The sequence below is a fragment of the Phoxinus phoxinus genome (genome assembly GCF_949152265.1).
Source record: "Phoxinus phoxinus genome assembly, chromosome: 14".
NCBI classification, from domain to species: Eukaryota; Metazoa; Chordata; class Actinopteri; order Cypriniformes; family Leuciscidae; genus Phoxinus; species Phoxinus phoxinus.
Genome location: NC_136889.1, coordinates 28,141,767 through 28,269,602, shown reverse-complemented (window position 1 = coordinate 28,269,602; position 127,836 = coordinate 28,141,767). Strand labels below are relative to the sequence as shown.

At 37.8% G+C, this 127,836-nt stretch overlaps 4 protein-coding genes across 5 annotated transcripts; all 4 read right to left on the bottom strand.

The window, feature by feature from the left end:
* Positions 1-5,461: 5,461 nt before the first annotated feature.
* On the bottom strand, positions 5,462-7,607 carry LOC307010366 (uncharacterized protein). The gene is made up of 2 exons (XM_079634984.1): positions 6,030-7,607; positions 5,462-5,612 (listed from the first exon to the last, which is right to left on the bottom strand). The coding sequence occupies exon 1, from the start codon at positions 7,522-7,524 to the stop codon at positions 6,442-6,444; it is 1,083 nt and encodes a 360-aa protein (XP_079491110.1). The 5' UTR covers positions 7,525-7,607; the 3' UTR covers positions 5,462-5,612; positions 6,030-6,441.
* A 10,837-nt stretch (positions 7,608-18,444) lies between these two features.
* prr18 (proline rich 18) lies at positions 18,445-20,471 on the bottom strand. The gene has a single exon (XM_079635764.1). The coding sequence runs from the start codon at positions 20,313-20,315 to the stop codon at positions 19,551-19,553; it is 765 nt and encodes a 254-aa protein (XP_079491890.1). The 5' UTR covers positions 20,316-20,471; the 3' UTR covers positions 18,445-19,550.
* Positions 20,472-22,914: 2,443 nt separating this feature from the next.
* On the bottom strand, positions 22,915-52,456 carry sft2d1 (SFT2 domain containing 1). 2 transcript variants are annotated; one of them, XM_079634855.1, is made up of 8 exons: positions 52,327-52,456; positions 46,836-46,922; positions 44,822-44,907; positions 36,500-36,581; positions 33,920-33,955; positions 33,769-33,827; positions 29,907-29,936; positions 22,915-23,388 (listed from the first exon to the last, which is right to left on the bottom strand). In XM_079634855.1, the coding sequence occupies exons 1-8, from the start codon at positions 52,399-52,401 to the stop codon at positions 23,349-23,351; spliced, it is 495 nt and encodes a 164-aa protein (XP_079490981.1). In that variant the 5' UTR covers positions 52,402-52,456; the 3' UTR covers positions 22,915-23,348. The 2 variants fall into 2 exon arrangements, with proteins under 2 accessions (XP_079490981.1, XP_079490982.1); XM_079634856.1 differs by lacking the exon at positions 52,327-52,456 and adding an exon at positions 47,881-48,090.
* Positions 52,457-57,281: 4,825 nt separating this feature from the next.
* rps6ka2 (ribosomal protein S6 kinase, polypeptide 2) lies at positions 57,282-127,265 on the bottom strand. Its single transcript, XM_079635931.1, has 21 exons — positions 126,950-127,265; positions 108,505-108,621; positions 105,840-105,921; positions 100,108-100,188; positions 99,614-99,693; positions 91,432-91,538; positions 88,559-88,596; positions 88,313-88,455; positions 83,959-84,029; positions 83,683-83,771; positions 82,166-82,230; positions 81,971-82,073; positions 81,466-81,596; positions 72,782-72,907; positions 72,491-72,580; positions 69,695-69,853; positions 68,587-68,748; positions 67,686-67,762; positions 65,908-66,025; positions 63,326-63,463; positions 57,282-58,988 (listed from the first exon to the last, which is right to left on the bottom strand). Exons 1-21 carry the CDS (start codon positions 127,046-127,048, stop codon positions 58,863-58,865), a joined length of 2,202 nt encoding a protein of 733 aa, XP_079492057.1. The 5' UTR covers positions 127,049-127,265; the 3' UTR covers positions 57,282-58,862.
* Positions 127,266-127,836: the final 571 nt, after the last annotated feature.

Here is a 127,836-nt window from a genome sequence, read left to right as displayed (position 1 = left end):
AATACAGGGAGTTACAATAGTCAATTCTAGAAGAAGTAAAATCATGGATCGCGGTTTCAAAGTGCTTAAAAGAAAGAAAACTTTTCACTTTAGCCAGCACTCTTAGTTGGTAAAAAAAATTATTTGACCACTAAATTTATTTGCTTATCAAAATTAAGTGCACTATGAAATAAGATACCCAAGTTTTTTTTACACACGATTAAGAGGCCCTTAATGGTCTAGGTCCGATCTTCTATCGCCCTACAATCCATCACACTCTTTAAGGTCACAAAGCACAACTACAACTTCTGGTTTTACCCGAATCATTTTCACATTTGGCCCCTAAACTCTGATATTGTTCAGGGCTCAGACTCAATATCCCAGTTTAAATTTAGATTAAAGACACATCTCTTTAGCCAAGCATTCACATAATGTATCTCATAACCGCGTACTCCAGTTATATCAGATCAAATGCACATGACACTTTGCTTAATGTTATGAACCGCAGCTACTCTAGTTATTTTCTATTTGCTTTTCTGTTTTATCTCGGGATGCCCATTCTGAGGTAACTAGACAGTACGTCAGCTCCAGTTTGGATCCAGCCTCTTACGAAGACTTCAGATGCCCAACACCTGTGAAAAGACTCCAACAACTCCTGCGAAGACTTCAGATAACACAAACTCTGAATCAACTTGCACCAATGCTAACATTTCTATATAATTTTCTAATCATTGTACACTACTTGTATTCATTACTTCAATGAGCTCATTGTTTCTGCGTGCCTTAAATGAATACATTTGTTAGCTAATAACTGCGTAATTTGTATATGTACATTTCTGAAATGCATTATTTGGACAAATTCAAATTAGAATTGAATTGAAATCACACAAACATCAATTTTTAGTTTAAGTTTTTGCTGGAGAAAAGAAAAAAACTGGGTTTTCTTAACCTAAAACACCTTAAAAATGTCACCTTAAAAAATACTTTTTTCCATAAGTAATATATGCATCTTTATGTTTTAATATAGAATCATCATTCATGGGTGTGTCCTTTTACTTCATGTGTGGTTCATACAATCAAAATTTTGGTAATGGATGTGACAATGTTGATATGTTTGGTCTGAATAGATCTGCTACGCTGCTGCTGTTATTGCTGCTGCTGCAGATCGAGTACGGGACTTGCTACTGCCAACACAACACGCTGCTGCTATACAAGAAGGCATCAATGAATTACCCATAGCAGATCTATACAGGTGGAGCTGGGGAAGGTGGAGAGTTTCTGAAAGCATGCTGCACTGTTAAAGCAAATGCTGACCAAGTATTTGAAGGTTGAGCACGCGAGATCATTGGCTACTGATACAGCAGGAACCAATCAGCTCTGCCCTATAGAGAATGATGTGATTGCAAGCAGACTGAGATAAGGACCTATCAGCCTGTGCCATCTAGAGTTTAACGAGTTCACACTTATAATTAGATAGAGTAAAGGATATGCGTATTTGGCGTGCTGTCCGAGGGCAGGGCTCCGAGCTCAGAATTTGGCCCGAACCCTGAGTACTCCCTCATCCCAGGTTTGGGATAGGACTAGTTAGTGAAGAGATGGTGTGGTGGGGGGATGCTGGAAAACTAGAAGAGTGGACTGGGGCCAAGTCCACACTAATTATCAAACTAAAATATAGCATTAATTTTCATTGACAAAAAATTTCATTTCATTGACAAAAAAAACAAAAACCTGTTATTTTTGAGCGACACACGAAGAGCACCGAGGGTTAAAGCAGCAGCTTTACCGTATAGACCCTTTTACAGCCCACGTGATCAAATAGTTGATCATTGATCGTTGATCATGAGGCATTTTGGCAATGGAAGTGGTGTTGTTCCCCACTGGCTCTAACGTGTTAGTAACTCCGAAAGTTTATCAAAATGGTTTCCCAGCATCAAAATGTCTGGTTGTTGCATTTACGGTTGCACTAATCGATATTCCACCAAGGGCCTTAAGTTTAATAAGATTCCGACAGGATCACGGCCGTTTCAGAAGAACCGGTGGCGCCTGTGGCTGCAGGCGATTAAACGTGTTGATTGGAGCGCGGACATAATAAAAAATGCTCGCGTCTGCAGCGCCCACTTGACACGCTGCTGATTCTCGCCATATTTCCGTTGCCTATATGCGCGCGGATACGTTGCTACGTCATCATTGTGTACAAACAGTAAAAGGGTCTATTAAACACGAAAAACTGTGTCAGCGTCTCTTTCACTTTCAGTGTTTCACATCGCCACCTGGAGTGCACACTACATCGAATTTTACACACTTTTGCGTCACCATATGCACGCAGATCCCCCTCCCCCCATCATAAAAAGTGATAATGTAACGCCACTTTTGCGTTTTCTCTTCAGATCGTTTCCGTGTAAACATAGCCTTATACAATCTAATACACAGAGAGCCAGTAAACTTTTTGTGAGTCTCTAGCTTCCCAGAAACCCGTTTTATAAGGCTGTTATATGCCATCAGCTCAATATGCGACTGTCCAGGACAGATTATTCCCTGCTGCTGGCGCTCACTTCTTATGTAATACTGGCCTCTTGTGATGCTGGGCACTTATTGTTGCACAACTCTTCCTGTGCATCACTGACTAAGGAATGTTCTGGAAATATTGGCTGGTACAACACTGGTAAAGGTTTGACATGTACTACATAGTTTGAATTGTTTCAAAGGTTTCTGAGAATATGCAACTGGTGTCCTGTGGATTTCAGAAACAGGTGGGGGTGGAGTTTCAACATAATTTTTACAATAATTAAAAACATTTCCCAGCATTTCTTATAAAAGTATACTGTATGAGAAACATATGCTAATGAAAATATCTCCCCAGCCATATATATTTAATGTAAGAGCAGCATCAAATATCTACACCCATCAAGGAAACTAGGCAATAAGAATGACATTATGAAACAAATACCTCTTTTAAGGAAGCAAAAAAAACACAAATGGAAGAGCAGACTGTCCTTTTTCTTGTCCAGGCAGTTAATGGTATGTCGATCTCTGGAAAAGGCCAGGCGGGGTGGGAAACATTCCTTCATTTTACAGGCTTTACCCGTTTAGGAAGTGGGTGCTTTGAACAGTAGTTGTTCACAAAGAACATTAAAGGAAGGCGTTATTAATCAGTTTGTTGCCACAGCAATAAGAGGAGGGTGAAGGGGCACATAGTTATCTTGTCTGTTCAATAAGGACGATGTCATTGAAGGATAGCTGGAAGTGGGGTTTTTAGTATCATCTGTGTCAGCAATCATGAATCAAAGCTAGACAGTTTTACATTACAGCTGGCCAATATGAAGCACATACTGTCATGCATGAACAACTGTCACACTGATTCTCACAAGCCTTTAGTCCAGCATACAGTCTAGGATATGATGAAAGTAATAACTTGCGGTTCGATAAATGAGTCGGGATAAGTTGATTCAGTAAAGGGCCGATTAGAAGCAGGGGAGTTCTGTTGAACTCAACAGCCAATCAGTCGCTGCGCTGAAGATGTTTAGCGCTCAATGCATTCTACACATTCGAGATCATTGGTCTGTCATTAGTCAATAGGTGCAAATAATTCTAAATTCTATGTATATGATATGTTTAATGCTGCTCTGTTTGATGTTTCGATGACTAAAAGGTCAATGTCAAAATGACATTTTTTAGGCTTACCCAGAATATGCATGTGAATTTCAACACAATGCTTTTAACCAACAGTGAAAGAGTGCGAGGTACAATATAAGTAGCTAAACATTTAAAGGCAAAGTAGGCAATTGTCGAAGAGACTAGCAATAGCGAGAAGTGCTAAAACCACCCCTGATTATGAGAGCCATTCATTCTGGAATCGGACTAGCCTATAGCATAGTCGGTGCGCTATAAACATGTACATGTTTTGGTGAATGTCTACAAGGTGTGTGTAGGAGCCATACATTGGGTTTGATTAGTCTTTTGTGATATTTCTTCTTTCCTTCTATACTGTTGTGTATGTGCACGTGCGGTGTGACGTCATTGGTAACTATGGCACCGTGATGGGGTGTGGTGAGTATATATTAGCGTGTATGTTCACCTGTGTGACATGGCGGGTTGTATGGATTATGGCTGCAGGGTGAGCATGGGGAGAAACTTTCTGTTGACCGTCACCAACGTCACCAACGTGACAGAAAGTTTCTGTTTCATCACCAACGTTAATTAACGCACTGTCTGAGGTATCTTTGCACGGTTTATGAAGTACATCAATCAATGTAAGTGTTTATGTTTTCTAAGCTTGTGAAAGAGAGCAATAAAGACATTCCATCATGTGCAATGATTTAGCGTGACGCGTCTTCAGTGTAAACCCTCATGTCTCAGCCTGCTGCGGCGTTTGTTTGGACTTTGAGATATTATACGCCGCAATAGTGTGGTAACATTAGTCCATTGGTCCATTGTCAACAGAGTAGAGATGTAAGTAGACCTCACACAGAATTCACTTTCAGACCAAGCAGCTTTCAGTTGACCTGTGAATTTGCATGACCAATTTGAACATGAGCGAAATTTGCATGAAGACCTTTTCTGCTTAAATCGCCACCTCGTAAAATATTTGGGCTATATTTTTTCTGTGAGGTCGGTTTGGTTTTACGGTGCACTTGTATTGCGGTGTCAGTCGTACAGCAAACACTATCAGAAGAATATTTGAAGTCAGTGTTATCGGCATCATGGAAGCTTGCTTCCGCCGTGAAATGAAACTTTAAAAGGTAATTGCGACTCTCTCACTGTCACAGTTGTGTTTCTGTTTGAAGGCTTGTTCGACTTGAACCGGCGCTGCACAGACCGATCGTGAATGACATCAAAGTACCGCAAGAGGCGAATAGAAAGTATACAGCTCCTTATGCTTTTGAAGTGCTCTCGCGGTACTTTGTTCAAGTCGAACAAGCCTTGAGTCTTGTTGTCACTAGTCACATGTCTTCCTTTGTTCTGTTTTCCCGCCACTCATCTGTTTCCATGGTTACTATCATTTAGTTCATCTGCCTGTGTTTAATTAATCATCATCATCATCATCATCATCATCATCATCATCATCAGTTTTACCTGTGTTCTGTAGTTCAGTCAGTCTTGATCCGTTCTATGTTGTATTTGGTGTGTGTGAGCCTTCTACCCGTTCTGCCAGTTCATGGTTCAAAAGTTTGTATTGGAACTTTACTTCTTCTTCTGCCTGCACCACACCGTGACAAATGGATGACAGGGCTATAATTGTCGCCATAGATTTCTTCACCTTCGTGGTGAACTTTGTTCGTTGAGCTGTCACCAGCCCCCTCGACGATGAAACCCTGAAGCTGCTTTTCTGGATCAGGGCCAATTTCCACTAGACCATCGACCTCCCAAACATGATGGGCTAAGCAGGAGGGAAGCCATCGCCAGGTGTTTGGTGAGCATCGCGCTCTCAGCCGGACCCAGGGAATCCTCACTGTCGAGTTATCTGGGAATTTTGTGCATCAGTATCTGCTTCTAACTCGAAAAGAGCATCAGCCAACCACAGAGGACACAGGAAACAACTCCAAATCACATTTCAGCTCTTGTATTTGTAAATTCTGGCAGGTTAGACAGTAATTGAACAGTTTGCCTCAAATGGATTCATTAAGGTTGATAACCTTAAAGAGAAAAGAAACAAAGAAAACAAAGAAAAGAAAAGAATACATCATTACTTCTGATTACATTCTCAAATGTGAACAAATACAATGTAAATAAAGATTTTACCACATACAACAGTCCCAATATTTGTTCATTTACAGATTTAAGCTTTCTTTCTTCCCTTATTCAATATATAATATTATAATTTTACACAAACTGGTTACATAAACGTGGTATTTGTCACTGTTGTATTTCTTCTGAACACAGAAAGTTGCATCTATTTATGAACACACAAGAACTGTGCACCATACACTTAAATAACAATCACAGCATGACATAACTCACTGTTCTCCTCTATATTGTACATTATAATAGCCAAATAACAGATTTAAGTGACAATCAATCCTTCACGCAACAAAAGAGAGATGTTGTCATACCATCAGTGTCCCTGAGGTGACCGATTGCTGATGCGTTTCCCGTCTTGTGCGTTGCTCTCTGCAGCCTTTTAACTTTTATACATACGTCATCTTCATGCAGAAATTACTTGTGCATTCAATCCGCGTCGTTAACTCACTGAAACAATCGCGCTTTTCACTTTATCTGCACTCTAGTTCTGCGTGCATGCATCTGCATTTGAGTTTCGCTTTCTTCTGCGTTCATTCGGGATTCTCCGCCGCTCTTCCGTATTCACTCGGCATTCTCCGCCGCTCTTCGTCACTCAATTTGAATTCGGCTTCTCAGATTCGCTGATTTTATTTTAACAGTGCAGCAATCTCAGACACAAACCAGCATTTTAGCCTCACACCTCCCACTTGAACTACTGGTTCTTGAACCCAAGTAGGTCACACTTTAACTCTCCTCTGCTTGTTTGCCTAGCTGTTCTTCTGCAGGAATCAAGAGGACTAACCGTCTAACATCTCTATGGAGGATGGTTGCAGGAATTTTGTTAGTCAACCTTTTGGTGACTCTTTTTCCTTTGTCTGTGACTTCCGCTTTGTTGGGTTTGATACTTGAGACTGGGTAGTTTGTAAAAACTCTAACATCCACGTCTCTGACAACACCTTTGTGATCAAGATTGACTTTGACTACTCTGGCCAACTTGTACTGACTTCGTAATGCATTTTGGTCAGCCAACCAGACCACGTCTCCTACAGCAACATTCCGTTCCTTCGTGTGCCACTTGCTTCTCACGAACAAATTTGGGCCTGCTAACTGACTCCATTTCTTCCAGAATTTGTTAACTTCTCCCTGAATGATCTGTAGTCTTTTGTATGGATACCCTACGAAATCAAAGTCACCTGGGTCTCCCTTTGGTCCTGACCTTCCTAACAAGAGAGAGTTGGGAGTAACGTACTCTATGCAATCCTCTCTGCTCTGGGTTCTCGCATCTATAGGTCTCTCATTCGCCAGATTGGCTGCCATGTAGAGGAAGGTTTGGAACTCACCCCATGTGAAGATACCATTGCCTCCCAAGTTATGAAGGGCTCGTTTTACTACACGAACAGCAGCTTCTGCCGCCCCGTTCCTATGAGGAGAGCTTGCAGGATGGATTTTCCAGGACCATTCCGTACCATGCTTGGCAGCCTCTCCCACCAGCTCGGATTTCTGCAACTTATCCAAGAACTTGTAGAGTTCTGTGAGAGCAGGTTTAGCCCCAATGAAATTTGAGCCTGGATCAGACCACAATCTTCTCGGATGACCCTTCAGGGCTGTGAACCTCTGGTAGGACAGTAGAAAGCCTTCAGCAGACTGATCACTTACAACGTCAGTGTGCATAGCCCTGGACGCCATGCAGCAGAAAACAATTCCCCAGACTTTGAGTCGTACTCTTTTTCTCACTTCATCCCTTACTTCATAAGGGCCAAACAAGTCTAAAGTTGTGAATTCGAAGGGTGCAGCTGGCTCTGCCCTTTCAGGAGGAAGGTCGCCCATGATTTGCTGACATCTTTTTGCCCTTGCTTTTCTACAGACCACACAGCTGTCTACTACCTTCTTGGCTAGCCTCCGACCTTTAATCACCCATGCTCTCTTTCTCATTCTGAGAAGCGTTCCTGCTACTGCTTCATGATTTGCATCGTGAGCTTCTTGGGCCAATAATGTGGACATCCACGCACTGTCAGTTAAAATTGGAACAGCAACCTTTTCCTCATTAAAGATTTGGATTCTGCCACCACAGACTAAAAGTCCTGAGTCTTCTCTGTATACAGCCAGTCTATTAAGTGTAGTGTCAGGAAAAGTCACACCCTCCTGGGCTGCCAGAAAGAGTCCTCTTAGTGCATCCTCTTGTTCTTTTACCGTAAGCACAGCCTTTCTGGTTTCATTTTTCGTTGATGCTTCCCGTTTTCCGTCCTTTGGGTTCTGACTTCGAATTCCTAACCATTTCCTTATGCCACGCCATACCCAGCAGATGACTCTGACCAGTTTGGTTAAGTTACTAAACTTTTCCACATCCACTAGTTTTTTGACAACTAAGTCACCTGGTGTTCTTCTAGGTACACTTTCCGCAAATTTTGATCCTCCCGCCTTCTTGTGGGAACTTGGGTCAGAAGTGATGTTGGTTAAATCGCTCCTTTCAAGGTTTGGCACATTGAAACTCCCTTTTTCTGTTTCTCTTAGATCCTTCTTTGTTTGAGCTCTTGTCAGAACTGCTGAAAATGTCTTCCTTTGAAGTTTATTGACTTTGTCCCTGGCATCAGCAGCAATCTCGGGAGCAGATTTACTTGGCCACTGTTCTACAGGACGCCTAAGGAATTGTGGTCCCTTCTGCCATACAGAATCGTCATCAAGGTTCTCAGGAGTGCCACCCCTTGTGATGATATCTGCAATATTGAAGTCGCCCGGAATCCACCACCAATCACTGACTGGCCCAGCCCTTTGGATTTCTCCAATTCTATCTGCGAAGAACGTCTGGTACCCGTAACTATCACGTTGAATGGCCCCCAGCACGGTTTGACTGTCTACTAGGTGGAACCAACGCTCAACTTCCATCCGTCCATGCTTCTCAAAGTACTTCCTGAGACGTACAGCGAAAACTGCACCACACATCTCGGCCTTTACAGCATCTCCCTTCTGGTCCAACGGTGCTAACTTGGCCTTGGATTCAACCAATCTGACATCTATCCCTTGGTTCGTGTCCCATCTCAGGTACAACACAGCTCCATAGGTTTTGTCACTACCGTCTGAGAATGTGATCCCCCATGGTTTTCCTTTCCAACCAACTGGTGTGAGACTTCTGTGAAACTTAACTTGACCAAGCTGCACATATTCCTCAAAAAGTTTAATGGCTTCATTCCTGAGATTTTCAGAAAGTGGTTGGTCCCATGTTTGCCGGGTTAAGCTCCCTTTTCCTGCCTCTTGGAACGCCTTCCTGACAAGAATTGCACCCTTTTGCTTGGCAGGTGTGACAAGACCAATTGGGTCATAGAGCCCAGCAACTTGGCTTAGCAGATGTCTCCTGGTCAAAGGGTTAGGTGTCTTCACTTTCACTTCTTCCTTAAGGAGGTTCTGGCCTATTCTCATCTTCTGCTTCCTCTTTGAGAAATTAATGGAAGTCATTATGTAGAGTTTGTCCTCCTCTACCAAGTACCCTGTGCCTAATGCCTTGCTGTCTTCCTCCTTCATCTGGTTCGGGAGTATGATTACTTGACCTTGAGTTTGCGCACCAGTCACTTGCCTCCCACTTTGACCTGACAGAACCCATGGCTTGAGTGCAAATCCGCCAGCTGTCAGAATCTCTTCAAGTCCATTTATTATCTCGTTCAGTCTCTCCTGATCATTATGGGATGTAAGGATATCATCCACATAACTGTCCTCCTCAAGGACTCTGCGCTCCTCTCTTAAATGAGCAAACTTTGCTAGTCTTGCCGTCTCACGCATAGCTAACTGTGCAATGCATCCAGCAGGGCGATCTCCGATGTTAACTCTCGTGATAGCGTACTCGCCTATTTCTTCTTCTTGAGTATCTCTCCAAAGGAACCTGTGAAGGTGAACTTCACGCTCCTCCAGCCACACGGAGTTATACATTTTCTTAATGTCCCCCAGAACAGCAAAAACTCCCTTCCTGAATCTAAGCAAGACAGCTCTGATAGGGTTGAGTACATCTGGTCCCTTTAACAGAAGATCATTCATACTCAGTCCCTTGAATTTTTGGCTACTATTCCAGACCAGCCGCACCGGAGTAGTAGTTGAGTGGGGATTTGGCGCCACCAAGTGACTTACATACCAAATTGGACCATTCCAACTATCAATCTCTTCCTTGGTGAGTTTTGTTGCCGCCCTTCTTTCCACCATGTCATGGACCTGAGCTGCATAAATGCTCTGCCACTCTGGCACCCTCTTGAGTTGTTTTTCAGTTCTTAGGAAAACACTTTCCACTCCACTTCTGTTGTATGGAAGGATGGCTGGGTCCTGCATCCATGGATACTTTGTATCCCAGTGTGGGGACTTACTGTGGGAATCCTCTTCAACATAGGTGAGACCCTCTCTTATGATCTCAAGTTCTTTTTCTTCCACCAGGGTCATTTCCTTCCCTCCAGGTTGACATTTGCCACAGCGACAACCTCCACACTTTGGCTCGCAGGCTGCACCAATGCTTTCCCATCTCCACCACTCAATAAACTCCTGATTGCTTGCCAGCGAGCTTTTTGTCTCAGCGACGTGACTTTTCCCGTTTTGGATCATCTTGGAAATACTAGGAGCTTCAGTCTTCTCAAAGATTTCCTCATACTTAACTGCAGCTGTCCTCATGGATCGAGCAAAATGCGTCTTAGACTCATACGCTGCCATATCCACCATCTCCAACAGCTCTGGGTGTGCTCCAGCCACCGTTTTTCCCAACGGGCTGTCCCACAGGACGAGATCTCCCACGATTTTCAATCTTTGTGGTGCGAGTCTCCCCTCTCGATGGCTGATAATGAGTTCAATTTTCTCTGGTCTCTTCAATTCTTCAGAATCCACCTCTGGAAAGAATTTCCTAAGTTGCTCAGGAGTTACACTTCCGTGGACTTTGGCAATTTCCTCCAATCCATAGCAGATTAACTGGTGAGCCTTCTCCGTCCCCCTGGAAGTTTTAACTCTAATCCTGAGGAGGTATCTTTTTGTGCTCACTCTAATGGCCATCTTGCCAACTCCATGAACTACCAGGGTAATTTTCTCACCTCTCAGATTGAGTCTGTCAGCTGCTTCATGGGTAATGTAATTAGTATCTGAGGCCAGGTCAATTAAAGTGCCAATTTTCTGTCCAGCATTTGTTATAACCTCCATCAGCATCATGATAACAGGAAGCTCTGTCAGCCCGCCCTCATCCAACAATCCCATCTGGTCTGTCCCAGAGCAATTTACCATTTTAACTTTGTTGGTGAATGCCCTTTTGCACCTTTCCGCTAGTTCTGGAGAGAGCTCAGCCAATAGTTCCTCCTGCTCATCTGTCAGTCTGCTTCCTTTCCTACTTTCTTTGAAGACAGGCTTTCCTTCACTCACGTTCTTGAGTTCTTTTGGACAAAGGAAGTAATGGTGATCTGACAAGGCTCCTCTTTTACAATCTTTGTTCCTGCAAAGGTAGTTATCGCTGCACCTGTCATTTTCCTCATGACATCCCAAGCACTTTTTACATGCTCCCAGCTTTTTTATGATAGACCTCTTCTCTGCTAGTTTTAGTTCCTTGAACTTTCTGCAGAAGAAAATCTTGTCTCTATGTTTTTCCATTCCACACACGATGCATCCGCTTTCTGTAGAAACTTTCTTTGTCGTTCTGGTAAAAGCGTAGTTCCTCTCAGGTTTCCTTTCTGGTCTTTCTGCTCTCTCTGAAATCTTGAGCTGCTCAAGTCTTTCAAGAATTTCTTCCTCTTTCTTTAGGAACTTTAACAGTGCATCGAAATGATTTTCTGGGGTGATGCCATTTGCAGGATCTGTCATGTAGACCAGCCAGTCTCTTTTCACAAACTCCGGCAACTTACTCTCAATGGACTTTATTACCAGTGGGTTCTTCATTGCACCAATATTTCCGAGATCTGTTAGATCCGCCAGAGCTTTTTCCACCGTTTGGATTAATTCTATAACCCTTCTTGGTTGATTTCCTCTCACAGCAGGGATCCTCTCTAACTCCTCAACAATTTCCATGGCAATTGTGATTTTATTTCCATAACGGTTTTCTAACACCCTGAATATGTCAACAGCAGTGTTATAAGACGATAATCTGAGCTCTTTGGCAATCTTCTCATCAATGCTGTCCACGAGCTGGATCTTTTTAACCTCAGCTGACCCGGTGGGCTCACCTTGCCTCTGGAGATTTTCCCAGTCCCTTTTCCAGCGGTAGAAATCCCTCTTATTACCACTAAACTTGGGTAAGCTTGTAGGTTTGAGTCTTACTACTGGCATGCCATGTGCTGCAGATGCCGTCACATCCAGGTTCTCCCTCATATTGGTTTCTAAATCTCGTGCATCCTCAGCAGCCCTTCGAGCCCATGCAAATTCAACCTTTCTTGCTTCAAGTTCATTGCTAACCTCTTTCAGCTTCCGTGCACGACTTCCTAAATCCCCTCTCTCAGACGTTGGAGTCCATCTTTCCCAACTTAACAAAGCTTCAGTTGCCTCTTTCACCAGTCTCATCAAGAGCTCCAGTTGCACTATATAACTTTCGTAGGCGGCGCTGTCGACAGGTATGGTGACTGTGCGTTCACAGGCTTTCTCTGCTGCGGAGACAGCGGCTAACACTTCGTTCTGTCCGTATCTTTTCCAGAGACCATCTTGCACTAACTGATTAACTTCTTCAAACCTTGTGTCACAGTCTTCCAGAGTTTTCCTAAAGTCAGCTTCCTGCTGTGCTGAAAGTAATACCTCTGCACCATCTTCTTGATTAGCTTCAATCTCTGCCAGCAATCCAGCTCTGTAATCATCGTTTGTTTCAAAGACTTTCCTTGCTTCAGAAGAGAACTTTTTGAATTCCTCTTTGAGCTCGGATTCCAACAGTCTACGTACTTCTCTGCAGATGAAGTTAGCTTGCCTGGTGAAGCTGCCTTTTGCAGAGGTTCTCTCCTTTTTCAGCTGATCGACTGTTTTTCCTAAAGCTTCCTCAGCCATGTTTGTCTGGATGTTAATAACTTAACTCCTTTGCGTCAGCAGCACTTAGTCTGGACTTTTCTGAGCCGTTGATCTCTTTGTCCACGCTGCTACACTTTGGTTATCAACTGTCGAGTTATCTGGGAATTTTGTGCATCAGTATCTGCTTCTAACTCGAAAAGAGCATCAGCCAACCACAGAGGACACAGGAAACAACTCCAAATCACATTTCAGCTCTTGTATTTGTAAATTCTGGCAGGTTAGACAGTAATTGAACAGTTTGCCTCAAATGGATTCATTAAGGTTTATAACCTTAAAGAGAAAAGAAACAAAGAAAACAAAGAAAAGAAAAGAATACATCATTACTTCTGATTACATTCTCAAATGTGAACAAATACAATGTAAATAAAGATTTTACCACATACAACAGTCCCAATATTTGTTCATTTACAGATTTAAGCTTTCTTTCTTCCCTTATTCAATATATAATATTATAATTTTACACAAACTGGTTACACAAACGTGGTATTTGTCACTGTTGTATTTCTTCTGAACACAGAAAGTTGCATCTATTTATGAACACACAAGAACTGTGCACCATACACTTAAATAACAATCACAGCATGACATAACTCACTGTTCTCCTCTATATTGTACATTATAATAGCCAAATAACAGATTTAAGTGACAATCAGTCCTTCACGCAACAAAAGAGAGATGTTGTCATACCATCAGTGTCCCTGAGGTGACCGATTGCTGATGCGTTTCCCGTCTTGTGCGTTGCTCTCTGCAGCCTTTTAACTTTTATACATACGTCATCTTCATGCAGAAATTACTTGTGCATTCAATCCGCGTCGTTAACTCACTGAAACAATCGCGCTTTTCACTTTATCTGCACTCTAGTTCTGCGTGCATGCATCTGCATTTGAGTTTCGCTTTCTTCTGCGTTCATTCGGGATTCTCCGCCGCTCTTCCGTATTCACTCGGCATTCTCCGCCGCTCTTCGTCACTCAATTTGAATTCGGCTTCTCAGATTCGCTGATTTTATTTTAACAGTGCAGCAATCTCAGACACAAACCAGCATTTTAGCCTCACACTCACGTCATGCCTAACCAGCCTGATCTTCACGTCATGCCTGACCAGCCTGATCTTCAGTCATGCCTGAGCTTCTTCATGTATTGCCCTCGTCCTCAGCCATGATGGCCGCCGCCTCACCTCCTGAGCCCTCAGCCAGGATGGCCGCCGCCACGCCGATTCCTGTCCCTGTTCCAGAGTCTCATCTCGCCGAGCCAGAGACTGTTCACGTCAGTCCCGCCGAGCCAGAGACTGTTCACGTCAGTCCCGCCGAGCCTGAGCTTCACGTCAGTCCTGCCGAGCCTGAGAAATGTCACAGTTGTGTTTGAGTCTTGTTGTCACTAGTCACATGTCTTCCTTTGTTCTGTTTTCCCGCCACTCATCTTTTTCCATGGTTACTGTCATTTAGTTCATCTGCCTGTGTTTAGTTAATTATCATCATCATCTGTTTTATCTGTGTCCTGTTAATCAATTTTCATCTGTGTTGGTATTTAAGTTCCTTAGTTCAGTCAGTCTTGGTCCGTTCTACGTTGTATTTGGTGTGTGTGAGCCTTCTACCGATTCTGTACCAGTTCATGTTATATTGTTGTGAGTAAAAGTTTGTATTGGAACTTTACTTCTCCTTCGTCTTCTTCTGCCTGCACCGTTACACTCACAACTGTGTTGTCAGTGTAACACAGGTTAAATAAATGTAATTATTTAATTTATACACCATTTAGTGATAAGATGTCCCCTTAATAAAAGTCGATAAGAGATATACAAATTAAGAATATTAAGAAAAATATGCGAATTCATTCTATAATAAAAGCTCAGTGATCAACCAATGAGAGCTCTTTGTCATTCACGCCATGGGTGTTGACGAGCATGCGCGATGACAGAAGAGACAAGCTTGATAAATCTTAGATTGAAAATCTTTGATAAAGTATTAAAGTTTGAGATTCAAATAATCTGATGCATTCTGAATAAGAAGCCGACTGAATAGAGGAATACATTCTACTTGTTCACCGACACCATTTTATGATCACGCACGTCTGTAGTTGAGCTGCGCCTGTATGAGAGCAAAAGAACAATCGATCACATAGAGTTCACCGTCGCCATTGTTGGCCACGTGTCTGTATACGAAAGAAAGCTATTGATTCAGAGACTCCGTGTTTGATGGCGAGCCAACCAAGTTTGTTGAAAGAGAGAAGACATCACGTCGTGGAGAGGAGGCCGATATCCTTTCCTTGAGTTTCCAGTGTAACTCATTGGAACACGACAAATTTGATTTAAAGAACTTTTTTTTTTCTTTTTTCTTTTTTTTTTGAGGGTGTATTATCAACCACAATACAGATTTGAGAGACATTTAACCTTTTTTTTACGAGAGATACTTGAAGTTCTGTCTTTTGTTATATATTATTTGTTTTTTCTTTCTGAGTGTTGAACTGACTATGTGGGTATATATTTGAAAACACCGACAAGAGTGCACTCGTGGTGGACATTTTCATAGTCAGTTTTGTTGTCTATTGTATGTGATCTTGTCATTTTACTTTCTTTTATCTTCTTGACTTTTTATTATTTTTCTTCCATGTGAAAACAATTATATTTCTATATCTAATTTAGTCTTGTGTCTGTCTGTTACTTCATGATAACCCGCCGTCTCCTTAGCGATCCCTATTTCTTCTGACGAAATTCAAATCTATCATAATAATAAAATAAAAAGCTACTCAATTATTGCTGATAATCCAGACCAGTGCTACATCTGCATTTTTTTCTGCCAGTTGCTAGTTTAGATATCTCGCACTTCGGACTGGCTAATAACTTCAAGACTAATAACTTCAAGAAATAAATTTTAGAATTGTGATTTATTAGCCTACAGTAAACGTGCAATTAATAAAGGTATTGCGAGTTCTCACAATTGCCGGTTTATAACTCTTTTCCACTTCAGAATTGTGATATAAACTTGCAACTGAGTTATAAAGTCTGAATTGTGAAATATAAACTCACAATTTTTTATAAAGTTCGAATTGTGAGATTTAAACTCGAAATTCTGAGAAAAAAGTCAGTATTCTGAGATAAAAAGTTGCAAAAACAAACATCCAGAGCATCATCATGAAAAATGCACGCTGGAAAATCTGTAGGCCTAATGGAAGTGGACTTAGTCCAGTATTTTGGTGAGAAGAATTAAGTAATTGCTCCAACAGATTCATAATTATTTTTGATTCACTAAGGTTCATAAGATTCACTCGTTCCAGAAACAGACTAGGCTACACCACACGCTGGATGTTCTTGATTCACTACAAACCAGCTCATATTAGTTGCTCGGGAATCAGATTACACTTGCTGGAATGTTTTAGCTGTATATTCAGAATATTTTAGTTTGACGATCCATGCACATTCAAACTGGTAATAGAACCAAACCTCATGCAAATAATTTATTTCTGTTGTTTAAAATGTACCTCTGTTCTCATCCCTAGATAGGGCTATAAAAGAACCCTGACGCATGGTACAAAGAATCTAACAGAATGGGGGAATGAATGTGCAAAGGTTCGTGGAAAGAATAAGGGCTTTTGACTATTTAAAAGGACTCGTGAAGTTGACCTGGGGACTGTGTTGGTAGTTGTAACCAGGGTGACCAATACAGCAGTTGTTCATTTGTACTTTCCCTGCTCTACTATTTTCCATGGATGGGGATGAAGGCACAAAGGAATGGGATTGTTGATGCTGATTGTCCCTTTGGACTCAGTCAACACCCCATGGAGTGACTGAAATGCAGAAATGTGTGGCTTGATTGTGTCTAAGAAACAATACTTGTTCTTAAGAAACCAAAATTATACTATAATTATACTATAATTATATAATATACTATAATTATGACTATAAAATAACTGCATTTGGATCCAACTATTCCTTTTTTTTATTATTTATTCACCAATCATTAAATGCCAGCATGCTCAGGTTGTTTTCTGAATCAATAGCATCTTAATGGATTTTAATAATTAATTTACCCATTTAAGTTCATTCTTCTTCAACGTATCTTCTGTTCTGTAAGTGTCACAGACACATAGTGTCCATAGAAGTCTGAACACCATATTCCACAACGTTTTGATACAAGACTTTGGTAACACTTTAGTTTGGGGACCAATTCTCACTTCTTGCACATTAGCATATTGGCTGTTCATTATTACTTATAAAGCACATATTAATGCCTTATTCTGTACGACCATATTCTACATCCCTTATTCCTACCCCATATATAAACTTAACCACTACAACAATACCTTGCTACTTATTAATAAGCAGTAAAGGAGTTTATTGAGGCAGAAGTCATAGTTAATAGTGAATATGTGTTCCCCAAACTAAAGTGTGACCAAGAGTTTTTGTTTTGGACATTGTTAGCATTCCAAGTACCCAACATAGATATTTTAAAAAGTGTGTATATCATAAACTGGGCTATGAATGCCAAAGAAAATACGCTATTTAGTATTTCCAACTGTTGGTCTCTAAAATAGGGCTATAATAAATATGGTTAAATATTTTATTCATTTTCTGTCCACTCATAACAAATGAGTAGTATATGTAAAATGAGGGAACTTTTCCTTTGTCTGGTTCATTTGTGCTTTGATGCATGCTATATTGGGTATTGTTTAACACATACCTTTTCTGAATACCGTGCTGACTGGTAAGAGTCCAGGATAGGGGGAAGAGAGCTGACATGATGATTTTCTTCAGTTTTCATGGTCTTAATCAGACCAGTGAGCTATTAAGATGTAAATAGGCCTATGTAGTTAACACACAACACAAAATACTTAAGTATCAGAGAAATTAAATATTTGAGGTACTGTAAGTTTTCTGTAAAAAGATGACTCAATTAAATGAGTAGAAATGAGTTTATAAAAATACAAATATTCAAATTTGGCTCTCAGTTGAAAACGGTCAACATGTATATATATATTATAATTATAAAATGAACATTATAATAATTTTGCATGGTCAACTAAATTGATTATTTTGATGCCAACAAGGAATCACTTGCATTTCTGAATTGCAGCAGCAGTGGGATTCCCATAATTTAGTTACTATCACATAGAAAACATTAACTTTAAATCTAGAAATAAATAATAAAAACACTTACCAGTTTAGCAATAAAAATCTGCTCTCTGAAGCCTTTGATTTTAGGCCTAACAATCAACTAGTAGTTTTCTAAACGACTTAAATACAGTTTGAAGAATCACCCCACAAACAGGCTAAACAGCTTTTCTAACAACCTAACAAGTCTGTTACTGCAATGGTTATTTATTTGATATAACCTAGGCAATTTTCTGAATGACTAAGTATTTTTATCTGCAGCATCAAACTCGTCTCGACAGAAAGAGCTCAAGGCGAAGTGTGGAGAGTTTCAGGTCTGATCTGTGTTTAAGGGGTCGTTGCCATAGTGCAAGCTTACACAACCTCAGTCCTATTGATATAGCCCATTCATTTCACTTTGTTCATTGTAGCCCTGTTGTGCTCAAGTTTTACCCAATTATTAAAGTAATATTTGTAAGAAAAGACTACCTTTCACGCTAACAAAATGTGTGCTAGCTATGATACAAATATAACTAATAATTTATATATATATATATATATATATATATATATATATATATATATATATATATATATATATATATATATATATATATATATCACACACACACACACACAGTTCACATTTGATCATTCAAATAGGCTAATGAGGAGAAAAACATGTCTTTTTGATTTTATTATCAGAACCCTTAAAAATGACTTGGAACAACACAGCATATAAACACCACATTGCAAAATAAATACTGTACACGGCTGGTTCGTCGATCAAACAGTCCTTCAGTTCATATTACACACATACTTTCAGATATTAAGTGTCTATTCTAAGTCTCTCAGACAGTGTCGTCTTCGACAGCTATTGTTTTCTGGCACAAAGGAAGGACCGTGGCCTCTGGATGCATTTCACGGCTCGTCATTCGCTTCATTACTTCCACAGTTTGAAACAAACATCTGTCGTTCAGCCCATCAAAGTGAAAACAATAGCAATGTGCAAAAACACTACTGTTTTCCAGTCATTGTGTAAAGGTAACCTGCAAAAAAATTCTCTGAGTGATCAGCAATAGCCTACATCTCAATGCAGAAAACATTCAGACATTCCCGTCAGTCCATTAAGAAAGCTGAGTTTGTGAACGCATATAGGACGCGTTCTTGCGTTCATACTGCGCTGTACATTGTTGCGTTATGTGCACTGTGTCATATGGACGTTTTTGCGCAAGCACGTTTAAATGGTGTGTCAAGTTGAAAAAATGCAACTTTATGAAGGCCTATGCATTTTTTCCATTCCAATAAACACTACGTGTCCCACTCCTGCGTGAATGGTAGCGTTCACACATCATGACGCCTTCTTACATTAGGCTACATCTTCTCTATTTTAATTTTGGTCTATGTAAACAATGTGACGCATTAGATTTTTTTTTTTTTCGTGCCAAGTTTTAAGACGCCCAGGCCCTGTCACGTTAAAAAATATTCCATTGTTGCGCGCCTTCCTTCGTTCCGTGTGTGTTGTTTTACACGTCAAACGGTCACGAGACTTGGGTTTTAAGACGCCGTGTCCAATTAATAATAGTTCAACTTCTACAAACGCGTATCTTCAATAGCCTACCATCGCGCTCTGTCCCGCTGTTTTTCAACGCAAGAGCGCGTCCTGTGTGAATGACCCTCAGACAACATTTCTAAAAGCAAATTAGGTGACTTTTGAGTTTGACACATAACTCATGGACTGAAGTCTTCACAGTGGACATTTCTTTCGTGGAGTTTTGAGGTCAACTTTTAAGATGAGGCAAAGATGACAGTTTATCAACTTTCCCAAAAGCAGCAGCGCTTTCCACACCTTTGAGCCACTCTTTACATTTCCTCATGACAGTCTCGTCCACGTCTCCATCCTCCTCCTCATACTCAACATCATCATATTTGTACTGATCATTGAGGAGAGAGATCTTCACGATGGTGCTTATGTCATTGGAAGCGTCCAGTTTGGCAACAGGTCCGGAGCTCTTGTTATTAGAGCTGCCCTGCGCTCTCTTGGATGGGAACACGCGCCGGTGTCTCAAGTCCGCGGAAGCGCAGCACTTCTGTTGCTTGGCCATCATTTGCTTTTCCAGATTGCGCTTTTGGATGACCAGGATGGCTTCAGGTGTCAGGCTGAGGGAGAAGTGGATCTCTTGCTCACCGCCTTCTTTTGCTATAGAGGTCCTGGAGGCGTATTTATGGCTGGACTCTCCAGAGCTGGACCGTGGGACGCTTTCGCATGAGGTAGCCAAGGGTTTGGGGACGCTCAACCATGAATGTTTGCTGGCCGTCTCGGGGTCTGGAGGGACTCTGCTCGGTTTACTTCGTCCAAGCTGCTTTAAATTGGCCGACGGCCACGACGTGGATATTTTCTCTTTCTCCGATTCCTTGTCGTCTCCTGTCCTTTGACTGTACGTGGGTTGAGGAGGTGCGACATTGTCCCTGCTCTTCTTTCTCCTGAACAGCTCCTTTCTTGGCGATGATATCCGTGAGTGCAGGTTTATCGGCGGAAAAGGCATTTTGAATGCTATCGATGCGCAAAATAATGAAGAAATCTGTGCGTAAATGATGGGAGAAACGCGTCCATTCGCCTCGGTCCACCGGATCTTTGGATATTAGACGCAGTAGTCCATTACTCTCCACATCTCACTTCTAGACTGACAAGGGGCGGGGCATGCGCGGGATTTATAATGAGTCAGGCGGAAGGGGCGTGGTCACAACAAAAAGGTTAAAACAACAAAGCCATGCGTATGCAAGTGCCTGTATGAATGTATCTTATAAGAAGGTTTATTCAATTATACAGCCACTTTCACACAAGTGTCCTAGCTTTGTAAACACTTGTGTAGTTCATTCTTCACATTAATAATGATCATGTCAGCTTATAGGGATAGTTCACCCAACTTTTTTTTTTAAATATAATTTACTCACCCTCAAGTTGTTCCATATCTGTTTTCTTTCTTCTGTTGAACACAAAATAAGATATATAGAATAATGCTGGCAACCAAACAGTTGACAGTAGCCTTTGACTTCCATAGGGGGGAAAATACTATGGAAGTCAATGGCTATATGGTCAACTGTTTGTCATTTTTGGGTGAACTATCCCTTTAAGGCCCACTTTGGCTTATTTTTTAACAGTATTAATATTGTTTTTTTTAAACCTAACAAACTTCTTTTTAACATGATTTTAGTGTAAAAACACTCACTAACCAATTTTACAACTTTGATGCAATGACAACATAATGTAACAACTTATAAAATAATCAATGTAATCTTGATTGTTGCTTCTTTTTTAAAAAGAAAATTATCACACAAAGAAATTTTTTTTGGGTAGTCAGCAAAAAATGCTGCCGATTGAATTGAATCTTGAATTGTCTTTTTTTTTTTTTATAGAACAACAGATTTGAAACAGTAATGTATTGGAATGTAGCTAGCAGAGCTTCACAACACAGATCCAGCCAACGGTACTTTTTTTTTACTGATTGTCAATATTTTCTCCTTGGTGACCTTGCCGTAGCAGAGGAGGTTAAAGACAAGCAGCCTCCATCGGTATTGATCCGTCGCCCTCCTTTCCAGCAATTGGTAATTTCACAGTGACATCTGTTCTGTCACCCAGCCACTGCCAAGTGTTTCAGACACAGTGAAATGAGGAACAAAATCAATAGGCTTATACTTACTGTTAAGAAGCACAAAGACAGATGTTTATTTTCACAAACAACGTCCATAGATTGCTGACAGAATTAAATCATAGAGATTACAGTGAAGAAGAAAAAAAATTATGCTAATGATAACTTTAAAATGACCTAAAGCGAAAACCGAGGGAAGATTCTATGCCTGTAATTAAACACCGTTAGTTATGCGACTGATGCTTATAGCTTCAAAGTATATAGTCAAACCAAAAATGATTCAGACACCAGATATAATTTTTGCTATTTTTTACTAGTAGGTGGAGGACACTATCGTTCATTTATGTAAGTGAGGATAGCAAAATAAAGTAAACTGTGACATATTATACCCAACAAATCTTCATACAGTGGACAACCAGTAAAATGTATAAAAATTTGGGACCAAAAATTATCCAGACACTTTGACCTGACCATGTTTTGAGTGTTTTTTTTTTTCTTTAATTGCGAATGCCACCTTTTTACACCAGACTGAACAAAATTCAGCATTGCTTGGTAATTGGTATTATCTAATTGTGTAGTTAAATTTAACAACTGACAGCTATTCAACATAATTCATTTGTGAGACAGTCTAACAGAAGGATGGCCAAAACAGTGAAATATCAACTGATTACCATTTTCTAAACTATAGCGAATAAACTGTGACAATGTGAGAAATATTCAAGGCGTCTGAATAAATTTTGCTTTGACTGTAGCTTTGTTTAAAGAGCATCTGTGATATAGAACGAAAAACGATTAACAAAAACGATAAACTTAATTTATTCCATTTTATGCTTAATGGGATCAGTTGAGTCTACAACCTGATGTGCTGAATGCACTGGGAAAGATTTACATCAGACATCGGCACACTATCAGACGAACAGCCGACACATTCTCACCGAATATGAAAGTGTTCTGACTGAATGTGTTTGGGAGTGTAAAGCATCTTCTCAGCCATACGCTGGAGGATCCACCAACAGCTGTACCCAGCATCTCACCACAGTAATGAACCGGTCAGCACGTGATCCGATAGAAGAGTGCTGTGGAGGAGGGAAGCTCAAGAAAACAGCGCTCGCAGTTGTCATGGAAACCGCATCCGTCTCCTTGCTTGTGCCGTCTAAAAACAGACCAGCCACTCTAGGTTATTAGGTCATGTTTAAGAACATGTGACGCCTGGAGGTAAGGAACAAACCTGTATCTGAGCATGCAAGAGACAATCATAAGGGCTTATTGAACAAAAAGCTCTTGTTTTGTAGATTAACCACACTAAAAGAAAGCGAGGTATCTCCTGGAATCCCATCAGCTGATCTCCCGAGATCTCGGTGTGGGGAGACAGCTGTCTCTGTTGCCCTGGGCTCAGACAACCATCATTATTCTGAACACATCAGTCAGGAGATTATAACACATGACACATTAACTCCCTGGCAAATCAATTCCAAAACATCCACCGAACAAAGCATGAGTATTGTATTTATTTATTTGGTGTGCATGTGGCATTATATGAATGGGGTTTTTCTCTTGCTTTTTTTGTTTTTTTTGTTAATATATTTGGTAGAAAGGTATTTTTCTGTACAAAAGTGAGCAGTAGTTGATTTCATTCATAAACATCACACGTTATAAAGCACTTCACTCTGTTTTAACTGGCAGTATATCATGTAGTTACCCGCCGCACAAAATAAAAATAACAAAAGCTTTAGAAAATAAAGTAAGGCTTGTAATAAATGCAAATATTACATATTCACTCTTAATATTACACAATATTTAAAAAAAATTATTAAGACAATACAACATCTTTAAGGTCTTGGAGAATAATGTGGCAGGTTCTGAAATGGAAGAGAAAAAACAATCCTTTTTCCACCTTCACTCGTGTAATGCAGGACCCGTCGTCGGACTTCAGCTCAAACAGGAGGTGAAACACTTCATAACAGCGTCCCTGTGATAATGAAAAGACATTTGTTTATGGCTGACGGCTCAGTAGAGTATTATATCTGAGTGGGGGCTCACAGCAAAATCCACAGAAACAGATGGATAATGAAAATACTATGATGAAAATCATACTTAATCCGAAATAAACCGATAGCTTGCTGTTAATGTGGTTTATTACCTCAACATTCAATTTAATTCTTTGTTCTAAAAAAGGCTTGTTTTTTTCCCTTTGTTGTGACTGGGTGGAGCTCTTGCATATTTTATTATGTTTTGGTGGGAATACATTGCATGAAACGAAGCAGATCAATCTCATTTTCCAGGTATGGAGTACGGTTTATAAACGATTGTAATGCACTTTTCAGGGTATTCATTTTCCTAAAGATCATTTTATTAGACTAGTTTTGTCTAGCAACTAAAAAAAAAAAAGCTTAAATGTTTAATTCCGAGTATGATTCTCTGATATTTTTATGTCTCAGATTTTAAACTTCTGTTACAAGAAGTTGGTAAATTCAATTAAATTTCAAACCTCATAAAGGCTGGCCCACACTAAAAGATTTTAAGGGCCAGATTTACTAAACAGGGCAAATTATTGTGAGCGCTGCAGTTCCAGAAAAAGCGCAGATGGGAGTGGAAAGTTCTGTGCGTGATCTACTGACGTGCGCTAGTCAATTTACTAGGATTTGCGCCATTATTTAACTGAGAAAAAAGCAGCATGTTTTAAACCAGACGCTAATTTTCCGCTGCTCCTGGTAGATTGCGTTGGGCATTATTGGAAATGAAACGTCAGTGTTCTTTAATTTAAGTTTCATTTCCAATAATGCCCAACGCAATCTACCAGGAGCAGCGGAAAATTAGCGTGTGGTTTAAAACATGCTTTTTTCTCAGTTAAATAATGGCGCAAATCCTAGTAAATTGACTAGCGCAAACCTTAGTAAATCACCTTGCATGATTCATTTAAATACTTTCCCATAAATGTTACTCTGAAAGGGAAAGTCCTACAAATGCCTATGCAATAACATCCGCCGAAAAAATAACCCTTCCACGGCATTTTAGTGAAAAATTTTCCAATGCGTGTCTTTGTAAAAACTACTGTCCGGTTTTACTAACGCCAGAAGAGGGTTTGTGCTGGCGTAAGCTGTTAGTAAATCTGGCCCTTACAATCTTTTCAGATTTTCAAAACGTAAGAGACTACAAACATGATGATAAAAAAAACATAGATTTAAGAGTTTTGTTCTTAACTCTTCCGGGTCGCCGATCACGCCGGCGTGATCAAGTCACATGACCAGTTTAAGACGTCGAAGTTCTGGCTTGAAACTCTATTCTACTTTTTGATCATTGATCATTTAAACTTTGTGTGAATCTGCTGACTCTGCTCTTCAGGCTGCATATTTTAGGGAGTGGAGGAGGAGCCAAGTGAGCAATTGAAATTGAAAGGCGGGAGATTGATGGAGTAGACAAAGAGACACACACACATAATTTTACCTTTTGTATGGTATATTTGCACTATTTAGGAAACCCTCTTACTCAATGAATGAAAGCCCTGTAATGTAGCTGTCTGTGTAATTGTACATGAAGTTTTTTGTATAGTTTCTAAGCAAAAAAGAAAAGAAAAAACGCCTATTGCCACACCTGCTTTTTGCTATATATAGTTTGATTTGATCTCAATTTTACCTTTTTTATGTTGTATTTGCACTATTTGGGAACCCTCATACTCTGGGAATGACAAGGCCTTAAATATAGCTCTCTGTATAATTGTGTGCATAAACTGTTTTAAAAAAGTGGCAAAGCTAAAAAGAAAAAGAAAAGCCTATGTCTACACCCTTTTCTTTTGTAAATATATATTTTTTGTATATAGCTTGATTATATATAGCTGAATTATAGTACCTGTATATGTTGACATTTTACAACTTGTGTTTACATTTTAAACCTTTTAAATTGACTGAAAAACCTGATTATTTAAAAAAAATAAAAATCATGATTTGACCATTTTTCATTTTTGCTGTATTTTATTTTTTAGAGTAATTACAATACTGGCTGTTTGTTTGAAAATGCTGTTACTCCCAGACTAGGAAAAAAAAAACAATTAAATAATAAATATTGAGATACTAAAAAAATGAGGACGAACAATATTTGTATGTATATCGCCCAGCCCTGATATGGAGCTAAAAGATGAGGTAACCATCACCACGGTCTCCAAGGCAACAGCAGAACAAGGTCACGGTGCCTTCCTTGCCTCAGCCTCCACCCTTTTCCCGCTCTCCTCCGCCTCTGCCTCTGTCACCCTCTCCAAATGTGTTGCTATGCAGACTTTGTCATGCTCAAAATTCACAGGAAGTGGAGGAGGTGTGAAAGCAGTCAAGGTTAAAAGGAAGAGTATAGAATCAGAGAGAGACTGAAATAAGGACAGAAAAAGAAGGGAGACTGAGGAACGTTGGCATTACACGCACCCACGCGGCGATCAGGAGAGCGTTTGGTGTTTAGCCTTAAAAGCACATAAATAAATGATGATTAACTCCCCCTGCTTTCTGATGAAATATCGGCGCAACGGATGCCCCGGCTTTCCAGAACAGCAGGTGGATTTCCGTCAAAAAAAAGAAAAGCTGAATAAGCCATAAGTTACGGGGGTTAAACATTATGGGCTAAAACAAAAACAGACATTAAGGGATTATTATTAGCATATTATTTCCAAAAATACAAACGTGTTGTGTTTTTACTTGACACATAAGGAGATAACAGAGGAGGAGGGGTAGATATTAGGGCTGGATCTCGTTATTTGTCAGGTTTTTTTAATAATATTTGATAAATATATTTTGTTTTTAAATCGGGGGAAACATCATTTCAAGAGGCATCTATCTGCCAAGATTCTTTATAAGGCTCTTATGTATAAAGAATTATAGAGGTATTTATCATAATACATTACCGGTATATATTTTCTCATAAATAATTGTACCCAAAGTTAAAATGCATTATAATAATTGCAGATTCTGAAATTGGTTGTTTGTCATGCGTTTAAATGCATTATACTTTCTAAAGGTGTTCAATGAATAGATAAGTATTATAATGTATTATAACTGTGGTTACAATTATTCATGAGACCATACAAAGCATTATAAGGTGCATTACAAGGCATAATTACTGCATTAAAAATACTTTTATAAAGCATTATTATACATAAGGGCTTTAAGTAAAGCCTAATGTTTTCAATATCACAATATTTATGAAACTGCTCTGAAAAAGAGTTGTTTTTCCCAGTCAGAGGGACCATCATTTAACCCAAAACAGGGTTATTATCGTTAAACTTAAACCATAAAGCATTTTTCTTACTTGATAAAATAAACATTAACTAAAATTAAATAAAAACAACATAGTTGTTTTATTTCAGATATTACTAAAGCAACATTTATCATTTTCAGTTTAAAGTTAACTAACTAAAATAACTTAAATTAAACTAAAAATCTAAATCAAATTCTGAATATTAACAACTATTATTGTATCCTAAATATATATATATATATATATATATATATATATATATATATATATATAACAACCAAATTTATCTCAACAACAACATTTTTTACTAAAACATTAAATATATAACAAATTGCCCCGCAGAGCATTTTTGAGGGATGTAATGTAAATCATATAATTATAGTTTTGAATTGATTGAAATGGACAGTCTGATTCAAGGAAATTAATCAAACCTACATAATTTGTCCTGTATATATATATTTTTTGAAGAATGTTGGGATCCAAACATTTACTTTCATTGTATGGAAAAAAGCCAAAAGAAAGTCATACATGTTTGAAACAACATGAGGGAAAACTAAGTTTAAATCACTAATAAACCATCTTAAAGCTGCAGTCCGTCGTTTTTCCTCTTTGTCGCCATCTCTGTTAGAAATCTGCAATTGCAGTTATTCGCGGAATTATTAACTGTGCGTGGGTAGTAAATCGGCATGAAACAGCGCGGATGAACACAATGTATTGAGGAGAACCTGTCGCGTCGCTGTGGATACTGTACTGTCATCAGCAATGTTAGAGTATGCCTTTTGAAAGTGTCAACATTAGAATTTTCATCGGTAAATGTCATCTGAACAAGTAAGTAACATTCACTTTTGTTCTGACCAAATTCGGGGGGTGGGGGGAAGCATTGCAGTAGGCTAACGTTATATCATGCTGATTAAATCTAACGATTGCTTATATCACGTCAAAACGTGAAAAATATATTTTTTCTGTAGCCACTCTGAAGTCCGAAGTCTTTGGGTTTTACAACTGGTGAATCTCCAGTTGTCACTGGTGATTGTCGCTTTAAACTTTCGGGATCCGCCATACCAAGTGGATAAATCTCCTCCATCATCCACACACGCTAGCCGGGGACTCCTTCTCTATGTGTACAGAAGTGACGTAATGACGCAAAGACATGCTCGAAATTCCCGCGGAAATCCACCAGTACCACTGGAATTAAAATCATTATTACAAGATTACCGTTTTGAATCGAGGTAAGGCAAGCAGATCGTTTTGAACACTGGCTGGTTACGTTTTTTTTCAAAAATGTCTTTTTTTATATTTTTAAACCCAAAAAAGTGCCGGACTGCAGCTTTAACACTCGTATTCGAGAGACGAAAAATCAAACAAACAATTAATCTAACCTAATGACATGGTCTCTAGGAATCTTAATGGCTCAAAAAGTGCATTAAAATATTAGATTGTGGATATGCATCATGCTCATGAAAAAACATGTGCACAGCCCAATGTTCAAAACAGAGATCAGTGGGATAAACAGCTCATGACGTGGAGCCCGCTCATGCTAATCCAGTAAAAACAATGAAAAGAGCCCTAACCCACAGGTTTAAGCCACTCAAAAACAGCATTACTGAGCTTGTTGAAGGGTGCGGCTGTTTCTAGGAAAACAATCAACAATGAAACAATGGAGAGAGGGACTTCTAAAGATGAACCAGCTACTGATAAATGGAAAGATGAGTCAAGGGTTTGGTCTGAAAATGAAACGAAAGCAGCAGCAGGTGGAATACAGAGGAATTGTTTTCCTCTTTCAAGAGGTTCTTGAAGCAGGGAGGGTGTCTGGTTGTGTGTTTGTGTGTGTGTGTGTGTGTGTGTGTGTGTGTGTGTGTGTGTGTGTGTGTGGGGGGGGGGGGGGGGGTGAACCCCGCTGTCAGAATCCATCAGAAACATGCACGAGCACCTCTGGCTGGTGAGAAGGGGGGTTGCCGGGTTCAGCAAGGGATGCAAAATGTTTTAACGATTCTTTTGTATTTGGAGATCCAATAATGCTCAAGATTCCAGCGAATGAGGCGACCGCCCGCCCTAGAATGTATTGTGTGTGTCGTAAGTTGTTTACGTTGCCTTCTTGTTTGTGATAGTTAGTTTAGAGTGTTATCATAAGCTAGATTGCATTTTGTTATGTTCATTTCTTTTGCACCTCCCCCTTTTTTAGGATTTTCACTTAAATCTTCTGGATGCCTTTTGTTTGTCATCCAGCACCTAAAATGATTATCTGTAAACAGGGTTTGATTCCAAAATAAAGATTCTGTTGTAATGTACACACTCTCGTGTCATTCAGTGTAACACACAAAGAGAAATGTTGTAGAATGTTCATGCTGCTCTTTTCCATTGAACAAAAGCCTGAATTTCAAGCCTTTGAAAAACAATACGCTTTTTGACGAACAGACCAAAATTCATTATGCACCGATACATTTCCTCTCCACTGAAGTTGGACTATTTTAACGGTCCATTTATGTTGCTTTTTTTCTGTCTTTTTTTGAAGTTTGAAACCCTATTTGCTTCAATGTATGGAAAAGAGCAGCTCAAACATGCTTCCAAGATATAGCACACTTTCACAAGGTGAGAGCCTGTACATTCTTTAATCAGTCTCAGTAAGTTGCCACAAAAAAAGCCTCAAACAAAGAAACAGAAGCAAAATGACTTGAAGGTCTTTGTCAGGCTCAAGATGAAAAACAAGCAGCCGTTTGCATGGCACTGGGAGAGCGATGCGCTCCAGTCGGGGATTAGAGCCATATGGTGACGGAGGGCCATGAGTGAATAACAACATGTTTTCATTCAGGGAATTCAGCTTCCCGTGTGTACACAACCCAATCCCACCCAACAAACATGAACTGAGAGAGAGAGAGGGTGTCACAGTCTGACATGCTGCCATTTGAAGACAAACTTCTGACAAACACTGAAGTTAACAGGGATTTAAACCGGCATTTGAGCTAATCTAGTTTAGCTGACTAAAACGGTTAACTTCAGTATTGCACGGCAGTAAAGCCTAGGCTACATCAGGTTTAACTCAGCGCTCCTGTGCAACTTTTTTACCAGAGTAGACTGTAGCACACTTTGCAAACATAGCTCATCCTATCAGATTTCAGTGTTGGACATATCTTTTCTATAGAATAATAAAACAATCAGTCAAATTTATTACAGATTTTAGATCAAATGTAGGCAAAATTACATAAAATTGGAAGTAAATATGAAACATTAAGAGGTGATGAGGTGTTTACTTACCGTGCAAATGGAATGTAGGAGATGCTGTACCTAAAACAAAACACACAAAATTGCAGTGTTAATACCTAATGTCCCATTAAATGCTTAGAATAGATTCATAAACAAAATGATCTGAAGATAAGAGTAAATCCCTAAGTACGTCAGTTACAGCTTGCTTTTAAAGTAATGAAATGATGTAACAGTAGATGAACTTACATTGAGCTCATTACAGTGTTTTTGAAAGAAGACACTTATGCTCATAAATACTATATTTATTTGACCAAAAATACAGTAATAACATTATTATTGTGAAATATATTTACAATTAAAAATACATGATGCTTTCTATTTGATTTAACAGCTGGACCAATCAGACACACAATTCATTCTTGATATTAATAAATAATCCAACAGACCAATAACCCAATAACACAACTAAGTGCCAAGATCCTCCTGAACAGTAAATGTTTCTCTTATTTTTTATCTCCCCCGTTCATTTTTAATGGATGGTCATTTTTTACCAATATAAGCTCAGCCTCAGATCAACGAGGTCCACAATCAGTCAGTTGAAATACAAAACCTGTCTCAATTGAAAGAAAAAAAAGTAGACAAAAAGGCTGAATGCAATAATTGGGGATAAAATAGCATAATGAGAGATTTATAAGCAATTTTTTGTAGGCTAGTCATTCTTGACCGATAACACAACAAGTGTGACTTTGTGCCATTTTGATCAAAAAGCATTTCAAAACAAACTTCCTGGTTAAACATTAAAGCACTAGTGTGATAAATTGTACAGAATATTTTAAAATTTGATACAAAATTGCCCAAACTACCCACAAATAATTTACCAAATTAAAAAAAAAATTAAACAAATTCTCAAAATAAATTGGTTAGGTTTCTGTACCTGGGTGAGTAAAGTCAGTACGTTTTAATATAATAACGTTAACTAGCATTTTCGGGAAAAAGGAAATCCTCTCCAGGTCAAAATAACCCAAACACAACATAAGGGTTAAATCAACTTTTTTATTAAATAGTATTTATATTAAATAAGCTAGTTTAATGAGTATTGATTCTGCGGTCACTACTTGTAAAACAAAGTCCCTTGAATGATCAGCTACATTCTGATCACACTGTTGTACTGTACCTAATGAACAGGTTAATTGATTGAATATTAATTCTGATACATCACGTTCATTTTACTAACTGATCCAAATATTTATAATGAATTATAACGAGTTATAATTAATTATAAATATTTGTATTATTTATATACGGAAAATTATAAACTATATTAATTAAAAAATATATTATACATGGAAAATTATAACGAGTTATAATTAATTATTCACATTTCATTGAGCTAATTTGCTACATTGAATACATTTTGAAATGTCATTTATTCTTGTTAAGAACATTTGTGCTGCTTATTTAAAAGTTTAAATGAAAATGTGATACATTTTTCAGGGTTCTTTGATGAAGAGAGTTTAATAGGATTTATTATTCATTTCTTTAAAAAACACGCACACAAGTGAATGCATTTTAGACTTTATAATATTAAAATACAAAGGACAACGTATACAATCTGTTGTATGCTTAGCCTGTTTCAACCGATTATTAAAAAAAATATTAGTTACATATAACTGACTTGAAATCTGCTAATGTGCTGACCGCTTCTCAGACATGTCTAACATGAAGGAATCTTTCTTTCCTATTTCTCAGTATCCTCTGTCCTCATACATGCGGTTCAAGAGGTTGCCAGAGGAAGGCTGTGTCACAGTGTGAAAGAAGAGAATGTCCTGACAGTGAAACTGACGGAAATTACACGGCTAATAAAACCTGGCCTATTGACGCATGCAAAACTGGACACACACACACACACACAACATTCTTCTTGTCTTGTGGAGTTTGTAGCAGAGTCGTGAAGCATTGAGCCCCATCCACCTGCTTCTGCACCTGTGCACCGCTCGAGGTCACGACACGCTTAGAGGATCAGATTATTTCTGCTTCCCAGTTCCACTTAGCTGCTTTAGTGGCATGGGAATACTGCCCATCTCTGCCTTATATTCTGGCCAGCGAATAGCCTTTAAGAGGTCTTCAAGTGTGAACAAACTTAAACGTGTCAAAGGTGAGTGGGTTGTGATGTCACTACATTGACATGGCTCATGAATATTAATTAGCGTGTGCTGCACGCAATCAGGAATTTCACGTATGAGGGTGAAAGATTCACACACGAAGATTTCACAACAGGTTCAATTTGGTCACACGTATATGTCGCGTTGCCCAACAGAAAACTGCTTGGTTTGAAAGTAACTTGTGTGCGAATTGTGCTTCACACATCACTACACTATTGACAACAGACTTTTTTGTCATTGAAATGTAAGTACTGTTGGCTTAGGATACAAATATTTCTAAAATGCTTGCATTCTTTAGTTTGTTTCTTGGAAAATGGTGTGCATAAAGACTAAAGTAAACACTTTTTGTCATCGCACCAACAATCTGCCTATATAATCACTCGTCTCATTTGTCACATCACTCACCCTGATCATGGGTCTATTTTTGGCCCGTTTTCTCACCTTGCCAAGTACTCAACCCCCTGCCTCTAAATCTGCTGCCAGACATCGGTGACAAACGGCACACATGGTTTAATGAACAGGTAATCAGCCTACACTAGTTGAGATGCCCAGGCAGAAAGGTTTCAGAGAAGAGCTGAACAAGCTGCCAATTTGTTTGAGGAGCCCAGGGCACAGCACTGCCAAAAGTGCTCCGGTCGGGTCTTTAGCTAGAGCGATTTAGCATTTTTGCAGAGTAGTTTTCCAGATTCCAGGCACATTCATGACAGACATGTACATGTAACAACCATACAGACACAGATATCATGAGACTGAAATATTTTTTTTCTCCTATACCTTTAATGTGCAGAATCAATTATAATCAAAACTATTATATTAAAATGTATTATTTCATAGTCTTGCTTCTGAAAGAGTGTAAATACTTAAAAAAATGGTTTTCTGTTTGTACGATGTCTTCAACAAAGTGTTTTGGGGTGGGATCTCTAATTATTGAGGAAATTACTAATTTTAACAATGAAAATCCATCCATCCATTCATTCATATATAAAAGCACAGTTCACCCAACAATGGCAATTCTGTCATCATTTACTCACCCTCTTGTTGTTCCAAACCTGTATGAGTTTCTTTCTTCTTTTGAACACAAAAGAAGAGATTTTGAAGAATGTTGGTAATCAAACAGTTGATGGTAGCCATTGACCGTCAACTGTCTGGTAATTAACATTTTTCAAAATATCTTCTTTTTAGTTCAAAAAAGAAATAAACTCATACATGCAGGTTTGGAAAAGGGAGTGTAAATGATGAAAAAAATTAAATTGTTGGGTGAACTAACTCCTTTAATTCTATATCACGTTAAAAACTCAATGTTTATTTTATTTTGTTACTTTTAAATGCCAATTCACACTGCACTGACGCAGACCACAGACTTTGTCAAGTTTTGTTGGATCAGTGTTGTCCCTGTTGGCATCGGTCGCCGCTTGTTTTTGCCGATTTAACATGTTGAGTCATGGAATATTTGAGAAGTGATGTACTGAATGTAATCTGACGATTGTCCAGATTGGTGCAGTGTGAATTGGACTTTGAGGTTTTATCAAGACAACATTCCAAGTTTGTCTCGAAAAACGTTCTGTTCCACTGATAGCACACAACAATAACAAAAAAAAAAAAAGTGAAGACAAAACTAATCTGAAGTCTCAAATAAATAAAAAAAGAGAGAGAAATAAAATAATTTATGATATTTGTTTCAAACAATAATCATTTTATCATTTGAAACAAACGTTTTTTTAAAGGATGGTTGACAGATGTCTATCACCTACCATGTCATGGCCAAGAATTGCAAAACGCAGAAAATGATCGCCAGACCCTTTTTGTTCCACTGCAGGGAGAAAAAATATATGATAATGTACATTTTCTCAAGTGAATAGTACACTAATTATCAGCAATAAACCTCTTTTGTATGAAGCTTACCCAAAACACTGCGCATAATGTCAACACAAGGAATAGCTGGGGGAAGAGCAAACACAAGGTAAGAGACTGTGATCAAATACCCATGAGGCATAGCAAAAATTATTTTAATATATATATATATATATATATATACACACAACATATGACCTATTAAAGGGCACCTATTATGCAAAATTCCCTTTTACATGGCGTTTGAACATAAATGTGTGTGTGTGTGTACACAACAACCCTATACTGATAAAAATCCACCCAGTGCTTTTTTTAAAGTCTCAGAACAAGCCATTCTCAGATTCGGGGCAGTGTGACGTACTTGTGCACAAGCCATGCCCACGACTATTGATGAACACTGCAGTTTGAGCATAGACCCGTCCTAAGTGAGCTGTACCAAAGTCCTTTTAGGCAAGTCGTGCCACTCGGCCGCCATCTTGGCAACGCCTCCGGTCAGCTATTTCGGACTAACAACACCAGGCTCCTATCTAAATGAATGGGCAGAGAGTCAGAACTGCACTTTCACTGGTCACCGGGGCATAAAAACTGCATGTATAGAAAAAGCAGTAAAATATGATAAAAATCACTGAAAAAGTTTGACGACTTTGCCCCAAAATAAGGTTTAAAACGCCTTTTTCCCCACAGGTTATACTTTTACTACGCATGCGCAAGGGTTCACGACACCAACAGGCAAAACCTCAACTGTGCGCATGCGTCAGTGGAACCAGACGATAGGCTTAAATGTTTCCCGGCTTGACTGTTAAAAGCAGATGATTGGCTTTCCAGCGGGAGGGGCGGGACATGTACATACAACCGCCATCTTTGCCGTTACGGTTTTTCCTTATATAGTTGTATTGAGGATTGAGGAAGTGGCATGTCTCTTATATAAATTGTCTCTGGCTGTGCCGGAGCAGCTGTAGACGAGAATATCTTCTAAAGCGATTGAGGTGTTTTGTTGTTGATGTAAGAATGAACATAGCAATTGTCATTTACTCCCGTTGTTACTCGAGGATGGATCTGTACCAACAGTCCGTGACCCAGCTTACAGTCTCCGGTGCGATAGGCCTAACGTTACGGACCAGTGATCATCACGGCAGAAATGAAAGTGAGAGTGCACACTTTATGACAGCTCATCGAATCGTTTTACAGATATAAAGTTTACCAGTTTATTAACCACCCACTGAAAAGGTGTGTATATTTGTTTACAGTTAGTTGTAACGAGTGTTTTGTGTAATTTGCTGTGTATGTTAATGATAATGAAAGGGAGAGAGAGAGTTTATGGATAAGACTTTAATGCGCACTTCTTATACTGTGTTTATTCTTACAGTGATTCTCTGGAGTAAAACTGACACTTCATCTTTTGTGTCTTGTACAATAAACTTCATTAAACTCATCAGTATATTTTTGGCCATCATTCGGACGCGGTCCGCTACAACAGGCTTGTACTAATAGTGGATAAAAGCAAGATGAAAAATAAGTTATAACCGTAATTAAACTAGACTCTACCTGTTCTATCTCCATACAGCATACCTGGTATATTCTCTGGCTCTGTGGGCATTATTGTTGTTTTGATATTATCATTCTGCCACTGAGCAAGAGCTCATGAGGCTCCGCCCTCTGGGCCGGCAGCAGCAGCTCATTTGCATTTAAAGGGATACACATTAAAATGGTGCATTTTCTGAGCCCCAAAAAGAGACAATTTAAACATGCTGTAAAAAATTATCTGTTGGGTATTTTGAGCTAAACCGTCACATACACACTCTGGGGACATCAGAGACTTATTTTACATCTTGTGAAAAGGGGCATAATAGGTGCTCTTTAATAGCTGATACAATAGGAATAACCCAGATAATATTATATTTGTGAAATGAGTCAAATATCCATTATTCTCTTCATAGTTGGCAGTAATTCAGAGTAATTAAATAGCTAGTGAAGCACTTCATATTTTAAATCTAAAATATGAATTACAATATAATAATAAAAAAAACATTTTAAGAAGGTCTAAGACTCCACACAGTGCCCATCATACTTCAGCACAGAAATATGTAACTATCATTTGATAGTCTGGTTACAACAGCTTAATATCATGCTGTGCTTGAGTGAGTGACTGAGTGTGAACAGATTCAGACCAAATCAGATTATAACGGAAAGTGATTTTCTGCAGCAGTCCTTTGAATCTCTTAATGCCTCTAGTCCCCTTAAGACCATCCAGATTTGTGACTGTAAAAGGCTGAAGCATTCCTTTAGCACTGCTAACCTGCATGTGCATATCTGTAATGTCCCAAGCAAGCCGTTTCCTATGTGTATATGCTAGTTTCATATCTCTCGTCTCATATTTATATGCCAGACACAATCAATTATACAGTTTAACACTCATTATATACAAATATTTAATCACCCTTATTAAAAAATTTTTTTTCTTAAACCCATTTCACTTGCTGTGACAGTTTGTTATCTAATACAATGACAAGGTGAAAAGAACATAAGGAGAATATCTAATAAGGATGAGTCAACTGTTCAGCTAAATGTGTTTTCTCATGATATCTCCAGTGCTGACGCAGTGTGGTGTGTGCCAGAGGCTCTTTCTCTTACCAGCATCATAATGGTGGCTATAAGCCTGGTGGGCTCAAACATACGCTTCAGCTGTTTAAATGGACCCATCAGAAAACAGGTGCTGTGGAAAAACAGTGACACAGAATGAGTTCAAACACATGTATCCATCACTCACAGGAACACTAAAAGTGCAGTACACTAAAACACTATAAGTGCAAAAACACAGTAGCTTACAAAAGCAAAATAATTCGTTGACTTTCTTGATATTTATGACATTTATCCAAAATTACTTAAATGTGTCATTTTAACATCACTTTGACCAAACAATTTCTATAGCCAACCAGACTGACAATGTTTAATTTCATTTTTGTTCTACTTTTCTAGATACCGACTGCTTGCTACACAATAATGACTGTTCTGTCTGTGTAAGCTATTGTGTATCACACTGAGCTTTTTAGATACAGATTTCAACAGTAGTAACGTTTACTGGGAAAAGTCCAACTCAGGCTCACTGTGGCGGCATTTCTGCAAAATGAGAATACGTCGCGTCCTGCACGTTTCGCGTGCAATACCTTCAAAGTTAACTTTTAACTGCGCTAAAAGCATGTTCAGTTTTATCCGAAACTGATGAACATGAATCCGATACAATCTTTTAATACGTTGGTTGTTGTACGTATAACGTCAGTTCTGAAGTGAAATGTCCGGTGAGTGGCGCTAAAAGGTTAATGCTCTATCACGTTTGAAAATAAAATCCCACCTACACATACCCAATAGTGTTAATACAAGCAAATGTAGCATCAAAACACAGACAGAAATACAACTTTACCATTTTAGACGCTATTAAAACATGTCAAGGATGCATCATCTAATGTCTAGAATGTGTCACTTAAATTTAAGACACATTATAATCATTGTGATATTCATGTTGCTTAATTTTATACCACAAGCAGAATCAACACAAATATATTACCCAGCCCTTGGTTTTTAGCCATTACAAATATTTAATCTCCTGAGTGACCTTAGAAAAGCAAAATCTTATTGATATATTCATTTGAGTGACAGGAAGACACCAACTGCACAAATTAGCATAATTCCTAAATCCATACAGCCCTTTTATTAATTTATGGTGCGAGACATCAGCAAAATCCGTTAGCATTGCAGTGACGCAGAAGGGGGTGCAGACTCACTGAGAGTAGATGGACTGTGCTCAGGTCTCAGGGGGCTTAACCCATCTACCCTGCATTACTCAAGCAACCTTAACCAGGACACTCATTAGATCACAGAAACACTAATGCATGAGCCCGCCATGATGTCATCCTCTCTCCTATGAGAACAGGCATCTAGGGCAGCCATAATCGGACATTTTCATACATTAGAAAGAAAGAAACAGGGCTAGCTCACTTGCTTCTCCTTTAAATCTACAGTATGAGTTACTTCAAGCTAAAAGCAAACGATGAAAAGACTCAAATGATAAGATTCAAATGATCTAAACTTGTCAAAACATGCCCAGGTAATATTTCAAAAGTAAGTAATAAACTTCAGTTCAGATCAACAGGTCTTTTCGATGTAAATGCAGAGCTGTAAATAAATATAATGATCTGAATCATCTTTCCAGTCTGGGTCACAGCCTTTAAATGAAGTTTCCAGATGCTACCGGCTAATGTCATAGGTTTCCAAACCGCTACCATGAACAGAACCAATGTTGTGTGTATTTAAAGCAGGTAACCAAGACAGCATGACCTGTCACAATAAAGACTTAACCTCTGTCGCTCTGCCAGGACAAATCTCGGAATAAAGACAGAGTCTGGTTACTTATCAAACTGGACTGGATTTTTCCTTAAGTGGCCGAATGGCTCAGTTTAATGATTTCTTACAGAGTTAAGACCTTCAAAGTAAAAAGCAATCTTCGGATATGCAGAGGTGCGGTATGGGAGAATGCCAGGGGAATTCTTCTGGGTCATTTTTACATCTCACTGCCCTGGTTTACTAACTGGGTCTCTTCCTTCTTCCTACATCATGATTGGAAATAGCTGACCGCAAGAGTTCAGTGATACACCAATGCCATGCTTTTCTGGAATTGTAGCTACATTATACACATTTTACACCCAGAACATTCAGTATTTCACCCTAAACTCAAAAGCAAAAAAAAAAAAAAAAAGAGAGAGGGAAAAAAAGAAGAAATTAAATGTACACAGAAACTTTTTTTTTCTTCAAAATTAACAATTTAAATAATGAGTCAATACATCAATCCTTCTTCCAACACGCGTTTCTGCTTTACTCTGATACACTATGGTAAGCCTAATATAAGCACTATTTTAGACCGTGCGGGATGGTTTTCATGGGAAATTGTGTACTTGTCACTCGCCAGTGTGTGACTTATCATATATGTAAATAGAGAAAAGTTGCTCCGGCTACTTAGACACATGTATGGTGTGGGAGTGGGTATAAAAAAAACCAAACCGTTAACTGGTCCCATTGACTTCCATAGTAGGAAAAAAAAAAATACTATAGAAGTCAATGGGTCCAGTTAACTGTTTGGTTACTGACATTCTTCAAAATATATTCCTTTGTGTTCAACAGAAGAAAGAAATTCATACAGGATTGAAACAACTTGAGGGTGAGTATGATGACAGAATTTTCATTTTAAAGTGAACTATCCCTTTAACACTTTTCACACATTCTCATGCCACACATCCATTTTCTCACACAGAGAAAAATCGCGAAGCAAAGAGGACACTGACACCGACAGACTAGACAGAGCAGGTTACTCTCTTGATATGAAACAATTTATCAGCTCTCAGATTCTGTCAATTCTGTTATGAAATTCAAACAATAAATACAGTTTTGACGCTTTTAAATGTGACGTGACAGATCGCTGTAGCACCTGGCGGCACGTGAACCGATCTCTCTTTATTACTAGTAGTAAACAAACACAAATTAACAATAATAGGTAGCCTATGTTGAAAGATACAGTACAACTTACCAAAATGTATATGCCTCATATATCGTAAAATCAGTGTTTTTCAACAGCGGAAAGAGGTCAATAAAACAGCTGGTCACATAACGTTACATTTACTTCAAAAAAAAAAAAAAAAAATGAATGACCATAGCACGATAGTTGGTTATACAAATTAGTATTTTATAATACATTTAGTATTAGTATAAATGAGTATTTTGCTAAATATGTGCACTATTACATATTAGCCTATAGTATATTATAATTTGAGTTGTTATTTTTAACGTTTAATTATACCAGCTGACAGGGCTCTCAGTAGCCTATGTTTACAGCATTAGGTGAGATTTTCTTGGAGAAAAATTAACATGTATCTACTGTACCTAATATCAAAATTAATCGATATTGAATCAAGATCAGAATCAAACCACAATAATTTAATTGAAATTGTAAAATTTGTATCAAAGAAATAATAAAAGCAATAGCCTACCAGTCATTGCACCATGTAAACATAGAAACATGCTGTCACTAAAGGCATAGGAGAGGCATAGGTTAGTCGTCACAACAAGTAGGGTTGGGCATCGAGAACCGGTTCCAACTTGGAACCGTTTAAAAAATAACGATGCCATTGGAATTGTTTTGAAAATTTGTTTTCGATTCCGATCATCGGTTCTGCGCAAGTTTTGGTTTCCATAGTGGCCACCGGATTTCCGTAAGTGCTTGCCGTGCCCATTTGTTCTGTTGGAGCCATGGAGCACGGTAAGCGGCGCTCAAAAGTGTGGCTTTATTTCACCTTAAAAAAGCCTGGGTCGGGACAGTGCAACACATGTGACAAACTTATTTCTTGCACGGGAGGATGCACAACAAATATGACTAAACACCTACGCCTGCGTGGTGTACAAATTAACAAGGAGTGTCCAGTGGCGTAACTTTGTTTTAAAAAGTGGGTGGGACAGGTGGGGGTTGGTAATACAATGCTAAATCACATATGTACTACAATAACATTATGTCCAACAATCGATTTAAATAGTAGGCTACATGGGGTTTAATTTGTCGTTTTAATGAGATGTAATACATGTTGTCAGTGGCGAGAATTATCGAATTATCGACAGAGCTCGTAATAAAACAAGAATAAACAGTGGCTTGGCTTTCAGAGATGGCAAGAACTGAGTGATTTGAAAAAGCGACGCGGAGATGGCGTTTATTACTCAACAGGCGAGTAAGATATTTTATTGATCAGATAAATTGGCATATGTATCTCTCTAACAGAGTTGATTGTAAAGCATTATCTATTGCAAAGTGTTGGTTGTTGTAGAGCGGTGTTGGAATTTGTTTTCAAGGAAGTACCGTGTCTAAAGCTACAGTAATACTGCTAAATGGGTAAAGCTACAGTAACGTCTATAGCTAGTCAGCTTGAGATCCTTTCCTTCTAAACTGGTTATATCTCTTAAGCCTAGTAATGAATGTTTTATGAGCTCTCTCTTTTTTTATGAGAAAGAGCCATATTCATCCGCAGTCAAGCAGAGCTGAAGCATAACCTAAACAATATTCTTCTGCAAAATGCATGCAGTTGTTTTTTTAACCGCTAGAGGGCCAAACGTTACATAGTGTACCTTCAATTATCTTATTAGATAATCGATTTTTTTATTCATGATGGCCATGGTATGGACTATCATGAGCAGCAGGATACATCTGGCCTTGATGTCTTCATGCAAGAAGACCTGGTTTCTTTCTCAATGCGTTATATCTTTCCTGTAAGTAATAAAAGTTGGTGGCACCTGTACTAAACAATGAAAAATTAAACATCAGCTGATAAAAAAAAAAAAAGACCATGCGGAGAAAATTCAACCTTTCCACTTAAAATGTTGCGCTAATTCCAGACAGTGTTCAGCCTGCTGGTGATTTCAGAGAACCCGACAGACCTGTTTCAGTCTTTGGGAATAGAACATCTTCCCACATGGCAACTTAACATTCACAACATTGTAAGAGGAGGAGAACAAACTTCTAAGCCCTACGGAAAAGACAATGCACGTCAATGGAAGCCAAAGCACATTTTTGAAGGGCACTTAATTTCTTTACAAGTGTTGAACTTGAAAAGAAAAGTGTTATATTGTCATCTTTTGAGCCGATTCATCGACAAAGCAAAGTTATGAAACCATACTAAATGCACTCTTTTACAGGACTAATCCTCTCAGCCTCTTTATGAAATCATGCCTCCAACTGATATATAACAGAGACATGAACAGATTCCTGAAGTCCAGGTTCATTTTAGGACAACTGTGGCTACTTTGGGTCAGTGGCAGTTGATGATTTGGTCTTCTGCTAACAGAATATGAAAAAAACAAAAACAGGGCAGCTTCTATAGCTGATCTAAGCAACGCAAGCAATCACTAACAGATCATGCATAATTCACTTTTCACAAACAGGATAGAACATAGAGCCTAAAAAGGTTGTTGCACCAAATGGTCTGTGAAAGAAGGTGCTGAAACTTCAGGAAATAACAAATGAGCTGTTACTTTCAAAATCATTTTGCTAACACTTTACAAAAATGTTCCATTAGTTAATGCATTGAGTATGAAATCAACTGTGCATAGTATTGTAAAGTATTACCATCATTTTATGAGGTTTGCCTTTTTTTTTTTTTTTTTTTTACTAAAATTGGGACCCGTCTAAACACAGGAGGATTAGAGAATCTCACTAGTAACAGCAAGGTCATGGGTTTGATTATGAATTGGTAAAAATGTATAATTTGAATGCAGTCTAAGTCCCTTTGGATAAAAGTATCTGCTAAATGCATAAATGCCCAAAAGTCAAGTCTAATTTATTTATATAGCACTTTTCACAATACACACTGTTTCAACTCAGCTTTACAGAAGATCATGATGTTAATGTTTATAATATCTTAAAGTCACCATGAAATTAAAATGGACAATTCCTATTTTTAATGGAATATTGCAGTATGTATTATAAATAAATGATTTATCCAAGCACATCATTATTCTTTTTTAAATCATGTGTTCTTGTAATTGTCTGATGACAATGTTTACAGTCGCGAGTGCGGGACAACCTGTCACTCACATGAGAGAGGACAAAATGAAAAAAAATTTTCCCAATAGACAAAAGTCCCACCATTAATGTTTTTCTTTTTTAAAACGCTGTTTCACTCAGATATATATATTAGGGCTGTCCCCGAATAGTCGAAGATTCGATGCATCGATATGCGGAGCCTGATTCGACCACCGATCTCACAGTCGAATCTTCGCGGGTGAAACGAGCATCATACCATTTTGGCAATATGGGGGTGCTCAATGTCTAATTGCACACAGAACTACTGGTTTTGTACGGTTATATTAAGTTATATACAGCCTTTGATTATGATAATGCGGTAAAAACAAAAGTGAAAAGAAAGAAGCGTTCAATAAATATTTTTAACGTGTTTGTGAATAAATCCAACCACCCCTGTGACAGATTTAAGTTTCACTTTCCCTGATCCATGACGAGACGAGGACCATCTTGACGGCAGGGATTAGGCTATTTAACAATGTCTGGATTAAGAAAATCTAAAGTGTGGATGCACTTTGAAATGGTAAAAAATGATCCAAAAAAAGTCAAATGCAAGTTGTGCCAACAGCTCATGTCGTACCACTCATCAACAACAAACATGGCTTTCCACTTAAAACAGGTAAGTTTCTTACTGATAAAGACGGTTCACTCTTTCATATATAATGGCGCTTTTAATTTACGAATAGTAATATCATACATTGGGACGCACACAAGCAGAATGAAAGACTGGATTTTTTTCGATCGGGTAGGGTACAATTGTTTTCAAACATTTCAGCCGTTTTCTAATTTAATTGGCTGTGAACATGTTTAGCTAAAAAACTGCCAGTTTGCGTTTATTGTTGTTTCGGCAGTTACAAAGAGAGCGTTCACAATTCTGGCTCAACTTTCGTTGTTCTAATAATTTATTTCGTTTTATTTTATTTATTGATCACTCAGGGTTACCTAATTTAACTGTGTTTTTTATTTTATTTTTTATATATTTTCCCCTGCACTTTGGCATTTTGCACACATTTGTTATGCTCCCTGTGACTTGATTCTGACTTTATTTTGTTTTTTTAATTTATTTTTTATTATTAGAAATGTATAATCTGTTCTAATTTAATTCTTTAAATGAATGCTTTTTTTGTGTGTCGATGTTGCGCTGCACTGAAAGCATGCTGGCACAGGCAATTTTGCCGATTTAATTTCATTTCGCAAAATGTGAAATGCAAATCCTAGAGAGGTTTTTTTTTAGGTTTATTTATCAAAATGTTCTTTTATTATTTGTCTGATGTTCTGTATTTCGATCGCGGCTTTAGAATATTAAAACTTTTACAAATGTTTATCCACCACATTACCCTTTTTATTTAAACCTAAATAAGTTTGTCTGTCAGTTTTGGTCGCTTTATTAAAAGTTGTTGCTGTGTGCAGTGTGTAAAATAAAATAAAAATAGTTTTACCCTCCTGCTGACTATAGTGTCGTGCCCCTCCCAACCCATTCACACACACATAGATGATTCGACTATCGGTCGACTATAGAAAGATTAGAAAATTCTGATTCGACTATGAAAATTCATGGTCGGGGACAGCCTTAATATATATATTGTATATGCGTCACAAAAGGGGGTGGGGGAGACTATTGCAACTTCTGTTTCATGCAGACTTTAATTTCTTCATGCCTTCATCACATTCAGATTAGAGCTGGGCAATTATCCGTTTAGATTATGCAACAATAAAGCAATCAAGCATTTTATAGATGTGCTATATAGTCTGTATTGCCCAACAAAAGTATACTGCATGTATGCAATACTATCCAATTTTATATAAAGAGCTGTGCGCTAAGTGACAGTTACATTTTGCAGTAAAATAAAAAAAAAATCAGGCTGTTAAGACTTGCTATACGGTAGATATCGCTTTACATGAGTTGAGTATACTTTATGCATGTGGAAAAAAAGGTAACAGGACTGAAGATTTAACCCAAATTTAGCTGTCACTCAATAGCGGCTGAACAGTTTGGGACCAAATGTTGTGGTTATTGATAAACATTCCCAATTAAAGATGTGATTGCTACGATAATCTTGGATAGTTTAAATGGTTGAGCCTGCTTGCAAAGACTAAAATGAAATGTCTGCAAAACTGTTACTATTTATTTATTATTAAAGTGTCACTATTTGTTCATTTTATGTTAGATAACAGTTTATGTAAAATACCTAATAACTTTCCCAAAGAAATGTGGGATTTATGTATATTACCTGCTCCATATGTAGTACTTTATAAATCACACCCACAAAATAAGACACTGAATCAACATCTAAGTAACGGTGTCATCGTATGCATGTCCAATACGCAGCCATAATTACACTTACCTTGAAATTGCTGCAACGTTTCCCAGGGTGTAGAATACAGCAAACAGGTTAAAACCAGCTTTAGGCACGAAAAGGAGTGCAGTTCCCTGTTTCAGAAGATGTAATGTGGCTTGTCAGTCCATTTCCAAACATTTCAATCAAAAAAAATGTCTTGTCTGTTATGAAATAAAATCATTCTGATGTACAAACTCTCAAATTCAGAGTTTGTATATGAACACATTAAACAGTTGTGCCACCTAGTGGTGTTAAAATGCTTTGGCTTAGAGCACTAAATACAAATACAGAGTGGGCCCAAAAAGTGTTAGGACTCTTAATTACACTTAAAACTGTATGTTGTTGCATCGGATAACAAAATATCACACAAAGTGGCTTGCTAAATTATTCTTGAGCTTTTATTAGAAGTAACGTGATGTGCATGTTTGCAATGACTTGTCTAGAAACAGGTGTCAAGGATTTTTAGTGGATTCATGATTCATACAGCTTGGTATATTGTAGTCTACTTGTAGTTTATGGTCGTTGCTGTAAGTGTTATCAGTAAAAGTGTTATCACTCTACTGTGGCCAGGCCACATACAAACTGAAAGTAGGAACAGGGTGGCGTCATTAGGGGGCCCAGTTCACCCATTTGTGATCATGGTTTGACATGTGTTGCATGAAATGCAAGAACCAATGGTGTTTTGCTGTCAATTACCTTCTCAAATTACATCTCTCTGTGTGTGTGTGTGTGTGTGTGTGTGTGTGTGTGTGTGTGTGTGTTATTCAAACTTCTAAAATACTATTTATGGTCAGGTATTTACAAACTTGCCTCAACTTGAATTAAACTCAAGTGTGAATGAGATTTGTTGTGAAGATTAGCGTTTAGTCAAACAAAAATAGTGTATGGCTTCAGGAAAGCAAATAAAAGAAATATAGTGGACATGTCTTTATATACTACTTTAATGGTGTGTTTATTTTGTGTTCTTTTTGGAGCTTGACAGTACAAAAAATAACCATCCAATTTTGTTGTTTGAAAAAGAAGAAAATAAATTGGGGAAGCTTTGAAACACCACGAGCGTGAGAAAATGAACTTCATTAGGGTGAACTATTCATGAAAATCGGACTTTCCATGTTTAAGTGCTATAATAGGGTCCCCTGTGACTCTACCAACCCAGAAAACGTGAAAAGTGACAACCATGTAACATTGTTTTAGTCAGCCTTTCTCTGCAAGCATGTCAAGAAATAAGCCGATCTGATTTCGCTCCACTTCTGACGTATGAAGAGGATCTTATTATAATATTACCGCCCCTTAATGTCCACGTTTCCACCCACGGCACCACCAGTTCTAACGCAATGGCAAAAGTTCGAGCAAAGCATGTAAACTGTTCTGTCGTTGCCGCACAGACGAGCACTGAACACTATTTGGCCAACAAATGTCACAGCTGTGGTCAAAGACCTCAGGGAACTGTGTCAACTTGTGTAAAACTTAAAAATGACGGTACATGCAAGTCGATGAGATGAATCAATGTAACTCCTCAACAACTACATAAATGTATCTACGAACCATTCAGAAATGTCCAGGAGCGTCTAAAAGTTGCAACCTCTTCCTGAGTCTCTGTGTAAGGCTGCACTCCGCTATGGATTCTTTCTGAGATTTTGGATGAGTGAGATTATTTGCGTGTTTTGTTATTATTTCCGAAGCTAGTGTAAAGTATTGTCCCACTTCTGAACGGGGGCAGGGAGCAGCAGCTCATTTGCATTTAAAGGGACACACCCAAAAACGGCGTTTTTGTTTTACACCCACAAAGGGGCAATTTTGACAAGCTATAATAAATATTTGTTATTATTTTGAGCACACTATATATTTATATTACATCTTGTGAAAAGGGGCATAATATGTCACCTTTAAAGACTAAGGTAACAAAAATGACTGTGGGTTTTGGAAATCAACTAGGCCAATATGAGAGCATGGCAGATGAAAGAACAAACAACTGTGGGCAGATAAAGACCTAAAGGGGGAATTAAAAAAGTTAACTCACAAGTATTGAGCACAAGATCCCTGATGCGAAGCAAATGACGAACCACTTCAGCCGTGTGGTGAAACTGAGTGTTGAGCCATCCAGGATCTACAGAGAAGAATCACAGGATGTCACATGGTTCATAATGCCCCACCAACAAAGACCAAAAGATCATGCTTTTAGCATGCTGACTGCATCTGATTCATTAAAATACCACTGACCCACAGGAAGAACAAGACAGGAATACAACGTGCTATTGTTCTTACTTTTCCATATAAATGGACACATGCATGCCATCTATCAAACTGATTAACAGGATTTACATAACTGAATAACTACAAAGAACACATCAATGCATTTTTACTGTTACAGGATGTTTTCATAGTATCAAGTTTCATCATGGTTTCATCAATGAAAATGTGATTACTCATGATATGAACTCCTTTTAAGACACTACTGTATGTAATACATACCTAGTTGCATTTAAAAGGATAAAAACAACTATAAAGAGTTATAACCCAGTGTCAGATAGTTCAGATTGGCTTGCAAGAATAAAACAACATCCGGAGGTCATGACCTTACCTCACATGATCCTTTCCCTCAGGAAGCATGTAAAACCACCAGCAGTGTTAACATATCATTATCACATAAACATTTGCAAACAAATAGGTGCAGCAGTAATGTTCAAAAAAGTGCAACATTACAATGTAATCAGACAAATACGTTACCCCTTACAAAAATGTACTCTGGTATTAATATGATGTTATAATAACAATAGCATGGTGATATCATGTTGTTGTTTTTTTAACTCTGTAACGTTAACTGTTAATGATAATACCATACTACCATATTGTAGCCTATTCTTTGAGGACACTAAAGTTTCATGTTATATGGATATCAATCATTCATGTCCATAACATTACCATCTAGCATCATAGTACTTTCGTAATGCTAAAATGAAGTTAAAAATACCAACGCTGTCAAGTTACAGTACAAGACAAACTCTGTGGGGCCTCTCGATTATAGATGCAGATAAAATACACGTTTAACGTTACTCTCCTAATACCTGAGCTGTAAGTCCCACTTCTTCATTCTCCTCTCGACCACTTAATACACGACGCAACTTGTCCATCGTTGCACGTCAGGTGAAATATTGTTTATTTTAAATTATCCAACACTTCCTCGAAGTTCAGCATTGACACTAGTCACACGTTACTTTCCCCCACCCGTATTCCGTGAGCTCCGCCCTTCTTCGCACTTCTGACTGATATGGTTGGGCGTACTTCAATGAGTGACTTCTAAACTACCCAATCGTAGACAGATTTTGAAGATCGATAGCCAATCCTGATACAGAAGGCGGGCATGGCAAAAATGTAGGTGGAACGTGCATGCGCAGATTTAATGATCTTCTCCGTCGCTTTTGACCGTTTATATACTGTCTATGCTTTTGCCGTGTCTGACCATAGATATGATGTCTATGTGTCTGACAGTTTGTTCTCAATGTCAAGGATTCTTCCTTCATCGTCAGGTTCTCTTAGCATGGACACTAATTTATAAACATAACTTTTCACCACAGAGATGTTTTATGTGGAACAATAAGAACATTTTATTCAAGAATAAGTTTCTATTCTATGATAATTGGTTCAGTAATGGTTTATTTTTGTTAGAGCAGTTGCTTAATAAACAAGGTCTTTTGTTCAGATATTCAGAATTTCTTTCAGAATGCCACCAATAACCCCAAAATAATTTGCTACAGTAATGGGTGCTATTCCTTCTGGCTTATGTATGCTTTTTAAAAACTGTAATTACTCCTCCCCAGTACATCCTTTCCTAAAGCTTGTGATACTCCTGTTGGTCAAGTTTGTTTTTCTCAGTCTCAAAATAAGATCTTTATTTCTTAAGGATTTGATTTTTGTTCCACCTGTTATTTCCTTTTGGAATAATTTGTTTGTTAACCTTAATTGGAAAAAAATCTGGTCTTTACAGCAGAAATTCTTTCTTACAAATAAAGTGAAAGAAATCTAATTTAAGCTCATACACAGGTTCTATCCTGTTAAGAAATTTATACAAAGATTTAAGTCTGACATTGAGCTAACATGCTCTTTTTGTTTAAATTCTGATGAACCAGTGGTTCACTTATTTTGGTCGTGTCACTACACTCAGAAGCTTTGGAATGATATTGATGCATTTGTCAAGTGTAAGATTTGGCCAACAGGCTTCTCAATACATATGAGAAACATTATATTTGGGTACTTTGACTCAGACCCCACAAACGAAAATATATGTTTTGTTATTAATTAAATTATTTCCTAAGCAAATTCTACATTCACAAATGCAAATTTTCAAACAGTAAACCTGTCTTTTCAGTCTTCTTAAAAGAAATAGAAAGTGATCTAAATGTGATTTCAGCATCTACTAATAAGAAAGCTATAAGGACTGTTAGAATTTGTGCTGCTTTTGATCTCTTAATGTGAACATCTTTATGTGATGTAATCTGGGCCTACCTCTCTTTTTTTATTATTATTTTTTTATGTATTTTACATATGTATATACATTTTTGTCCTATTTGCTATTGTCTCCTTTATTGTTGTTTTGATATTATGTGATGTATACTTTCTCCTTTGTATGTTCCTGTTCTCAGCATTAATAAAACAATTTTTTTGAAATATTTAAAACAGGATACTTGGCAGGACTGGTCCTTCCAAGTAATTTCCATCAGAGGCGAGGCGAGGCTCCTCTTTAGCATTCGGAGAACACGTAAATGGAACAGGCAAGTGCACGTCATTGCGTCATTACGTCAGTGAAAAGGTCCGCTTTCGGCACAGAAATTGAAGTGCTACTGATTTGGTTACTGTACAGTAATTGAACTCAAGTGGACATCTGAAAATCTCTGTAAAAAAATTTGTTTTAAATAAAAATAAAAATTCTAATCAAATCTTTTTTTTCATGCCCTATAAGAGCAATAAAAACTAAGATAAAAAAAAATCCTGACTGAGGTTATTATAATTTATGCATTAAAGGGTTAAATTTTGCATAAACAATTATTTCCATACTTTTCTCCCACCTTGTACTTGGTTTTTAAACTGTCCCACTTTTTGGAACAAGATAGCAAAGCTGCGCGCATAGGATTGTGGGTGATTTGGGAGCGCGAAGGATACACATAGGCTATGCATCCTTTCCTGTATATGAGAAATTTTCCAAACGAAGGACTCAGTCCTTGATTGAAATTCCGAGGATCCTCGACATTGGAACAGTCCTTCGACGGATGTCGATAACGTAGCATCCTCGAAATTCCGGCTTCCAAGGATCCTTCCTTGACATTAAGAAACAGCTTGTGCACTGATTTTTTATTTATTTATATTTAATTAATTAAAATGAGGCAACAGATTACAAGCAATATTATTAATTAAATTTAACAAATTAGAATTGAGTAATAATTAATCAAATTAATTCCTTAAATGTTAACCATTTAAAATGAGTAAAATTTACAAAATATATGTTATTGCCAACATTGAAGACACCTGATGTTAACAAGCAGAATCACTGAAGGAGAAAACCATAATTAAAGTCACCATTATGGAGATGAGTGTGTGTTTTAGTTGGGCTCTTGACCCTTAAATTAATAACTTTAAGTTTTGTTTGGCTGCTGTACATGAGTTATAACAGCCAGAAGAACAAATAGAAACGTTGATCTGATGGTGTTGGTTGTGTTTCACAATTTCACAATCATTGACTTGAATCACTGATCTCATGTAGAGTCTAATTTATGAGTTAGATTTATTTTATTAATTCTAGCTGCATAATATGAATAGCCTTTTCAATTATATCAAAATGATAAAATCAATAATAATAAAAAATATATGTGTGTGTTTTTTTTTAGGCACACACAGACTTCATGATTTAGCGTATGAATCTCAGCAATGGTGACAACCTCTGATCATAAGCTCATTATTTATTCATGCAGCAATACATGATGGGAGCCATGAATGAGTTTTGATTGGTGCAACCCAGAATGCACTGCAACATGCTTTATAAATGTCACCATTGTTGAGATGCACAGGCTGATTCATGATGTCTGTGTTTTTTTGTTTTTTTTTTGTACAAGAGAATATTTTTAGAAAGTATTTGGATTACATTGTAAAAGTTAATAATATTATGGTGTACAAGACCAGTACTTCTATAGTTAATAAAGTTAACTTAACTCATAAACTGGACTGGACATGCACAGCATCCAAACAAAACTTAAAGTTAAAATTTAAGGGTGAAGAGCCCAACTAAAACACACACTGATCTCCATAATGGTGACTTTAATCATGGTTTTCTCCTTCAGTGATTCTGCTTGTTAACATCAGGTGTCTTCAATGTTGGCAATAACATATATTTTGTAAATTTTACTCATTTTAAATGGTTAACATTTAAGGAATTAATTTGATTAATTATTACTCAATTCTAATTTGTTAAATTTAATTAATAATATTGCTTGTAATCTGTTGCCTCATTTTAATTAATTAAATATAAATAAAATCTATGTTTTATTTTTTACAGTGTGTGTTTTGGACAAGACAAGACATGCTCGCGCAGTGGTCTCAAACTCAAAGGTTTAGTCCCAGGACTCCCACCAACTCACCTGCTTGGAAGTTTCTAGTAATCCTGAAGACCTTGATTAGCTGGATCATGTGTTTAAATAGGGTTGGAGGGAACCAAAGAACCAAAAACTTGTCAATACGACTTTGGCTAAACTCTGCACTGACCCTCCGGACACTGTGTTTGAAATCACAAAGGCTACATTTTTAAAAATCGAACAATTAATTTAATTGCTTCCAATTTTGTACCGTTTGTTTTTGTATGGCTATATGGTGTCTTTCTTTTTTTTATTATTTCACTATAAAAAGCTCACGACACATTTGTAAGGGAAGCATATATTTGCAAATGGACACAATACAATACTTGAAAATATCCCTTCTTCCACGACCATGTTGTGAATATGTTTAATGCAGAACGACTGGGCAGTTGAACACAGTCTAACCATATAGGCTACATTTAAAGAAATGACATGGTCCACATTTAAGACCACATTCATGGTCCATGCCTATATCACACAATAAAATGTACACCAGTTTGATCACATTTTAATGTATTTTCTTTTTTTATTGTATTTGGTTTATTTTTTTGGTAGGCCAAGCCAATTAGAACATAAAAGTAATTATTTCTTTAGCAAGGACAGATCCTTTAGGCTACTTTTGCTGTTTGGTATATCACTGTCTCTACACCTGGTGATCAGCAAACTGTGTAGTTTAGCTAGTAGAACCACTGATGCACATAAGCTGTTCCTGGGTTTTGTCAACATAAAAAAAAATCGACCACAACAAAAATCTAAAGCTTCACATTTCACATGTAAAAAAAATAAGCCACATCAACAAAAATATTTAGTGTTTGGCTGAAGGATCTCACAGACCAGAATCTCTGTTTAAAAGGAAGGACACATTTTTTAATTCTGTAATCATTTACTCACCCACATGTTGCTCCAAGTTTGCGTTTTCCAAAAGCACCGACCAACTAAGGTCGCAAGTTTCATCGTTATCCGCATAGCCTACAGTAGTTCAACTAATGCAGGCGGTGTAAACCATTCATGTCACAAAGAGCTTCACAAAGTGTCGTTGGAAGGACAAGTCTCAACCTGTGGTAAGAAGCATCTAGTTTCATGTTTGCATGATGTGGGCTCAATGGGTAGTTGACATGACATGTCCTTTTTTTGGTCCAATGTATCAAAGTTAAGTAAATTATAGAAAAATAGGTAAAAAACTGTGGTGATATTGTTAAGAAAGTGCTGTTTTATATGAACATACAGAGCACTCATGGGATTAATCTTCCATTTTCAGCCAAACCAGAAAAAGCTCATATGATGTGACTGTCCCAAGCACATTTCACAAATTTTGATTTTGAATAAAAACAAGAAAAAACATTTATTTTCTGTTTATTCAATCATATATTTTATAACCCAGATGTCTACTTGTGAGTCTGCTTGACTAAAAGTTCAGGCATAATATTTTGAAGCCACCCTTACTAAAACATTTTGTCCCAAAAATGGGTATCATATGGTGTGACGCCATATTCCTTTTTTTTTTAAACGGTCAATTGTTTGGAGACCTTTGGGGAGTGGGGGTCCTCCTTCTTTCAGGAGGAAGAACAACACCTGAGAAGGACACTGAAAGTTACAAGATGAGTTTTCTCTTGTTTTTTAATGTAAAAAAAAAAATCAAGTATATCCGGCACTCCTGCTTCAGTTCCCTTTTGCGCCTTTTGTCTTTTGGTGTCTTTTGGTGTGACGCATTTTACACAAAAATGCCCAAATTAAATTACTTTTCAGTCAATATTACCTTTAAAACTACATTGTCATATTGCAGTTAGCATGAAACCTCATATGGTGTGACAGGGTATTCTTGTCACACCATATCATTATTTTGTCACTATATGATATGAACTGCATTTAAATACATACATAATGCTCTAGATACATACACTCTAAAAAATGCTGGGTTGTTTCAACCCAATTTTGGGTCAAATATGGACAAACCCAAACGTTGGGTAAAAAATGTAATTAAAAAATGTAACCCAACGGCTGGGTTAATATCTTTACACCAGCTTAATTTGGTGAATCCCTACTTCCCTACTATCCCATTTTCAAGCTGAATCCAAGTTCAACTACATCATTTTGTCACTCAAATGTTTCCCTTTATTTATTTATTTTTCAGTTTGAGGTAGATTTCAGTAGATGGCGATAGATAGCGAGTACAGAAAGAACAAGGAAAAACAGGGAGAGATTAAATCATTTTGAAATTACTACGTAAGAACGATATGATTGAATCTGGAAATAAAGCAAAATAACTGAGACAAATTAGAAATAGTCCCCAGATGCCATGTCCGTAATTTATAGCAAAACATCTAACATTAATTTGATCTCAAACTGATTCATTAAAGCATCAAAATAAAGTGTTAGCAGATATTAAGCAGAATACTCCAATTACTGGTAGTTGACACGTTGCAAAGTTACTTATAGTTAGTAGAATGTCTAAAGTGGGCCATCGAAATAAAGTGTTACTGCAAGTTATGACTTCTGATGGAAGAATGATATAATATTGGTTCAGGTCGTCTCTCACATCATCTAACAGAAGATTATAATGGATAAATGTAAGTGTAATAGATGATGACCTCAGTACATAAAGCAAGCCATGTGTTTTCAAGATCATTGAACCAAATCCAAGTCCAATGTATCAAATGTAATTTATGCATTAAATAATTTTTTTTCCAATGATTTAAGATGATCAGAATTCATGTAGTTAATATTCAGCAGAATCAAATAAAAAGTGCAACATCGAATGAATACAGTAAGTGGATTAATTAATGTGTTATAAACATAATTCTTTGCTACTTTGAGTAGAACTCACTGTTTTAAACAATTTTGTGATTTTGCTGTAACTGAAACAATGATTTATAGCCTATAGATTTACTTGTCAAACTAAGTTTGGTTGTTTGTTAAATGCAGCTAATACCAATTTTTGCATACAGATTGTTGTGTGGTGTGATTCATCATATGGCGTGACACCATGTCATTTGGTGTGACATTCAGAATTTTGAAAAAAAAATTAAGGCTTTTTGGTTATTATTAATCATAAAATCATCAATGTGACAGATGGGGAATGTGAATAAATTGAATAACAAATAACAATAGTGAATTGAATAACAAAGGTTACAAGCATTTTGGTACTTTTATAACAAGGTATTCCCACATTAATTTGAAGTATATTGAAAGATTACGAGTAAACGTCTTTCTATGAGTGTTGATAAAGTAAAATAATGCAAAATGTAACATATTTGCACATAAGAAATGCTAAACTTTTATATAGTAATGATAAAATTGACTTACATTATACCCCTTTTTAATTTAATACACAATAACATTTATGGCACACCATATGACAATTTTAGTCACTAACACAGCAAACTAGTGAATAAATGTAAATTTCAAGAAAAAATCTACAAGACCACATATATATTTGGAAATATAAGAGTTGGTAGAATATAACCCAATGAGTACCATGACTTAGATTTGAGATTTTTTTTTTTGTAACTTTTTTCAGCCAAATATGTCAACCATCCAAGTCCTTATCTTGAGCCAAATAAGCAAGCTGACATTCAGTACAATCTATATATTGTTTTTATAATACATAGACAATGTAATTTACGTCTTTTAGTTTGTCAAGAGATTTTGAGTCGTTTTTGAAGAGTGCGCATGTGGGAACGTGATAGTTACTACGTAAGAACGATATGATTGAATCTGGAAATAAAGCAAAATAACTGAGACAAATTAGAAATAGTCCCCAGATGCCATGTCCGTAATTTATAGCAAAACATCTAACATTAATTAGATCTCAAACAGATTCATTAAAGCATCAAAATAAAGTGTTAGCAGATATTAAGCAGAATACTCCAATTACTGGTAGTTGACACGTTGCAAAGTTACTTATAGTTAGTAGAATGTCTAAAGTGGGCCATCGAAATAAAGTGTTACTGCAAGTTATGACTTCTGATGGAAGAATGATATAATATTGGTTCAGGTCGTCTCTCACATCATCTAACAGAAGATTATAATGGATAAATGTAAGTGTAATAGATGATGACCTCAGTACATAAAGCAAGCCATGTGTTTTCAAGATCATTGAACCAAATCCAAGTCCAATGTATCAAATGTAATTTATGCATTAAATAATTTTTTTTCCAATGATTTAAGATGATCAGAATTCATGTAGTTAATATTCAGCAGAATCAAATAAAAAGTGCAACATCGAATGAATACAGTAAGTGGATTAATTAATGTGTTATAAACATAATTCTTTGCTACTTTGAGTAGAACTCACTGTTTTAAACAATTTTGTGATTTTGCTGTAACTGAAACAATGATTTATAGCCTATAGATTTACTTGTCAAACTAAGTTTGGTTGTTTGTTAAATGCAGCTAATACCAATTTTTGCATACAGATTGTTGTGTGGTGTGATTCATCATATGGCGTGACACCATGTCATTTGGTGTGACATTCAGAATTTTGAAAAAAAAATTAAGGCTTTTTGGTTATTATTAATCATAAAATCATCAATGTGACAGATGGGGAATGTGAATAAATTGAATAACAAATAACAATAGTGAATTGAATAACAAAGGTTACAAGCATTTTGGTACTTTTATAACAAGGTATTCCCACATTAATTTGAAGTATATTGAAAGATTACGAGTAAACGTCTTTCTATGAGTGTTGATAAAGTAAAATAATGCAAAATGTAACATATTTGCACATAAGAAATGCTAAACTTTTATATAGTAATGATAAAATTGACTTACATTATACCCCTTTTTAATTTAATACACAATAACATTTATGGCACACCATATGACAATTTTAGTCACTAACACAGCAAACTAGTGAATAAATGTAAATTTCAAGAAAAAATCTACAAGACCACATATATATTTGGAAATATAAGAGTTGGTAGAATATAACCCAATGAGTACCATGACTTAGATTTGAGATTTTTTTTTTTGTAACTTTTTTCAGCCAAATATGTCAACCATCCAAGTCCTTATCTTGAGCCAAATAAGCAAGCTGACATTCAGTACAATCTATATATTGTTTTTATAATACATAGACAATGTAATTTACGTCTTTTAGTTTGTCAAGAGATTTTGAGTCGTTTTTGAAGAGTGCGCATGTGGGAACGTGATAGTTACTACGTAAGAACGATATGATTGAATCTGGAAATAAAGCAAAATAACTGAGACAAATTAGAAATAGTCCCCAGATGCCATGTCCGTAATTTATAGCAAAACATCTAACATTAATTAGATCTCAAACAGATTCATTAAAGCATCAAAATAAAGTGTTAGCAGATATTAAGCAGAATACTCCAATTACTGGTAGTTGACAAGTTGCAAAGTTACTTATAGTTAGTAGAATGTCTAAAGTGGGCCATCGAAATAAAGTGTTACTGCAAGTTATGACTTCTGATGGAAGAATGATATAATATTGGTTCAGGTCGTCTCTCACATCATCTAACAGAAGATTATAATGGATAAATGTAAGTGTAATAGATGATGACCTCAGTACATAAAGCAAGCCATGTGTTTTCAAGATCATTGAACCAAATCCTTAACAATATGTTAAATACATTTTGGCTGTATAGTTCGAAATTTATTTTTTCACTTTTTTTTTTTTTTTTTGAAAAGTGAAAATATATGCACATGTTTATATTCTAAACTTTATTTCTTTATCATTGTTCAATCAATCCAGTGCAAATGTGTGGCACTTGTTTAGGTTTCGTGCTTATGCATAAAGGTCACTTAAAAAATAATTAGATAAAAAAAACGATCTTCAATAAACACATAAATAATTAAATAAACAGAAATAAAGATAAACGTGCATATCAACAAATAGATTTATAAATAATTAAATAAACAAGCAAATAAATAAACAAATCAACCAATTTGGTCCAAATATGCAAGATGAAAAAAATATAAACAGCTGTTTTTGTAAAAAGTCTCAGCATTACATACGACCAATAAACTAGTAAAACTGAGACATAAAGAAAGCAACTAGTCAAACCAAAATGACATAAAATATGTTCTTTGTGCTTTCATTAGCATGTTAGAACCATTTGTCATAAAAATACATACTGTACATGGCATGCATGTTCAAAAGATGCTAATAATGCTGGCACATTAAAGGCGCAGCACTGTCCCCATAAAAGAGTAAAGCATCTTCTACTAACTTCTACATGGCTCTAATTAAAGTGTCTGCAGCAAGTAGTAGCAACTTTTATGAACGACTGGATTTCCGACTGACCGCACCTTGGGAGAGATAACTGTGATCTTTGCAATAAAAGGAAACACTCCATGATGCTACACTCCAGAGTGTTCACATGGGGTGGCACCAGAGGTGGACAGTAACAAAGTACATTTACTTGAGTACTGTACTTAAGTACACTTTTGGAGTATCTGTACTTTACTTGAGTATAATTTTTTCTGGAAACTTTTTACTTTAACTTCACTACATTTGAAAGACAAATATCGTACGTTTTACTCCACTACATTTCTGTCAAGGTCCTTGAGTAGAAAGTAGTAACGTCAGGGATGATTTTGGTTGCAGGGGTTTCATTTTGGTTGGAAATGAAAGTCTCGACTGATGACTGATGTTGGTTTCTGACATCAACCTGATTTTCAACCACAATACGTCTGTCCAACGTTGGAGATTAATGTCAATCTGACAATGGATTCTGACATCAACCTGATTTTCATCGTTTGGTCTTCTAAATGTGAATTTTGTCATTGTTTTGGAGCACACTAGCTTATAGATAACAGTAAGACTAACATATTCATACTAAAATCCAAAAAACTGGGAACCGCCATGTAAGTATTACATGCAACAATAATAAAACAATGCATTGACATTTACTTTTTACTTTTGATACTTAAGTACTTTTAAAAACGAGTACTTCTGTACTTTTACTCAAGTAAAAATTGGTCTTTACAACTTTTACTTGTAACAGAGTAATATTTGACCAGTAGCATATGTACTTTTACTCAAGTAAGGAAGTTGTGTACTTTGTCCACCTCTGGGTGGCACACACGCACACACACACACACACACACACACACACACACACACACACACACACACACACACACACACACACACACACACACACACACACACACACACACACACACACACACACACACACACACAAAACAGCGCAGCGCTCTGAAAGATCAGTTTTTGAGCACTGACAGCTGTGGTGTTTGCATCTGGCCCTCATCAATCTCCACATCAGTGGAGTCACTTGGCAGATCATTTGTCTCTCTTTGGAGATCGCTGTGACACTCTGTGATCAATCCCATTTTTCCACTCCGCTCCGGATGCTCGTCTGGTACCTTGTCCGAAAGCCTGGGCGCTCTGACGTTTCTTAAAGCTGTAGACGCTCCTGTGTCTGGCTGAAGTGCTAGAGACGAGTGGATGTTAGTCTTTTCATGCCTCTTCTTTGAGCCAAACTGGAAGACAGCACTGGTTCCAGTTTTGGGGCTTGAGGGGAACGATTCAAAGCGGAGTATGTGGCAGCCATCGCCCCCTACAAAATGATGTCATAGATTGAATTAATATATCATGAATTATAAAGTCAAAACATTAGATGAAACCCAAATAGTGCAAAGTAGTATCTGTGACAATTCAACGTGACATTTAAAATTTGTATGCAACAATATGTCATGTTAGTTGCCTGATGTTGACATTATACACTATTGTTCAAAAGTTTAGGGTTTAAAGGAGAGTTCACCTACGTAAATATTCGGTCATAATTTACTCACACTCAAGTTGTTCCAAACCTGTATAATTACTTTCTTCTGCAGAACACAAAAGAAGATATTTTGAAGAATGTTTGTAACCAAAAAGTTGATGGATCTATGGGGGAAAAAATACTATGGAAGTCAATGGAAGTCAATTACAAATTGTATTATTTTGTGTTCAGCAGAAGAGAGAAATTCATAAATATTTGAAACAACTTGAGAGTGAGTAAATGATTACAACATTTTTAGTTTTTGGTGAACTATCCCTTTAAGGCCCATTCACACAAAGGACGATAGCTATATTGATGACGGTACAGATATTGCTCTAAAAATCGTTCTAAATATAATGGGATAGAGTCACCACGCCACAACTATAATGATAACGGAACAGAGACACGTTATGTTGGAATAACTTTCAGAATTATTTTTTCCAGCTGATGAATGATAAAAACATTGACAGCCAATCAAAATCCATCCTGCTTTAGAGAGCTCGAGCAATTAAAGCGGCAGACGACAAAACTGCAGCGCGCTTATAATAAACAGAACGAAGTCCGGTGGTGTGGCCCAAGGGCGTAGGTTTGATTTTGAGATTGGTGGGGACATCCCCAGAAGCGGAGGAATCAGGAAATTAATAGGATAATGTATTAAGGTTTTTAGTCTATATTGACCTTAACAATACGTTAATTCATTAATTCTGCAATGTTACAGATAACTAATAAAGACAAGGAGCCAGTTTAACATAAACTTAACTTTACTCCGTTCATAGTGCAATGCAATAGTGCAATACTGTTTTGTTCCTTGCTTTTTGAAGAAGCCAAACACATGTCTGCATCTTTCATTAATGGGATATAGTTCACCCAAAAAATGAAAATCATTTACTCACCCTCAAACTCTTTCAATCCTGTATGAATTTCTTTCTTCTGCTGAACACAAAAGATGATATTTTGAAGAATGTCGATAACCAGATAGTTGATGGACCCCATTGACTTCCATAGTAGGTAAACAAAAATTCTATAGAAGTCAATGGCTTTCTATAGAAGCAACGGTTTGGTTACGGCATTCTTCTTTAAAAATCTTCTTTTGTGTTCAGCAGACAAAAGAAACTGGTTTGAAACAACTTGAGAGTGAGTAAATGATGACATAATTTTAATTTTTAACTAAGTGAACTAACCCTTCAACAGAAATGAACTCTTGGCATATTTGTTTCACATCAATACTGTCCAGTTTGTCCTGTTGGACACAACACACAGCAATACTGTCAAGTGACCATTGCTCTGAGCCATGTTTTCAGTGTACTAAGAGCACTGAAACTTCTTTCAGTCCAGCTGATGAGACTGGGATGATTTGCTCAAACAGACCTCTCATTTCAACAAGACCAAGCCTTCAACAGACCAAGCAAGGTTATTTGTTCATGTTTTATGGGGACTTTACATAGACATAATGATTTTTATACTGTACAAACTGTGTATTCTACCCATAGATAGTATGGACACAGCTTCCCCATAGGTTTCAATGGAGAAAAGTGAAGCCCATTAGAAGGACTCACTTCCTGATGGCTGACCGTACTGCGCAGGCTCAAACTGAGCTTGATGACGTAGATGTGACGTGAGCAACCTGTCTGACAGCTGTAGGTCTTCTAGTAGCTGTGCAGAGAGAAATCTGAATCATTCCCTTCCGAATCTCGCAGAGACGGAGAGCGTGAGTATTAGCTGTCCATGAGCTAGCAGCAGGAGCAACTTTATGACTCTTTGTGGGCTTCTCCCTTGACTTTATGGGACTTTATGCTTCCATGTCCCCACGATTACTTGCGAGCTTCTCCGCCTGTCTATACGATAATTTCTTGACTGTGCGACAAAGTCGAGCGGTTATGACGCAATCGTTAGCTTATTTTTACAAAAACTGCTTTTTACGGGGCCATAACGTAAGATACAATGTAATGGAGCCTTTTATACATTGTCGTGTTTCTTTAGAAATAAATGATGGACAAATGGAGTCTTTGGACGCCTCAGATATAAAGTTATTCGCTGTCAAAATGAATGGGAGTCAATGAAATGCTAACAGCAGGTGATGGTCTGCTACAATGGCGGCCCCCGGGGAAGCTTCAGTTTCCGACCGATGGATTACCCCCTTGATTCTGCCCCCTTAGACTAACCTTACCTATCACAAAAACTGTCTGCATTTTTACATTTTCAAAAAAACATCACTTAGTTTGATTTATAAGCTGTTTTCCCCAATAGCAAAACAAATCCTTATAGGGACATTTTGTCCCTATAATGTAGGGTTGCACACAATTGCGCACACACACACACACACACACACACACACACACAAACGATTATGTGTGCCACTTATCCCGCGATGTTCATACAGTATATTGTAAAAACGGCTGTCTCCAAATTAATATTTGACGTGAGTTGCCCGTATTCTTGAGCAACTGTTGATTTCTCACTAGCTTACCGTGTCTAGGTTTCCTTCGGAGGAGTTTTGCCAACCTAATGTACAGCCTCTCACAAGTTAGAAAGAAAAATCACAAAGCCAATCAGTTTAGCGATGTGTGTTAAGGAGGCGGGACTCCGATCTATTAACCGTTTGTGTAATTGGGCATTTTACTCTTGTAAGAGATTTTAATCTAAATGAGATATTTCCTGGTTAAATAAGTAATACATAAAAACCCAACCGGACAACAGTGGTTATATACAGTATATTAAATACTGTATATAAAATTTTTGATTGAAATTATTGCTAGGGACAAATCAGTGTCACTGGATATTGGTAGGGACACGTCCCTAGCGTCCATACTAAATTCTACGCCCCTGCAGCCGCTAATATAGTTATCCTTATACCGTAGTTATCGTTCTTGGTGTGAATGGGCCTTTAGTAGGATTTTTTAAAGGAATTAATACACTCTAAAAAATGCTGGGTTGTTTCAACCCAATTTTGGGTAAAATATAAACAAACACAGATGTTGGGTTAAATTTTTACATTACATTTTTAACCCAACGTTTGGGTTTGTCCATATTTTACCCAAAATTGGGTTGAAACAACCCAGCATTTTTTAGAGTGTACATTTATTCAGCAAGGATGCCTAAAATGAATAAAAAGTGACAGTAGAGACTTTTACATTGCAGATTTCTATTTAACATCAATTCTGTTCAATTTAAGTTTCTCTTCATGAAAGCAAGCTAAACATTTTTTTTATCAGTTTACACAAAAAAATTAAGCAACTGTTCTCAACATAATGGGTGAATCCCAAACGGCATTTTTGCACCCTTGAAGGGCACTTCGGGAAGTGGACGCCATTGGTAGTGGCGTTCCGAATGAACGTGAACAACAGAATCCCTTCACGAAGGGCACTTCCACAAGTCCGTTAGCGAAGGGTACATGCAATGGTCACTTCAAGGAAGTAGTTTTAGCGTTTATGTCATGTGTGACAGTGGCGAATCCTCACGATTAATTTTTAAGCTAGATAGTGGGAGAGTTTGAGTTAATAAACATAATAATTCAAGTTGTATGTTTTTATGTTATGTTATTACACACATTTTTGTCATTCATTCCATATGAAGTGTAAAAAAGTTTCATAGGTAAGAAATGTGTTTAATAGTAGATACATTATGTAAATAAAAAGAAGAGACAGAAAGTTTTAAAGGGCCTCAAGGGATGCTCGCTTCCCATTGGAATCTCTAGAATGATTTCTGAAGTATCATGTGACACTGAATACTGTAATAATGGCTGATGAATATTCTGCTTTGTCATCACATAAATAAATTACATTTAAAAACAAATGACTTTATGTGATATCCTCTATATTTATATTTCTGTATTTCTCAACAACAAAAAATAAACTCATGGCAAAAAAAGTTTTGTTTCACAATATTATTTTTCTGTAGTATATAGTTATGACTCCAGGACATCAGGCCTCATTAAGGATTATAATGATCCCCAGAATTGTTTATTTCCATTCCTATTCCAAGTCAAAAGAACTGTTTATTTGTTTAGGTGTAAGTGTGCTTGTTAAAGTGGAGCAGATGCAGTTTCCCAGGAAAACACGAGGTGTCAGTATTGCTCTTTGACAGTGGAGACGGGATCAGGATGGGAGATGGGATGATAGTCACAGGAACTGTACCTTCACCAGTGTCACGTCCTGTCTGATCAGCTGGCTCTGAGATAACTCATCGCGGTTCACTATCCAGGGGTGTCTGAGAACGAGAGGTGCCGTCAGCCGCTGATGAGGGTCCACGTGCAGCATTTTAGTGACAATGTCCTGTTCAAAGATGACAACAAAAAAGTTTTACTATTTTTATTCATTTTTTCTTCTGAGGCTGAAATCATTCAGATCCTAATGAAGATGAATTAAAGATGAAGTGCCTTCACAGCTGATATAGTAAAGACTGAATTTGCACATTATTACTTGGGCTGGGCAGTATATAAAATATAATTATGTATTCACTATAGCATATTGCGATGATGTTAACATGCTTTGTTATTATGTTTCCCAAAGAGCGTTTCATCAAACCAGTTTACCAATCGTCTCACTTAGTTTACATTTACCATCTCAATATGGTTTAATAAGAGTTGATGGTAACACTTTAAAATAAGGTTTCATTAGTTAACATTGTATTTACTAACATGAACAAAATCAAATCAAACCAAAGTTTATTTATAAAGCACAGTAAAAACAACAATAGTTGACCACTGTGCTGTACAATGTCATACTAAAAAAGGTATAAAATAAGTGATATACACATATGCATATAAACACATATACATGTACACATGCACAAATATACATACATGCGCATATACACACAGTACACACCTATACACAAAAACATGCATAACACATACATACATACATAAATATAATAAAGACCGCAATGCAAAAAGAGAGAATAAGTAAATCAGAACACTGATAAAAGGTCTAAAAAGTCTAGGAACAGTTATATGCCTGAGAAAAAAGGTAGGCTATGTTTTTAGCTTAGATTTAAATTCAGCTTCGGATGAAACTGATCTGAGGGAGACCGGGAGACTGTTCCACAACTTTGGCCCAACAACAGAAAAAGCCCGGTCACCTCGCAGCTTTAATCTAGATCTAGGGACCATCAGTAATTTTTGTTCGGAGGATCTCAGAGATCTAACAGAGGTTTTTGGGTTCACAAGGTCGCAAAGATAAGTAGGGGCTGAACCATTCAAAGCTTTAAAAACAAAAAGTAAAATTTTAAAATCAATTCTGTAGTGGACCGGCAACCACTGCAAGGAGCGCAGTACAGGGGTAATATGTTCGAACTTGCGAGTACCAGTCAAAGTCTGGCAGCTGCGTTCTGAACCATCTGAAGTCGATTTATACTAGATTGACTAATTCCGACATAGAGAGAATTACAATAATCCAGCCGAGATGACACAAATGCATGGATCACTCTCTCAAACTCAGAAAAGGTTAAAAAACTCTTGGTTTTAGATAACAATCGTAGTTGGAAAAAACAAGATCCAACTACAGAGTTTATCTGTTTGTCAAATTTGAGTGAGGAACCATTTGTTACAGTATTTATTAAAGTTCCCTTATGGTGAAAATCAAGTTTTTAATGTTGTTTATATGTCTATTTGCTGTTTTTAATATGCTTTCAGACAAACATGTGTAAATTCATAAGTCAACACCACCGCTGAGTATTTTCTCTTTAAAACGGCAATGTTTCTGACGTCACAAACTTTAATTAGCATTAATTAGTTAAAAGCATTAATTTTGTGAATAATATTACAGTTTCCTAAAAACAGCAATATTGTGAAATATTATTACAGTTTAAAATAACCGTTTTCTGTTTTAATACATCGTAAAATGTCATTTATTCCTGTGATCAAATCTAAATGTTTAGCATCATTATTCCATATTTACATCAGTGTCAAATGATCCTTCAGAAATCATTATAATCATAATATGCTGTTTTGCTGCTCAATTATTATCAATTACTTTTGGTACTTAATAATGTTTCTAATAATGAAAACGTTATTGCTGCTTAATATTTTTGTGGAAACCGTGATACATTTTATTCAAGATTCTTTGATGAATATGAAAATTCAAATCTTTTGAAATCCTTTGTAACATTGTTTTCCAGTCACTTTTGATTAGTTTAATGAGTCCTTTTTGAATAATAGTATTAATTTCTTTATCTGTTTAAGCTTGCCCTAAACTTTTAAATGGTAGTGTATCATGATTTATACAGAAATATTAAGCAGCAAAAACTGATATCGACATTGGTAACAATAATAAATTTTTTTTGAGCACCAATTCAGCATATTAGAATGATTTATGAATGATCAATTCAGAGGGAACTCTGAAGACTGGCTAAAAACAGGAACAAATCACATTTGGAAATATATTCAAATAGAAAACACTTCACAATATAGTTTTTTTTAACATTACAAAAATAATAATTATTCCAAACTTCTGACAGGTAGTGTAAATAAATCTAAATCTAAAAATGATTACAAGTGTAACTCATGTTCATTTAGTGAAAAGAAGTGTGCAATACATGCCTTGATTATTTTTGACTGGATTTTACTTCTTGCATTAAACAACAAAAATAATGTTGTCAACAAACATATTGAATATAGTCAAAAGGCAGAATAATATTGAGATGCTCGTTTTGGTTTATGGGCTATATACAGTATTGCCCAGGCCTGATCACAACATGCAGGAATAAGCCAGCTGACCTTGGCTGCCTCAGACACCGTGTCCCAGTTTCCTCCCGAGAGGGCGAACTTCCCACTGCCGATGCGAGCCAAGATCTCCTCTGGTGTGTCGTCAGGGCCGTTAGCGAACGGTGTGAAACTGTGGGACAGATTGAGTGCTGCTGAGTGTGTGAAACAACTTGTGAATGTGCCCTTTCAGAGAAAGGGTGAGAAGAGAAAGACAAATTTTAATACCCCCATTTCCACTGAGTTATTTTTAGCGAACACATATGGCTAGGTTGGAAGAGCAAGATGATTTTTTTTTTCAAATGTTCTGATTACACAGAGGTTTAAAGCTCAATCCATAGTCAGGAACATTAAATTGAGAGTGCTGCTTGGCTTCTGATAGCTCTAGCATTGTGTTCAGTACAATTACTCTGACTCGACCCGGCTTACCTAGTAATCCTCCACCCTGCCCTAGAAATGAGTCCCTCATACGGGCAATAGGGAGAGGATGCTCTACATAGGGTTTTGATTTGTTTGTGTTGATAAGTCACTCATAATTTTGTAGAAAATGAAGGCTGTGCTCTTAGGTCATGTGAGTAGATGATTTAAGATGAGGTTAGCTTAAATAAAGCATGCTTAGATGAATACTCTCAGTTCATTTAGAGCAACACATATAATCTGTTCATATTTAGATCATTAAACATGAATGGGTGCATGCGACCTTTAGATTAGATCAATCGGGTATCATGAACTTATGTGAGGATTTTTTTCATTATTATAATTTTACTAGGAGTGGTTTTCTTTCTACTATTTTTTAAAAGTGAACTATGTTACTGTAGTGTAAAATTGCTATCCGGTTTGGGCACAGCTACTTAATCTTTATTATTACGATTTTCCCACATATTAGAAAACAAGGTCACAAAATAGTCACATGGGAATTATGGAATTACCACAAAAACAAATCAAATATTTCATAATCGAGCTTCTACAATCTTTTTCTAGATTCCAGCCCTGCTGGGGCAGATGAGGTGCATTTTGGGATGCTTTTTTTTTTAACACTATAGAAGATTTACATGTGTGCTAAACAATGATTCCTTCTCCTTCATTATCTCGGCTATTTAATTGTCTTTATTAAAAGTACTGTATAGTTTATTTTAAAACATATGTAGATACAAGTTATATTTGTCTACAAAACTAATTAGATCTGAAGGTTTTTAATAACATAAGAAACAAAAATGCAGTCAAATGTTTACAAACTTTTGCCTTGTAGTGATTACCGGTATGCGGTATACAGTATATTTATACTTCATACACTACTGTTCAAAACTTTGGGGCTAGTAAGATTTGTAAGATGTTTTTGAAAGAAGTTTCTAATGCTCACCAACGCTGCATTTACTGGAACAAAATATATATTGTCTATATATTGTCAAATATTATTACAATTATAAATAATTGTTCTAAAATCTAATATATTTTAAAATGTAATTACTCCAGTCTTCCTTGTCACACTTCAGAAATCATTCTAATATGCTGATTTAGCACTCAAGTAATATGTATTATTATAATCACAACTGCAAGCAGTTATAACGCTGTGATCTTTTCTTTTTCAGGATTTTTTAATAGAAAGAATGGCATTTATCTTTAATCGATTTTTTTTTGTAACAATTTAAAAGTCTTTACTGTCACTTTTGATCAATTCATATGCATGAGTATATATATTTAAATAATAATAAAAAAGATCTTACTGACAGCAAACTTCTGAACTTTAGTTTATATGTAATATATAAGATATATCCAGTTAAGACTCCGCTTACCCTGCCAGCATGGTGTAAAGTAAGATTCCCAGACTCCAGATATCGCAGGCGGCATCATATCCCTGTTTCTTCAGGACCTGTAGGAATCACAGGTTTGTTGTTGTCTCATAAACAGATCATAAAACACACACTTTTCAAACATTTCAGCATATTTTCAATGTCTAAACAATACACATACACAATTGTCATTTTAACCCCGACCCCTAATAATCACAGCTTTTTTTTTATTTTTTATTATTTTTTATTAAATGAATGTACTATATTATAGCTCGATATTTTAGTTTTATTCTAGGGGATTTATGATACTAAATTATATTTATGCAGTAGTTATAATCAATTTACAGGACCTTTTTGAGTTTAGCATAGATTTTGAGCATAGATCAGAAAATGAAATTTCCAACTTAAACGGTCATACATCTTAAATTATTTGGAGCACATACTTAAGTTTGGTAAATTTTTAAAGAAGACACTTGGCAGATTATTGCTAAAGTGAAAGCTTGAAAAAGGGAACTTTAAAAACAGTTTATTGTTATGAAAAATGCACAAAAATACTTGTTTCAATGTTTATATGAAATGTATATTTTCCAAAACACTTTTACTGTAAAACTGTGAGAAAATTGCCAATTTGATCTTAATGTCTCAAAAAAAATATAGCTTTCAGTTAGATTTTGTTGCGTGCGTGTGTGTTCTCATTGCAAGTGCCTAAAACAATTTCATACTATTTAGAATAAAAAAATATTTCAAAAATGACCAAAGAGCACCAGAGGGTTAAATAATTTACAATTAAATAATCTAAGGGTTAAATGTGTATGACATTTACAAACATTGAAAAAATGCAGGTGTTTTTTTTAGATTAATAAATCATAACAGCACAGAAAAAGATAAATGGATGCAAAAGTACCTCTGGAGCCACAAAGTTTGCAGTGTAGCACGGTGTCATGAGCAGACCATTTTCAGCCCTCAACTGTTTGGCAAAGCCAAAATCACAGATTCTGATGGACTCTGGGTCGCCCGTTTCATCGACATACAGGATGTTACTGGGCTTCAAGTCTCGATGCACAACCTGAACACAGAAGTAGAAACAGTGATGCAGTAAATGCTACAATGTAATTTAAAGTGAACAAAATTTGTGTAATTTGTTGGATTATAACTTTTATGGTACATTTACCATAGCAGCTGAACAACTAACTATTTACTGTAAGGCCCTATCATACACCCGGCGCAATGCAACGACAGGCGCGACGCAAGTGATTTTTGCTAGTTTCAGCCTGACGCAGTTATCATTTTCACGTTCCACGATGGCTGATATAGTTGTTTAAATAGCATTTGCATTTGTGCACCCATGGGCTGCTGGTCTGAAAATGAGGTGTGTTCAAGCGCATTGTTGGCGAGTTGCTATTTTGAGGAAACTGAAATAGACTGCGCTATTGACCAACTGAAACTGGTCTAATGTCAATGGTGCAATATTGTTTTTTGTCATAGGGCACATTAGTAATATGAGCCTATAGGTGGGTCCACAACGCGCATACACTCTGCTTATTACACACACAGGGATGCGCAGCAGCACGCAAACATGCCAAATATTAAAAATAAAACAATTAATATTGTGTACATAAAGATATGGTGGGGCTTGTCCCGTAGATGGTCTGCTTGCGTGCTTTAACCTCGCACACGAGCAGATGCGTTTCCTCTCTGGAGAAGCGTTCAGTCTTTACGCTTGCAAATTACGTCATGTAAATAGCGAATCCGCCATGGCGCGAGCGCAACTGGCGTTTAAAGGGAATGGGAGATGAGACTCTGATTGGTTTATTTCACGTTACGCCTAAAACACACCCATTACTCATTAAGAGAATAGGGACAACCCGTTTAGACCGGCGCACCGACCATTTTTCCCGGCATTAAACTAGCAAAAGTGGATTCGGACACACACGGAGTGAACTTGCACCGTGCGCTTTAGACTGCGCTTAGATCCTTAAAATAGGGCCCTCTGTGACCACACACAAACTGACCCCCTGTGAATGCAGATACTCCACAGTCTTGGTGATGGTGCAGAGCACGGCTGAGGTCTCCCGCTCTGAGAAGCACTTCTGATGCAGGATCCGGTCCAGCAGCTCTCCTCCTCTCATCAGCTCCATCACCAGATACACAAACTTGCCGTCATCATAGACCTGCAGCACACAGCACAACACACTCACTCTCTCCATCGCAGTGCTTACACTCACAGACACGAGCTTATCTAACCACAAAAGATCCAGTGACGTTTGCTCAATGGTAATGCAGGTTAACTTGGTCATTTAAATAAGAATTTAAAATTGATTTGGCAACTTTGCACAGGATGTTGAATTGGAATGACAGAAAGAGGAATCTGAAACGGAATTAGAATAATTTCCATACACAACAGAAGAGTTTTATTAGTCCATTAGCTAATTTAGACTAATGATGTCTATTTATTTCCTGATATGAATAATAATTTTTTTTTTTTACCCAACTGATTAGACATTTCTCTAAACTAAAGGGTCTCTCCAAGCTAATCACACCATTTTTAGACCTAACTTTATGAAAATTAATATCGGGTAACACTTTAGTTTATGGTCCAATTCTCACTATAGTTGGTTATTAGCATCCATATTACTACGATATTGGCTGTTTATTAGTACTTATAAATCACATATTAATGGCGTATTCTGCATGGCCATATTCGACAACCCTTAATCTTGTCCAATACCTAAACTTAACAACTACCTTACGAAATATTACCGGTAATAAGCAGTAATTAGGAGTTTATTGAGGCAAAAGTCGTAGTTAATAGTGAGAATTGGACCCTTATCTAAAGTGTGACTGAATATTATTGATATCAAAAATTGGAATCTATAGAGGGTATGCACATGATGTCACAGTAGGCGGAGTCACTGCGGTTGCACCCACTGAGTGGCAAAAGGACGGAGTGGAAGCTTTGGTGTTCAGCTTGAATGCAGTGAAAGCACACAACACATCTAAAATGGGAAAGAGCTGTACAATTGACTGTACACATAGATTCAACAAGTGGAATGCACTTCCACTTACAGTTAGAGACGCTCCTACATTAGCCAGTTTCAAGAAGTTGAACAAAAACACATCTTTTTAAAATTGCTTACATAGACTGTCATGATTAGTATTTTTACTGGGTTGCACTGTAATGATTATTCTGTATCACTCTTTTACTTCTGTATTTTACTTGTTTTACTGTCTGTAGCGCTTTGGGTTTTAGAAAAGCGCATTATAAATAAAATGTATTATTATTATTATTAAGTGATCGGAGCTATATTTTTACAAACTGACGAATGCAACAGAAAATGAAATGCTTCTGGGTTGTACGTCAGAACGTAGGCTCACTATTGGCCGACGCTGGTCATGTGTGTGATGCGCGTGAAGCTGGGCTGACTTACAACCCAGAAGCGCTGCGCTGTTACACTTCGTGAACTCACTCAGAGGCCCACAAAGAAGAAAATTAATAGTTGAATAAAGTTAATATTAGTTTTTTTTTGCGCACAAAAAGTATTCTCGTCACTTGATAAACTTATGGTTGAGCCACTGTAGTCACTTGGACTATTTTAAACATTATCTTTACATCTTTACAAAATGGGCCGGCAAGTTTCGATCCCATAGAAGCCTATGGAGGAGTGATCCAGCTCTCAGATTTCATCAAAAATATCTTAATTTGTGTTCTGAAGATGAACGAAAGTCTTACGGGGTTGGAACAACATGAGGGAGAGTAATTACTGACAGAATTAACATTTTTGGGTGAACTATCCCTTTAATTGTATAACGCTTAAAAATACACATCGTTTCCATGAAGCTTTACAGAAAATCATAGCCAAGGCTGGAAAATGATGATGATACACTGCCAAAAAAAAAAAAAAAAAAAAATGTGTTAAAATGATTCTTCATGCTCCCTCCCAACCATTCTTTCACAATTTGAGCCTGATGACTCTTGACAATGTCATACTGGAATATGGCCATGATGTGTCTTCCTACATGGTTGTTTAAGAAATGAAAAGCTACACACTCCATCAATTAGGGTTAGAAGAACTTTTGCCAAATATAACTACTAGAAACATAATAACCACTGCAATAATGATCCAATCATAGACTCTTAAGCGTCTGCCTATTTAAATCCAAACTTTTTTGGCCGGGCAGTGTATATAACAATGAAATAAGTAATTATTTTGATTTAGATCTACCTATTGTATTTATAGTGTTGTCTAACAGATGAAGCGTTCACAGTTTATAAATTCCCCCTGGTGTCGAAATTATAAATGTCAGGAAACCCGATTCCTGGCCACATGTCAATGTCCATGAACCATTGGTTCTTTGGTTAGTTGTTGCAAGGATCACTGTCAAGTCCAAATGCCTTTCATTTAAGCAGATACACGTTTTTGCAGTTTCCCCGATAAAAGCCAGTCATGTTGCAGGATGTTTTGCAACTTGTTCTGGCTGAGGTTGTGACATCAATGCATAACCTTTTGATTGACTATATAAAATAGAATATATACAATGTAAATGTATTATTGAAAACTACATTTTATGAAACTGTAATCCTCTATTAACTTATTCATTATAAAACAATATATCGTATTTAGATCTACAATCCAACAGAAACCAAAGACAGGAAAGTAAAAAAAAAATCCATGAGTAGTTTAAAAACACTAAATTTAAATAACAAAACATTGGGAACAGATTAAATGATCAAAAACAGTCGCCTACTAGTTGGGGGTCTCTTTAAAACTAAAGTAGCATTTCTTTATTTTTTTCAAATTGTGACTCACATCTTTCAGAGTAATGATGTTTGGGTGCTGGCCGTATCGCAGAAGAATCTCAATCTCTTCAGACGGGTCCTTCTTGGCTCTTTCAATAATCTGAAATGAAGTGGGCTGGTCAAAGCAGTGTCTGATAAAGCTTCGACTGACACTGAGTGATTCTGTCCTCTATGATAATTCATCAAGATGCTCTTATGAAACAGCCTCTGTTCACTAAATAATACTCTGCACTGTGTGTTTTGTCAATCAAACAGTATTTAATGGAACCGTGTGCTTTTAAAGAGTAGATTTTATACGTACTTTAACAGCGTACTCCACACTGGTGATTCTGTGAACACAGCGTTTGCAGACCGAATACGCTCCAATGCCGATATCCTCCTTCAACTCGTAGCCGTCAGTGAAATGTATGTTGTTGCCATGAAGTTGCTGCATTATAAAACAACAACACACATGAAAATAATGATTAATTAATTGATATTAACAGTGATGATGAAATGACAACATTACATTAATGTTCCACTAACTTTTGACAACCAGAATGTGTCTTCATTTTGAACAGTGTGTCTATATTCATTGATGATTTATTGCAATTTAATCCAGTGGCATTCATACATTTTAAGTGTGGCTTCAGTGTCCACTGCGGATGACGATTCAACCCCCAAGCAACTTTACAGCACACAACAACTGTCCTCCAGGAGTAACCTGAGGTTAAATATCTTGCTCAAGGGCACAATGATGATCATTCACATCTCCTACTTTTCACTTACCAGCCTACATCTTTAACAGCACCCCATATATCTGAAATTGACTGAACATTTCACCATCTGGTTTTCTGCAACACATATAACACCTCTTATTTTTCAAAAGAGTTTGCATTTGTATTTTTAGAAAAGGTTTAATGTACAGACATTCATGTATAATTTGAAAATGTATTGACTTTGTTACAATGTTCAATTACATCACTGTAGTATTTTCATTGTGACAATCAGCGGCTGGAGTGCCCGCTTGAGCCACTGGGGGGCACTCCTTCTCTAGTTTTCATTACTGCTTATGGTTTCATTTGGACTGATTATGCTTTATATCTTTCACCTGGTTTTGATTATGCTTGTTAGCTTCTATGATTTAAGCCTTGGTTTTCCTTTGTGTCTTGGCTCAGTATTGTTTGTGTCTTACTGCATTACCCAGCGTTTTCCGAGTTCCTTTGTATTTTCTAGTTTCACGGTTCCTGGATTCTTTGCCTGTATCTGGTTTTCCCGTTTGCCTTCTCCCTGCATTGTACTTCTGATATTGGACTGCTTACCTGGTTTTGACCCCTGCCTGTTTCCTTGTACCTGTCTCTGGATTCTCCTCTCATTAAAGCCTGCATTTGGATCACCACTGTCTGCGTCCTCGAGCAGTTTATGACAGAATACTGAGCCCCTACTGATCCAGCGGCTGAGAGAGACACGGACCTCGTCATGGATCCCACAGCGCAGATCGTAAGCCTCCGTCAAGGGGAACGTCCTCTCAAGGTTTTTGTGACCGATTTTTTGAAGCTCTCTCGTCAGTCGTATTTAGATGATTTCTGTTTAATGATGTTCTTTCGGGGAGGACTGTCTGAACCGCTCGGCTCTGCTCTACCGTTTCCAAGTTCAAGCTGGACTCTAACCCAATATATTGACCTGGCCCTTTCCATGGGCGGTTCGCTTTTTACTGTGGATTTTTTGAAACTTTTGCTTCACAGAAAGCCCGACGATTCACCATTGTACACTGAATCCACGCATCAATTGTCTCCCGGTGAAGCAGCGCTTCGTAAGGGGTCCGCCGTATCCACGCAACATGTGAATCCCGACGTTCGGACACTTCACGTGAGCTCAGTTGTATTCCTGCCTCAAGGGTTTTCTACTGAGTCTGAGCGCGTGCCAACCGAACCCACGCTTCACGTCAGCCCAGCCGAGACCGCGCTCGATGAACCAGAGCTTCACGTCAGCCTCGACGAACCAAGTGAGCCGAGTGAATCGAGTGAGCCGAGTGAGCCGAGTGAGTCCAGTGCATCCTGTGAGTCAACTGAGTCAAGTGCATCCTGTGAGTCAACTGAGTCAAGTGCATCCTGTGAGTCAACTGAGTCAAGTGCATCCTGTGAGTCAACTGAGTCAAGTGCATCCTGTGAGTCAACTGAGTCAAGTGCATCCTGTGAGTCAACTGAGTCAAGTGCATCCTGTAATGAATCAAGCCCAGTGAAGCGCCGTCGCAGAAGGAGAAGGAGGACTCGTTGGGCTCGCCAGGCTCCGGAGGGCGTTCCCAGACTCCTCGCCCTGCCGGCCCCGCCTCTGCGCCTCGCCCTGCCGGCCCCGCCTCTGCGCCTCGCCCTGCCGGCCCCGCCTCTGCGCCTCGCCCTGCCGGCCCCGCCTCTGCGCCTCGCCCTGCCGGCTCCGCCTCTTCGCCTCGTTTTACCTGCGCCTCTTCCTGTGGCGGTTTCCAGCCTGGAGGCTTTAGCCTTAGACTTCCCCAAGTATTTTTTGGGGGGGGGCCGTAGGTACCCTGTGAGGGCCATGGAGGCGGCGCCTACATGGACCTCTGCACGTCCACCTTCGGCTGAGCTCTTGTCACTGGTCCTGTCCAGCCCTGTGCTCCCTACGTCCTGGTCCTGTGTTAAGTGTGCTCCGCCCTGGTCCCCTGTTAAGTGTACTCTGCCCTGGTCCTGTGTTAAGTGTGCTCCACCCTGTCTCCCTTCTGAGTGTGCTCCGCCCTGGCCGTCGGCACGCCCTGCTCCGCCCTGGTCGCCCACGCTCCACGGCCCAGGCCCGGTCTGCCTGTGTCCTGGTCCCGTTCCCCTGCACGGGCCTGGCCCTCCATCCCATCCCCCGTTGACCTCCCCCCGGAGCTCTTTGGAGCGTCTGGAAGCCGCTCCTTAGAGGGGGGGTTATGTGACAATCAGCGGCTGGAGTGCCCGCTTGAGCCACTGGGGGGCACTCCTTCTCTAGTTTTCATTACTGCTTATGGTTTCATTTGGACTGATTATGCTTTATATCTTTCACCTGGTTTTGATTATGCTTGTTAGCTTCTATGATTTAAGCCTTGGTTTTCCTTTGTGTCTTGGCTCAGTATTGTTTGTGTCTTACTGCATTACCCAGCGTTTTCCGAGTTCCTTTGTATTTTCTAGTTTCACGGTTCCTGGATTCTTTGCCTGTATCTGGTTTTCCCGTTTGCCTTCTCCCTGCATTGTACTTCTGATATTGGACTGCTTACCTGGTTTTGACCCCTGCCTGTTTCCTTGTACCTGTCTCTGGATTCTCCTCTCATTAAAGCCTGCATTTGGATCACCACTGTCTGCGTCCTCGAGCAGTTTATGACATTCATACTAAACTGTGTTTGGCCTTTTCTTTTTTTTAAGAAAAAAAAAGTCCAAGACTTTCTCATCTGAGCTGATCAGCAGTCTAAGTTCAGTTCACACCGCAAGTCTTAATGCTCAATTCGGATTTTTTGCTCAGATCCGATTTTTTGTTTGGCTGTTTACATTACCCTTTAAAATGTGGCCTATATCAGATTCCAGTGTGAACTGTTTGCGGTCTCTGACCCGCATGCGCAAAATAACACTAACAAAGACATCAGACACAGCACACTGTTGCACTAAAGTTGGGGACATTTTCACTTTTATTTCTAAATGTTTGTGTAATGGCAGCCGTAACATTAATGAGCAAGTGCTGAGGAGAAGAAGAAAGAGAGCAAAATTGGCTATTTTGGCCTTTTGCGGGGTTATGGCTGCAAATTCCCTACAGAGGTCTGTGTGGATGCGGAGACGAAGCCAGGAGTGGTGGGAATATTGATGTGAATAGCTTCACAGAGACGCTGTTTTTTGAAAAACTGAGCGGTTACGGTATGATCCTTCTAGTTTTGCTTGAATTGAAGTATCTCCCTAGCCTGGCAAGCCAGACTTACATCAAGATGTTTAGTCTGGCAACTAGCCATAGACGCGGCTTAATCCGAGGGGCGGGATAAACGGTTGTCTCTCAAAATCCCTCTGCACGCAATAGGATAGCGCTACAACCAACCAGAGCAACGAAGAAGGTGACGTAGTCAGAGTGGCAAAGATCCGGTCCAGCAAAACTCCGAACACTTCTTCCTTTTTTAAGAATGACTTAAGTTCCGTTCTTTGCTCTTTTCTTAAAGAAAAACTTAACTCCAAGTCCTCCAGAGTCGCGGCCAAAGCCGATTCGAAAGACCGCTGTTCTCCATCCGCAGCCGCCATTCTTTGTTTTCAAGTGGCAGCCGTCGCAACTCTGTCGTCATATGTTAAGCCCGCCCCCGCCTACTCTATACACGACGTGATTGGCCTGACCCAATTTAGGTTTTTGCAGCTAGAAGGTCTATAGCCCCGTTCACACCGCCAGCGACACGCAGCGACAAAGCGACAAGATCCCATCCATTTCAATGGAGCGCTGGCGACTTCCGGCGACACGAGCGACAGTGACCGTTGGCGACAAAATGTGGGCGTGTCAAGCGACAGGAGACAAGCGACTAAAGTTCCGAAATTTCAACTTTATGCAATAGAGAAGCGATTTTCGCGAGCGACAACCAATAGGAAAGAAGACTTTCAGTGAAGATCACGTTACGTCACCATCTCGAGTGCAGGCGAGACAGTTCGAGGGCGATTTCACTTATATGATTTGACTAACCACATTCATGGATATAATAAAATGATGCATGGAAGATAAACTGTCGACAGTCTCAGTGAGTTTAATACATGCATTTATAGTTCGAGTGTTGTAAGTTTTTGATGCAAGTTTAGCACTGCTGCAGTTCACTTTACAGTTTACCCCTGCATTGTGTTGACTATTAGGGACAAGAAAATTTATTATTTGTCAAATACGAATGACGTTTTAGTCATTTATGACCGTATGAGTGAGTTTAATTTGTTGCTTGATCGATCGTTAATCTAGTAAATGATTTAATCCACTGAACACTATGGTAATATAAAAACACTCTCCCAACAGCATTCTGTTTCTTTCGAGCCTATAATTTCTAGTCAAATTAAAATAATATAACGTTAGTTGTATCACTTGTGATGGTATTTAGTATAGATATGGCCAGATGTCCAGTCAACCAATAACATTAGAGCGACAGCACTAGCAACGCCCACAAGCGACTTCACAGTACAGAGACTAGCGACATACAGCGACAAAATCGCTGGCGGTGTGAACGGGGCTTTAGGAGAGTTGCTAGACTGCCCTGGCTGCAAAATACATTTAGCTGCCTCTAGGGTGCATCTAGATTTCTAGGCTAGTATCTCTCCATATATACTAATTAGGTCTAACACCTCACTCTCCCTCCATTGACTTGCTCTATCACTGTTCTCCATTTTGTAGTCCTAGTCAAGTTTTTAATTTTACTGTCTGTGTCTAGGGCTAACTCGCCGGCGCATAATTGTTGATGTAGATTGACGTAAAAGTCGCATCAAATCAGCCTTGGTTGTTCACACTGCGGCCGCATTGAAAATAATCAGACCTGGGTCTGAATCAAGACCACATATGGAAGTGGACTAAATCTGATTTTAAAAAATCAGATCTGGGCAAGATTTGGCCCACTTTTGCCTGCAGTCTGAACGGCAGCACTCATCAATGACTGAAACGCCAAATAAATCATGACCGACATCAATATCCAGGGATGTAAACAACTCACCCGAAGCTGTTTTTAGCATATTAGGCACGATTAATAATGAATGTATGCATATTCACAGTAAATTCACTTACCATCCTCAGACCTACATAGAACCAGGTAAAAAGTGGTTTAAGTGTGTGTTTTAAGTGTGTTGTTGACAGTCATTTAGCCTAAATTAAGCCTAATTAAATTAAAATATGTTTGCTATAATATACAGTACTGTATATTTGCTAACTATTTTTTCTTTCCACATGTGTCTGCATATTAATATGTCAATGGCTGGTCTGTGCTTAAAAAATAAAGGGATAGTTCAGCAAAAAAAAAGAAAAAAAAGAGAAATGTCCATTTAACTTTTGAGCAATTTTTAAAACCTTTTTTTCCACTGACACACAAAAAAAAGTCTATTGGTACATGGTTTTAAAGCTATTGTTATCCACAATTTGCCCTCTAGACATCTTAAAATGGACATATTTCTCAGGGGAATCTAAATTAGTCTGAGCACGCTCAGTTTTTGGACCTCTATGTTTCTAAAACCCTGTGGATGAAATTGCGCAGAACCTAAACTTCCCTAAAACTTTAACACCATTCTTTTGCTGCTTTTTCCTTCGGGAAATACAAATATAGTCTTCAATGCTTTGTAACAGTGCATGGAGAAAAGTAAACTGACATATATATACGTCAAATATGCAAATAATCGACAGCATGTTCAGGTGAACGAAACGCCTCCCCAAACCAAAAGCAATTCACAGCACAGGAATCTTCCACAAATAGCTGCACTCATGCATCTTCATGAGCCCTATCAGAGTAAGTTAATATCGTATGCTCGGCAGATGCCAGATCAGATCAGAAAGACGGCACCGCAGAACAGACATCTGCTCGTGTGCCAGTGTGCCCCCGCCAATCAATACATCTCATTCCGGTCACTGCCACGTCAGCTCAGACACTTCAATAAAGAAGCTCTTCAGGTATGAACCATCTGGCAGAATTAGTTCAGATTATGTAACATGGGTCTCCTTTTTTCTTTCTCTTTCTTCTCATTTTTGTGCTGTGCTACACAACAGTACTTCCCTGAGGAATAGGTCTGAATCACCTGCATGCGCACAGGAAGACCAATGTTAAACCAACACAGAAAACAACTTTGGCTGGGCTGACTGCAATACTTGCTGTATGTTAGTGACCAGCCGTCAATATAGCACATCATGCTTTAGTGAAACATTGATTGGTTCTCATCACTTACTTGTATCATCATGACCAAAGAAACATCATTTGTGCATTTTCTGAAGGAATGGAAGTGATTTTTGCCAGTGCAAAACTGTTGCCAGTGTTGTGGGTGGTTACTAAGGTACTGCTATGCAGTTGCTGAGGTATTTTGAGTCGCTCAGTTGCTAAGGTTTTCTAAGTGTTTTTTGCATGTCGCAGTGCAGTTGCTGCAGTTTTTGAGTCTGTTTTAACATGTTGCTACAGTTCCCTAGTCAAAAACAAATATACTAAAATGTAGTTGAAATAAACGTACTACAAATACATTTACATGTTTATTTGCTTAATATAAATACAATGCAATTGTACTGTTGGTATACTAAATTGGTATATTTAAAGTCTGTTATATTGGAACAACTCATTTTGAACTTATCTGGAAATAGTGTTGAAGTCCAACTAAAGTTATACTCAAGTATATTTGATTGTGCTAAAGAGGAACTATTGCAAGTATACTTTAGGTGCACTTTAATTATCTTGCATTTACAGACTGATATTATACAGAGATCATACTATCCTTACTAATAAGGATATTAAAACACATTTTAGGCTTAATAATAAGAAATGTGCATTCTGCAATAAGGAAGTACTCCAAATCAAATTGTGATTATAGTATTTATATCAGTATGTATCAAGCGATATCTTAGTAAATATTTTAATTGATTTGTAGTATACTTAGTATGAAATTAATGTTTTTTAAATACATTTTGGTATAGACTTTTTTTACTAAGGTTGCTTAAGTCCCCCTGTGCTGAAATCTAAGCTTTTAATGTTGTTTATATGTCAATCTGGTGTTTTTAATATTCTTTAAGACAAAACATGAGCAAATTCATAAGTCCACACTGCCAAGTATTTTCTCTTTAAAACTGCAGTGAACTAAAGACAGTCTCAAAAACACGGTTTTAAATCGCTGGTGTTTCTGACGTCAAAAACGACCTTGTAACCAATCACGTCAATGTGGGGATCTCTGAGCTGGTGCGAGTGAGTGGAGGCGGGGCTAATTTGCATATTCATAGAACAACGTATACTAAATGAGGCAAGGGTGTAGAGTTGCATTCAACCTTTTTTAAAGGAGAACTCCGGTCAATTTTAACATTGAGCTCAATTTTTAGTAAATTTGGAGTGCTGTCAATACAGAGAACAACGACAAAAATCAGTGTTGCCTACACTGTGTTATCCTCTTTTTAAAATTTACACCCTATTGACTTGAATGGGGCAAGTTTTAAACTTAACCAGTTCTTAGTCTTATCATCCTTGATGTGTCATTACAAGTGCCCAGCCATGTTGAGTGATTCCTTAAGAGTGAACACGAGTGAATCTGACTGCAGTAGATGTGAAAAATATGAATAAAAATGATGTTATATCAGCCAGCGCAAATACCTGTATTTACTTCCTGTTTTCGGTGGAAGTCCAAAGTAGTCGATTGTCGAGTTCACGCGCATAGGTTTGGTTACTATGATCACGCGCGTGAACTCGACAATCGACTACTTTGGACTTCCACCGAAAACAGGAACTAAATACAGATATTTGCGCTGGCTGATATAACATCATTGTTATTCATATTTTTCACATCTACTGCAGTCAGATTCACTCGTGTTCACTCTTAAGGAATCACTCAACATGGCTGGGCACTCGTATGACACATCAAATATGTTAAGAGGATAAAAGCAGGTTTAAAACTTGCCCCATTCAAGTCAATAGGGTGCACATTTTAAAAATAGGATAACACAGTGTAGGCAACACCGATTTTTGTCGTTGTTCTCTGTATTGACAGCACTCCAAATTTACTAAAAATTGAGCTCAATGTTAAAATTGACCGGAGTTCTCCTTTAAGGCATGAAGACATTTTTTTTTTCATGGAAAAAACTTTTAAATATGTAATTTGGGTGATCTAAGATTAGTTTTAAGGGATATAATTATTGACTACAGGGGAACTTTAAGTGTTTTTCTTTTTTTTTCATGCCGCTATGAGATTGCTAAAGTAATTTGAATGTCATTTTGCTGTTATACTTTGCTAAGGTAGTTAGAAGGATTTTTAGAATAACATTATGCAGTTTTTAGTATTTTGTTATGGGGTTGTGGATCCTGCTCACCTGTACAATGGGGTTTACAGAGATTTGCTTGATCTCGACCAAAGGTTGTTCTTGACCCAGGTTAGAGGCCACAAAGCTGAAGCCGCGGAAGAGCTGGTGTGCGTTAGCGCTGGCTGGAACACCGGGTGAGTCTGTGGACACATACAGAGAAAACATATTTAGAAAGGCAACAAGGACATAGTCTATCTATGAATGGAAACACACAATTGATCCAATCTGAGCAGTATGAATAGTATGTACTAAGTGGCAGGACCCGAGGGCTCTTGTAAACAGGTTCTGATGATTCAGTTCACTCTAATTTGTTTTTGCACTCTCCCTGTGCTTGCTGGGCACAGACTGTTATGTAAGAATAGTTTCCAGCTCGCTGTCTATCACTTTGTCTCTGTTATTTAAAAGCAAACACTTAAAATGATTCTTCCAGACCTTCTTTAAATAAAACGGCATATGAGTATTGAGTAGCCCATTAATGAGTATTAATCTGAAAATCAACTGCAATTTGCATCACCTGTCGGTGTCCGGGATGTGAACTCAGGATCAAAATGAAAGGTGTCCTCTGGTCGGCCCACTGCTGGTTTGAACGGAGGCTTGATTTCTCGTCTGTACAACTTCTGTTAACCAAGAAGACAGAAAGCCCATGGCCTGGTCACGAGGACTCATACGCTAATGCTAAGGGTTTTATATATATACTGTATATACTTACATTCCAGTCTATTGTTGCAAAAAATATATGCCTTTTGATTTCTTCTACTCCGTCAGGTCCTGCTCCTGCAGAACAACCAGAGGACAAACATCCAGTCAGGTAACAGATGGGATTCCCATGAAACATCAGTCTATCTGTGAGTCAGACAAGTGTTGAAAAATCCTCTTTGAAAATCCTCCACAGCTCAGTTTCCCATCCTGCTTGACGTTGCTAAACCCCGAACAAATAGGAATCTAAAAATGCTGTGCTATAGTGCACAGCCAAGGGATCAATGTCTTGCATATCCCAGTTAGCCTAACATCTGGCTGTTGACGGTGGTCATGGCTGAGCTCCCGTTTGGCTGTGATTTCCATTCTCATTGTAAGAGTGACTTCTCTGATTGATGGATCACTCTTCAGGGCTATGGGTAGTGTATTTTTCAGCAGGAATTTGACAATTAACACGTTTTGAAAATTAAGCTGAAACAAGGCTACAGAAGCATATTTCATCCCTTTTAGAATACGGTCAACTATTTTTAACCAGCGTTGTATTGGAGCAATTGTAGTATATGTAGACTAACTGTATTTTTTACTCCCCACGGACGGTAGGATTGACAGGGGGTGGCGCCAAAGTGCATCATAGGTGTTGAAGTTTTAGGCTAAAGAGAACGCCACAGCCTTTTTTCTCTGTTCCCCGCATGTTTCTAATGCATAGACAGCCACGTTTTTAAAATCTGGCCAGTGGTAATTTACCCCTTATGTCCTGTAAAGTTCATATATGCTATCGCTAAAAATAAATGAATAGGATTTTTGGTTCCGGAAACCTACTGTTGCGCTCCACTGTGCAACACAATTCCTCCTCATGAACAATTCCATGTTAACATGCATATAAATTGTTCCCTTTCATTTTAGCATTCAAACTATGTTAGTAGTCATAGTCATACACGAGTGAGTCAGGGCTTGATTTGGATGCATACACCTTAACGGGGACAGCAGAATACTAAGCCACGGTCAACATCGGGTCTCTATGGCATTTATCTGTGCCTTATAAATTATGGATACGATTCACCCAGCTAAATTCAATCTCAGCTTGACAAACATTCAGCAGCAGCGTCTGGAAGTCTGACTGCAGTCATTCACACAGGAAATCATCTCTGACTAAAATGAGATTCATGCCCACTGCTGCTGTCATAAGAACAATGTACAATACCATGTTCAACTAAAAGAGGTATCACTGTGACCAACATCTGATACATTTATTGAGCTAAGCGTTTCATATTATTTACGCTATCCCTGCTGGAGAAATAGCTTAAAACAGCGATTTGCTGGTCTTAGCTGGTCCCTAGGCAGCTAGCTGGCCTAGTTTAATGGTTTAAAAATTACCATTCAGCAGAACAACATATTGGGAGACCAACCAAACCAATATAGATAAACTAAGACTACTAAATTACAATGGCTGGATTAAGATGGTATTCTGGACAAAGGATGGAGGGCAGGTGAATAATATATTGATATTCTTAGTTATGAATGTTAGCTTACCTAATCTATTGGAAGGGTTTCTTTTGAAGAGAGCCCGCAATAAACTCTGGACTTCAGGGCTAAGGAATTGCGGCATGCCCAGTTTTGCCCTGAGAAAAAAAAAATATATATTTTATTTACTGTTATTAATTTCTGAAAATAAATAAGACTGTCATGCACAGCCACAAACATCACAAATCATCTTGACAGATCCATTTATGAAGACAATTTATTACAAATAAAAGAAAAAAAGAAAGAGCCTTTCAGATAATGCACAAACACAACAACAATTCTTACTTGAGAATAAGTGCCATGGTCTCTTTGCGGTCTTTGCCTTGAAATGGCAGGGATCCAGTCAGCATTTCAAACTAGGCACAGTAATAGAAGCATCAGGCTTTGCTCTAGCAAGTTTATTTACGGATGGTACAATAATTGTGTATTCAGCACTGCTTCACAATATCAGCGCATACTAAATCCAAATCTGTCTCCAGTCAGCATGCTTACTCTTATGTAACATTGCTTATGTGAGTGAATTAATTTTAAGGCAAGGATATTTGGAAGTCAGCTAGTTAAATGGGCTGCAGTTTTTAAGTGAGATTCCACAAAGCATCGACTGAGACTAGTCCAAATCATGCACTCACTCACAAACTTTTTTAGGTTAGGTGAGTCATTTCTGTACCACAAAAGGCCACCCACATCAGGTTGCCCTGTTCAAAACTCACTCCTTTGTCAGCGCCAATTGTGATTTGACAGCCTAATAGGTCAAGGTTTGGCTACTTAGCATGGCTCAATTAGCCCCCATTGGTAGATTTGGTGGGGGCTGCTAAAAATTACAGAAATGACATCACCTTTAAACATTTCAAACTCCTTTTAACTGTCTTTTAACTGCGTTGTAAAGTCAGGTGTCAAATCCATCTGAGCTCTTGATATTTATAAGTGTGCACCTCTTCAAAAGTTATTTGTTCCAACAATGGCTGTGAGTCATTTGCTGCTGAGGAAATGGAAATTCTCAAAGGACGTACCCTCATATAGAAGCAATTACAGGCAACAGCTCAAGGCAATAATATTAACATTAATAGAAAAATCTGTGGCCCAGTGCAGCAGCAAGAAGATATCAACTTAAGTCCTTTATCTAGTGAGGAAGTGTCCAATCAATATCGCATTTTTTAGACTCACTGCTAACTGTATTGTTAGCAACCCAAAAGTTTAGCCACTCTTGCTAATGCTGTGTTCCATTCAAAGTCAGATTTGGGATATTCCTACTTAACATAAGGTGACCAGATTTCTAACATGGAAACCAGGGACATTTCCTAATTTGGTGGACTAAATATAATCAAAATCTTACTTGTTATTACCAATTAATTAAAATCAGGGACAATAAATATCAGCGTTCTGCATCTCCTCGATGCCAGACCGTTTTTGAACTGACCTTGTACGTGTTTTGGTCTCTTATCTGACTTGTTTTCTCCCCTGTCTTCTGTCCAGCTCACTGATTTGGCTTTGATCCTCGTCTGTCACTATCGCTCGCATCACAGCGCTGATGAGTCTTATTACATCTGGCAACCACAGGGAAGAACTGGTTTTCTACCTGTTTGACTCACCAGTGTCGCCCATAGTGTTGGGGCATCCTTGGCTCCGTCAACCCTCATGTTAACTGGGAAGAGAGCACAATTCTTGCTGGGTAATCATCTTGTCATACAAATTGTCCCCTCTGCCGCATTCTCTTGTTTCTGTGTTACACGAGAAGAAGGATGTTGATATCTCCCAGGTCCCGGCAGTTTATCTAGATTTGCTTGTGGCCTTCAGTTGGTCCCAAGCTTCCTCTCTTTAGGTGCACATTCAGTGCGTCAGGCAGATGCTGAAGACGCTGTGGGAGAACCAGTCATTTATTAAGGCAGAGAAGGGTTGCTTTCATGCCTGGTTGGTTCTGTTCTAGGGATCTATCATTTTGGTGGAGGGGATACACATGAACCCTGCAAAGGTTAGGGTCGTCTCTGGTTGGCTGGTGCCAGACTGTTGCAAAACTCTCCAGCAGTTTCTGAGGTTTGCAAACTTTTATAGGTGTTTTATTCACAGTTAGTCAGAAGATTAAGTCTCGCTTGTCTCCACACCCATTCCCATAATGCCTGATACAGCTCCCCAGTTTGGTCAGTGGTGGAGGTGGAGGTGGACACATCAGAGGTAGGTGTCGATGCAGTGCTTTCCCAAAAATTCCCTCATGATAATATTACATCCCTGTGCTTATTACTATTTGGGGTGTTAAGGATCGTATCAGGCAGGCCTTGAACAGAGTCGAGGTGCCCAGGGGGTGTCCAGTGTGTCTGCTCTATGTCCGTAAATCAGTCCGCCCCGCAGTTTTCCAGTGGGACCATTCCTCTAAACTTACTTGGTATCCAGGAGTGAGAAGGTTACTGTGTGTCGGTTTGTTCTCAAAATAAGACTTCTTAATTCCCCTCCTGTTGGACTGCTCAGTCCCGTCCCCATCCCCTCTCGAACCTGGTCACATAATGTCCTGGATTTGTCACCAGTCTCCCTCCATCCAGTGACAATACTGTGATCCTATAACGTGGTGGACCGCTTTTCTAAGGTGTTTCATTTCATTCCTCTCCTCAAACTCCTTATTGCCAGAGAGACTGCACAGGTGGTCATGAACCACACCGTCCAGATTCACAGTCTGTGAAAGAGGGCCCCAATTAATCTCTCACTTTTGGAGGGACTTCTGTCAGCAGATCGGCATTACCCTTTCTTGTGCTGCCTTAGTTTTCAACCTCCTGTTTCCTCTCTAGGGAGCTGAAGCTGCCGTCACTTTATTGCCAGACAGTGGCACTCTGCTATACCTGCTTTGGGGTTTATACAAGCTGGCCCCACGGTTCATCGGGCCATACCAAATTTCTAAGGTCATCAGTCCAACAGCTTTGGCTACCCTACAGTCTTTGTTGTGTCCACCCAGTCTTTAATATCTCCCATGTCAAACCTGCCTTACGTTCACCCCATTCGCCCCCTGTGTCTATACCCCTGTTCTTCATCATTAGAGGATTTTGAATTCCACTTGGCCCATGCAAGGATTCCATGACTGGGAGGGACACACTCCGGAAGAGGGATGTTGGAACTTTGGTTGTGTTTGGTTTTTCCTCTTCCCTTTTTTTCTGATCAATAAGCATTATTCAGCCACATGCTCTGATTTGGGTCCCATTTCCTGTTCCCTGAACCATAAATATGATTTTAAATGTTACTTTTGTGTTCATTTAGTAAGAAAGCAGTAAATGGTCACCATGTACTGTATAGATCAGGGTTCCTTAAATACAATCCTGGAAGACCACATCCCTGCAGAGTTTAGCGCCAACCCAAATCAAAGACACCAGAGCAAGCTAATCAAGGTCTTCAGAGATACTAGAAAATTACAGGAAGGTGAGTTTCATCAGTGTTTGAGCTATATTTTGCAGGGCAGTGGCCCTTCGGGGCTGGATTTGAAGAACCCTGGTCTAGATTTTTATATAAAAAAATTTAACTGTGTTGATTTGAATAATTATATAAGTAAATAATTTGTTTATGTACCTTGTAACAATAGCTTTTCTATCCAGATACTTTTTGAAAGATCAGGTCTTTTTCAGTGGGGGCAAAAAAAAAAAAAAAAAAACTTTTTAAAAATGTTTCGAGAGCAAATGCAAAAAATATTAAGACTAATATCCTGTCAAAATTTGGCAAAATATACTGGCTTAAAAGAAAATCATAGTTTCTAGTTTTCACATGTTTTGTTCGGTTACATTCATGTCCAGCAAATAACACTCAATATAGGAAAAAATATTGTTTAAATTGTATTTTTGCTTGACACCAGTGTTGATGAGCAGAACGCATACTGGCTAGCTTTAATGACTTCAAAAATTATTGTGGGTGTTATTGATAATTGGTTTGTTTTTTAGTGCATAACAGAAAATATTATGTAAATTCTAAAAATACATCACAATAATCAAACGGTTTTCGAAGTTGTCTTTATTTATATTAAGTAAACTAAATTAAACATTGACTAATAAAATCTTTTTTTGAATTATACTTTCATATAATGTAGCCGTTATTTATGGTAAAATTAAGTTGCAAAAAAGCAACCCCCCAAAAATAATTAATAACATTTTGGGTTGTATCTTAGAAAATATATTGATTAAGTATGGTAAGTTCTTTATAATAAATACATATTTTACTTTGTATGAATGTATTGTCTTTGGGAAAATAAATATGTTTTATCAATATTAAATCAAAATGTAAGGTTTGATCCAAACTAATAAAAAAAACTAATAAATCTGGCGGGAACAAATTAAAGCATTTTTTTTTAAGTTGGTCCAAAGTATACTTTTTTTCAGTGCATTATTCAATTGCATTATTCAATTGTCACTTTAAGTGACAAAAAAAGTTTAAAGTAACAATTTGACTTTTTGAGTTGAATGGAAAGCAGCATAGCAAAGCTAGTCAATGCATTAAAATAACATTAAAACATATACTCACACTAATGAAATGTGCTTAATTTTGCTGTGAGAACCCCAGAGATATGACCACATTATCCTTCATCCCTAGGCTAGTGCTGCACGTGTTCAACACTTAAACACTGCAGTGCTCACATAGCTGTCTATGATCCTTCACAATCTGCAAGGACACTTACCATTAAGACTCCAAAGGACCACCAGTCAGCACTTTGAGTGTGACCTCGTCTATTGACAACCTCTGGGGCCATGTACTCGATCGTCCCACAGAACGAGTATGCTCGTTTGTCATGGTCGATTGCCTCTTTGCTCAGGCCAAAATCTGAGAGAGCAGAGAAGATATTAAACCATCAACATACGGCCCTTTTAGTCGATGGCACATGTTGGACCTTGTGGCGAAAGCAAATAAATAAAACTCTGCTCACCTGTGATCTTTATGTGGCCTTCTTCATCAAGGAGAATGCTGGGAAGAAGAAGAAGAAGAAGAAGGAATTATATCCAATAACATAAAGAAAAAATATGATATAGAATTATGAATAATTTTCTTCTTGCAATCTTTTTGATTGCATTGATTACATTCCAAATATGTTTTAGTATTTAATCAAATAGACATGAAAGGACATTAAAACTGATAATTAAAAAAAAAACAATTTGTACTGTCAAATAAGATTTTAGTCAAACTGTCCATCCCTAACGCTACACCCACTTTTATTGATAATTATGTTTATTTTCAAAAACGAATATATTTTTTTTGCAGAGAGAATGTTTTTTTGTTTTTTTTTATGTCTCCCCAACTAAGACTGCCTTAGAAGAAATCAATGAAACAGTTACAACTGTTAAAAAATAAATGAATAAAATTAAGAATTATGATATACATTAAAGTAAATATTAGAGGATATGAGTTCAACAAGGTAAATGCTACACCTTTTAATTTTGCAGCGTGACAAGATTGAGGATATACAGTAAATGTTCTTAATGAATGTACTGGAGCAGTGTCCGTTGGACTGCCTTTGCCTATTTTTATTGCCATTAAAAAATAGCAATTTTTATTGCCATTTATGCCATTAATCACCTATGACAGGTCTCAGAACAGCGTGCCCTTAAGAGATATAGAGCCCTCCATTGAGACCTGCTCTCTGGCCACCTCCATTTTCAACTTCTAAGATGAGACCCACACAGAATATCTCTTATATCCTTCTGACTTTCATTATTTCCAACAATGAATTTCCCACAAGAGCCAATTCAGTGTGCAGGTGAGCTTGGTTTTTGAATAGATATGAGAGAGACAACAAGCCCTGAAAGAGCATTACTGTATAGGAATGTTATATTAAGGGGATAGTAGTACACCACGGCTCAACAATAAGGATTTTTTCCCGCTGGTCATTCAGTTCAGGTGCTGAATGCAAGAAAAAACATAAGAAAGTTAGGTTACGTTATTTAAGAATTTATTTTTTATTTTTAAATGTATTTTATTCCTGTGATAGAAAGGCTGAATTTTCATCATCATTACTCCAGTCTTCAAAGTCACGATCCTTCAGAAAATCATTATAATCTGCTGATTTTGTGCTCAAAGAATTTTGTTTTTGTTTTATCAATGTTGAAATCAGTTGTGCAGCTTAACAATTAAGGGAAATCGTGATTCATTTTTTATGTAAACTGTGATACAATTTTTTTAGGATTCTTTAAAGCTACACTGTGTAACTTTTTTAGTTTATTCTTAGCTAAAAACACTTAGTTCTTTCAAAAATATATGTGCTCATTAATGTATATAAAGTAATAAAGTATTCTCGTGAGTGTATAATATGCCATTGAAAATACATACGGGTGAGGGGTTCGAATGTCGGTCGCCATGTTGCCCCTCCATCTTGAAAGTACATTAGCCAAAGAGGGACACACCCGTTAATTCAAGCTTCGCCTTTCGCGTCTCCGCAATTCACTGGCACCGGCCCTGTTTTTATTTTTTCCTTTCCCTCTACCTCTACCTCTACCTCTCCCTCGCACCTGTCACGGTTGGTAGATCCACTGTCTCATTCTAGTCTGTGTGTTTACGTGTGTGTGTGAACAACATTTGCCTGTCATCTACCCAGAGTATTCATTATTCAATAAACATATTGTGCACTCGCACTTGTTTCCTCTCAGTTTGTCGTTACAGCACCTCCGTCACATCAACTGATCTCTGCTCACGGAGAAAATGATATAGCCTACAATGTAAACGTTGCCTTACGCTAGTAATGTCGTACAATATACAAAATAACGATAGCACTGATAAAAGTTACTTTACTAAGATTAGCTTGCATTCGTCTGGGACTGATAGCTGATGTTAGCAATGAAATGGTAAAAAAAAATAACGAAAACATAAAACTAATATTCACTGGATGGTCATATACCATTTCACCGCTAGATGGGGGTAAAAATCACACAGTGTAGTTTTAATGAAAAGAAAGTTCAAAAGAACAGCATATTTGAAATGTAATCCTTTGTAACATTATAAACATTATATTTAATAGTTATTACTTAAAAAATCTTACTAAGCCCAAACTTTTGAACAGTAGTAAATGCTTTAGTTTTATAATGCTGTAATGCTTAATATTTAAAACAACCCAATACATTTTTTATACAAAATAGTAGTTAAGAATGTTATTTCCTAAGAAGGTTGTGCCCTGACAACATTGTCACCACAAGGTTTATTTTTCATTAATACCATATTTATGTATATCTGTCAGAAAAAAAATACTATAACTTTCATTTAACATTTTTCCTTTTTTTTTCGTATCTCAAGAAGTTAAATGATGGCATACACATTATACAGATTACAGGTTTAAGGAACAAAAACAAGTATGATCAATAACCTTCAACACCAATAAAACTCTCACACCGATGTCATCCTTACTGTGGAGCCCTGTACATATTTCAGTCTAATGAAAGGGGAAAAGCTTTGACAAGCACTCTGGAATCAGCAGAAGGACACAAAACAGATGTAACTGCGTAAGAAACAGGAGCAGGAAGCTCTCTGGTTAGTTGCATCACCCAGTTTGAACCTCTGAATTATGACTGTAATTACATGAGAGTCCTCTTTGACTCTAATCCAGATGTGGATTATACCGCTGCTTGAAAAAACAGGACTTAAACCCTCCTGAACATCACGTCCAATCAAGGTTCTGCTGAGGTTATCAACACAAGGTCACTCTTGTGACCTTACAGGCATAAGGTCACTATCTAGGGCACTTAAATAGTCTGCAGTGTAAACTAGAACACATGATCGCTATTTACTGATAATATACATGGGGCTTGGTCTTACTTCTCTGGTTTTAGATCTCGGTAGATGATGCCCAGACTATGAAGATGATCCAAAGCCAAGGCCAGCTCAGCCAAATAGAACTTCACATCCTCTTCGGTAAACATAACCTAGAGAGAAAAACGTATCATGACTAATTTTTCATTTAGCTGTTGCTTTTACAGAAATGCAAATCCTCTTAGGATTAGGGATTTGAACAAGACCAGTACATTTTGTCATGCAACTCGTCCCGCACAGTTTGTGCTATGGACATAAATGATACCTCAAATCGTGCAGCTTATTGAGGGGAGGTGTGTTATTACTTTTTCTCAGAAATCAGACTTATGATTTTCGCCTGATGAAAAAAATCCCACACACTACAGACTTGTGGGTGGGCTCTTTTTGAATTTTGTAAAGCAAACACCTAGCAACTCCCTGGCAACCATCCACAACACCACTTGTAATGTAAAAATCATTTTTCTTCAATTGACCGTTCGCAAAGACCCGCCCCCCTTAGTTACTGTCGCTATGTCCGACAAGCTACGCCGCTCTCACGCCACACCATGTTGTCATATACATTGCGGAGCAGAGAGAACACTGACAATGCGCTGCTGAAAGACAGGACAGACCAGGTTACTTTTCAGTTACTTTTGATATTGAACATTAAACAAAGTCTCACCTTTAAGCACAAAAGAAATTTAAACAATAAATACTGTTTTGTGGCTCTTTAGCTAATCTGTCAGATCGCTGTTGAGCATCAGTTAAAGCTGCTTGTGAACCGATCATCTCTTCCTGCTAGTTAATTTATAGCATCAAATAAACATGAATGAACATAAGAAGGAATGTTGTTTTAACCGCGGAAAGATGTCAGTACACTCCTCCCATGTTAATCTACTAACTCTCCTGACTGCTTTGTCGGACAAAATGGCGGATGGCGAAGTATGATTGGTCAGATCACCTGTCAATCAAGCTCCCTGTGAAGGGTCAATTAGCTAATGCTTTTCCTCAAAACTTACAGTAAAGGTTATTAGAAAGACAGCCCTCTTGGGCTTTACCTGTAGATAAATGTCTCTCTCAAACACTAGGTTACACCTCAATGTGAAATGATGATGTCAGTGCGATTTTGCTTTAAAAATATTCCAGATCATTTCTTAAAATAGTATTATCTCTATGTTCTGATAACTCAATGGCTATTTAGCAAGACTCAACCTGCAGTTTGTAAAATGGGAAATATATTTATGGTAATACACTTAGAATTTACAACAAAAGCTCCTTTCATGCAGGACCTGCCCAGAGACAGATCTTAAATAAAACTACAGGAACACAGAGTGTTCCAAAAAGACCCAAAACTGCTCTTTTCACAGCTAATTTTAATCACGGGGAGATTTATATAGACTGCGTAGAGAGCATCAGGGGATAGACACTGCCATATTGAGGAGAGTACATTGGCGTAACAAGTTCCAGCCAGGAGAGAAGCAGCTGTTGCTGCCAGATGAGACATTTGAGCACCAGCGGTAATTAATTTACGTCTCACTTCCCAAGCATGGTTCTGCTCAGAGAATCACGATTAAATCAAGAGCACAAATCTCTAGGTGGAAGTGCTCCAGTTTCTTTTTTTATTTCCGAGGGACTGATTAGAAGTAAATGTGCAGGAGTTGCTCTTACAGTGCAACGCAACTGTAATTGGTCTATAAACCTTTTTGTCCAATGAAATCTCTAGAGTGAGATGAGAATGTCCCTCCCCCCAAAACCACATACCATTGACTAGCATTAGCAAATAGCCAATCAAAGTTTATGGCTGTTATGTAAACTAAAAGCTATTGACTATTAAAAAACAAATAGTGTGCAAAAGTGCCCACCCACTTAGCGGGGTTCTGGTATTTTTCCCATTTATTTTTGTTTTGTAGGTTTTTGTTTAAGACCTATAGGCCACGTATCACGCCAACCAGTATACGAGAAGAATTATAACATTACTACCTTTGATTTGAAGCAAACAAATAGGAAAATTGGACAAAATGTCAAATGTACATGACTGTAAAATTAATGGCTAATAACTACAAATCACATGAAGCATTGCGAATGACAATCAAAACAAAAGCAATGGATGAATAAATTGATTTAAAGATGTTAACTATGTATATAGAAACATTATATACGTATATATTGTTTATCGCAAAGTATGCAAATATATAATTATTCAGTTAGTTTGAGAGAAGGGAGACTATTTCATCATTCACAGGGCTTCTTTCGGCATCATTTCCTTGTTTCTATTCTCTGATTGGTAAAGATTTCTTTGCAGAATCATGCAATGTATATTTTTTCTCCTGGACTGTTGAACATGATCTTTTAAAAAATAAGTTGAAATAATGCAGGTTCATGGATTCAACAAAATCACACCATAGTTTAAGTTATTATTAAAAATCTATTTCTCTACAGAGAAAATAAATGGCACTTTTACTTCCGGAACCCGACTGTTGCACTCCATAACAAGCTCTTTGATATATCCCGTTCCAACTTCTGTGTTTTGCAACGTAGGAAAGAAAACTGTGCATGTAAAGCCCTTTCATGGGGTCTAAACAAATACTTGTGAGTCTTTTTGACTGATTCTTTAAACCAGTTCAAAAGAGCCATTCATTATGTTTATTGGATGTATTTATTGTATTGTATGAAGACTGCAAATGTTAAAGTGCATCGATTATGTTATTTTAATGGTTTCTAATTCTGTTTTGGAGGTCTCCTACAATAGGTTTGCATGCGCTCAAGGTCAAACACACTTTTTTTATAATATACACTGCAGGATCAACTCTTTTCTCACATTGTCTGAAATGTTTCAATCATGGTTCTCTGAACCCCTCCTTTCCGAGCGCCTACTCTGCTGTGATTGGTCTACAGCTTACAGCACATGTCAGAAATGAAACACACATTGCTATATCTGAATTTTAGCTCTGGAAACTTCCTCAGCATTTGTGTACAGTGATATGAACAGTCACAATGTCACGATTCTACCATATAAATTTGAGCTAGAGTCCAGTAATGAAACATTGGAAGAAGTATCTGATCAACCTAAACTAATCGGAAGAACGGCTTGAGCATGACGTTTCTAATTTGTAAGTTTTTCTTTAGATTGTCTCACATTATAGATGAAATGTTCACATTATTATCCTTTGGAATTGCATGCAAAGGGGATTTGATTTTGCAGCGAAGAAAACAGCGTCTTCTCGACAACACAAACTCTTCCAGGCATCAGCTACAACTACTGTGTTTGAGTGCAGGTCAAAAGAGACGTTTACAGGCAGCCAATGAAAACCATAGTGGGCATTATGCAAATTAGTTACAAAACTATGTGGGTTTGAGGAGGAAGTAAGGAATTATTGATGACTCATTTCAGGCAGTTCTGAATCGGTTCTTTTGGAAAGACTTCTCTTGCACTTTGAATTTTGAAACTTTGCAGACCATTTACAGTTATATTACACACCGGTGCTCATATTGGGCCAGTACTCCCCCTCCCCACCCAGAACACGATTTCAACCCAGGGGGACACATATCCTGTGACATGTTTTATAGTTTTCGATATCCTGTGACATGTTTTATAGTTCTCGATATCCTGTGAGTGATCGTGGATGTGATTCAGTCACCTTTTGCTAACTGCAATTACTTGGCACATAATTGTCACTTTCTAAAATTACAGCAGTTAATTATTCACTGAAAGACACCCAGAGGAGAGAAGTGGTTTTAACAATTCATCCCTGATTCTATATAATCGTGTTATCCTAAAGCAAAGTGGCCAATATGATGTACAATGACACAAAGTGGTCCACAAGCAATTAATAGGACAACTATCTCTACGCAACCAGAATAAAGACTGAACAATGTGACTGATGAAGAGTGGCGTGTGCATTAAAGCCTAGACAGGTGGAGAAAACGGGCTTTTTAGCTGAGCGAAGGAGCGTGGCCAATGAGTCACATTAATCAAAGTCTGAAGGAAACGTCTGCTCCAGATAAGTGTGAGGCTTTTCATCAGAGCGGCCATGGTATCTCAACTCTCTTTTACTGGGTTGAAGGGATCACGTGCTGGAGCTTACTGGGAGTCACACAGGAATAATGTGTGTGAACATGATCTAAACTGAATCCATGATGGTACATAACCGGCAATGGTATAATCGGCAATAACGATTGACCGATCGATTGATGTGAAGCGTTTTCTAAACACAATTTTCTAATGAAAATATTAATTTTGATTTAACGTTAATCAGAAATATTTACTTTCCCAAATACAAAAACATTCATAAAATAAAAAATATTATTTTAAAGAACATAGCATACTTTATACTATGCATAAAACATATTTTCTTTAGACAAAAGCCAAAATGTAACGTACTGTAATATAGATTTTTACAACGTTATTTCACCAAAAAAAACAAAAACAAAAGTTAAATTAGCTATAATATGAAAGTAGAATTTTCACTTAAAGGCACACTATGTAATATTTCGCCACTTGAGGTCGTTTATTCAAAACAAAGGCGTAGCTTGATGACGCCCTGATTTTGCGGAATCATGGGTCTTTACCTCAACATGGAGAATACGACGACGGTATTGAGGCAGAAGTCATATTAATGGATGACCGGTAATATATTAAAGATTTATTAACGTTACGAAAGCTGTTGGAGTGGAACGAGGCCGCTGAAGTGATTATTAATGAGAGACAAGCACGACACACGGCTCGAGAGCAGTGAAACTTTTATTATCCCGCAGACGCCGATTCTGCTTCTTCCGGTCAGGAGTATGGGGTAACACAACGCTGTTTTATCATTTTAGATACATTTGAGTGTGTTGAAAGTTGTTATAATGCTTCTATATTAGGTATAAACTTTAGCTGTAAAACAATGATTCGATTTCTGTCGATGAATGTATCCAAACAATTGCTCACCTGTCTGATAAAACGCATAATATACAGTATTAAAGCGTCTTTAGTGTTTCCATTATTTCTACAAAATAAAACCGTAAATCGAGGGTAACGCGGGTATGATGTCATTGATAGGCGACGCACGGACACGGTCCGTGTCCTGGTTAAAACTGCTTATTTCTCTGGATTTAAACATTCTTAGAAACATTTGGGATAACGTACACTGTAAAAAAAATTGCTGCGATTATTTAGCACAACTTAAAATCCAACATTGTTTCCATTTTAAAAAGTATGTGTTCAAGCTTGACTTAAAATATTAAGTTTAGTTAACTTAAGTTTAGTTTGGTTAAGTTGGATATTTAAGTTTTCTCAACAAATTTTAACTAATCGCAGCCACATTTTTTACAGTGTAGGTACACAAATCAACAAAATATATAATATATAAAATAACATTGTTCTAGTGGTTTTTGGTTGTTTTGATTAAAAAATCTTACATAGTGTGCCTTTAAGATAAAATGTCTGCAGTCATTAAAGTCAGTAAAGCCCTAGTGTCAAGCTAAATTACTATTTAAACAAATAATTTTTTTCTTTGGAAAATACTAGACAAACTGAACATTAACATGATTTTTATTTTTGACCAATCTAAAATGCACTGTAAATAAATGAGATGATCGTTCCACTTTTTTCAGCATAGGGTGTTCTGGGTTACTGTCAGGGTGTTGTTTACAGACAGTATGTGCTGCTCTGTGGTGGCTTCTATAGATTTGACGGGGTTGCTGCCAAATGAAATCAAAAGTGCCCAGTCTCTATGATATTCTTATCATCCACCAGCCAAAAATCCCCAAATCTGATTGCTTTGTAAAGTAAGTAGCACATCTCTCCTCAATAAGTCGCATGGTTTGATGTATCCTTCATGCTTATGGGTTTGTTCAAACATAAAGATGAGCAACAGTAATAATGGTGCATGAGTCAACAACCACGGATTTCCATAAAAGCTACATCAATATAAAGCAAATGCAGTTAATGTGAAGCAGCTTTTTAGAATAAGACAGCAGTCTTGTCATAGATAATGCGAATACATAATTCCTTTCTGTGCTTTGAAACTTCAAACACTGTACATGTTTGTAGCACAGGCATAGATAGAGTGGGGAAAACACCATATAGCCTAGACCAGTATAGCAACACAAAATAATGTCACATCTTAAAAGCCCAATTTTACGTTTTTAAATCAACCTTGCCATCTCTCTTCCGATCACCACAGCAACAAAGTTATTCTTGGTGGTTTGCTGCGTGTACTTTTTATAGATTCAAACCACTCACTTACTGTATCGGCTAGAGAACTCAGAGGCTGTTATAATGTTAAGTGTGAAACTTAAGAAAGGTAATTCTTATATGCAGTACATTTCCATGTCCTTATCGTACATGTCTTAATATATTACCCTTAATGGTAACACTTTATAATAACTGCACACTATTAATCATTAGCTAAGCATTAGTAAACAGTTCATTAATAATTTATGAAGAATTAATAGACATTAATAATCAGTTTATAAATATAGCTATAAATGCTTTATTCTTGATTTATAAGCACAGTTATTAAAATTTATATAGCGTGCAGTTATTATAAAGTGTTACCATTCACGTATACCAAACATTTTTAAATATGAAATCACATGAGTTATTTTTCTTTTATCACAATATCAAAATAATGTCAACAAATTTATCGAAAATGTATTTTTTATGTGTTTAATATAAATACTCCAAACACAACAAGCACATCAGAGGGAAAGGGACTGGATAACAGGAAAGATCCAGAAGAGCTCAGTGTATTGATAATGACAGCAATAAGTCCCGTTCACACCAAGAACGATATAACTATAAAGATAACAATAAAGATATAGTTCTAAAAATAATTATAAAAATATAAGAGTAGCAGAGTCCAAACCACAACTGTAACGATAACAGCACAAAAAAAATTGTATTGTTGGAATCACTTTCAGAATGATTTTCTTCCAGCTGATGAACGATAAAAACATTGACAGCCAATCAGAATCCATCCTGCTTTAAAGAGCTCGAGCATTTAAAGCGGTAGACGACAAAACTGCAGTGCACTTATAATAAACAGACCATTATCATGCATTAGTGCTGCCGCAAATATAGTTATCGCTATAGTTATCTTTATTGGTGTGAACCTGCCTTTATTCTGCACTACTATAAAGAATCACCTTGGTTTCAGTGGCTGAGAATATCCTCAGCACACAGAGGATCTGTTACAAACTCTAAACAACCGCCAGACACAAACTGTGCTGCTAATCAATATAAAACACATTATTTCCCCTTAATCCTTAACAACACCGAGATAGTAGTGTATTATACACTGTTTTTCCACTGATCACCTCTGATACTATAATGTGTGACTAGAAAGTACAGGCTTCAGCAAAAGTTGCAGTCAATAGATCAATAATAAGATTTGCTCCCCATGTGCGAAGGGAACAGATCCTCGAGGGAAGCTTTTATTGAGTCTGTGAGATTAGAAAGTGACGTGATCAAGACAACCAAACACTCCATTATGGAGAATTACACTACAGTGAGTGTTAAGAGGGACCAATTACACCACCCGTCAGAGAATAGATGCCAGACATGCCTTTAATTGCCAAGGCATTTGGACCAAAATGACATCTCCATTACAATGCAGTCTGGATGTACCTCTATTATTGCAGGTCGATGTCTTGGCAATTACTAAATGATCAATCAGTAAGCTATTGCAACTCAGCTGAAGACCACAAGTGTACAATGAGTGGACACAACTATATTGGCATTATCTGTTTTTCTCATTTACTCACTTTCATGTCGCCCAAAACCAATATGACTCCCCTAGAACACAAAAGGAGAAATTTAGAAGAATCTCTCCTTTTAGGTGTTCTTTTGCATAGAATGTGAACGAGAATGCTGTCAATCCTCAAAAAAAGCATTCAAGTCCATTCAACTTGTGTGCTCTGAAATCTCCTTTGCATTTTTGCATATTCAAACTTAGCATGTTGCATTTGGATTAGAGGAACATGTGAACATTGTTAGTTTTGGAGAATGACAGCGTTTTTCCCCCTTCACTTTCTTTTGCACGGAGAAGAGCAGCATGAACTTTCTCAAAAACATCTCCTTGTGTGTTCCACAGAGAAAATGAAGTATTAAGGGTTTGGAACAACATCATTTTTTAGATAATCATTCCCAATAGAAACACATTTACAACTAAACAAGCACACCATTTATGCCTGTTGCCTATTATTTAGTTTAATAAAAACTGACCTCTTTGGAGAGGCGTGTGAAAAGATCTCCCCCTCTGAGAAAGTCCAATATAAGATACAACTTTCCTTCTGTCTGAAATGCTGTGGGGGAAAAGCGACAAAGGTTACATTTAAGTAGTATTTTTCACCTATCAAAAGTAAAAAAAAAAAAAAAAGAAGATATTTTGAAACTGTAGTTTACCAAGTTGTAAATGCCACTCAAAATGTAAATGCTACAGTCAAGCTACTGGCAATCTGTTCTAAAGTAAATTATTTTATAAATTATTTTTACAATCAGACAGCATCAAACTTGAACACTAGAGATTACATGATGGCCCATTGCTGTCATAAACTGAAGAATGTAGTTAAGTTAAAGGCATTGCATGTACTGTAGTAAGTCACTCAGACCAAATTGCCTGTTTGTCATTGAAAGAGAGCATTGGGGGTTCAGAAATTGATGTTCTTGTGTAAATGTTTGTGTTCTGTTGTTTACAATCTCCTGAGAGCACAACTCACCATAGTGGAGTTTGACAATGAAGGGATGATTCACTTCTGCAAGAATGTCTCGTTCCATTTTCGATCTCACTCTGTCCCGCACTTAAAATACATAGAGATAAAACATAGAGACAAAAAGACATGTGAATGTTTCAACTCATAAATTCTAATTCATTCCCTTGGCAAAAAGTGCACAATAAATCGCAAAATGCATTCCAAATGAATATTGATTTATATTCCTATTGATATTTGTTTTTTAAAGTGTTTTTGTGCCGTGACCCTTGTGAATTTAATTTACTTAGGACATAACCAGATTTGGCTTAACCAAGTATTGGCAATTGGGTTAACAGGTTTATTTTACCATACAGTAAATAAATGGAATATGATGACATTTTGATAATAACTTTTATATTTGATATGTAAGGTATAATGTAGAGCGAGGCGGTTGTTATAGCGAATACAATGATCATGAACCATTGAGTAATCTTGATAAGACTATATTAAGCAATTACAGACCGATCTCAAATCTTCCTTTCATAGGCAAGATAATTGAAAAAGTTGTTTTCAATCAGCTGAACAAATTCTTAAGCTCGAATGGATACTTTGACAATTTTCAATCTGGTTTCCGATCGCATCACAGCACAGAGACAGCGCTCATAAAGATAATAAACGATATTCGCTTAAATACTGATACAGGCAAATTATCAGTGTTGGTACTACTCGACCTCAGTGCTGCATTTGACACTGTCGATCACAACATACTTCTTGACAGGCTGGAAAACTGGGTGGGGCTTTCTGGGATAGTCCTAAAATGGTTCAGGTCATACTTAGAAGCGAGAGGTTATTATGTGAGTATAGGAGACCATAAGTCTGAGTGGACATCCATGACATGCGGAGTTCCTCAAGGCTCAATTCTTGCGCCACTCCTATTCAACCTGTACATGCTTCCAATGAGCCAAATAATGAGAAAGAACCAAATCTCTTACCACAGCTATGCAGACGACACACAGATCTACTTAGCCCTATCGCCTAACGATTACAGCCCCATTGACTCCCTGTTCCAATGCATTGATGAAGTCAACAGTTGGATGTGCCAAAACTTTCTTCAGTTAAACAAAGACAAAACTGAAGTTATTGCGTTTGGAAACAAAGATGAAGTTCTCAAGGTGAATGCATACCTTCACTCCAGAGGTCAAACAACTAAAAATCAAGTCAGGAATCTTGGTGTGTCTCTAGAGTCAGACCTTAGCTTCAGTAGTCATGTCAAAGCAATAACTAAATCAGCATACTATCATCTAAAAAATATTGCAAGAATTAGATGCTTTGTTTCCAGTCAAGACTTAGAGAAAATTGTGCATGCTTTCATCACCAGCAGGGTGGATTATTGTAATGGACTCCTTACTGGCCTTCCCAAAAAGACCATAAGACAGTTGCAGCTCGTACAGAACGCTGCCGCCAGGATCCTGAGCAGAACCAGAAAATATGAACATATCACACCAGTCCTCAGGTCTTTACACTGGCTTCCAGTCACATTTAGGATTGATTTTAAAGTATTATTACTGGTATATAAATCATTTAATGGCCTAGGACCTCAATACATTGCAGATATGCTCACTGAATATAAACCCAACAGATCACTCAGATCATTAGGATCACATCAACTAGAAATACCAAGGGTTCACTCAAAGCAAGGAGAGTCCGCTTTTAGCTATTATGCCAGCCGCAGCTGGAACCAGCTTCCAGAAGAGATCAGGTGTGCTCCTACAGTAGCCACATTCAAATCCAGACTCAAAACACTTCTGTTTAGCTTTGCATTTACTGAATGAGCACTGTGCCACTGTGCGTCCGACTGTTTGCACTGTATTTTATTTTTATTTTTTACTCTAAACTGTTTTAATTATTCTTATTTCTTTTGATTATTTTAATTTCTTCTATGTAAAGCACTTTGAATTACCATTGTGTATGAAATGTGCTATATAAATAAACTTGCCTTGCCTTGCCTTGAACCAGCCTGAAGGGGTTGTATTGTTATAACAACCGCCTCGCTCTACAATTACATTTACATTACCAAAACATTTACTGAAAGTAAGGGGCCTAGACCAACCGCTGAAAACAGCCCCATTACCATTATCCCTCCTTCATCAAACATTACAGTTGGCACAATGCAGTCAGGCAAGTAACAGTTTCTTGCATTGGTCATTCCCAGACTCGCCCATCAGACTGCCAAACAGACGAGTGTGATTCGTTACTCTACATAACACATTTCCACTGCTCTAGAGTTCAGTGGCAGCGTGTGTTTTACACCTGTCCAACCGACACTTGGCATTGTACTTGGTGAAGTGAGGCTTACATGCAGCTGCTCGACGGAGGAAACCCATTCCATGAAGCTTCACAGACAACATCGCTAGAACTGCCCAGTCTTGCAGAATTGCCTAATCAACATTAGGAAGATCAGACCCTTCCTATCAGTACATGCTACACAACTCCTTGTCCAAGCTCTTGTTCTATCCAGACTGGACTATTGTAATGCTCTCTTAGCAGGCCTTCCAGCATCCACTGTCAAACATGTGCTACTGATCCAGAATGCAGCGGCGAGAGTGGTCTTTTACAAGCCGAAGAGAGCGCATGTCACACCTCTTCACCAATTTACACTGGTTCCCAATAGCCGCATCAAAATTCAAGGCACTGATGTTCACCAACAGAACAACCACTGGCTCCGCAGCCCTATACCTAAACTCACTAATTCAAAGCGTCCTCCAGAAGCATTTCGGCAAGTGAACGGCGCCTTCTGATGCCATCCCAAAGAGGCACAAAATCACTTTCACGAGCCTTTACCTAGTCTGTTCCAAGCTAATCTATTATATTTATATTTCTATCTTCTTCTTTTTTTATGCTATGTGTACTGTGCTAGACTAACTGGGACTAGTCACAGCACTTACATATTGTTAGCCTTTTGTTGATTTGATTGCTTCTATTGTTCTCCTCATCTCCTCTCCCCTTCGAATAAAAGCGTCTGCAAAATGATTAAATGAAAAAGTAATGTAAATGTTCTGTGCCAGATACAATTCAAAAGGGACTTAAAAAGGGACTTGGCAGTGTAAGAACGATTTTTAGTTATACAGTAATCTGAACAGTGAAGTGTGTAGTTTGTGTTCCACTAGCATCACCAAAGCCAAATAATTAAAAAGTGAATGACAGGTTTCAAACACAAACTGTTGCCTTGGCTTTTGGATTGCTTAATTGGAGACATTTAATATTCAACAATATTATTGATCTGCCTTACTTAAAGGATTAGTTCACTTTCAAAAACATTTTTGCTGATGATTTACTGATGACCCAATGTCATCCAAGATGTCCATGTCTTTCTTTCTTCAGTCGAAAAGAAATTAAGGTTTTTGAGGAAAACATTCCAGGATTTTTCTACACAGAATGGTCTTCAATGGCAACCATCTATCCCAATGTTCAAAAGAAGGTTCAAACGTCTGTCTCAATGCAGCTTCAAAGTCTCTACACGATCCCAGTCGAGAAATAAGGGTCTTATCTAGCGAAACGATCGGTCATTTTATAAAAAAAATAAAAATGTATATACTTTTTAACCACAATTGTTCGTCTTCTGCTGGTCTGCGAGGCGCCACTAGGGATGGCGAAAACTAAAAAATGTCTTGACCAACCACCGAGCCTCATTAGCCGGTTGAAACCGGTTAACCGATTAGTTTAAAACCAATTAAAAATATGGTACGCTATTTAAAATACTAGCTAACCATTTCGAGCCGCGCCTGCAATTTCGCAACTCTGTCGCATCTCTCCACCGCTCTGCCTACCGCTCACACACACACACACACACACGGTGCCGGCACCACCCTTCCACTCACGTCACTTTTAAATCCCCTACAGCGCGAAACAATAAACATGAGTCCTGCAAACGCGGCGCCGAGGAGCTTGTATGTAATCGGAGGACAAACGCCTCCTTAGTTTCGAAATGGTTTGGGTACAATGTGATGGCGTTGAAAATAAAGGCGTTTGTCTAGCGTTAGCAGCTCATTTGAAACATTGCCGCGGCTCATTTCAGAAAATGACAGCTCCGAAGAGACGCCGCTTTAGTTTGAGGTAGTGCTAACAATAATAAAGAAAGATGATGATCATCATCACCTTTATCGGTTACCACTAAAATGTAGATGTAATGTATTTTCATATTTAAGCACTGTAGTATCACACAACTTACATCTTTGTCATTCTTTGTGGTGAAATGGTCCCACACACTACTTTTCTTTGCACGCTTCCTCCTGTCGCCTGCCCTGGCTCTAACCTCGAGTGTGTTAGCTTGTAGCCTTTACTTTTCGCAAACCTTGTGAGCGCGCGAACCCAAACGCTGTGACCTTGCGATAAAAATGTTTTTATTGGCGAGTTATGAAAAATTGAGTGTGAGGGATTTGTTCACTTCACACAAAAATATATTGGAATGAGACTGCTAACTGTAGTAGCGTAGCCTATAGTCCACTGTCTATAATAGCCTAATTTAGAGATTACTTTTTTTTTTTTTTTACCGACTACCCACAACTTTGATTGGTTAACGTTGATACGGTCAACCATCGGTCAAACGGTCATCGGTTAACATCCCTAGGCGCCACCTATTACATCATCACGTTGGAAAGGTCACGCAAATATATTTTTTTTTAAATAAATTAAAACAAAGATGTCAGACGATTTTGAAGTTGGAGGGGAAAACGAGATGGAGTTTTTCGCCCTTCCCTACTTTTTTGAACCGGAGTACACAGACAAATAACTTGGATAGATGACGTGAACGTGACCTTTCCAACGTGATTGCGTGAATGCGTGGTGCATCGCAGACCAGCACAAGACGAACAATTGTGGTTAAAAAAGTATATACATTTTATTTTTTTTTAGAAAATGACCGATCGTTTCGCTAGATAAGACCCTTATTTCGCGACTGGGATCGTGTAGAGACTTTGAAGCTGCATTGAGACGGACATTTGAACCTTCTTTTGCACATTGGGATAGATGGTTGCCATTTAAGACCATTCTGTGTAGATGCTTTACTCTGGATGGTTTGTCTTATGTAACAGCTACAGCATTGCTGTGGTCTGACAGTGAGGTGTCACAGTCACTAATACTGTTATTTTCATTCACAAGTACATGAAGAACTTGCACAACATCATCCACTGAGAGCAAAGACTTTAGTAAGTAACCATGGTTACATTGAGTGAATAAGTAATGTGGGTTGTGAAATAGATTACCACTCCAAACTGAGCATTGTGAATCACTACGATAACTGCTTAAATTTGTGTTTGTTGTGTAAAAACAAAGGGATGAATCACAAAAAATAATAAATGATGAGGAAAGTCAGTTGAAGACTTCAGGTTTTTGTAAATGCTTAGTTCATTTCTGAGATTAATTCATTTTCTTTCTTCCAGGGAAGCTGCTATGGATCTTAAGTATACCCTACTGAAAACCTGTCATTCCGAAAAATCACCTGGCTGCCTGAGTGGGACCTTTTTCCCATGCTAAACAATTTGATGATTCAGACACCCTTTAAAAATCAACCAGAGAGCACTTCAGGCCTCCTAGCAGCTTAGCTATGACTCACAGGTTAGATGTCATGCTGAGCTGAATAATAACTGCAGGTTTTACATCAGCACATACCAGGGAGAGATCGACAAATGTAAGGCACACAAATTATAGAGTTGAAATCATTATTCAGATCACATAATATAAGGGCTGAAGTATCTTTTTACCTTTTAGTGTTGCCTTTTTTAAGACCTTCATGGCATAGAGTTGTCCTGTATCTGAACCTTTGATTTTTCTCACCAAGAAAACCTGTAAATGAAAAGTAAGGTCAACACCCCACAATATTCACATCTAAGTCTGTGTCCAGGGGCTGTGAGGATCCAAAAAGAGGGAAATATAAAAATATATAACATGACAGTACATCTGAAGTTGTCTTCAGCCATGTGACAGCTTTGTGTGAAGACTTTTTTGGGGGGAAATATTCCTGCTCTGTTCTAAGCTGCTTACAGTATGTAGCCAGCATTTACATTTTAAGAGTCTTCTTCACACAAAGGCAGAGCTGGAAGTGGGCCGGTATGCACTGGTACGCAGTACAGGCACTTCTGTATTTTAAGCTGTAGCATACCCTCACTTTTCTTGTGTACGATACCGGCACTTCTCACATGCTGCTGTGTTCACCCCTTCATCACACTACTGTTTTCATCAAGCGGAAACAGAAGACTGTGGAGAAATTGTTATTTTCATTTGAAAATGTATTTTTTTTATTAAAACGCATTACTGTTTATGTGGCATTAGATTAACATCATGCACAGAAATTATAAAATACACAATCACACTGTAAACATTATTTGTAGGTTTAAATTAAAGTAGACTTACCTGGTTGCCTTAAATTTTTTAGTTCATTTAAACAAAACATTTTAGTTGATTCAAACTGTTTATTGAACAGAAACTCAAAATATTATGTTATCTGAACATAACATAAGATTTTGTTATCTTTGTGAAGCAAATATGTGTGAGGGGGAGGGGGAGTACCGGCACTTTATTTTTTCCACTTCAAGCTCTGCACAAAGGTATCATATTGGTTCTGAAGACTTACACCATGTCCTAACCTGATGTGATGTGATAAGATTCCAGCGATAAGCATTTTGTCTGTCCACACCAGGTGCGACACAACTATGAGACACGACAAATTATGTTCAACAAAGTTTGGGAGGAGCACGTTCAGATTATCAACCAAATTAGCACGGGAAGAGCATGCTCAGTTAATCAACTCAAATAGGACAACAGGAGGTATATATACAGAAGACATATCTCTGTCCCACGACAGTTTTCCAGCACCCCTCCACCACCCCATCTCCTTACTCCTAACTACTAGCTATTCCTATCCCAGCCTGGGACGCGTGGATGCAGGTGGGGTGGGGTGGGGTTGTGGTGCGGTGGGGGACTCTGGGTTCGGGCCAAATTCCGATCTCGGACAGCAAGCCAAATACGCATAGCCGTCACTCTATCTGATTACGTAAGTGTGAACTCGTGAAAATCAATCATAAATCACAGGTAATCAGAAGAGTGTGTGAAGTCTCTCTGCAAGAGCACTGCGCTCTCAACGAAATGGGTAAGTACATAATCAAATTCATAAAAAGTATTATTAAAAAACATACTGATACAATCTTTGTCATTAAATACATTGTTTGCTCACATTGAGTTCACACTTCACATTTTGAACCTTTTTGTTCTGAGGTGAATTATCAATTATCGCTTTCAGTATGGCTATAAAGATCACGCAAAATGACATTCAAACTCACATTTAACATTAAATAAAGCACATAATCAGTACCTGAGATTATCCTGTCATAATTTGTATGTTGTTTTTCCAGCTGCAACGTCACAGAAATAGAAACCGTTTCTAAAACAGATTTGTTGCATATAGCCATCAAGGCTGCGGTTAGGACAAAAACTATGATTAACAAAATCAGAAAATATACCTTTTATCACGTTTTCGGGGTCAAGTCTTGTCTGGTTAGGACATGGTGTTAGAAAATGTGTCGTATGATACTTTGTTGAGTCATTTTTCCAATTTTGAACATGCCTGACATATTTTGTGTTCATAGAAGAAGAAAAAAAACAGGTTTGGGATTAAATGGGAGTATAAATAATGACTGAATTAATATTTTTTTCATCCAAAAACTAGTGAGCTAAGGCAACAAAATGAAACATGATCAATTTGAAACATTCTAGATAGGAAGCTAATAGCAGAAGACTCAACTCACAATTGATTTCAATGGAATTAGGCATTAGCATGTTGCTAAGCTATGTGCTAAGCAAAATGCATAAATATTGGGTATTTTTTTTCTGTTTCAGCCATTTCTGTTAAAACTTTTCAGTATTGTATGAATTCTAAGTATATTTATAATCAACATTTCTCATGTTGTCCATCACCTTTGCCTTTTCTGCTTAACAAATACATGCGATGCTGACTTAAATTGTCTCCAAAGGTATCTCTGATCATGCGGCCTATCTTATAGCAAGGCCTTTGTGTCGTGAGTGTCATTATGAAGTCTTTTTAATGCTGCCTACATTAAGCTTAGTTTTAGAACAGACAGGAAATTTCAGTTTTGGGACACGAGATAATAATTTAAAACTATGTAATGTACATCCTGCAACAACTGATCTTCTCTTTTTAAACCTTTTCCCATCCCAAAGTACACTCAGGTCAACTGAAGGGTTTATAAGGACACAGAAAAGGGTTTTACATCCATTACCCCAAACCTGAACACCACTTGCATTAACAAAATTAATTCCAAACAAATGGCACACATAATCTTAGTTATTGTAGCAGTCTGCATAACAGTAACACGCAGAGGATAAATCAGATGCAGCATTTTTAAAGCTCACCTTTCCATAGGAGCCTTGACCCAACACCTTGAGCAGCTCGAACTGCGACGGGTCTGCTTTCTCAAAGCCCTCTTTCACATGATCGCTGATATCGAATTCCTTTAAGATGCTGTCGTCCTGCAAAGGCAACAGATGGCACAGCTCAGAGAGAAATAAACAAATGCGTTTGCCATGTTTAAGCATATTTGTCAATATGATGCCAGCAGGGATTATGAATAACAGTAGTAAACAGATCAAGAAAAAGGTTCAGATGGTGTGATCAGTAGTGCATAGAGTCTCGTTGGCATATTCATTTAATAGGGGATCTCTCACAAAGCAAATGACAAATATTAAAGTGTGCAATATAAAAATAATAAGAATCACAGGTACTTTGAAATTACTAAGCGCAAAAAGCAGATCCATCTTGAATGCAGAAAAATCCACAGATTTCCGTTGAATTAGAAAACCTTTTCATTTACAAACATCTACAAGGCCCTTGGTCCTTGACCGTTTTTTTTATCAAGTATTTTGGCTAATTTGATAATACTTTGAGCTATAGTTGTAGAGTATGGTGACATACACTGCTAGTGTGCAGTACTAACTGAATAAACTATATAGCAACTGCCAACTGCTCATTATAATGAGAATTCAAACTGCAGTCGGGCAGAAGTTGTTCTTCAGTTAGATTTGATGACATGATATCACTTTCCTGAAGGCCGAAAGCCAGAACAGTTTATGGCCAGGACGATTATAGGATCTTGAATAATGGATTAGGATTTTCTTTTAGCTGCAGACGATGTGGATCAATAAATGACAGATCTTATTTCCTAGGCGCTTGACGTTAAGGAAGAAAAGATCTACCACTGCTTTCGATTCATTGGCACTTTCACACAATGTATTCAGTAGATTTTTTCCTCAAACTTGGTACAGAAAATGTAGCAAAAGCCTGCTTTTTTTTTTTTCTGGGCCTGGTGAAAAGGTATGAAATTTCATAAAGCACAATGGCATTAGAGATATTATGTTCATAAACAAAATCAAATAAAGTCATACATTACATAGGCTAACACCTTCATATCTGGTAGAAATAGAACCGTAAAGGCACACTGACGTGCCTTGGAACGCGCAGATTTGTATGATGCGTAGACGTAATTTCCACTAAAACAGGAAGCTAAGGCGGGACATAATAAATGGTTCCTCCCCCTTTTCAAATAGCCAATAGTGTTTAGTTTACCTCACAGACTGCAAGTCGTACTTGACAGCACCATGGAATCGAATCCGAGTGCTGATAATACGTTGGATTCAATAGTAAAGGTGGGAATAAATTCTAGCCATTTCATTTCAAACTGAATAAAACTCAAGCGTTTGAGCAACAGAACTCACATCTCTAACCCATATTGCTCTGTGACGTGTCAGCGGTCGCTTTGGTCAAGTGGTATCTACAGTATAGGGGGCGGGACGCTTTAGATTCTAGAGAGCATTTGATTGGTCAGAAGATGTGATGAGGAGCTCAAGTCTGCGGTGATGTCATAAAAATCCGTGATCCATTTTAGCAGAATTGAGAGACCGAAAGTTTTGAATGCTTATACACTAAAAAATGCTGGGTTGTTTCAACCCAATTTTGGGTAAAATATGGACAAACCCAGCCGTTGGGTTAAATTTGTAAATTAAATTTTTAACCCAACGTTTGGGTTTGTCCATATTTTACCCAAAATTGGGTTGAAACAACCTAGCATTTTTTAGAGTGTACCTTCTAATTGCAAATAGTGTCGCTGTTTTGAAACACCAGCTCATTCATAACCTTAAGCCTAACATATACTAAAAGCTAAAAAACTTAAATTTTGATTTCAGGGGGCCTTTAGATGTAGGGTAGGCAATTTCGGAGCGGTTAGCAATAGCTAGCTAGCTTTGAAAGCATGAGATCCCACCCTCCCTTCAGAGCGTCTCCAAAGCCTTATCCATCAAAACACATGAATACACACAGCAGAGTTTGCGTCACGAGACGAGAGACGGCGTTAAATTACCTCATGTCTCAAAGCACATAATATTACAATAATAATGAATGTAAATAACTTACAGAGCTCTTAGTTGTACCACCTGACTGCTGCTGATTCATTTCGGCATTGATAGTGTTTATAGAAATGCATAAATACGAGTCTGAGGATGTGAACAGCTCCGGGTAGAACGTCACAGGTTACCATCTCTTAATAATGGTTACGACATGGTGTGAACGCAGTAAAGCTCGTTGTTTTGGTTCAGGAGGAACTGTACAGATAACTGCTGTTTGTTTACGTGATGACTTGTGATGTCTGCTCGAGCAGGTGACCGGACGAATAGAAATACATATGTTGACAGGCAGGTAGGACAGCGTATTCAGACCGAATGCAATGATTGGACGAGCATTTCTTGGTCCTGTGACTTCCACAGAAGATGTATGCATTTTATTATTGTTGATTGCTATCAGGATGTGAAGAGAGTTTCAACAAGTAACAAAAAGTGCTTATAAAACAAATTGCCTTCCCTAACTTTAAAATAACAAATGCAGGTACACATTTTGTACACTGTACAAAAGTAAGTATTTATAGTAAGTATTTATAGTAGGAAAGTAAATAGCATGCTGTGAGTGATTTGCAATACATTAGTGATAGTTTACATGGAGCAATCCGAAGTTTGACACACACACACACGCACACACACACACACACACACACACACACACACTCTCTCACTCTCTCCCTCTCTCTCTCTCTCTCTCTCTCTCTCTGCCAGTCTGGACTGCCACACTGCAGACACGTGCCTTTAAACTGAAATGCTGATCACAGCTGAATAATGTACCCCGCACTGAGACTGACACAGCTCAGAGCCCTTAAACCAGCTTATGTCACGCATGCCATGCAAACCAATAAATAAATGTGCAGCCGCATTACATAACCGAAGTCCAGCCCGGGCCACTCCTGTGACATGATGATGAGTACACTGAGGATATACAATCTTCAACCTCAGCACAGCGGCCTGGCCTGGTTACCAATTCTGACAGCTCCTACTGAGCTATATGCGCATAAAACCTGAGCCAAGCAAAAGAGCCGCATGACACCTCAACACGATCGTCATCAGGATATTATGAAGAATTATAAACTCTTCTTTTGTGATAATTCACCTTCAGATCATGGGGATGGTGTGTCAGTCTCTGATAGAGGAGAGGCTGGGGCTAGTTGTCCCATGGGACATTTTATAATATTTGAGAGTTGTGAATTCTATTCTTCAAACCAAAACTCCAATATCCTCTTATTTTGTTAATAGCAACATTAATGATACATAGAATAATTAGGTACATTCTAACTGAAAGGTTGAATTGTGTTCCAATATGACATAATTTTTATATATATATATATATATATATATATATATATATATATATAAATAACAACCCCACCTTGAGAAATATTCACTGGAGTAAAAAGTGTGATAACTTGGCCTGGTCTCCACTTTATATAATAAAATGACTCTTATATTCTAAATTCAATTTAAATGCAAGGAAATGATCAACAAAGAATGTGTCACTTCTGAGAGAAAGAGAAAAAACCTTCAACAGACCAAACAGGCTTTTCGATTTGGTTTTCAATTTAGGATTCGGCCTCAGTGGTTCCATTTTCAGACTCATCTCACAAAAGAATAATTTTTTGATTGTGTGAAAGCTGTGCTACAGCAATCATATGCAAATAAATACTAAATTCATTTCATTTTGTTTAATACAAACCCTTAGGGTGAATTTAATGACATCACAAGCACACTCCTCATGTGAAGGCATAACGCAGCCTTCTAAGACAAATGCTTTTGGCTTTATTGCATCCAAGACAAAGAAAAAGTGTTTCATTTGATTATATATGTACTTTATTCAATCTAACTGATGACGATTTTACACAGTATTTTTTTGTTTTATCTTAGCTTTTTTCAATAAAAAATTGCATTATTCAAAAGAAAAAATTGCATGAACATGAAATTATGTAAATCCAGTTATTTTCCAATGTTTTATATTAAATAGTTTTGTTTTTCTTTATTTTTAAGTCACGTTCAATGTTTTTCTTGGGTTAGGTGGTTGTGATAAAAAAAAAAAAAAACTATACGTATACTTTAGCAATACATAAATGCTACCTATACCTTTCAAAATTAGTCACTTATTAGGTCCATTTCATTTTCGAGAATCTGCCTTAAAAGTCAAGAAAACTTATGGTGTTATTTTCTGCATAAATAAAAAAATTTCACATGTAAATATATCTCATTTTGGAAAGACTTGATGAAATATGATATGAATAAATCATACTCAGTGGGGCCAGATGAAATATCTGAGAAGAAATGGTAAACACTGTAAATCAGAACCCTGTCAAGACACACTACTGGAAATAAACCATGATGAAAGAGAGCTGGTGAGACCTGCATTTCAAATCTGCTGTGTTGCTTGATCAAATGAGGGGAAATATTAATTTTGGTAACACTTAACCTTTTTTTGTTTTGTTTTGTGACTTTTAGGGGCCGTTTAGGGGCCTTTTCAACTACAGGTAGATTAGAAAACTGTTTAGACGTTTTTGTCGTTCATTTACATGAAGACAATGACCTTTTGGTGGCATGAAAACACAAACTTTTGAAAACGGGTTTCAAAGTGCAAGCTTTTGAAAATGATACCATTATCATGTGTAAATTACAAAAACACGAATTTGTGAAAACGGTGAATTCATGCACATGCGTATTACGTGTTCAGTCTATAGATAGTGTTTATTTAAAAAGTGGCATCGTCAACTGGCATGAATATTAAAGGGACACTAAGTAGGAATTACTCCCATCTAGTGGTGAATTAGTATTTTGCATTCAAACTAATTTTGCTCGCTCGCTTTTTCAAATGCGCCTCGCTTTTAGGCGATATGTACCAAAAAGCTTTGACAGGATGCCTTCTAATAGCACTTCGTCGAGTTTTCCTTCAGGTGAACAGGTGTGTTATTTCAAACAAACGGCAACATGACAAACAAACGAATGTTACAGTATGAATTACTGACTGTGAAAAACATGAAATATTGTAGTCAGGGTGCGATTCAGCGGGGGGGGGGATGCGTGGGATTTCCACCTTTCTGGTCAATGTTAGCCTGGGTTTCCCCATACTGCCTTTGCACAGCGCGATTTTATTCACGCTGAAAGGCAGTCTGGATACCATGGACCAGATTTTCGCCTCATCTAGGGAACCAATCACAGAACGGGGAGGGAGCAGCAAGACGATGACGACATCTATGCGACACAACTAAGCAGTTTGTTTATATCCATATATACCTTCGACCCTCATGTTTATCTTGCACAAACGGCAATAGTCGCTGAACGTCATTGTTTACACAAAAATATCTTACCCATCGTATTCTTCCTTGTCTAATTTCTGTCGCTCTACATACGTCATCTGGTATAATGGAAACGATTGGCTATGAGCTACGTACAGGCGCATTTGATAGACATTCTTAGCACCCAATAAACGGCGCCGGGCATTCGTAAACCACGCCTCAAATACAAGAAAATGCACATGTGGTTCCCAGACCCAAGTCTCAACGAGAATTGGGTCTGGCGTTAGCCAGGCTAGGTCAATGTATCCCTGCCTCTGCTTAATTATTTGTATCCCCGGTGGGGATAAATTTATCCCCCCCTCAAAGTGATCATAGTGCATTAACTACATTAACGGCGAGACGGATCACAAAACTTATCACGGATCCGTGGTTTGATTAAAGTCAATTTTATTTTAAAATGATTCCTCACTCCAGGGCCGGATTAAGAGTTCAGAGGCCCCTGGGCAAAATGACTTGTAGGCAATTGCCCAGTTGCCCTAATGGTTAATCCGGCCCTGCTCACTCACTCTTGAGCGTCTGGCGCGAGTGATTTCAATGTTAAAGGAACACTTCACCTCTGGAAAGATGAATGTGCATTTAAAATGGGTCATTTATGTAGAAGAAATGTGAAATTATTTTTGAATTTGGAGCCTTCTAGACTGAGAAAAGCCAGAAAATGTATTTTTGGCTTATGGGGATGAAAGACAACAACTCCCAGAATGCACTTGCTTCGCTGCCCTAGGAGGCCACGCCTACCGGTAAGAGATCGCAGTAAACAACAAGGCTATGCTACTAGTGAGTCTCCGTGAGTCTGCCCAGTATTTTGATGTCGCCCAAAATGTCCAGGATTCGGCTTTTGCGTTCTTCAGTCGCCATTCCTCATGTTTTCTGTGACGAGCAGGAACGAGACTGACGGCCGCGGAGAACGATGCAAGCCCGGTGGCGTGATTACTGATGAGTGGCGCCGGCGCCTGTGAGACGCACCGGTCTCGTATCTCTCACGGAGGAGCGGGAATTTTCCTAGCAATGTTAAAACGCACATCAAACGATCACTTGTTTAGCGTTCATGTAAACACTACATTCAGATTCACCAATCGGAATGAATTCAGATTGAAACAAAAGGTGTGCATGTAAACTATGAATGCGACTGCAGAAAGCAAAAGCCGAATCCTGGACATTTTGGACGATCTCGACGGCCGGACATGTCCGGGAAAAAGAGGATGGTCACCGCTACTACTCAGCTTTCTCCACAGAATAAGAAACTGTTAGCTTAGCTTCCAAATAAAGAATGGCTGACACTATATGTACATTCTGTGAGTAAGATCCCTCTATGGGCAGGTTGAAAACATGCGGAACAGCGCCTTCTACTGGATAAATGATGAGCTAGTGTTTGTAGTCTTACCCTTATTCAAAGAAATTTGACTTCCTGCTTTTTATGACGCAAATTGACGATTTTTGCGTCATAAAAAGCAGGAAGTGGAACAGTTAAATCCTTATTTCTCCCATCTCAGGGGAAAATAAGGGAATAAACCATGACCATTCGAAAATGTGACTGGGTTTCTAAAGATACAAAGTCTAATGCAAATGGGTGAAGTGTTCCTTTAAGTCAATGTAAAGACGCGTTTACGCACGGCTAGAGGTCCTGCGGCGCGAATGATGAGGCGTTTAGCGCGGCGCCGTGCTTCCAGTTCACGCGAATGAGGCGAATTGCTAACACAGATAATGCATCTGTCTTTTCTATCATTTCACTGTAGCTCAGCATCACGATGTAAAGTTAACGTTATTTCATGATCACAGTTCTGTGGAAAAATTGTGGGGAAAGATAAGCTATTAGAGTAAAAATATTGCGTTAGGCTGCTTCATGAGTTAATAAGAAAAAAGATTTTACATTTCCTGCAAATGCAGTGATAAAGTTCATATTGCATGATTTATTTTTATGAATAAAAATGTTTCAAAACATCCCCCCCTCTGTTTTTTTCACAAATCGCACCCTGATTGTAGTTATGCCCAGGGTGCGATTTGTGAAAAAAACAGAGGGGAGGGGGGGATGTTTTGAAACATTGTTATTCATAAAAATAAATCATGAGAACATGAACTTTATCACTGCATTTGCAGGAAATGTAAAATCTTTTTTTCTTATTAACTGAAGTAGCCTAACGCACTATTTTTACTCTAATAGCTTATCTTTCCCCACACATATGAACTGTGATCATGCAATAACGTTAACTTTACATCGCGATGCTGAGCTACAGTGAAATGATAGAAAAGACATTATATGTGATAGCAATTCGCCTCATTCGCGCAAACTGGAGTAGAATGAGGCTCGCGTCTACCGCGCCGCAGGACCTCTAGACGCGCATAAACGCGTCTTTACATTGAAATCACTCGCGCCAGACGCTCAAGAGAGAGTGAGTAATCATCACCACGGATCCGTGATAAGTTTTGTGATCCGTCTCGCCACTATGTAGTAGCACTATGATCACTTTGAGGGGAGGATATATCCCCACCGGGGATAAAAATAATTAAAGGAACACTCCGACTTTTTGGGACTTTAGCCTATTCAACTTATCCCCCAGAGTTAGATAAGTCCATACATACCTTTTTCATCTCCGTGCGTGCTATAAGTCTGTTTGACGCACCCACCGCTAGCCTAGCTTAGCACAAAGACTGGATGTAAATGGTTGCAGCTAGCATACTAATCCAAATAAGTCACAAAATAACGCAAACATTTTCCTATTTACATGTTGTGATTTGTATAGTCATAGAGTGTACAAAAAACAAAGTCACATGAGACACAGACATATTTTAACTGTATAAATACTGGGAACTATATTCTCTGAAGGCGAAGCACTGCTACTTGGGCGGAGTGATAACCGCAGCACCTGAGACGCGCCGTGGTTAGGAGCAGAGAGTTCGTTCAGAGCGCGTCTCAGGTGCTGCGGTTATCACTCCGCCCAAGTAGCAGTGCTTCGCCTTCAGGGAATATAGTTCCCAGTATTAATACGGTTAAAATATGTCTGTGTCTCATGTGACTTTGTTTTTTGTACACTCTGTGACTATACAAATCACAACATGTAAATAGGAAAATGTTTGCGTTATTTTGTCACTTATTTGGATTAGTATGCTAGCTGCAACCATTTACATCCAGTCTTTGTGCTAAGCTAGGCTAGCGGTGGGTGCGTCAAACAGACTTATAGCACGCACGGAGATGAAAAAGGTATGTATGGACTTATCTAACTCTGGGGGATAAGTTGAATAGGCTAAAGTCCCAAAAAGTCGGAGTGTTCCTTTAAGCAGAGCAGAGGCAGGGATACATTGACCAGAAAGGGGGAAATCCCACGCATTTTACGTTCTATTTTTGACTTTTTTGGCGACGATGTTTTCTTCTCCTGTGGCTTGGCATATGTATGGTCCATAATAACAATGCAATCCAGACTTTTAAACTTGCCGGTGCAGTTTCAAGCGCCTCTCACTGCTCTGCACCTGCGTTTCTGCTGGTTTCGGCTGGCTCTGAACGAAAACGTGTTGGCTTAGTACTTTTTGTCCCTCTCTGCTATTATAGTTTTGCAAGATGGCGGAACTACATGGAAGCCTCCGTGGACCTACCCGTCCCATGTATATAAAGATAATAAATTCTTAATTTATAAGGATAAGTCACATAATTGGCCGAGGTATTTGTACACCATTGAGGACATATTTATGAATAAAAATATTGATTTTAGATAATAAAATACCTAAAAAGATACTTAGTGTCCCTTTAAAGCATTTTTAGTTGTTTTCGTGGATCCGTGTGAATCGGGATAGTTTTGACAGCGTTGTTGTCTGTATGCAGAAAAACGCAAAGGAAAAACTTTTTAACTTTTTTTTACTATAGTACATTGTAAACATACCCTTAGTGAATACGTGTTTTTTTCTTTAGCTCTCGTGTAATGATGGTGTCAAAAATCTGCAGAACACCGCGGCTGCTGTGATGGAACAGTAACCTAAAGATGGATCTTGAAATATGGCAAACTGTATATAGTAATATCAGAGATGCTCAACACCAGCCTACGCGATATACCAACTTCTGTCTTTGCATGAAAGCTCACGATCTGCTACAAAAAAAGTATGTAAACTCACTTTAATGTGTTTGAATGGAGCTCTGCAGCACAAGCAATATGACATTACTTTATAAAGCTAGAACTCTAATTACACATATTCAATGATAATTGCTTTATGCTCACCATAAGTCATAATTCCAGTCCTCTTAACTTGTCAAAATGAAGCAATAATTCATTCTGTGCACTGCAATGATTTTTCCACAGGTAAAAGCACCTGTGGATTTATTTGGCACAAAGTAAAGGTAAAACTCCCTTCACTGTGGTAAAATCTCTGTAATGCATGGCATTGGGTCCCTATAAAAAATGATTTTATAAGGGAACTTGCCTAAAAGATTTGCATGCACAGGGTAAAATTGGTGAAAGTGGATTGCAATCGTAAACTAAAATTAAATATGATTTGTGATGAACAATTTTTGTTTTGTAAAAAATATATTTATTTTGGATTAACATCTGCAGTTTCGCAATACATGAATCACACTTACACATACTTTTTTTTTTACCCTTTTAAACCTGCGCATGCAAATCTTTGTGGCATCATTTTAGCTATATACATAAACCTTTAAGTCTTTAAGACCTGCAGTGAGCTATGAGGTTGTTAATCGATGTCATATGCGTTTGCATATTACCCATGATTCTGCAGATAAATCTCTACCAATCAGAGAATTGCAATTAGAAATTCATGCCAAAAGAACACTTTAATGCCCACTCGCTCCTAAGCACCACGAATGATGCAAGAGTCAGTCTCCCTCCTAAAACAACTATATATTTGTGAATTTAATGTGCATATTTTGCAATAAACATAAAATATATAGTTTCAATTCAATATAGTTTTTAATTCAAAATCGTATGTAAATTGCGTAGAAAAGTAATAGCACACCTCAACAACCACATGTTGTGTACAAGACACTGCATTACAGTAAATAACAAGTATTACTGTAAAATCATTGTGCTCATCCTCTCTTTCAGACAAATTAGAGCTTTTATTATTAAATACACTCCTACTGTAAGTACTATTATTTCACACTATATTTACAAACTTCCCAGTAGTTCCTGGCATACAGATTTAAGAAGATATTTGGTGCACTGAAGTAACTCCAGGCAAGCGCATGTGTCATAACATAATCTATAGATGAAAATCTGACACGTGACAACCTGGACAGCATTACATAACCTGATATGGATATAGATCTGTTAGATCCCTGCATAGACCTAAATGCCAGGACTTTATCTTAGATTTGACTTTAGCTCTTGCATAAGTAGCCATATGATGAATAGTAATAAACTCAACATCAAATTATAAAATTATTGATGGATCTGTAGAGTACGTAACGCTGAATATAGAATGGTGAGAGCAGAAATGCATGGCTGTGCTTGAAAAAATAAGTAATGCAATCTTGCTTCTATAAGGAGTTATGTGATATGTCAATATCTATCATGAATGCAAATTAGGGAAACACGTTTGTATAAGGTTAACAGGCTGTTCCTTGTTTAGAGCATTATGCACTGTAAAAAGTGTTCAGTTCACTTAACTTTTTTTAGTTGAAGAAAATTAAGGTTATGTGAACTTGACAGTTCCACATTACTTATTTTTTCGATTAAGCATGAAGTTTGTTTACTTTTTAGGCAAGGGGTTTACTAAATTTGAAAGTGAAGTAAACTGATCACTTCTTACAGTGTAGTTTGTGTGTGTATGGCCCTCCGTTTGTTCAGTTCTTCGTCTTGTGCTGTTTGCACCGCCACAAGTTTGCTCCTATTTCTCCTGTTTTGGATTATCTTCTTTGTTTTGTGTTATCAATAAATATTGCTGCATTTAGATCCTGCTTCCTCATCCCATTTCCCTGCCGTGACATTATTATCACTACTACTATTATTATTATTGATGTTGATATTTCTACTATTATTGTACTTTTTAAATATACATAAGCCAAATACACTTGAAGGCTTTAGTTAAAAGAGAATGTTAAATGTTTTTCAATTTGACAACAAAAAGGTATAAGTACTATTACCAATTTTCTCAATTGCTAAAACACTAAGGGCCCTATTTTAGCGATCTGAAAAGCGCAAAGCGCAAGTAACTTTGTGGGCGGATCCCGGCGCTGTTGCTATTTTCCCGGCGGGATAAATGCCTCTTGCGCCTGGCGCAAATCTAAAAGGGGTTGGTCTGAAGTAGCTTCATTATTCATAGGTGTGGTTTGGGCGTAACGTGAAATAAACCAATCAGAGCGTCCTCTCACATTCCCTTTAAGAGCAGGCGCGCTTGTTCCATGGCGGATCGCTATTATAACGGCGGATTTGCCAGCGCACGCCAGGAGCGGTTCACAGCCGAGGAGACCGGCGTTCTCGTCAGGGCCGTAAAACACCGAGAAGTGACATTGGGGATGATGGAGAAACCCACACAAATTAGCTTCGGTTAAACAGGCGTATAATTTGGGTAAATGTGTAGCCTAATCTAAATAAAAAAAAAAAAATCTAGATAGATATTTTCCACATCTTCACGGACACAACAATGATCTCCCTCGTGTGTTAATATTTTTCCTTGTAATAATGTATGATTTGCAAAAATGAAAACTGCTGCATCTGTTTATAATTATTAGAGAATCAAAGTGGATGCGCGTTAACACGCTACATTATGGCCAAGCACGCGCCCTTAAAATACCATATCACTAACGCGCAACGCGCCACTGTCTTTAGACTGTTTTTTTCCTGGTCAATGGCGCAATTGCTTTCTAAAACTGGAAAATAGCACCAGGGAACTTTTGCGGCGGAACACGCCTCCTCTTTGCGCTGAACCGCCCCCGCGAACGCAAGTTCATTCCCTAATTTACCGACGTGCATCTGTGGAGGGAAAAGTCCGCTGTGCGCTGGTGCAAAATAGGAATGATACATGCGTCGGTGTTCAAAGTCAATTGCGCTGGGTGCAAGATAGGGCCCTAAAACCCATTGGCTGAACAAAATTCTCAGTTGCCTGAACTCATTTAGCTAATTGTGCAGTCTGTTGTCAATACCTTAAACCATTTCACATGGTAAAACACAATTTGCAGATCTCACTTAGACTTTTCAGCAAAACTCTAAACACATTCTCATTCTCAAAACACATTCTGCACTCTAATGCACATGTCATCCGGTAAACACAAGTGGTAACAATCAAATACAAACAGAGAACAATTGTCATTGATTGACAATCACTCAAAATGTATTTAACCTGTTTCAAATGATGTGACACAACCAATATAAGCCAATTCAGAGAGCAAACAGGTTGTTGAAGGTGGGAAGGAGAAAGTCTGAGAATGGATATAGAAGAAAGAATGTGAGAGGAGGAGTGCGTATGCGAGGTGGGCGAAGAGGAAGAGGAGGAGGAGGGCCTCAGGAGGGACAATATTGCTTGTGCTGTCGACGAAGTGCTCTGGCCTGACCCAGTCCAAACACAAGAAGAAGCACATTGATCACATGTTTACTCCTTTGATTTGTGTTCCTTTTAGTATTGTATACTGTAGTACAGTGCATTGTAGGCTGTATACTGTAAAATGAACAAATTGTATGGCCCTGAACATTGTGCTTTCCATTTGTTAACAGTACTGACTGCTCAATAGATTTTGGACAATTTTTTTTTTTTTGACTGCAGGTTCATATCAACAAAGAACAAGAATTACAGTATCACAGAGACAAAGGACAAGTTTGTGAGATGCAGGGTACAGTACTGTAAAAATAGGGGTACAAGGAGGAGAAAGAACAAAAAAAAAATAACAAAGAGCAAAGCAGAGTAGTATTTTCTGATAAATTCTGAGCTACTATGATAGAACATGTTTTCGTTCATCAAAAGACAATGACGGAAAAATATGAAATTTGTTTTGAGATTAAAAATGTACTTCTCCCTGAGAACTATATGTTTTGAACAATGTGTTTTCTATGTGTTTGTGTATTGTTTACTGACTGCTTTATAGTGTATATCATTTTGATCACTTTGTTTATGATTTGAGAACACAGGTAAAAACTGTTTTGAGGCGAAAGTTTCATTTTGCAAGAGGAGTCAGAGGTTTTGTAAATAGTGTATATGATACATTATTATATGTGCTGGTATTGCCTTATGAACTGTGATTACACTATAAGTTGCTACGGTGCGTTCATAATGTGGCCTAATACATTTTTCATTCAATAACCAATTACATTATGCAAAAACATTTTATTGCATTATGAGCGAAAGATTTTTATTACATTTTAAGAAAATGATTACATTATTAACCTTTTATTACATTGATAATTACATTGATAATGTAATATTTATTAGTGCCATTATAACATATGCTTTGTTATTATATTATGAGTTAATACAGGGCTAGTTCTCACCCTCGTTTTGTTCTAAACCTGTTGCTGCCATTGTTTTCAATCATTCAATCTTCAGAGATAAATATTTGACAATACTCTTGCCTCAAACACTTAGTCGGCCTGCGCTATCTCTGTATACACATTTACTGAAATTGATGGGTTGATGTTTTGGATGCTTTCGCCGGTCTGATGGAAACCACATGAGGCACATCAGAGATTGAACCTCTTCCAGATTGCTTAGGATCCTCTCAAGAGTCTCTTTGCACAAAATAAAAATGTAATTATCGTGAAAACTATACTCGATTAAAAATGTTCCTCACAGATTCACTGGAGGAGGAGAGTGGAAATATGTGGAAATATTGAAAAAAGAAGCTAAAAGATACATATTTTTCTTTTTTCCTCATGTTGTTCGGCTTTACATTTCAGGTATGACCATGTACTAACATAACATGAATGTTTTTATAAATTAAGTTGACTACGGACCTTTATTTACTTATTAATAAAAAACACACACTAAAAACTGTAATATAGTGCATGTAATAATCATCATATTGTGCCGTTTTATTTGCAATGACATCACAGACTGACATCATTGATCTTTTCCTCTTGCAGTGTGCAATGTTGATTACTGACCTCACATTTAATTAAACCCGTCTTCTTATCAGTTTACCTCCACATGACTGCTTTTGCCAAACCTGATGACTTCAAAGCTAAGCTTAGTGACGCTGGGTCTGTGCTAGCACTAACTAAATTACTCCAGCCATTTCATTTCCCGGGCTTTGTTATATGCTGACTACACTTATCACTGTGTTGAAATAAAATCAGCTCTCCGGGCCTCTCGGACTGCAGACTGTCTTTATCTGCAGTAAAGGTTACCAGAACCTTCTTAAAACACTGAGAAAGAGCATCTAAACTCATAATGCTCAGAATTACTGACACTTTAAATCTACAATTAGATTTATTAAGATGGTGAAAAATATATTTTGTACACACATTATAGCGTGAAGATAATAACCTAGAGCATTCAGATGATTCTATTTTATTTTTTCCCTAATGGTGTCAGAAATGTATGGATAGGTGTTTATTGGTTGTTGGATGTATGAGGAAATCCACTGTCATGACCACTTTAACATGCATTTAACAATTTGGTCATATTCATTTTATGTATAGTGTGTCTTGTAAATACATAACAGGATTAATATTCCAGTTAAACCTGAATAAGATATATTTGCATTAATCTGATTTCTGTATTATGTTTAATGAGAATTAACAACGCTATCTCACGACCAATTCGTACGTACATATTTTACGAGGTGGCTCGTAAAAACCGAATGGGTCGTGAGTCGTTTTAGTTGTTTTTTTTTCTGCTACAAAAGAAGTGATATCGCTATCTACAGGGCATTGAAGGTACTGTATCTAAATAGCCACCTCGTAAAATATGTACGAATTGCCGTGAGATCGGGTTGGAATGAGTTGGTTTAAATTTTACTTAAAATGATAAGAAGAAGTGGGGAAAGAATGTGCGTTAAATATTTTATTTGGAATATCCAGATCTAGATCTTTGAAATATTCGGAAAGCACATGTATTTTCAGAATAAAGAAAATTCAGAATATGTATCTTAATGAAAATGATGTGCATGCAAATGTGATCACTGAGTTTGTAGCGTACAGTACATGCAGTACTTTGCCAATCTAAAAATAAGCAGCATATAGATTGCCAATATTTCAATCCTGTTCTGGCAATTGTACATTCCATGACCCGTCATTTCAAAAGGCTGTGTTTTGTTGGGTTCAGTGGTGCACAGAGCTTTAACCTTCCCCATCAAATCAAAAGAGGGCTATCCGTCCATCAAAAAATAATTTCTGACAGCAGAGGCAGCATTTAGCTGCTTAACACTGTGTTAGGGTCACAAAACATGCTGAATCGATTTAGAGAGCTTGACTATTTAAAACATACTTTTGAAAAGACAAAACCTAATGTTAAGCAATAAAGCAGTGGGTGTAAAGTATTTGAGTAAATTAAGTTAGTTACTGTACTTAATTATCTTTTTGCATACTTTGGAGTTTTACTGAGTATCAAAGATATTAGCAACTTTAGATTTTTTGAATAAGTATATAGGCCTACTCTTTACTCAAATTATTTTTTGAGTAATTGCAATTACTCGTTACATTTTGCATGGCACCTAACCTTTTCTGCAGCAGTTTATTCCAACCCGATCTCACGGCAATTCGTACATATTTTACGAGGTGGCTAATTCGTACAAATGACCTACCCCTGACCCCACCCCTAAACCTATCCATCACTGGGGTTTAGACAAATCGCACGAATTAGCCACCTCGTACTCACTGGTCGTGAGCATTGTTTATTCTGCTACAAAAGAAGTTATATCGCCATCTACAGGGCATTGAAGGTACTATATCTTGTGCGTTTTTGCCCTTACTCACCCAAACTTGTCAACAAGGCTACTTTACGCGAATGCTAGTGCATTAACAGGTAGCTGCTGAATCTCAGGTGTTTAATATATGAGATGAGGATGAAACCAGCATGTACAGTGCACTTGCTTTGGTTTACTTTGGTTACTTAGGCTTTGAAAATAAATGTGATTTCTCTCCTCACAAATGAACTATTTATTGTTTTTGACTGGCATGTCTCTTAGGTGTTGAGGACTAGTGCATTTTTGAGTCTACATTTACTACAAGTAACATGTTACAGTACTTACGTATCAGATACTCTTAAGACTTTTACTCAAGTCGTACTGGAATTGATGACTTGTAATTTGTAATGTCATTTTCGCTGTGAGGTATCTGCACTTTTACTCAAGTATGGTTTTCAGGTACTCTTTACACCTCTGCAATAAAGAAACAAAAGCTAAAAAGTCCTTATAGCCTATTTCAAGCTAGTGACTGCATGAAACTAGCTTGACTCTCTTTCTATGAGATGCTAAAGTGTACACAATTTGTAACAACCTGCTAGCCTAAAAGTGTTCTGTTGTTGACATTACAGAAAAAAGGTACGAAAGCTGTCACTGGGGCTGTACCTTTTCAAAAGGTAAATTTTTGTCCCTTTTAGGTGCTAATATGTACCATTAAGGTACCAATATGCACCCTTTAGGGACAAAAGTGTACCTTTTTGAAAAGGTACAGCCCCAGTGACAGCTTTCGTACCTTTTTTTCTGAGAGTGAAAATTCTATCAAGAATATTCTATCAAGAAAATTCTAATACCTGTATGCTAACTTGATGTATACATCACACGTTAATCAATTTAGCGTACAGATATTAGAGACATAAATAAAAGTTAGGTCCATTTTATCATCCATTGGAGGCACAGATGCTTCATAGAATGGACCTCTTCCGAGGCCTTGACTATTAATACTGAGAGACAGGTGTGTCAGGTTTGATCATTGTTGCCAGCAGACATTTGAGGGTTCAGCAAAAACAACACAGGTCCACAGCTGTTTGAAACCCAACCAAGATGTGCTGATGTTTACTGCTATTGCTGATGTTAGTGTGTAATGCCTCTGATGAGATTCATATTGCAGTGCTTCTGAAATTAATTAATAAAAAAGCAGTTTAGACTTGAGCCAAATTATAGTCCAAGAATATATATCATATCCTAATTGTATATGTTATTAAATTGTATAATGTAAGTAGAACAACTTATTTCAGCTATTAAACTCCTCTTTGTTACAGTAAAGTGTACCGTTAAGGTGGTATAAAGGCTGCATTTTGACTCACCAGAAATTGTGGGCAATAATAATATTAAGGTTATAGAGTCTAAAAGCAATCCCACTCAAAGAGAAAACACCAGCGTACACACAACATAAACACTCTAAATGTACATGATAACAATAAAAAACAAAACAAGCTTTTTAAATATACACAAATGAGATGGTTTTTGTGCAGGGAAATAGCCCTTTCTCAAATCAAGGACACAAATCATATTTTTATCTAAAAACAACTTTTTGCTTACCAATCTTTCAAGTAAAAAATGTACAATGCTGCTTTTAAAATATAATTTTTAATATAATTATTATGAATTATAATTATATAATTATTGTTTGCATTCTTCTTTCCTTTTTATACAATGTAGCCTAATACAAATCACACGATCAGGTTAATAACCGCTAGGCCTATATAAAAAGCAATAACATGATTCTGGACAAATGTAAAGAAAATTCTAAGATTACAACTTCTGCAGCTTTGTCAAAGTGTCCTGCAGCAGTTTATCCATATAACGTATGCAGGGTGCAAAGATAAACAATATCAAACTGTAAAAACTGCAGTAGATTTTTATTTGTATTAGGGTATCCTTAGCGAATTATTTGATCCCAGGATCCTTTAGGATAGAATGGGTTCCAAATTATGATAGAAATTCCAACAGGGATCCTGTACACATTCCTGTAGCAGACTATGCTTTTATTGACTAGTTCAGGCTATTTCTAACCAAACCAATGAGAAATCTGATGGAAAATACAACGCATGTTTGAAAGAAAAGAAAAAGCTTTGTTAATAAATATTGAACAGTGAAATAAATTGCCGTTGCGTTTTCACATAGCACTTCAGCACAACTTTACACCGCAGCGGTCAGATTTCGACATTGTTTACATGCACTGTCTGTCTCCACACCTTTAATTCAATGATTTAACACACATTTTGGTAGTATACCAAACAAATAAAGCGATACCCACCTCTAGTTTGCATAAACTCGAGCTTTTAGATCGCGACTTTCTGCGCAGGTACACGGAAAACCATCTTCTAACAGTAAATTTGCGCATGTTCGTATCCATTGTCCCGGTTCGGCTGCTATACTCAAAAGACAATTTATCTGTCCAGCGTTTAAATCCAGATCAGCACAACAGCGGGGATTTACAGTCGCCTCCCCTCCACTAGCCTAATCCATAATGCTCACTTATGAGGGGGTGAGGCCATGACCAAGTCAAGCATGCAGGTTCGGGCACGGTTGCTGACGCTGACCCGTTAGTTAGTTCGGTTGTGCACGGGAGAGATGAGAGGAGCTGTACTCCTCAGAACCACCTTCACACTCGAGCTGTACTGAAAAACCCTCCCCAATCACTAAGATCCTTAAAGCTGAAGCGTCGTTTTTTATGTTCAAATATATATATATTAAATATATAGCCTATATATTTTTAAATATAGCCTACAATATTTTCTAAATTTATCAAAATATGCTGAGGGAACTAAGCAAGCCAAATGTGTTAATTCCCTTTGGGGGATTTTTTTTATGGTGGCTCTTTGGTGCTATACAAACGCTCTGATGTCTTAACATTGTCACAACAAACAATTAATGGGTTTGGGGCAGAACTATCTTTTTTTTCTTTTCTTCTTTTGAAATCTCACACTCATCCAAGGTCATTCTCACCCACAACAAATTCTGAAACCACGGACAACCCTATTTTTTTGTATGCCCAGATCACATAAAAAAGGTTTAAATCCTAAATCCCAAAAAAGTTAATTAAATGTGATCTAGACTGCACCTTCACTTCCATTTTCCTTTTCAGTCTCTTAATTTTCACTGGTCTCTCACGTGTGTACTTTTCCCGCTAATTTTCTTGTA

Excerpts from the sequence above, each read along its gene's own strand:
- sft2d1 (XM_079634855.1), bottom strand. The coding sequence starts at position 52,401 with ATGCGGATAACGATGAAACTTGCGACCTTAGTTGGTCGGTGCTTTTGG. Across the intron at positions 46,923-52,326 it reads AAACTTGGAGCAACATGTGG|ATCCTGGATGGCTCAACACT; the intron begins GTGAGTAAATGA and ends TCTTCTCTGTAG. Across the intron at positions 33,828-33,919 it reads CATTATGCGCAGTGTTTTGG|TGGAACAAAAAGGGTCTGGC; the intron begins GTAAGCTTCATA and ends TTCTCCCTGCAG.
- rps6ka2 (XM_079635931.1), bottom strand. The coding sequence starts at position 127,048 with ATGGATACGAACATGCGCAAATTTACTGTTAGAAGATGGTTTTCCGTG. Across the intron at positions 88,597-91,431 it reads CGAGATCTAAAACCAGAGAA|CATTCTCCTTGATGAAGAAG; the intron begins GTAAGACCAAGC and ends TCTTCTTCCCAG. Across the intron at positions 58,989-63,325 it reads AGGACGTGACACTGGTGAAG|GGGGCGATGGCTGCCACATA; the intron begins GTACAGTTCCTG and ends ATCATTTTGTAG.
- LOC307010366 (XM_079634984.1), bottom strand. The coding sequence starts at position 7,524 with ATGGGCGACCTTCCTCCTGAAAGGGCAGAGCCAGCTGCACCCTTCGAA.
- prr18 (XM_079635764.1), bottom strand. The coding sequence starts at position 20,315 with ATGCCTTTTCCGCCGATAAACCTGCACTCACGGATATCATCGCCAAGA.